Source organism: Melitaea cinxia, chromosome 6 (genome assembly GCF_905220565.1).
Source record: "Melitaea cinxia chromosome 6, ilMelCinx1.1, whole genome shotgun sequence".
In the NCBI taxonomy this organism is placed as follows: domain Eukaryota; kingdom Metazoa; phylum Arthropoda; class Insecta; order Lepidoptera; family Nymphalidae; genus Melitaea; species Melitaea cinxia.
The window spans coordinates 1,388,644-1,532,822 of NC_059399.1; the positions used below are offsets into that span (position 1 = coordinate 1,388,644).

Genomic DNA, 144,179 nt, shown 5'->3' on the forward strand with positions numbered 1-144,179 from the left:
TTATACCGCTTTTATATCCATTACTCATAACTTTTGTTTTCTCGGGATTCAATTTTAGTCCTACTTTTTCACTCTCATATGCTAATTCGTTTAACATTATTTGTAGGTCACCTGGCGTTTTTGCGAATAACACAATATCATCAGCAAATCTTAAGTGTGTTAGCGTGCGGCCGTCGATGTTTAAGCCCAGATTTTCCCAGTCGAACTTTCTGAAAATCATTTCTAAAACAGCGGAGAAAAGTTTTGGAGAGAGAGGATCTCCTTGTCTTACTCCTTTTTTAATCTTAAATGAATCTCCTTTCTTTTCTAGCTGAATGCACGCTGAGCTATTTTGGTATACGTTTCTGATCAGTCTTATATATTTCTGTTCTATCCCTTGTTCTTTTAATGCCTCCCAGATGTTTGCATGTATCAACGAGTCAAATGCTTTACTGTAGTCGACAAATGCCAAATGGTATATAAGTTGATGTTCCGTGTATTTCTCAATGATTTGTCTAGCAACATGGATATGATCAAGTACTGAGTAGTCTTTCCTAAAACCTGCCTGTTCTATTGGCTGTTGTTCGTCAAGTTTTCTTTCCATTCGTTTGAGTATGATCTTTGCAAATATTTTATATAGATTGGACATCAAACTTATGGGCCGATAATTTCCGATATCGTACTCATCGCCTTTTTTATACAGAAGGATTATATTAGATTTAGTCCATTGCTGTGGAATTATTTCCATGTTGATGATCTCATTGAAAATTTCTCTAAGAATAGGTATTATTGTATGTTTTACTTGTTTTAATATTTCGTTGCTTATTCCGTCAGGTCCAGGAGCTTTATCATTTTTTTGGGTTTCCAAAGCAAATTCTATTTCTTCTTGCATGATACTGGGTACAGGTGAGATGTCCAACAGTTCTATTTCTTTTTCCTCTGCAGTACTTTGATATAGTTCCTTGTAGAATGATGTAGCGATTCCTAATATTCCTTGCCTTCGCTTCTCCTTTAATCCATTGTTATGTTTCATCTGTACGATCCAGTCCTTTTTGTTTGTTAACTCTTTATATGCCTTTTTTATTCCTCTTGTCTGTAAAATATGCCTTTCAATTGTTTCCATTCTACTCTGTATTCTGTCTTTTCTTATACTTGTTTTTATTTCTTTGCTCAATTTTGCTATTTGCTTTCGACTATCGTTAGTATTCTTTCCCTTGATTAAGTCAGCTCTTTGATTCAGAAGGTTCATAGTGTTTGTAGTCATCCACTTGTTAGATAGGTCTTTGCTACAGGTCCCTTGCTGAATAGATGTTTTGATTGTTCTTTCTAACCAGTTATATTTTTCTTGCAACTTCATATTTGTTGTGTCTTGTTCATAATTTGTAAGTTTTGATATTATATAATTGCCTATTTGGGTTGTTTGGTATTTATTAGGTTTTCTATTTATTGTATTATTTCTAGGTCTTGGGTTCTTTGGCGGGATTGTCATTAGCTCTGCTCGAATCATCCGATGGTTGGTATTGAAGTTAAAATTACTTATTACTGTAATATTTGAAAAGTATCTACTTTTATTTGTCATTATGAAATCTATTTCATTTTTTGTTTTGCCGTCTGGCGATATCCAGGTCCACATTTTCTTTTTTTTCTTTTTGAACATTGTGTTTAAAACCTTCAAACAATTTTCCTGAGCAAAATGTATAAGCTTTTCTCCGTTTTTACTTCTGGTCTTTTTTCGATATACAAAAGGTCCTAGAACTGTGTTTTCTTCTGGTTGTTGAACTCCAATTTGGCCGTTGAAGTCTCCCATTACAATAAGGTTCTTGTAAGTATGGTCTTGGATTGTTTTATTTAGTTCTAGGTAGAATGAATCTATTGATCCTGAATCGTATTGTTCTGTAGGCGAGTATACTTGTATAATGGACCATGGATCTTCGTATCCCGGTAGCTTAAGATTAATCAAAGCTATGCGTTCTGATATTCCAATGAAGCTCTCCACGTAATTTAGTAGGTGTCTTTTAATGATAAATCCAACACCATGGTGACCTGGAGTCGTTCCTATATAATATAAGAGGAAGTCTGGGTAAGAAATAATTCTTTCTCCCGTTCGCCTTACTTCACTCAGGCCGATGATGTCCCATTTGATCTCTTTTAAAGCATGTATGAGTTCTACCAGATTTTCCTCGTTTTTCAATGTGAGTACATTAAGGGCTGCTATATAAAGTTTTGGAACTTTTGGTTTTCGACGCCTGTTTTTGCTATTCTTATCTTGTGTTGTTGGAGGGTTGTGGTCTTTTCCCCCCACGAGGACCAGTCGTCTTGGGGGAGAGATATTTGTTTCTTTATTGTCAATTACTTTGTTCTGTTTATTATTTGTTTGCTGTTTACTACTACTTTAATGTTTATTACCTTTTTATTATTACTGTGATAGTACAATAGTGTAATAATTTCGTTTCTATTTGATTAAAAACTTGTAATTTGAGTAAGGTGTGTGGGAATATCGAAATATAGTTTGATGAATGGGTAATTTTATTTTCTTTCTTCATTTAGCTTTAAACTCGCTGATCCCTGATCTCTAAGTATACGGTAAAAATCGTGTTGATTCCCTTGTGAAAAACAAAGACAAAAATATTCTTTAGTAGACATACGTACTTTACTATATTAATCAATAATAAAATAAACGGCGCGTTGGCGCAACGGTCACAGCACTAGTTTGTGGCTGTTGCAGCTTCGATCCCTGCACGTGACAAATTTTTAATTGGCCATACAGATGTTTCCTGTGGTCTGGGTGTTTGTGCAGTCCTTGTGGGTCTCCCCACTGTGCCTCGGAGAGCACGTTAAACTGTCGGTCCCGGTTGTTATCATGTATACCTAGGTGCCTAGTGCGAGTTTTGTTTAATCCGTCTCGCAATAACGGGCCTAAATTTTAACTTCATTTTGTATGGGAAATTCGGCATTTCAACCTAGTTATCGCGTTTGCCGCTAGATGACTGTATCGATTGTATCGTATACTATTCTTAATCGTCTAGGCTGCAGTGTTTAAATTCCCATGCAAAATAACGTTACTAGCCATGCGAAGTTTATATCACTGAAAAGAAAAGAGAGATATATATCATTTTGATCTTAGGATATATATCACTCATTTAGCTCTTCAGCTCATTTAGCTCAGTGAAATAATTTTATAATGCAACCAAAATGCAACCTTATGTTGTGGTAAAAAAATACTTTTTCACTTGTTCAAAGCAAGACGATTGAGTCTATGACCTTGTGAAATATGAATCGAAAAGATACAGGGCCATAACTAACTATCTCTCTCTTTCGCATGATAAACGCCATCGTCCGATCGAGTGGCTCACTAGCTCAGTCTCGATTACTCCCGCTCAGTACGTCAGTCTCTCGAAAATGAATCATAAGAGTAGTGAGCTGGAGATATATTTGAAACGTAAGTGAGCTGATGAGAGACTAGCTCACTTGAAGAGATATGTTTCATTTGTATCACTCACTCATGAGTTACACAAGTCTAAACGTTACTCATATTACGTTAAATTCGCCAACCCGCATTGAAGCAGCATGGTGGATTAATCTCTGGACCCTTCTACATGCCGAAAGCGGCCTATACCCAGCTGTGGGATATTACAGGCTGGAGCGATATATTCTTAAACATATGGGTAACAAGAAGTTATATACTAGTCCAGATAAGTATAAATCCATTCAAACTATCTTTTTAATAGTAATATGATAACCCCTTTTACAAGTTAAACTGTTCAACCCAAGGTTTAATTAGCACAATGAGGTTTAAATAAGTGGTAGGTACGTATTTTTTCTTTTATATTTATTATAACAAAGCATATACTAATAATAGCTTTTTAAGAATACAATAAATAATGTATAATCAGCAAATAATACTGTACAAAAACTGTTAATACAACTTAACATTTTAAAAATGGGATGAGTCTTAAACATAGGTGGTGTAGTTATTTTTGAAGCCTCTAAAATGCTTATTGAAATGTTAATGATTTATTACTTAGAACTAATTATACATATTAAACTTTTTCGCAATCATACGCAGATTTAATTGAAACAATAATGATTATGAGCAGATTTCTATTGAGCGTGGTCGCCATTTTGGTGACCTCAACTCTTATATGAACGCTTCAAATTCACTTTTACTAATTAGATTGAAATATCGAAATGTTATAGTCAGAGATTTGGAAAATGTAAACTTCTTGAAACTTCAAAGGTTGGTTTGAAAAATTACAAGTTATGGTATCTTTTTTATTTTATAAAATGTTTCAGATTACTAATACAAAAAAATAACTGACTGTAGGTACATCTAAATTGTTTTGTATTTTGATTTAAAGTGTTAAAATGTTTTTATATAATCGATTGCGATTTATTCTTTTACTAACTTATAAAGTAAATTATAAATTTTATATGCCTCTTGTACAAACATACATTAATTAAACAGTGTAAAAAGTAGAGATTATAATATAAAATCCTGTACAGATTCATACGCTACATACCTATATATTTATTGTGTATATACACAAATGTATTAATTATTTTTCAATATTATTTGTACAAAATTTGGAATGAAACCTGTGGCGTAAAAAAAAACCACCTTAATTTTTTAAGTGACAAAAAAATGTCAAACTGATTCCGCAATGTAACACAAAAAATACAGGAGCATTGAGAACATCCTCTTTTCAGATTAATGAACATAATGAAAATTGTGCTTTCAATGAGTCTGATAAATTAATTTAGTAAAAAAATAATAATGAATTGGTAAAGGCGGCAAAAAACCACGCTACGCCACCGAATGAAAGTGACGTGCTTTGTGAGTATGTTTGTGAAAATTCAGATAGTAATCACTATGTCAATTGCTTAGCTTTCATAGATCTTTTGCTAATCGATTGCTGAAATCAGCTTTATTAGCATAGTATGCTTTGCATCTCCAAAGATTTTGTACAAATTATAATGAGCTTCAGTAGAGTGATATTACATTACAAGTTACTTTTCTAAAGAAGCTATAAGTCATTACGAGTAGCAGTTTGAATTTTCGTTCTATTTTAAGTGCCGATTTTACCGGTTGTAGATAAAAGTTTATCCTGCAAATAAGTTTTTCTTTTATACATCTAGGTCGGCAAACAAGGGTACAGCTCCCCTGATAGCAAGCGATTACCGTAGCTTATAGACGCTTGCAACACCAGAAGCATCGTAAGCGCCTTGCCGACCGCACCCTAAATCCTTCTCAGGAGCTCTGGTCACCTTACTCACCGCAGGAACCTAACAATGCTTGAAAGGTATATTAATTAGATGTGAATTTCTGTAAGGTCGAGGTACACAGTCGGGCTGTTCTAAATTTTGAGCCAGGATATTTCCTGCTGTTCCCCACCTCAGTTTCGAATTGACTTTCACAGCAAGGTGGCAGAATAGGCAACTATGACCTGTTTCTCTTTATTTAATAAAAAAAAAAAAACTTTTAAATTCATATTAATCAATAAATATACATATATCTCATAAATACATTTGAATTCTAAGGCAAAAAAGTACATTCTGGAATATATTATGTTGTTTGTTTGTTAATTATGTTGGTATATATATATATATATATATATATATATATATATATATATATATATATATAAATATATATAGCGTGTGACGTATTAAACTTACAAGACCTTAGAAAGACAACTTAGTTTAATTAAGATTGTTGTAAATGTGCCTCAGCGGTGTGTTACTACAATTTATTTTATTAAAGTCAAATGCTGCTTAAGGCCGCAGTACAAGGCACTGTAAACTTATACTTATAAGTTTTTTTTTAGTAATTTTACAACTAAAGTATTAATTAAATAGGGGTTAAAATGATAAGTACAGTCAGCCTAAAACGTTAAGAAAATTTTAAAATTATATTTTTTTACTATAACTATTACAATAATTGATCTATTAAAAATGGAAACTGTGTTAAATAAAAATAATTAAAATTATAATTTGTTGCTAGTTTTACATAACAATTGATAAATTACTTTTGCAGCCTTTCGGTATTCACGTGGTAATCCACCATATTGACATTTGAACGAATGACATACTGGGATGAATAGGTAAATTCAAATTAACTGTTTAGGCGAAATCCAATAAATATATAAAATCATTATATTTTAATTCTGACTGTACTTAATAAGTAAAACTTAGTTTTCTATACATCTAATAAGTAATTATTATGACACAATAATCGAAAAGTAAATTATATACAACGTTTAAAAATCTCGTATACATTTTACAACTAATAGATTATAAAGCTAAAAATTATTAAAATGCGGGAATGCTTTACAGTTTTATTACTAGGTGTATCGTCGAGTTTATTCGCTTCTTTTATTGTCATTCACCATAATCTTTCTCCAAAACCTAGAAAAAAAAAGAAAGTTTATGGCTTTGCTTTTAAAAAATTAAATTAGTAAGTGTTGCACCATTACACCAATTTATATATTAATATCATGCGTTAGTATATTTATAGTTTTATATATTAAGCTGAATCTGAAACAGTGCGGGAACAACACAACCTTTGTGTGTCTAAGTTATTAAAGTTTAAGTTATTAAGTGCTGTATTTAACTTGACATTGTTTGACACTGGCGTAAGAGCTAAGAAGTTTGAAACATAATATGTATATCATATAATTTTTATCATATTTTTCTTTATAAAAAGCAAAATAGTAGTAATAATCTTTTTTAAGTTTATTATAAACATGTTAATATAAATTATAACGAGAAAAATATAGTATGATATTTTTTTTTTATAATAGAGAGTAAGGCAACTGACAAAGGTTATATATTATGTAAATAAGCTTTGTTGTTTTATAACACACCTCAATACCGCCTTGTGGCATTGACATCTAAAAATTTCTTATAAAACTCAGATTCAGCTTTCCTGTTAGACAAAATAAATACAATACAATAAAATACAATAAATTTTTAACTGAGGTAGGGCACAGCAGGAATTTACTGCTCAAAATATTGAGCAGCCCGACTGGGGTAGTACCTCGACCTTACAGAAGACCACAGCTAAACTGTTTTCAAGCAGTATTGTGTTCCTGTTGGTGAGTAAGGTGACCAGAGCTCCTGGGGGGGATTGGGGATTGGGTCGGCAACGCGCTTTCGATGTTTCTGGTATTGTAGGCGTCTATAAGCTACGGTAATCTCTTACCATCAGGTGAGCCGTACGCCTGTTTGCCGACCTAGTGATATAAAAAAAAAATACAATTAATTATAACGATAAGATTTTAGCCAAAATCTCATGACAAAATAATGTACATTAAAGACTATTGTAACTTATCTTTCTACGCACAGATTTTAGACAACGATGCAAAAAAATGTTCCAAATTAGTTTTAATCACTAAAATCTTATCCTTTTAATATAAATAATAATATATAATTATGTATATAGATTATTTTCATGCATTGATGCCTAGTTTGTTATCTCACAACAAATAGTAAGTTTAATACCCCATATACAATACAAGCATGCTTCCCATAGACATTAGTGAGAGTGTAGAAGCATTAGTATTATGTTAGATCGAAAAAATGTAACTTTATGATAAAAATGATTCTATGGTTACATTTTTCCATGTCATGATGAAATGAGTGCGGACAGTGAAGACTTAGGTGAACAACATAAAAATAAATTTTGAATATTAATACATACCGTTTCCGTTCATTTCCAGTATTCGAAGGATTAAGGAGAGTGCAAATAAATAAAAAACAAAATATATTATCGCCGCTCTGTTAATTCCAACACTCATTCTTTTATTGTGATTTTGGTATCTTTATTACATCATATAACACTGCCTTAGTATTTGTTGTGAGACTATAAAAAATAAGGAGAAATGACGTTGTCTTAAAAAAAAAACAAAAGAATTTTCTCGATGACGTCACTTCACCTCAATGCCCTAAGTCCTCAAACTGAATTAAAATAAATAGTGCCTTTTCTAGTTTAATTACATAATATAAATAATGTACTTAAAAAGAACTTTATACAAAATGAAATATTTAACTACAAAAAAACCGTATATATGAAATAAATAGTTTCGGTCCCTCGCGACGAGTCTATGTAAGTACATGAAAAAGTTAACAGAAAAAAAAATTAAAAAAAAAACAAATCACTGCATCCGCAACCATTCTTCCAAATTTCCACACTCGTATGTATTAAAATTATACATAAAATTATTTATATAAGTCCTATCTAGGCTTTATTGTATTAAAACTGCTATTTGACTAGGTGGAGTATATCGGTTTTTTTGTAACGTTCCTTTTTAATGTTCTGTTAATATTTAAAAATACACAATAAATAGCTTTTAATGGAGATTTGTAACTTTTCATCACTTATTTTAATATTTTTTTCAATGTATATTTTGGCGGGACTTTTTTAAACTATATTAGTCTATGGACTTTGTATCACTGATAAAAAGTTAATAAGATCGTAGTCAAATATAAAAATTGTCTATTATTTTTGTAATCAAGCGAATATTTTGTTCAAATAAGGGTAATTAAAATCTTATCCTAAGAGATATGTACACAACTTGCAAGTCTCTTCATCAGAATAATATTAACTACTATAATGAGTTATCAAACCTTAAGAGTTATTAACAATATAAAAAAAAATTGCAAAATTACAAATATCTGTAAAATATTTACAACTTTGAATAAAGAACGAAACTGTTTTTTAATTAATTGAATAAATCACCAATTCGAATCGCGATATTTTAATAAAAAAAAATCATTAAAAGGCTTTTTCTATTGCCTGATTTTCATCGATTGTGTTTTTTAGTAAAAATTTAGTACTTGTGCTAGTAAAATTACTTAAAAATATAATCTCACTGGGCCAGCCATTTATAAATAACATTTTATAACAATCTAAAGTAATTTAAAGCTTTCGCTAGTAAATTTATTAATGAATAGCAAAATAATGTTGAAAGCATTATTATAAATGAAGCTACATGTCTTCTCGTCGTAAGCGTGAGACACATGAGATTCTATAAAAAACAAAAAACAAAAATGGCCATGGAAACAGCTGGCCCCAATAACAAAAATGTTGCAACTATAAAAAACGCTCTAATATATTGAAGCATTTAGCTATTTTAGCTACAAAAATCTGTGGACTAAGAAAATATTATTACTAATGCAATAAATATTACTTTTTTTTAATAGAAATAGGAATACACGTGACTGGAAATAATTGCGTGCCAGGAATATCTTCTAAGTCCAACAGTGAGCAGCCATAGACATATATCACGGAATGTACAATGCGTATACTATTTTCGGACCTAAAATGAGTGAAAACACTTTATCTAGGTTCTCTCTCTTTCTCTCGGTTTCCTAACATTATTTATCTATAACATGCTATATGTCTATGACGCGGCGTATCCGAACGGTGCTAAAATTTAAAATTGGAACGAGGTGGGTAATGCGCCGGCGCTACGCTGGCTAACAGTAGTAGGACGTCGAGAGGCCCAGTTTGCATGTGTAGGAATGATACATACTGCTCCTATTCGATACGTCCTTGTTCTCGCACCGTTGCCCGTTGAAGCCTTCTGGACATCTGAAAAACGAATTTATTTTAATATTATAAACAATATTAACGCTTGAACTCACTCATTCGCGACCATGGCGACAGCAACTACTCCAAAATACCGGGAATTCAAAATAATAATCGCGATAAGTTCCATAGAATTAGGTATTCATAGTAGGTAACCAATGAAGTTTGAAAAACTTTAATATATGCTTGCTGTTAGTACTATCTATTAATATTAGTTTATAAATATAATAAAACTTACTTGCAAGCTTGTTCTTGAACGACTTCGAAGAATAAACAAGTGCCTCCGTTGAGACAATATGAGGCCGGGTCGGGCATCGGACACGGAGAACCGGGTGCTGTAAGTCATATAATTGTACATGTATCATTAAATATACTCTCTACATAAATAATACGTATTCAAACTAAATAATTGATGTTTTGAATTTTAAAAAACACCATTAATTCAATATACATATCTACATAAACTTTAAAATTAAATAAAAAAGGTGTTTTTGAATCAATGAAATTCCAATATTTTATACATAATTTGAAATTAGTAAAAGGAAGCCATTTTATAATGCCCATGCATGACAATTTGTGACACTTCCAAAGACCGTTGGCATAAAGTTCCGTTTAGATAAAAAAGTTAAAAATGCCGATATTTATTAGAATGTTCATATGTATATTCATCATGGGTAAGTAAGTCTATTGGCCTTTATGTCATTGTTCGTTGGTATTCTCGGAATATTATGTGAACTGTTCCCTTATACCAGTAAAATGAACCGGTATTTAGAATTGATGACAATAGCTCATGATACCTTTCTGTCACATGTTTCCAGTTAGTAATGAGCTGTTTATCGAGAGCTACTTTTTACGCAAATATTTTATACATATGTATTATAATATGTACAAATTTTTACGTCATAATTTTTTAACTTGGTCATATTAGGGATTATGATATGATCCTCCAATGGAACTCAAATTTTGAATTTTCGATAGTTTTAAAATATTACAACTCAATGATGCACTATTTTATTTAAGTTATATCTGGAACCACCTAAGTGTCTAACATTAGACATAACAAAAACATACCGATCACATTAGATAGACGATTTGTGTGAGTAAAATTTTTATAGGTAATCATGTTTTCTTTGAGTTAATCTCAAAGAAAAATGGCAAAAGATCTAACTGCGTTACGTAAATTGCTATTAAGTTATCCATAATTAGCTTGACTGTCCACCCGGGCGTCCTGTAAATGGGTTCCCCTGCGATACCAAAAAAAATCCATAAATAGCAAAAAATAAAATGTTGTCATAAGCCAGCCTGAGAAAAAAATTGTCTAACTATTTATATTATTTGGTTGAATATCATCCATTATGTTTCAATTTAAGACAAAAATTATAATAAATTTGTGAAACTTACGAGTATCTGGAGCTGCTGTGACTTGCGGTAGAACGCTGACGTTAGTTCTGGCTATCGCCGCCGGTCCTATCGCACCTTGGGCTCTGCATTCATACGTCGCAGTGTCATCCCGACGAGCATGCCTTATCACTAGTACCGAGCGCCGCCTGAAACAGTAATGTATTGATAAAATTGTCAATTTTCATGGGATTTTAGGAATGATCTTGAAAAACTTGGACTTTTGGAGTATACTATCTAGTATCTAAAGTTTCCATTATGTAATAATAATATTTACGTACTTTCTACTGTTTCTTAGAATAAGATTAAAAACGATGTTATCAATTTAAAATGAATTTTTCTTCTCTAAGAAATAAGATTCGAATTCGAATTTTAAATCAAAAATATTTAAAAAAAAAAGTATTTATCTTCCGTAAGGCGTAGTACATGAAACAAATTGTGTACTCAGAATTGTTATAACTAATATATCGAACAATAAAATTTGATTGCTCAGTTCCTGTAACATCGATGGAACATCTGATGATCTGTTACAGTAAAATAAGTAATCAGAATTGAGACAGTAGTTTATGTTGTTTAATAAGTAGAGCTTCATCAGCAAACGATCCGTGAAATAGCTGTTCGTATCACTTCATTATAATTATCCCATACAATCGCCGCTTTGCTCTATCCCGTTACAAATAAGGACCATTTTGTCTTCAGAAAGATCTCTATCACCTTAGGTCAATGACAGTCTGTGCCTGCTATTAATGCTTAGTAATCTGTTTGCTGTAATTGACCGTTGCACATTCCTAATGTAAGCACCATATGAACATTGTTTCATTGTTAGTATTGCACCACGACAATGTTGTTTTAGATCAAGATCGGCTTTTAATAGACAAATGAATTGGGTCATTACAATACGATAGAATTTTATGCAGTCTTTCCTAGAAAATCTGTTTGCTCTAGATTATTTTATAAATTTAAAAATTAAGAATATGATTCACGTTCGTGAGTAAACGGTTTCAGGAAAATCAATGTTGCTTACTATTATACTTCTAAGAATAAAGAAATTAAAGAAGGAAATCTGAAATAATAATAATATTACTCTCTTAAGGAGTATGGGCTCTTAGTTTAAATAAGTTGCTTTGGTTTATCAATTAATGATCATAGTACAAGTTTTGGCTGGCAACGCATTATCAAACAGAACAATAATAACAGAAGCAGTAAGTTTTTTTTATACAACTAGGTCGGCAAAGAAGCGAACGGCTCGCCTGATGGTAAACGATTACCGTAGGTTATAGACGTCTGCAACACTAGAAGCATCGCCACCACGTAGTAGTGGTAACACCCCCAAAGAGCTCTGGTCACCTTACACACCACAGGAACACAACGCTGCTTAAAAGCAGTATTATTTAGCTGTGATTGTGATGTGTCGAGGTACGTCGAGGTACTTCCCCTGTCGAGCTGCTCCAGATTTTGAGCAGCATATGTCCTGCTGTGTCCTATTTCAGTTTAAATGTAAATATTTGTCAAACAACACAAACAGTTATATTTGATTTGAATTTTTACAAGCTGTTTTAATTATCAATTTGCGGTTTTGTTTACCGAGGATAGAACTCATATGCAATACAGATGGTCGTGTCAAAGTTCTATCTCCAATACAAACTAGAGATAGTTGGGTGTAGTATTTGATAGATATATTAGATATATTAGACCTCAATATTAGACCATTTACTATCTACCTACTTAAGAAAATAATGACTTATCGGTGTCACTCAGCTTAGCCACGCCCCTTGAACAATTAAATGAATAAATTAGAATGCCGTGAAACGGAAGACAGCGGGAAGCTACTGGATTAAGAGGGTACAGGAGCAGGACCGGACGGAGTGGCGAACATCAGGGGAGGCCTACGTCCAGCAATGGACTTCAAAAGGCTGATGGATGGGTTCATATTGACCAGTTAAAGTAAGTTCTTCAGACAGTCACCTTGAATAACAATGATGAGTCACTATTTTCTTAAAGCAATTTTTTTTTATTATCCCTAGTAAATAGTTTACCTGTAGTTTTGCACCCGGAATCTTCTTAAAGCGATATCAGCGACGGGCTTGCCGTCCTTGTACCAAGATATGTGCGGCGGCGGGCGGGCGCTCGCTCGACACTCGAGCCTCACCCTTTTACCCTGTACAGCTATTACTGGCTGCATTGGTTCTACCCGCGCCGGACTACCTGATAAAATAAATATGGACATTAGTTTCCAATTATCACCTTTTCTTTACACTGGGTACAATACCTAAGTTTTTAGTGTACCTTAACCTACTTAATATTTAGATGTAGCAATTTTTTAAATAGATTGTTGTTTTTGTGACGTTTATTGAGTGTGTAATCACCTTATAGCGGAAAAATATTTTTATTTCATTTTACTTTCTTTCATCATTACCATTTCTAAATCTTAAGTAGATTTAGTGCAGTTAATGAAATTTGATTGCTCATGTTATTGTTCTCACGAAAAAGGATTGTAAATCTTACTAATAGCGTATGTAACGATTTCATCTTAAAGTGCGATCAACATCTGAGATTGTGAGCGTCCTGTATTAATAAATTAGTTTGACTTAAATACAGCATTTTATACGATCTAATTTATAAGAGTTCTCGGAAAATGTTTGAGGGAAAAAAGTCTTGTGTAAATCACACTCAACGTGTACTCATTGTTTACCTTCACTTGCCAAAAGCGAAATCCCGTCACTAAATCTTAAGAATATACTAGCGAGCGTAGTAAGAGAAAATTTCTACTTTCGTATCTCACCTCACACTCAAAACGAGTCGCCTTCAAAAGTCCCGAACTAAAAATAATTCCCTGTCATTAGGCCAATGGCCTTATTATTTCATCTGACGAGTAGCATATGTAAGAACGGAAATAAACTGTATTATCTAAACAGAAGTCATTGGACAGGGCATCCAGGCGACAAAAAAAATTGGCTTCATTTTCGTATTACGAAGTAAAACGTTCACTTATAATTTATTTAGCACTACAAGCCGTGACAACGCTGTCGCTTTCGCACACGTTCGCTTCAATCATGTACCTAAACCACAATTAGTACAAACTGATTTCAGCAAAAAGAGGGTAACGTTTACAATATTCTGGCTGTCTTTTTAAAAACACGCATTCTCTTAAGCAAGACAACAAATTACCTAATTATTGTCTATACTAATATTATAAAAAAATCTTTCAGTGTTAAATAGTCCACTAATCAAGGAAGGCCATAGGTTATATATCATCACTCTAAGACCAATAGGAGCGGAGCACATATGAAGAATATTTCAAAATCCGCTGCGTAAACAGTTAAAGTTTCGCAAAAATCATGTATAACATAATTGTTCTTATTCCACGCGGACGAAGACGCGGGCAGAAACTAGTTATAATATAATTTTGCAGTAAATATTTATAAGGGAAGACTTGTCTACAAAAAAAAAAAGTTCCAATATCATTTTAGAAATACTTTTAAAATAAATGGAACAAGATGTGATTTAATGATCTTATTTTAAACTTTGAAATCTAAATAGATACTAAGTTGTATATATTTTATATCAAGCCTTCAGAAACGCTTGCTTGATGTAATAATATGATTTAACAGAAATTCATATTTAGCTCGTTACTTTTTTATTATTACGATTGCAAGATTAAATAAGGTTAAATATGTGTGTTTATTAAACAGTAATATAGGGCAAAATAATCCAAAAGTAATTCCGTAATCCCATTGAGGCTTTATTACTATAAGTCCATTCATAATCACTAAAACGGTATTTCTCCTCTTGCCAATAGTATCGCCTACGTAGATAAAAATATGAATGGAGAATTCAGTCGTTTTGTTAAAACACGCAAGTTTGTGAAACTATTAATTGTTTTAAGCTATCTTTAATAATAATAATAATATTCTTTATTGCACACCATTAAAAGATGCAAACAAAAGTAGTACAATTAGAAGAGGTCAAAGGCGGTCTTATCGCTAAAAGAGCGATTTCTTCCAGACAACCTTTGGGTATAGGACAGGGCATAGAAAAGCGTTTCTTTAGGCATATTAAATAATATTTTGCCGTAACTAAAGTAATAATAACAAAATTAAAGATTTTCATTTCAAAGAAACATTTACATTATCTCTCAAAAAGAAAAATATACCATAATTTTCTCCTTGTTCTACATGTTGAAATTTCTTGAACATTGTCAAATAGTGCATACAAATTAATGGATCCCAGTCTATTCCATCCTACGTGTCATTGGTGAAATCATTCGAGCTTATTTGGCACAATCGAAAGCTATTAATCCAAATAAATGAATGAATAAATAAAGTCCAGAGAAAGTTATTTTACACATTCATCTGAAATGAGACTTCCAAACTTAAATACTTATTTTAATACGTCGATTTCGTCATGCGGTGAAAAATTTACTCAACATTTTTTGGTAGCCAATTATCTTGCTAGTTGTCATCAGGCAACCCGTCATGCCATTATAAATAGATCCCACATCCTGAGCGGAAACCAAATTGGTACGAGCAGGTAACCTGGACGTCTTCCAAGACCATTCGTAACACGATTAAGGACTGGCGACTGTCGTTCCATCTTTACTAATATTATAAAGCAGGAGAGTTTGTTTGTTAAAGTTTATTTGGGAAGGTAATAGAAATAGACGATACAAGGTTTATGGCCTAAAATAGTGTTACAAGATATACTGGTACGAAACAATCTTAAACGTACCAAAATTGAATGCAGATAAAATTTCCTTTTTTTTATATATAGATTCAGTGAATTAATTTTCAGTGAAGTTTTAGAATAAGTACCGTGAGCTTGTGCGTTCACTAATTGTGGACATCAATTCATGAGGCGACGACCTCTTGGAAATGTATGACGAAATGTTGATGCAACGGTCATTTGCGCGGATATGACGAATGTGTTGCATAATCGAAAACATTTTCAGCTACGTAAGAAGTAATGTACCATCATATCAAAATAAGAGTACCTACACTTATGAACCGAAATGCATAGTATGAAGGGTCTAAAGCAGCTTTTCACAAAAAGGGGGGATAACGCCCTCTTGTGGGCGCTGCAGTATTAAAGGAGAGTAAGAGAGAAAAAATGGTGGCGTTGCGTAGAGGCTTTGGGGGTGATTTGTAATGTAATCTATAAGGACTCTAAGACATCGACTGAGATCTCGACTCTCGACTATAATTTGTTAACATCAACAATATTAATTAAAAGATTGCTCAAAGGGGGCACTATAAAATAATTTATTCTCGAAGTGGACATTAGACAAAATAAGTTTGGGAACCTCTGATATAAAGCGTATACACGCACAAGTTGGTAACCAGAAATAAATTAAATAACGTCCCGAGTTTTAGTCCATCTTAACATTAACAATCATTACCACCATCATCATCATTACAGCCACATATATAGTCCACTGCTAGACATAGGCCTCCACAAGCTTACGCCAAAAATAACGTGAACTCATGTGTTTTGCCCATAGTCACCACGCTGGGCAGGCGGGTTGGTGACCGCAGGGCTGGCTTTGTCGCACCGAAGACGCTGCTGCCCGTATTCGGCCTGTGTATTTCAAAGCCAGCAGTAGGATGGTTATCCCGTCACCGGTGGGCTTTTGAAGTTCCAAGGTGGTAGTGGAACTGTGTTATCCCTTTGTCGCCTCTTACGACACCCACGGGAAGAAAGAGGGTGGCTATATACTTCAGGACCGTAGCCACACGGTACACAACAAAGTTGTCTAATATTATTACATAAGTAAATTACATTTGATTAATAGAACCGGAATAAAAAAAACCCTAGTATTTATTTTTTTAGGACACTTATATTTCCGTTACTTTTAAGGTATTACAAATTAATATTGTTTCGTATATTTTAGTCTGTTTTAATGAAAAAATGTACAATAAGTCGTATATGAGTCCGAAAGCTTTTGGAATAACCATAAAAAGCTTTAAGTTCTAAATACAAATTTTTGACCTTGTTCTTCTTGGTACTAATGATTACATTATATATATATTTACTTATTAAAGTAAATAAGGTAGTACTTAAAAAATAGCTGTTTTTTTAACTTGATTTACACTAGACGGTAACAATTAAAGTATGATAATTAAAGTAATAAAATTATAATATTTTTATGGGTTTTAAAGCAGTCAATAGATTCGACAAAAAATATGCTTTTAAAATAATTAACGAATAGTAATTGAAAAAATACTAAATTGAATTATAAAAAAAATTGTATTTGTACGTCTTTGCTACTTGTGTTATAATAATTTAATTATATAATTATTATTATTTTACTTTTATACAGCTAGGTCGGCAAAACAAGAACTACGAAATACGCAAGTAAACAATATTGCATGCGTTTCACAACTAGATGGCGCTAGTTAAACGTAATGTAAATACTCCAGTAGCAAAGGCAGAGACGATCTAGAGAATTGAAAACAAAAATATCTTTAGTTCCTCCATTTGATCATTTGTTAGAAGTGTCTTTTGTTTACTATATTCAAATGAAAATAAGTGGTGTCGATTTCATTGATTTTCGCTTCAGCCTGTAATGTCTCACTGCTGGGCTTAGGCCTCTTTCCACATGTAGGAAAAGGATCAGAGCTTAATCCACTACGCCACTGCTCCAATGCGGGTTGGCAGATACTATGGGTAACGATCGCTATCAGGTGTATATAATAACAACCGGGAGTGGTCTTAACGTGCTCTCCGAGGCACGGTGGGGAGACCCACAAGGACTGCACAAACACCCAGACCACAGCAAACACACACACACACATACACACACACACACACAGCAAAATAATACTGATTTCAAGCAGTATTGTGTTCCTGTTGGTGAGTAAGGTGACCAGAGCTCCTGGGGGGATTGGGGATTGGGTCGGCAACGCGCTTGCGATGCTTCTGGTATTGCAGGCGTCCATAAGTTACGGTAAGCGCCATCAGGTGAGCCGTACGCTTGTTTGCCGACCTAGTGACATTAAAAAAAAACATCTGTATACAAATGTTTGTCATGTGGGAGGATCGAACCCACTAACACCAGCGCAACAGCCACACACCACTGCTGTGCGCCATAGATTTTTCACGCGTGTTCATAGATTTTCGATTTATTGATTATTTGATAGTTTTTATGAGTAATTAAAATGTATTCTTAAGACTTTAATCGTTTGTTAAATGCAATAAAAGTTCAAATTGCATTAAAAATATTATACTCTGTAAAATGGTCTTTGCCTATTTTGCTTAGGATTTCTGGATATGTCCGCTAAGTCAGTTAGTTTGAAATAAAAGGTGAATAACTAGAAATCCGTTTACCCTATCCAACCTTTTTTCGCAGTTCCTTGACATCAATCATCGGCATATTTGCATACTAAATAGTAAAGACATAAAATTACTATTAAGTGCAAAACTTTTAAAATTGATTTAGAAAAAAACTTTAATATGCAAGTAGAAAAAAGAATAACCAATATTCTTCTCTTTATTATTTTTTTATTAAAAAAAAAATCAAATGAAAAAGATTATTGCTGTTGAGAGTAAATTTTTATGATGTGTACGACACTGTCACAACCGACACCCCGAAGTTAGCTAGTCAACGAAGAAGAAGTTAGTAACGTGAAGTTAGCTGGCCAATGAAGTATGTATAACTTTTTACATGCGTACATAAGTACACACGCTTTTTTTTCACATTTATAATAAAAAATTAATAAAACGTAATTTATAAAACGTAACTTAAAAATAATATATAATGCATTTGGATTTGGAATCTTATATAATGAAAGAACTTTAATGAGGAGATGTCTATTGACTGTTACATGTAAAGGTACTGATGGTTTGGTTCTCTTTGTTTTGTTGTTGTATGGATTAATTAGTTGTACAACTTTCTTCAATGTTTGTATGTATTTTAGATGCCTGATGATGGTCCAATAAAGGATCGAAACGTCGCATGAATTTGCAATTTGTGGTTTGATTGGCACCTTATGTCCACTTTCCTGCGAACCGTCAAAGAATATTTATAATAAAATATACAAATTAATACAGGCGAAGGAAAATTTATTTTCGGTGTCGTTGACAATATATAATTATCGCAGGCGAAGCAATGTCCGCAAAGTTAGTTCTCTACTATACCTAGTGACTCACAATTTGCAAGAAATTTATAATTCAATTCAATGTGAGTAAAATTTTCACAACTTTTCTTTAAGATTGGAAAGTACGTCGTATTTTAAACGTCGCGTCTCCATTAAACATAAATAATTGCTTTTATTTTCTTTTTCTTTTGTTTTTCTTCTTTTTTTGATTAATGGCTTTCTTCTTTTGTTTTTCGCTCGGTAATCGTTTTGACATAGTATTTATTAATATTATTTATGTTTAAATTATTGAATGAGTTATTGCTTCTATTTTCGTAGTTTTATGCAATGCAAGAAATTTAATACCTATATGAGTTGGTGTAAATTGCTGGGATATAAATATTCATTTGTATTACTCTTAGTAATGCTTTTATACTTTTTCTCGATTATGTAGGTATTTAAAGAGAGTTTTGAATGAATTTAAATCCATTTGTTAAGTTTTCAAAATCATAGTTTTTAATACTGTAATAAGAATAATAAGCAACCTTAATAAAATTCAAAAGGAAAAAAGTGGAAATTAAATTTTAAATAGACAAATGTTCATCAACTCCACTAGCTTATACCTACCTACTTCGAGAAATATCAACAAAACCGCAAGAAATCAGCCGGTACGAATTCGCGGAGCGCTCACAAGACGCAGAGTTTAAAACTCGTACGGCGAGCACGGCTGCGCCATTCCAGTTTGTTTACGCTACGTAGTAGCGGGCCGATGGGGGAATTCTACTACTACGGCCGATGGTTTGGTTTTTTTAACGCATTCGGGTTACCTTTTGATTCGCTCACTTTTTTCGTTATCTCCGTGTTTGGTGCTGGCGACTCCATAAACAGTTATACTTGAGAGGCAACCCCACTGAATTGTTTTTAAACGATGGCCGCGCGGTGTGCGTGCACAGACGTCTATAATGCGTTCGAAGAAATCAGGTGCGGTTCACTTAATCCGATATTTATGTCTGTATTCATATATACATTCGGGATCAGTTTTGGGGTACTGTTTTTGGGGACCATTATAGAGAGAGATTTTATTTAAAGTTTTTATATATACATGTATTTCCTACTAAGCTACTAGTTTCTTAAAATTTATAGTTAAGCTTATAGTATACATAGTTACATTAGTCAATATGTTCTAGCAATGTCTGCTTAGTTGTATTAAATATAATAGTGTAAAATTCAAATTGAACTTTACGAGTTCAAACCAATTTCAATTTGTTGTAAAAAAAAATTAAATGTCTTAAAAGTGACAAAATTATTAATTAATAAAATTGCGATTGTTTAAAATATAGAATTCACTGCTATTTTAAAGTGGTGGAAAATAATAGTTAAAATTTACATTCATTTTATGTTTGAATACAAACTGCTATTGATAAGATCACAATTTTCCGTTTTTTATTTAATATATTAAGTTGCGAAATATTTTGTATGAATAGTATATCATGGAAACTTCATTATTCTCACATAAACAATTTTTATTACATCTCGGCTTTTTGAATAATGATTATATATATATATATATATATATATGCATGTAATTATATATTTAAATTTAGTTACAGTACCCGTAACTAGTTATCTGGGGGCACGGTAGTGCCCCCGCCAAGACGAAATAAAAAAAAAAAAAAAAAAAAAAAAAACGAAAAGCACTACCTATCTTTTCTCGAAGTGCTTCGTCGTTTTTTTGAACCCTCATAACTTGGGTTTGGATTATACTAGATAAACAAAATTCTGGGGATATGATGTCAATAGTAAATTTATTAAACATATAAAGTTTCAATTGCATACTTCTTATACTTTAGATTTTATTAATATCTAAAAAACCCCGATTTCGTCACTCACTGATGATCATCAAAATTCTTAGAGTACTTCCTGAAGTCCCAGAAAGCTGAAATTTGGTATGTAAGCTAATATTAATACACAAACAACAAAAAAATTCTAAAACTTGTAACTTTTACCCCCCAACCCCTTAAACTAGGGGATGGAAGTTTGTATGAGACTTCCGCAAATTTTGATGCTAGAGGTCTGAAAATTGATATAGGGACTCCTTGTTATTAATAATAATAATAAAATACATAAAAAATAAAAATCGGTTATTAGTTTATGTCGAAAATTTACATTTTGTAATTTTGGTATTTAAGTTTTGGCGGAGATCACCGTTTGCATATCAGTTCAACATAAAATCAAAAACAGCGTGCTTAAACTGAACATGGTGAAGATTGGATGATATTTATGGTATAAAATGTGTCGGAGGTAAAATGCAACTATAATATTGTCAAAAGCAACTTACAAAAAGAAGTGAAATCCCACCAAAAACATTTTCATGTAAAATGTTGCCAAGACGAAATCATATGGCTCGCACTGTCAAAAAGTTATCAGATCTCATGTAGAGCCAAGCTTCTAACTCTACACGCCCTAACTCTACAAGCCCTAACTTCACAAACTCTACACCTTAGTCAAAATATGTGGCTTGGCCGTTTCGTTACTACCGGCTGCCGATGTTGTAGATGACGACTTTCCTGTCTCATTTATATAAATATATTTTCTCTTTTTATTTTTATTTGTATTATATGTATATCAATTATTCTTCTTCTTTTTATTTTTTCTTTAATAGAACTATTGTATGACAGAAAAGTAAATAACAGTGACAAGAATTTTCACCTTACGCCCACGTGACGGTAGCGAAACGGCCAAGCCACATATTTTGACTAAGGTGTAGAGTTTGTGAAGTTAGGGCTTGTAGAGTTAGGGCGTGTAGAGTTAGAAGCTTGGCTCTACATGAGATCTGATAACTTTTTGACAGTGCGAGCCATATGATTTCGTCTTGGCAACATTTTACATGAAAATGTTTTTGGTGGGATTGAAAATTCTTCATTGCAGTCATATGGAGTAATTATTTTCTTTTTATTTATTTATTATTTCATAAAAAGGCATAACTGCAAAGGTGTTTATAATTGAAATAGCCATTTAGTAAGCTAACCTCACTTAAAAATATCGTCTATTTATTATATTGTAAGTGTTCCTCAACTTCTTGTCAAAGACGAAAGTCATGGTTTGTCTAATGTAAGAACTTTTATAGCCAATATTACCTTCGACCTCTCCATATAACGGTCGTGTGTTTTAAGTACTAATAATATTATCATTACATGAAAGCTGATAAGGTCTTAGATATAGGAAAGAACAAGTGTGTCAAGTTATCGAAAGTCGGTCTTGACATAGCTATTTTTTTAAGCTACGAGCGAATTAAAGTTTAAAATGAAAATTTGAATATTTGTATACTGTTACATTACAAATAAGGACTCCAAAGTAATATACCGCTCTCTAAAGAATTGCGAAAGAATTTCAAGAACAATCCAGAAGGAATTCGATTTTGTATTTCGGTGCACTTTAATCGTACGAGCGGGTTGCAGTCGGCGAAATCAATACAATCTTTTGTTCCTCCCCACATGGCTCGCAACGATAAGCGCATCGCAATATCCCATTCCGTCTGAAGACAGTAAAAGTATCCATTTATTTGTTTTTTTCTCTTTTCTGTTATGTCTAAATTCAGACTTTCCTTATTCCACGTACTCTCTTCGGTAAAAACTCTCTCGTTTGTAAACATTTAGCGTGGATTAAGTTCTGTTGCGATTGTTTAGGAAAATTTTGATAAAAAATCTAAATAATTATTTTGTTTTTTTTTTTCACTTAAATTAAAGAATGACTACATTAGTAGATTTTATTTACTTTTTATTGAAGTAAAACTTTTTTACGCACGCTTGACTTGGGGATTCAGCTGGTGAATGCGTGACGAGAGCGTTACGAAAAGTGTGACTCGGCGTGGCGAACGGCAGGTGAGAAAGAGATGAAGTTAGTGATACTATACATACTAGTGATTACTGTAGGGGCAAAGAACTTACTTCAGTCGTGTAGTCTAAAGCACAATCGTTTTTTTTTTGTTATGATAAAAGCGTTCAGTTCACAATTTAAGATTTAATTTTTAAATATTTAGAATACTTGGTAAATATCTTCGACAGTTTTCCAAATTCAAAAACTACTTTTAAAGTTTCTTCTATAACTAATAATAATATTAACACGAATTATATGAATAATAGGACCGAAGACTTACTTTTAATTTAAAAACATAAACGAAAGTAAAACGATGCGCATAACTTTTCTTGTCAATTTGTTTTAAGTATACGAATTCGTGGTATTAATTACATAAAATCTATTGCTTCTAACATTGTACATCAAGAGATAAATGGCCTCCTTAATGGTCACAGCACGTAAGCGAACTAAAGTCTAACTCTTATCTGAAATTAAAAAAATACATTTAAAATACTTTTGCATGTAAATTTGAATTCTTCGCATGGTCTCGCAAATTCAAAGAGACAATTATGACCTAACAAATTTAGTATGAAACGTGAAACATTCGATGTTAACCACTCGCTCCGGGCTGTGTTTAAATATTTATAGGGCATGCGTGGTAGCGATGTTTGAAATAACTCGATTACAGAAAAAAATATCTCAGAAAAATTAGTATAAACTCAAAAAGAAAACGCTTAAAATAATCAGTACTCTTTCAATCGTAGAATGGCTAAATCACGAATAAAATCTAAAAAAATCGATTTTTTTTCCATTGTCGTATGGTGTAGCAACTAGCAATGGAAAAAATTCTGACACATGTTTTTTTTGGTTATGTGGTTAGACCGCGATTCAAGTGGCATTATGCAAAGAAATTGGATTCCAGCAAAGTTGCGTGATAGACGGGACGTTAGCCGTTTTAGGAAATATTTTTAAAAGTTCGATGACTTTTATTTAGAGGTCGTGGACGTTGCTATGGCCACTTTCGCAGGATGAAAGTGATTTTAAAAATTATATTTGATTCTATCAGTTGTTACCCAAAATAAATAAAAAATGAAACTTAGGAATTAGAATGGCAGGAAGGTAATATAAGGTCTGTCTATGTATTGATTACTACCACTTTTTTTAATAATTACTCGGTCAACCTTACATTTGTGTATCAAGAACATCAAATTTTTCGTAATAGAACTGAGAACAACAGTACTTTGAATAACGTAAAATTTTCCATCATTTGGTTCATAGAACCAATAATTAAGTAGAAACTCATAGGTTGAGGAAAAATTTTTCCTCAAGGTTTGAGTAAAGCATTCATTACGTCTCAAGATCCTAGCAAACTAAAGCAAAGTAAAGGTTAGTAAGAGAGAATGTACTTAAACAGAACGAAATGAAATTGACGAATGAAATTTGAGTTTTCGTAATTGGTTTCGGATTTTTCTTACTTAATACTGAGGTTTTGTTTAAAAAATAATCTTGAGTTTCTTGGCGATTATGCATAAAAATGTAGATTACATTCTAAATCACAAGTACCTTAGCGACAATACAATTTATAAAAAAAGGTTTACTGATCAAAACCACGTATCATAAAGGCTTTGAAGTTTACTTAAAGAAATAAATTTATGGTCTTATTTTTTATTAGTAAATGGCATTGATTACATATTGTGCTATCATCGTCGCAAAGTTCAAATAACGTCCGTTATTAATTTCATCGTTTCTGTAATATGAGGCTAAGTACAAAGCATCCTATAAAACGAAAAATAATTTTAATTTGAACAGTTGCAAAGATATCAAGTGAGATGTGCAAAACTTTTAGCGCGTGTTAATTTAGAAGGATATTCGTGATTCCTGTAACATAGATATCAATTAAACGCTTCGAATAAATCATAAATATAATTTTAATACGAAACAATTCAAATAATGTCATTTGTACACAGAGTTAAGTCGGTTGATACATCAAAGAAGCCGAAGTATTTTCAAATTAAACACCAATTGTTACCAAAAGACATTTTTATACACATATCACTTATACCTATTTGCACAGCGATTGATCACAAAATGAAAGCTACCGTTTCTTTAATTTCTGATACTAAAATGGATTGGGCATATTATTACGAAAGAGATGATGATATAGATGGAACTGGTGAAGGAAAGGGATGAGAGATAGAAACACTTGAGACCACAGCGGTTCGTGATGAAAGAACGAGTGGAATACAAATGAGGTAGTGTGACAATGCTAAGGAATCCAAGCGACAAGTGGGTTAAAAGGTGACTCTTACATACATTACTGTAATTAGAGGTATGTTGATATAATGCAAATGGCGATTCTATTATGCGGAAAGGAATTTTCGAATATCGATGATGGTATGCAACGAATTCATTGTACTGTTAGATGCACTTACGATGACTAAGAGCTTTGTGCTACGATGCTGGTATTTGTGTACGTGATATTCATAGGTTAGTGAGAATTGTTCTCATTGATTAAGATTAACGCTCTACGTTTAAACGAATTTTCTTTAATTTCTTCTTTCTTTTGTTTGACAAACGACACTTGGCACTTAAAATATGTATTTATTTATTTTATTTATTTACACTTTATTGCACACCAAACAAGAAATAAAATAAACAAGCAACATTAACAATAATTAGTAGAAAACTTTACAAAAGGCGGTCTTATTGCTTAAAAGCAATCTCTTCCAGGCAATCTTAGGGCAAAAGAGATGATATATTGACGGTGTAATGGTATCGTGATTGTAACATGACACTAAAATTTCTAAACCAATTTTACCAAAACTTGCATAGAAACCTAACATTCCCCAGAGAAATAGGATCTGGTCACCTTTTTGACGTGCTGTTTTCATTTTACGTGTTTCAATTTCTGAATTGTACTGGAAATTTAAATTGTTTAATTTACATTACATTTTTTATTCACATTCACTTGTATTTGGTTTAAATTCAGGCCACATGTATCAGATCTCGCTGTTTCGCCGTGTCTTTAAATCGATAGGATAATTTTAATTGTCGCCCGATTAACGTTGATTATTTTCTTCGCAAAAACGAACGATATCTGTGCAATTAGACTCCGTCTGTTACCATTCGAAAATATTTTAATTACTAAGTTGATGTGACCGTAAGAAGTGATTCGAGTTGATTATACTTTGAGCTATTTTGATGACTGGCCGTGTTTAGTATGTTTTATCATATTGGAATTGCAAAAGTGCTTATATTGTGTCTCTTGTACACTTGCTTTGTTAACATTTTTGATTTATACATGTAAAGTTTTTTCGTGTTTAATATAGAATAGTTACTTACTTATATTATCATATTATTGCGGACAAAATGTGACTTCTGTATCTTGATGATCTTCGGTGCATAGCACTATGCATGCAAAGGAATTCGACCACGACACCGGTGTATCGCGAATTGCATACAAAGTCGTATGAAAACGAAAGTCTAAAGCGAATTACTTACAAGCAGGTGTAATGAAACTTGGAAGAAATTTAGAAATATATTTATAAATTCCTAAATGGACATCCCTATTTAGTCGATAAATGTCCGATTTAGCTATTTTTTTAGCGGTTACACCCGCGTTAGTTTGTATACAAAGCTTATTAAATTAAAATTATTTTAAATTATATTACTATGCAACTCGGGTGACTTGCAAATGCGCGTAATGCGACGTCGTACCGTTTGTTTTTACATAATTTCCTAAATTATGCGTGCAAATTTAATGCTCTTTAAGACAAATTTTCTCTTCATAAAATTTCCTTTTTGAATTTTTCATTCGTAAGAATTCATATTGCCTATAATGCAATGAAATTATCGTTTAATTTCTTGTGATCATTAATTCCTCGTGGATTGGTTTTAAAATAATGATATCTTCTAAGGAATCTAAGGTGTTCATTGAAACAATTTTGCTAAGCTAAGAACAATTTTGTTCAAAAAGATGACATACTTATTTAGATAAGGATTCATATCGTGTCTATAAGGCATCGTCGTAAATAATGCATTATCTTATGTCAGATAAAACTTGATTTCCATAACAAGGTTATAATTAGTTAACTTTAAAAGATACATATTATGCTGAATTTTTTCAAAATTTTTAGTTATAATCAATGCCATCAAACACAAGCTTTTTGGGTAGCTTTAACCATTTACGCAGCGGAAGCTCTCAAAAAAGGATATTTTTCCAGTTATTCACTTCGAACCAGTGGTTCCTGAGATTAGCGCGTAAACTCTTTTTCGCTTTATAATATTAGTATAAATATGATAGAAAGTGTCTGTTTTTATAATGTCTTGCAGTTTATTTAGCCATTGAATTTTGTCTAGTGGATATAATTTCTCTACTCAGCCTGTAAGAATACACAGCAGGAAATTTCATGTTCAAATTATGGAGGAGCCCGACTGGGGTAGTACCTCGACCTTCCAAAAGATCACAGCTTATTTAGCTCAGGCCACACGGTTCTCAATCAGTGTTGTGTTCCTGTTGGTGAGTAAGGTGACCAGAGTTTCTGGGAGAACAGGAACGACCCTACGGTCGGCAACGCACTAGCGATGCTTCTGGTGTTGCAGACGTCTATAAGCTACGGTAATCGCTTACTATCAGGTGAGCCGTACGCTTGTTTGCCAATCTAGTGATATTAAAAAAAAAATGTTGGTTTGAAGTTAAATTATTGTAAAAAAATTCACACCGATAGTAAAAAAAATATTTTATGTATAAATCACATGACAAAGAGGAGGCTTGTGCGTTTGCTGTAGACTTGTAGTTATGTTTTACTTATATGTCATTCAAACAATTTTTATATATAATTCTTAAATACAGACAATACAGTACACATTGAGTGGATTGCAATGTACTAATAAAAGAGGTTAATTGTAATTTATATAACCTATACGGTCGGCACCTCTCTGATCTAGTTTGTTTTGTATATAAACGGTAATCAGTTTTAAAATGTAGCTGGACTTTTTTAAAATACATTATCAGAAAATTCATAATTTTGTATTCATATTTATTTTTATAGTATTTGACTGAAATATAAAATATTATTTTTTAATGCCCAGCTACTTTCAGTTTGTTTTCATTTATTCACTACTTTCTCGTATAATATTTAAATGTCATCACATTATCAATTAAATTAATTAAGTTTGGTGTAAACCTTAACAGATAGTATTATTTTTTAAATACTTCATATAGGTAGTTATTTGTTATCACTACGACTATTTATTAGTTATTTAATGCAATTTAATTTTAAAAATTGTTGAAAAAAAGTAATAAAATTCATTCTATGCTCATTCTATAATCTATGATAATGCACTATAGAGTACAAAAAAGAATCATAATTTACTTGTTTCTAATTTTAAAAAACTCTAGGAAGAGGTTTTCTAAAAATAACACAGACTATATACACCTTTTCTCTTTTTATCTATATAACACCTTTTTTTATTTAACAAGAAAGAAATCGCGCGCGTGTAGACACTCAGTACTTCAAAGTACTAACACAAACAAAACGCTTCAATCCTAAACACGATATCTCCGACCTCCTAAATCAAAGATTAGGATCTTTGGGAGCAGACAAAACAAAACATGCAAAAAGCAATGGACAATAAAATTAAGATACTGTTAACGCAAAAAGAAATCACGAGCCTTGTCGGCAGCGCCGCCGTCCGAAAACTTAGGAATTCTTGACTTTATAAATTATAGTTTTCATCAAAATCGTTTTGCGAATTCTTCAGAATAGATTTTATTGTTCCGTCTAATTAAATATATTGATACAATTTTTTTAAGCATATTATTTTATCTAATATGTTAAATAATGTTGTTATTAAACTACCATATTATTGTTTTCATCTTGTTATTAATCTGTATTTAACTTTTAATTTGCTCAGTTACAAAAATAAAATGAGGTCAATAGGCAAAAAATTGAAGATACATTTTTTTAGTTTTACTCTTTGTTTTGGACTTCACTGGCAATTGCGTGAATTTAAGATAAATTATATTGAAGTTGTACATAAATAATCGTAAACAATTTAATGTACGATGATTCATAATGTGTACAAATTAACATTTATCATAATTAAATTAAATAATTATTGATTTAAATTTTGAATTTCAAGCCCAACAAAGAATATAAAATCAAATAAAAATAATATGTAAGTGTAAAATGTAATGGTAGGCCATGCAAATAAAATGCAAAATGGTCACAAGCCGAAAAATTGAGCTTTTGTCGATTTTTGTCCGACATCTCATTGTTTTTGCTGAGCATTTGCGGAATTCAGACATTTACATAAATGCCGAGGTCTTTGTGCAGCAGCGGAGGCGCCGACGCTGGGACGCATTCACACGGTGCCTTGAAAATGGTGATCACGTTTGCTTTTAGTTTGCTTTTCCTGTGGTAATTGTAAAGATAGTCAACAATAAACGGCAATGAAGTTGATAACAACTGTGTTGGAATTATAACACTTTTTTTTAATATTGTCACAATTATTACTTTTCATCAGATTAGAATACATGAAATTTGACAATAAATGGCGCGTATTTTTTTATATCTAATTTTTTTTTTAATTTGAGAATTGGGCGTTGAAGAAAAGCAATAAATATATTAATACTTAATATCGTATACTTCCTGAATTTGGCTGATCCATGATGATTGAATTTTCAGGTAATTTCCAGTTCATCCCAAAGTTACTCATAACATAATTTCATCGTACATCGGTTATATAGGTATGACGAAAAATTAGATATGTATAATCTACATGTTTGCAAGGCATGCGTAATGGAATCAAAGTTTGTGTTTATGTTTTGCAGTTTTTTACCAATTGAGAACTGATAAATAAATATTTTAACTTTACTAAAATCCCATTAAAAAAAAAATAGATTAGAAAAAAATCGTCGAATCGAAGTCGTACATTTTTAAAGCGTGAAAGGTCTATTTTTAACCGACTTCAAAAAAAGGATGAGGTTCTCAATTCGACTGTATTTTTTTTTTTTTTTTTTATGTATGTTACATCAGAACTTTTGACCGGGTGGACCGATTTCGACAAATTTTGTTTTAATCGAAGGGTGGTGTGTGCCAATTGGTCCCATTTAAATTTATTTGAGATCTAACAACTACTTTTCGAGTTATATCTAATAATGCGTTTTTACTTGACACTATTTTCGTCGACCTACATTGTATTATACCGCATAACTTTCTACTGGATATACCGATTTTGATAATTCCTTTTTTTGTTGGAAAGAGGATATCCCTAGTTTGGTACCGTGATAAGGAAACCAGGATCTGATGATGGGATCCCAGAGAAATCGAGGGAAACTCTCGAAAATCCGTAACAACTTTTTACTGGGTGTACCGATTTTGATAATTTTTAATTTAATCGAAAGCTGATGTTTATCATGTGGTCACATATAAATTTTATCGAGATCTGATGACTACTTTTTGAGTAATCTTTGATAACGCGTAGTTGCTTGACTATTTTTTCGTCGATCTACGTTGTATTACTTGTCGATGTAATTGAAGTCGGTTTTTTTTTTTCGTTTGCGAGCAAACACAATTATATTAAGTCGATTCATCTTTAATAATCATCTTTAATAATAATAAATTATATAAATAAATAAATCTTTAATCCTTAAATGTTATTTTACATAAAGTTATTTTACATAAAGCTATTTTAATATGAAAATAAAGAGTTAAAATCGTAATTAAATACCATTTCATCCTTATCTCGTATATTTTGAAATGTCTCAGGTATTCTAAGGAGTAATCTAATTGGATGTGTTTCTGCAATCTTAATACAGTCGATACCGATCTCGGGAAGGAACCGCGAGGGTCATTAATCTTGTCAGCTATGGCGCCGTTTTTTCACTGACCCTAACACCCCGATCCCTAATACGAAACTCACAAGATCAGTCAGTTTGACTATAATTTTTAGGATTTTCTAATTGGATTGTCTTGATTTAGTAAATTCTTAAGACTATTTTACCGGTCTATATATTAATTTTATTAATGTTTTATATTTTACTTAAATATATATATATGCTACTCACAGTACTCTAGGAGCACATAGCCCAATGTATATTGATTTTACTTAAAATCAAATAATAATTATAATCCAATTTAATTTCTATTAACACGAGGAAGTTATCACTTACTTTAATTTCAATAAAAATTCATTAATTGTTCTAGAATGTATCTATAAATGTATGTAAAATAACTAAATTTGTAGGTAATGAAGTATCTTTGTTATAATATACTTTTATTAATATTCTATTAATAAATAAAATCATATCAATCACGACGAAACGAGTAAATAGTTTAGACGTAAAAAATAAATGCCTCCAGAAAACGATGCTACTATAAAGAATGAACCACAAAAACCATTGCAAATTTAACAGCAAAGTGTAGCAGGTAAAATGTACCTTAATTCGACGTAATAAGGACTAAAATAACAGAAAATAGTGCTTCTATATTTGGTAATTAGATTCTGACAGGTTGAAAACTGTAAAGGAGCCGACTGTCAAAAACTCGGCGCCAACGCAAACGCGTCGTAAATAAAATACAATAAAAATGTGATATTTTTGATTTAGCACATTTTGACTTATACCCTTTCTAGATTTTATAGTGTTATGAAGTTTGAAGGGTATGTCAGTGTCAGATGTTTAGTTTAGGCAGTTAAATGCGTTACCTGAGTCATATATATCTGCGTTATCTGAGTCATATATATATATATTTTTATTTTTGATTTTTGATTTTACTTTTGCTTTATTTAATTTTATTTTTACTTATGGATTTTTTAATTTAATTTTGTTTTGTTTTTTTTATTCTAAATGTTGTTCTGTTGTACTAACCCAATATGTACTTAAAATCTAGTCTGAAATAAAGTATTATTATTATTATTATATAATAGATTTTATTTTTAAAAGAATATTTTTTTTTTGCTAAAATCAAAGTATACTTTTAAATAGTGATTCAACTACAGTGCTTGATGGATTAAATATGTGTCGAGATATGAAGGACTAATTATTTATATATATATTAGCTTGACTGGACTTCTAGAGTTAGGTTAAGCTAGAACTATTTTGGGATAAAATGTTTTATTAAATTAATAATATAACCAATATTATTAGTTCATAGTTTTGATACGTCATATGGGGTGTTGTATTCATTATAATTTATTTTATTTCTTTCAATATTATAAAAAACTTGCAAAGAACTTTGGACACAAAATAATATAACAATATCATTCATTAATTAGGCTAAAATAAAATAATATCATAACCTTCCAGAAAATCATACAGAAATTACTCTTAATAATACGTAATGTTGACAGAAGGACAGGGTCCGCAAAGCATTTGCGACCCTCCTGATGTAACAAGCATTCATAAGCTACGGTAATCGCTTTCTATTCGGTAGACCGTACACTTGTCTTTTTTTTTTTTTTAAATCACACGTCTAAAACAGTGCGATAAGTTTAGTAACAAAATATTCAGTGAATCGTTGTATGTTTTTATAAACATTTTATTTTTAAAAGATTTACACATTACTCGTCTAGACAGCTGTGAAAACGCTACAATTTTTTAAATCACTACAGATTATATATATTTTTTAGTATTTTGACATAATTTTATTGCTGCCGTTCCAGAACGCGTAAATATAAGTGCATTATGTTTCACTCGACACTAAAAACACGCAACATTCGGACGCTTACACGATTGAAGACGAAATATTATATTTATTATTACTTAAAATTAACTGCCTTATGTTTGTATAGTACTTAACTAGATTATATCAGAATTTCTTAATTAAAAATATTATAGCGGAATGGACATGTTAAAATTATTATTCGTCAGTCTGCAACGGCGCAGCGACGACCGAATAGTTTAAAAATCACACCTTAATTAGAGGAGGCAGGCCTTGCAAACTATTTCGTACCTATATTTTTCACGATATCAAACGTCTTTATTTACAGTGTGAAGCTAGCTTATAGCATGGTTATTAACATAATAACAACAACGGTGAAGAAATAAAGGTTCACTGCTCGTTCCCCGTAGGTGATAGCGTGATAATATGTAGCCTATATGTTGACCCAACTTCTTAATAATAATCGTGCCAAATTTGAAGTAAATCCATGCAGTACTCCTTGAGTTTATCCCGGACATACAGACAAACAGACAAAAATTCTAAAAACTATATTTTTGGCTTCGGTATTGATTGTAGATCACACGCCAAGTATTCTTTAAAAAAAATATTCAATGTGCAGTTTTGACTTTCCTACCATTTTACTATATGTATGTATATTATGAATATGCGTTCACACTCACAATTGGCACAGCTGCAGATCGAAATGTATCGAAGCGTAAAACTGAAGAAGCCGTAACATTACGTAAAGTGTGATTCACTTTAAACGAAAGATTTAATGTGATCGTCCGCGAATCTTGTCAGATTTACTACTCGCGTGAGAGGAAAATAGTGACCCACTGACATCGGTGTGTTTTAATGAATTCTTTATAAATGTGTAATTTTATTTCGTATTTTTTTTTTGTAAATAACGTCCTTACTGTCTTAATTCACACTAAACTGGGATTTTACTTTATGGATTAAATGGGAAAATATAGAGACATTTTGAAATAGTGTTAGGTATCTATAAATTAAAAATTTTAATGAAATTAGTTTAATGATTTATGTTTATGAAAAATAAATTATAATTAGTATTTTTATTAGGAATATTCTCAGTACAAAAACATTATATCAATAAAAAAATAAAGAAGAAATGAAAAAATATATGTATTCAAATAGTCTTAAATTATTCAGATATACGTACTATAAATATAATTATATGCATATTATGCATTTAAATGTAAAATAAAGAGGTTATAGACAATCTTGCCAGATTTTTATCAACAAAAAATGAGGTCTAGATTAAAGCGTACTTGTCTAGGCTTCAATGTCTAATTATTGCTCTATTTAGATTTATACTGGGATGTAGTATATTTTACGTTTATGTATACTAATTTTAATACGCTTCAGCCTGTAATATCCCACTACTGGGCATAGGCCTCTTTTCCCATGTAGGGGAAGGATCAGAGCTTAATCCACCACGCTGCTCCAATGAGGGTTGGCGGATATATTCCCTACCATGAGTAACGATCGCTATAAGGTGTACATGAAAACAACCGGGACCAACAGCTTTTGTTGGGAGACCCACAACGACTAAAAACCAGACCAGAAAAAAACTCCGAGCGGGAATCGAAACCACGACCGTCGGTGTTTAGGCGCCGCCGACACATCTCTTCACGCCTCTGAGATGGAACTTTCATATATCAATGATTCATCATCATCATCATTTCAGCCTAATACAGTCCACTGCTGGACATAGGCCTCCATAAGTTCGCGCCAAAAATGGCGTGAACTCATGCGTTTTGCCCATAGTCACTACGCTGGGCAGGCGGGTTGGTGACCACAGGGCTGGCTTTGTGGCACCAAAGACGCTGCTGCCCGTCCTCGGCCTGTCTATTTCAAAGCCAGCTGTTTGATGGCTATCCCGCCATCGGTCGGCTTTTTAAGTTCCAAGGTGGTAGTGGAACTGTATTATCCCTTAGTCGCCTTTTACGACACCCACGGGAAGAGAGGTGGCTATATTCTTACTGCCGAAACCACACAGCTCAAAACAATGATTCATAAAACGAAATACATTTTTTATATTATAAATATCATTAAAACGAAAGAAGCACAATTTTATTGATAGTATGCATAATGTTCTGAATAATCTGAGATAATTTTTCATTAAATGTTCGTCATTTGTTTTGAGTAAATATTTATTTTTAAAAACAATAATAACTTAGGATCAACCTAATCCAAATGAATAGCAGATATAAAAATTCAATAACATTACAAGGTGAAAAAATGTATTAATTGTTTATATTTGTGCATTTATATTTAAATAAAAAAAATAATCCTTGTCAGATGTCTGAGTAATTTAGTAAAAGTTTTGTTTATTTAAAAATGTATTTTTAATTCGGGATTCATTTTTCATTTTCTAAAATAAAACAATAATTTGTATAAAGATTGACGCTTGCTTTCGTGCACGATATGTGAGTGAATTTATAATGGTCGGTCGTTTCAATTAATTAGGTAAATCTAATATATTTTTGAAGTAACAAGCTTTTGTTTTATTGAAAGCAATGAAATAAAAAGCATCTTAAAAATGTTTATATTTAATATCGAATTAAAGTATTTGTAGTAATTATGTATTTTTTCAATTAATTATTTATAATTAAAGTGAATCTGTCACAGATTCCATAACTTAGCTTAAAGAAACTGAAACTCAATATCGAAACAATAATAAATTCTGTCATAATGGCCCGGCATGAAATACAGACTCACAAAACCTAATCCAATCCATCCTTTTACTAAATCCATCTATCCATCTTTGTACTAAATATATGCTTTACCTGTTTTTGTAACATGTAATCTTCAATAAATACTGTGCTTATTTAGTGCTAGTCTAAATTTTTAGGAAAAAAAAACGTATTTAAATATAATATAGCCTATTCCTTCTTAGGTAAGTTGAGTATTCAAAACAAAAATAATTTTTCAATTAGAAACAAAATTACTGCGATTAGCACGTTCAAACAAACAAGTTCTTCAGCATTAAATGACTATCTTTAAATAATTATACAGTAATAGATTTATATTATTACTGGCTGACTTGGCGAGCGTCATACTGCCATATTTTTTTAAATTTTGTAATAAAAATATTGCAGTCATTAATCGAAATAAAATATAGCCTATATTTTAAGTAAGACAAGATAGGTAGATACTTAATTTTATTCATAGTGATCGGTTTCGTTTTTGTGATATTCAAATATCTTCAGCGCGTAGAGGGTATATTTTTAGTCGCTCTCTCTTTTTACGTCTCGTAAAGGTATTTTTGTTGCGAAACTTTATTCCGAGACAAATGGGGAATAATACGGTATACCGTTTCTATTTCTCGCATTATTTTTGTCCATGTAAGTCGTATATTTATTTAAAAAGTCGTGATCTTAAATTTTTATAATATTTTTGAAATTAAACAATAAAAACTTAATGAAAATTAATACATATATTTACATAAGATTGATTTACTTGTTGATGTAATTGAAGTCGGAATTTTTTTCGTTTGAGAGCAAACATAATTATATACGTACAAATAGACAAGAATAATAATTAGATATAATACTTAGATATATTTACTTAAGTATGTAATATGTATGTATTTTTATTAAAAACTTTTTAGTTCACAATAGTTTCAGTTATCCTAACACTTGAATATACTTTTAGGTTTTTCATATTTATAACACTATGTGCGTGTATATACACGTGTGATATACATATGAAGACTGACATTTTTTTCAAATATATTAACTTTTAATAAAATTATTAACCAGGCAGTTTTCGATAACATAACTTCTAAAATACAAACTCATGGAAATTAATTGTTAAATGAAACAACAAAACATTTTACAGCAACCATGATCACGGACTCCCGTGTCCGAAACGTCGGCCATCTAAAAAAACTTAATAAACCGCGATAAAATCCGAAAAAGTTGTTACATTATAAATTAATAGTTTCAAATTTGATAGTACATGCTATCAAGTACTATTTTAATAGCTTCTATCATAAATAGCGTTTTTATCCTCATTTTTATTCAATACTTATTTTTACGCAATGCAAGAAATTGGGATAAATGTGTCGACGACGTAAAAAGCTTATAATTCTCGTATATGTTGTATAACCGTGACATATACAGTTGAGGAGACACTTGACCCGAAAACTTTTGATTCGAAGAATCACTACTGAAAAAAAAACCGAAAGAGAGCGTCTGGCTTGCGTGCTGTGGGTTCTGTGCAAATTAATGACATAAGCATTAAGTTGCTTACTTTAGGTATTCCTAGGTCATTTGTTGACGGCTGTGTGTATGTTGTAGATATATATATTTATTTTACATACAAACTGACCCCACCCCGAAAATGTTGTTTTGCCGTGTATGTTATTAACCCCATTAATCCCCTCCTCCTTCAGAACTAAGGGGTATGAAAAAAAGATGTTGGTCGATTCTTAGACCTACCCGATACGCACACAAAATTTCCTTAAAATCGGTCCAGTCGTTTCGGAGGAGCATGGTAACTAACATTGTAACACGAGAATGTTATATATAAGATTTATTTATTTATGATTCTTATCTCTTTTTTATCTTTATATTCGGTATACAAAATGTATTTTGAATATAAAGTCACATTACTGATATACATTTTCATTGTATTGGTTAGGACACTCGATATATCTAACTATTAAGGCGTTGCTTTTGAAAATTAAAATTGATATAGTAAAGTCCAAAGTACTAAAGATTTAAATATATTAATAGAGTACAAATTTTGTTGAGGTAAAATGTCAGACAAACTGATATCCAAGTAATTCCATAAGAGTTCCGTTTTCGTCATCAACGCAAGGAATCCTAAAACAGATTAAAATTTTTACTCGAAATTGCAAAATTGGGATGATTTGATTGTACTTGAAGCAGATGCTCGTGTCGTAATTAATAATATTCTTAATTGTTTTTATGACGAATTAAAATTTTATTTACGTCATTAATTTTAATGACCCAATGAAATTAAATAATCTATGTTGTAAATTATCATGAGCTGATGTTACTAATTAAGAAAATATAAACTCTTTTTGTTAGTACATTAAGAGCGTAATTTTTGGGTTATTATCATACGGTGATAATCATCCACAGCTGTCTTCTCCTGTATGAACCTTCAACATTCAAGGCATTGTACCGCTATATACTAGAGACTTCCTGTAACTAATAAGTCCATCTCCACTAGTTCGCGACTATCAAGCGTTTTTATACGCATAACTTTGTCTGATAAATTTTGGCCAAACTTCTCAACATCAACATGTGCCCCGTCCATACTTAAGACTTCACTTCCTATACGAATCTATTCACTTCTGATTTCATAACCTATTATCTTTGCTAATATTATAAAGAGAAAAGATTTGATTGTTTTTTTGTCTGCATTAAATAGGCTTCGAAACTACTGAACCAATTTGAAAAATTCTTTCACCGTTATATCATATTTTCAATAAAATTAGGGATCCTTACTAATACTCCAACAATGTAATCCAAAATTAAAAAAATATATCTTAATTATTCTTTAGATTAAAATTTTCTAATTTTGAAATTTCGTCTGCTAGTAGTGCAGTCGGGCTGCTAGTCTATAATAACAAAGTAGTATGTTTTCCATACTGATCATGTTCCAATTTCGACAAAGATACCTTACACAAATTGTATTTCTTACTATGATATGACATGTATATGATTGCGTATAGTAGAACCGTTCTTGGTTGCAAAGAATCAAATAAGGATATGATAGACATTTTTTTCCGCTTTATATATGTTATCGAACAAAATATACACGTTTCCTGTATTAGTAGACTACGTACACACTGACTGCTTATAATTTCGTATTGTATGTGTATATTACTTAACTACGCTAACAGTGACAGAACAATTCTGCAAAAGTTAATATGTCTTAAACATCGCTAGACTACGCGTACACAGACGCAAATCATACACGCTTTGGACGTTACATCAGTCTGAAATCTAGACGGATGATACATAGAGGTGTGACGTGATCGAACACGTAATAAGAGGTGTTCCTGAAAGTCTGAAAGAGGACACCCACTCGTGCCCATTTGTATGAAAGCATGTAATGTCTCAATCCGAATACGTGCTATGGGAAAAAAAGAAAGAGATGGTGGTAGCGTAGACAAAATAATATTTAGTTGTATATTTGAATCGTTCTAAATTTAAATTTGATTCTAACGTTTTTAAAGTAAAACCTCTTTAGTCACATGGGTGACGAGAGCGTTATGAAAAGTGTGAGGCGGGCGAGGCGAACGGAGCAAGAGCGAGGTGCGAGCACACATTTTCTTTCTCTCTTTCTCTCATAGCCAGTTACGTTTCGTATATCTAAGACACAGTGCAGGCCTATTGTGCAGAAGTTTTAATTTAGTCGTGCTGTCGTGTAAAGCACATTCGTTTTTTTTTTAATCAGAGTAAATTAGTTTCAATATGTTTGAATGGTTATTTATATTCCTTAGAAATGTAAGTAGTTTCCTCTCGAAAAGAGCTGACGAAAGAATTGTTAAATTTTTAGTGATTTCGTTTTTTGCGTTGCCTTTATGTTGAAATATGTTCGAAAAATACATTTATGACTTATACGTAGATGAAATACTGAAAACTGCTAGATTAATTATTATTTACGGACTGAATATTAAAGATTATTTTTGACTAAAAACGTCTTCTTAGCTTAATACAAAAATCTAATTAATTAACTTTTTTATGTACTAAATTTTAAGCAATAAAGCAAGATTTACATAAAGATTTTATTACTATGAGCTTCTCACAACCTTGTACGAGTAATCGACCCACATGTTAATATTAGCAACTTATATTAAATCATAAGAAATGATCTTAATCACATCCAAAATCAACAATAAACCATCGTTTGCGGCAAGTCTTTGTTAAAATAGCTAAAAAACATCGTAAATGTTACGAAACGCAACATCCTCTTTGATGCGAGTCGGAATATTAAGAAATATATAAAAATAAATTCTTTGCTTGTTTTACGAGTATCGTCTCGTCCGAGTGTGTGTGTGTGAGTTAATGAAATTGTCTGATAGGCTATTATTACTGTTTTAAAATAAACTTTTTTAAGTAAAACTTCTTTACGATTGCATACTTAGGAAGTAAGCTGGTGAATGCGTGACGAGAGCGTTACGAAAAATGTGACCAGGTGAGTCGAACGGAGCAAGAGAGAGGTGCGAGCACACATTTTCTTTCTCTCTTTCTCTCATAGCCAGTTTCTTATCGTATATCTAAGACACAGTTCGGTCTACTGTGCAGAGGGTTTGCTTCAGTTGTGTGGTCTGAAGCACACTCGTTTTTTTTTCAATGCTTTGATACATTTTCATGTACTCCTAGCGTGATGTTTAATTGCCTATAGGCTTTATAGCGTGCTTACACTCGACAATCTACATACTCTAAGACCTTGTACTATTTATTAATTCAGATCTAATAACTTATTTCAGGCTTGCCAACCGCATTAAATTACAGAATATATTTAAAAAAAGTATACGTTGGAAAAAAAAACAACAGGATAAAATGTGTTATATGTATTTAAGTCCTGGAATTCAAAATTAGATTTTTTTTTTCGGTAAATTATTTTTATTAATCTTCTATTTAAAAAAAACATATCGCACTCAAATTATTATTATTAAAAAAAAAATAAAACATCATCAGCTAATTTTAAAAATATATCAACAATTTATATATTCTTTTCAATTAAAATCAAACAGTGATAAATTAGCAAAATCACCCAATTATATACAAGAAAATATGACAATAATGCTAACAATAAATCTAGTCTGCATGCTGACGGTACCCTTCCCGCCGTCTCGCCTAGCTATTTCTAGCTTGCCCGCCCAACTAAGTTTATTGACTCGGGTCGCTCTACACCGACTCGCCACGTACTTCAGTTTCATATCGATACTTTGAATGAAAAGCAATGATGTGTCCGTCGTTTGTTATAGTTTTCAGCTATTGATAACTTTAAAAAGATGAGATTATTAATAATTGTTGATAATGAGTTTCGTTTGAGTTAATAATTGAAATTGTTTTAGAGGATTAACTAAAACGATTTTTTTAAATCTAATTATACAGATAATAAATAATCAATGTTATGTTTGTATAAGTGCAATTTTAGAAAAGTTTCGTTTCATGATTTGTATACTTTTGGTTTATGACGACGGAAAAAAAAAACATTAAATAGTTGGAAATAATAATTGGTCCGATTATTAGTAAATGTAATTGATATTGTAGACATTACTTTTGTGTAGGGTAAACCAGAGAGTGATTGCCCACTGACAGTGATCGCCCACTTTAAGAAAAATATTCTCATGTGCTATTTTTGAATCATTCTAGTTCGATTAGAATTTACTAGGTGGCTCTGTGATTAGTGTATAGTATTTTTAAAATTGACTGCTGGCAACACCGAAAGAAAAAAAACAGTAATGACGGATTTTATCGAGACGGGTGAACGTGTTATTCAAAAAGGTTAGTAGTTTAACAGTTTTCATAAGGAATAACTTGCTTAAAGGCTCATTTTTTTGCATTTTATTTGATATTAAACTATTGGCGTATAGTTATCATGATCTTATATGTATTTTCTTAGTTTTAAATTAGTTATACCTGGTAATATTTAATTCTTAACGGTTATTCTAACGGTGGGCAATAACTGCATGTAAATCTGCATATTTTTAGTGATTGCCCACCATGATTTTAGTTATTGCCATATGATAATGTCTATAGTTATTGCCCAGGGCAATTATTGTTATGGGCATTTCTTTTACCAAAGTGTCTTGTCATCACATGAAGTAGTGTCTAACTTGTTCATTGCTTAAACTTGTTTCACAATTGCTGTGCATGATTATCTAAATGGTTATTATTATAACATTTCCAGTATGCCAAAGAGACCAAAAGTTAAATATAGCAAAGATAATTTTTAGAAAGCCATCGAAGCTGTACAAGATATTTCCAACAATTTATCTACAAGACATTCTGCTGAAACGTACGGTGTTCTTAGGTTTAGTTTCCGATACCACATTAAAAATCATACATACATAAAACTAGCTTAGGGCCATCACCTATATTAACTATAACTGAAGAAAGTCGTTTAGACGATTGGATAATAATTTCGGCAAGAAAAGGATTTCCCGAAATAAAGAAAACATTTTAGATACCGTGCAAAAGTGCCTGTTGGAAAACTTGCGTCGTAATTCATTTTTAAATAATAGGCCAGGTGATGGTTGGAGGAAGGCATTTTTAAAAAGACATCCGAAGCTGACAGTCAGAACATCAGAAGGAGTGACAAAAGCGAGTTTAGCTTAGCCAGAAACGCCAATAAAGAAAGGAAAAGGGCAAACTGAACGACAGCCTTATGCCATTAGAGCCCAAAATTTTAAAGCAGCATTACATAGAAAATAAAAAGAAAAAGAAAATCTGTTAAAATTAAAAGAAGAGAAGAAGTTGATCAAAGAAAATAAAAAGACTGAAAATGAAAATAAATATACTAAGAATATTGATAAAAAAAAAATCAGAGGAAAATACAAAAAATAAAAATTTTACTCTGAATTCTAATATTGAGACTATTAGTTCTAAGGAAATAGATACAACTTTAGGGAATAATAGCCAACAACTGATTGATCATTCTGAGCCACAATTTGAACTGATACCAAAAAGTTAAAAAAAGAAATAGACATAGTAAATAAGGAAAAGCGAGGAATCTCATCAAACATCAACAAAGATCACTGTTTTAAATAATATTGTAATAAAACCTAGTAACATTGTACCAAAGCCTACTTGTGGAGTTTGTCATTTTAATGTGATAAAAAATGAATTGACTTGCACTTCTTGTTCAAAGATCTTTCATGTGCGTTGCATTTCACCCAAACATAAAGAAAATATACCCGACAGCTCCGATTCACATTTATTTTTATGCCATCTTTGTTTTAAAGTAGATGACTCTGTCTCTGGCGATTCTGATTCATAAACATCAGCTAAAGAATTATTTAATAGAATTATTAGAGCCAAACACAATTTATTTTGAAAGATTGAAGATTATCCTATTAGATGTATAAGTTTAATATTTTATTTTGATTATTTATTTACGTTTAAAGTTTATTTTATCATTTTGAGTTTCTGGGCAATTACTATGCTGTAATGTGGGCAATTAGTATAGGAAAGGGGCAATTACTGTACATTTTAGAAGATTTTAAGTTTATTTAATTATTTTCTATGTTATATAAGTTTTAACTAAAAACTGTTAATATTCTGTTGGAGAATTTATCAGGTAACAAGAAAAAAGTAATAAATGGTTGATTGTTATAACACTTTTTTATTTTTTTGATGTCAATGCATTAGAAGTCCTTAAGTGGACAATAGCTATACGGTTTACCCTTTAACAAATGTTAAATCACGTTTTCCCACTTCAAGTATAAATACAGACGTCATAAGCGACTACTGTGTTTTTTTTCACCAAAAAGTTTTTATATCGACGTATATTTTTTTCTAATTTTATAGTTTCCACGGACGTTACAAATTAATAGTGATTAAAATAGTGGCTGCTGTAAAAATAAGTCGCTGACTACTTTTTAAATCCTTCTCATATGAATTCTCTTCACCCACTTCAGCCTATCACAGTCCACTGCTGGACATAGGCCTCCCTAAGTTCGCGAAAAAAATGGCGTAAATTCATGTGTTTTGCCTATAGTCACCACGCTTGGTTGGTGACCACAGGGCTGGCTTAGTCGCACCGAAGATGCTGCTGCCCGTCTTCGGACTGTGTATAAAGTCAGTTGGATGGTTATCCCGTCATCGGTCGGCTTTTTAAATTCCAAGGTGGTAGTGGAACAGTGTTATGCCTTAGTCGCCTCTTACGACACTCACGGGAAGAGAGGGGGTGGCTATATTCTTTACTGCCGTAACCACACAGTACATATATATGAATCTCATATGAATACATATATAGTATAATATGCACGTAAGTTACTTGACTTGACTCTTGGTTCCTTTCACGAAAGCAATTATTATGTATTCAAATATATTTCGTAACTTTACTTTTACGCTACGTTTTAGGCCGTAATATCGCACTCCTGGTCATAGGCCTCTTTCCTCATGTAGGAGAAGGATCAGAGCTTAATTCACCACGCTTCTCCAGTGAGGTAAGGCGGATATATTCTCTACTATTAGTAACGGTCACTATCAGGTGTACATGATAACAACTGGGACCGCGACTTAACGTGCTCTCCGAGGCACGGTGGGGAGACCCACAAGGACTGGAAATAAATATTTGTAATAATCTCACAAATATCAACTCCGTGCGGGAATCGAACCTGCGATCGTCGGTGTTAAGGACACGGTACACGCACCATTACACCAGAGCGGCGTCGTCGTAACTTTATTATGACATTTTTACGGTGTAAACAAGTGTACGGTAGGGCAGACAAGCGTTATGGTACTCCACGTATTCGGCTAGCACAGCTTGGATACTAAGAATCTCAATAATAATAAAATTAATAATATTAATTTTAATTTATACTAAATACAAAGCGCGCTAACAATATGTATGGTGAGTGTACAACTGCTTATATTGTGCCTCGACTTATTAACAACCTATCCTTAGATTTATGCAAAAGTGTTTCAAATAGAAATATCAAAAATAAATTAAAACAACATTTCTTAAATATTTTGAACTAAACATTTACTTCAAAAAATGCCGTCTTGTGTTATTAAACATTGTAAAAGTTGTTCCCAAAAACAAAAAAAAGAGGAAATATCAAAAATAAATTGAAAAAACATTTCTTAAATATTTTGAACTAAACATTTACTTAAATTGTATTTTATTGCATTATTGTGTTTATTTATAACATTGCAAATTGTTTTCGTATTTTTTTTCTTTTTTTTTTTTGTTAATATTTTAAGTGTTGAAAAATAATTTGAACATTGTCTGTAACAAGTCTGTAACCATTAATAAATATTTAATGTGTATAATTAGACTAAGATAGCACAGGTTGAAACGTCAGTGATTTTTTGTTGCGATTTGTTATTATTTCATGTATTGTTAATTTTATAAACGATAATAATAAAAAAACAGCCTACCATAAATGGAGGGCTACGTCACTAGGAGAATCACAACTGCTCCAATCCGTCTGGGGGTAGGATTCTTTACCGATCCTAACCCCGCTGTCAGAGCTTTGGCTAGCGTTATCATCACACGTACACAACACTACTTGATCGCAGCATTATTTGACTGTGACAGTAGTATAACTGTAAGTTTGAGGCAGTTCCCCAGTCCGGTTAATACAGACTTATAGGGTAAAATTCCTGGTTTACATATACTAAATAATCTTTGAAATCGGCTAATGATATAGATTTAAATAAGCAAGTTATGCAGATATACAACTGATGTTGCTGCTTTGCTCTAAAATAGCCTTTTAATTAAAAATCATCATTTCAGCCTATCGCACTCCACTGCTGGACATAGGCCTCCACAAGTTCGCGGCAAAAATGATGTGAACTCATGTTTGTTGCCCATAGTAGTAGCACAGGGTTAGCTTTGTCGCACCGAAGACGCTGCTGCCCATCTTTCATCATTCATCATCATCATTACAGCCTATACAGTCCACTGATGGACATAGGCCTCCACAAGTTTACGCCAAAAATAACGTGAACTCATGTGTTTTACCCATAGTCACCACGCTGGGCAGGCGGGTTGGTGACCGCAGTACTGGCTTTGTCGCACCAAAGACGCTGCTGCCCGTCTTCGGCCTGTGTATTTCAAAGCCAGCAGTTGGATGGTTATCCCGCCATCGGTCGGCTTCTTAAGTTCCAAGATGGTTGTGGAACCTTGTTATCCCTTAGTCGCCTCTTACGACAACAACGACTAGATAGGGAGTGACTATATTCATAATATTAAAAGTGCCGTAGAATATTATTTTAAGATTTTCATAACTACAATAGACACAAAGCAGACAAAATAATGAACCAAATCTGATTGTACAAGCTAAACAGCGAGCATTATCTGGTACAATATAAAAGTATGGATAGTTATTAACAAAATGTACAAAACTGGGCCGTTTCTAAAAGTCCAATTAAGTAAAGTTTACACGTCGGTTGCGCACGCGCGGCAGATGCGCGCGCCATCTGCCTCAGAGCGAGTTTTTTAAAAACATTTAATTCGTTTGTTTTGCCCGTGGAAATAATTATGTACGGGCACCGGGTCGACGGCGGAGTTTAATTGAAATGATACTAGTTTGATGCGTTTGTTACCGAGTCCAGTCGGTTAGCTTCGGGAGTGGATGTTGCGAACGCTATGCGGGGCGATCCGTTGCGAATTCATATAAACTAGTGATCGCCCAGTGGTCAAAATTCGACCATAATCAATTTAAAATATAAGTTTGAACATTACTAAGGTTCTGTGGTCAAAAAATATACATCTATAATTATATTTTTATTGATTTATTGATTTATTTAACAATGCACACTAGGATAGCAATAGGAAATAACTCTTATAAACAATGCTGATACAAAGGCACTACTTATCCCATGATGGAATCTCCTCCAGTAGTCCTTAATGTAGTATTTAATTAATTTTTATGCATAATTAAAAAAAAAATTAGCATTCTGCACTCTTTCTCTATATAAACTTTAAGTGCGCGAAATTTCATACTCCTCCGCGCAATTTTCGTAAAAAGGGGTACAAAGTTTTTGCTTCACGTATTAATATCGATGGCCCCAACGAATAAACGTGCAATCGAAAAACGACAACTTTTCAGGAAGATATAAAAACGTTTGGAATCACATAACTTTAATTACATAATAAATACAAAAATATAATGTGTAATCAAATTAAAGGTAAAAAAAATATCTTTCAGCTCATATATTTATTATAAATAAAATATTATCGGTTTACTACATATTTAAGAAAAACCGTATTAAATTATTATTCTAGTGAATAATATGTGACTTGTTAACATTATTGTATCACTGCACGTTTATTCGTGTCATAAATGAAGCTTAAATAAGTGTAGTGAAATGTTGCATGGTTATTCCACGAATATTTTTTTTTTCATGAGCCTTGCTCTGGTCACTTACCACTTTATTCTTGTATATTTTGTTGCTTTTACATGTTTGTAAAGATAAAGGCCCGTATAAGATCAACTCATTATTTATGTAATACGACTTTATTAGTGCATAGTATATAATGTAAATTAGATAATATTTTTTTGTTGAAGGTTCAATAAAAATTAATATTGTTAATAAGAATAATTATTATTTATTTATCCAATTTAGAACGAAGTAGGTACTTATCAAGAATATATTACTAAAATAAAAACAAGTAAAATCTAACAGAAAACAACTAATAAGTTTAGTGGTTACTAATAATTCTCCTCGTCACTATCGTTGGTAACTGAGGTGGAATTTAATGGCACTAGATTTCTGTAAAAACACTGGTAATGGTTTGGTATGGCTCCCGAGTCACACAGACTTATTAAATCTCTATATAAAGGAAGAGGTATGGGTAGCATTCCAGTGTATGCGAGTTTTAGGTTTTCAGCATCTTCTATAGGATCCCCTCGTCGCCTTCTTGAGTTAGTCCTCGTAATAGCTTGCATCTCTTGTAATTCGTCTTCAAAACTGTATCTAAAGTAAACTGTATCAGGTTGATTATAAGGAAAAACTACTTCTTTTATTTTGCTCCAGTAAATTTTATTGCCATCTGTATCTTTTAACCAATTCTTCCCTTTAATTAATTCTTTAAAATCTATGAAATCAGCTTGCATCATTTGTTTTACTTGAAACTTATGCCCGGTAACTTTGGCATTCTCTATCAAGGAATACATTTGATCAGGTGTGTAGATAGTATGCTTTTTCTTAGAACGCTCAATAGCAGCATGCATAGAATCGCCCTCCGATTGGCTGTGACCTTTCTCCAAAAACCTATGTGTTATTTTTATGTTGTATTTCTTCGCCGCTAAAGAAAACATGGCGAATACGAAACGATTACGATTTTGCCCTGCGCATGAATCAGAATAAAAGGATATATTTTTTATGCCTAATTCAACGTGTGCCTGGATAAATAACCAAAGACAACTTGCTATTTCTATCGCACCTCTTTTCGCAATCTGACAATGCCAGACGTAACAGTAACCTTTCTTCTCTAAGATATTATAAATCATGAAATTGTATACAGGATACTTCCGTTTATAATGAAATATGCTTACTTCACTTTGGGGGATATTCAACACCTTTTCCAGATCAAAACATGCTACAACACTGTCATCTGAACAAAATTTTTCTTTTTCTTGTTCCTTTAATTGCCTTACCATTTGTTTTTCTTTCAAGTGCTTTTCATAGTCAGCTTTTAACTGTTCTTTTCTAACATCATCAGAAGTATGGTAAATTGAACATATTTCACATAAATCTTTTTTAGGTTTGTGAAAGGATAGGTTAAACTTCGTATTAAATATTATTTCATATTGCCGTTTAGTTGCTTTGCATGTTTGATTGTACTGGTGGTTTGTATCTATCCATTCTAAATATAGTCGGTGCATTTTAGAGACATTCAATGTTTCACACAGATATTGCTTTTGGCTATCTTTACGAGTATAGTGTGATTCAACTCTTTCAAATAAATTTATATGGTCAATTATACTTTTCTCAGTCTCTTCTGACATTCTTCTTGGCCTATTCTTATGAGTTCCTCTGTAATCTTTTAAATAATTGTCATCTCCCAATTTATCAATAGCTGTGTATACTACTTGCTGTGTAATAGACAAGGTACTTAAAAACATAGTTTTACAAACTTTAATCATGGAATTACTATCATCGAGTAGTTGATATGTTAATGTTTGAGTACGATTATTTTTACGTTCAACTGTAATTTTTTTGACGTTATCTTTTTTTACATGGCGGTTAATAAAATCCCACTGTCTTTCGTGGTCCCCGATAGCCCAAAAATTCTGAAAAATTTTATTCCTCATATTTTGCTGTATCTTTTCGAAACATTTCAGTTTGCAGTTGCATCGTGGACCAATAGATTTTTCTACGTTTTGCTTTTTAGTTCTAACACTTTCATAAATTTTACCAGAATTTTTAAGAATTTTATTTTTGCGATCTTTCCATAAATTAGGATCTATTTTTCTCTTTTTCGTAAGCGGTTCTATAGGAGTTACGGGTCTTTCCTCCGATTTTGTAGTTACAATATCCTGTGATATATTTTGTTTTTCAATACTATGTAAAAAACACTCTAAGTCGGAAATATTTCTTAGATCGTAATCATTATTAATGTATAAAACAGTCGGTGTGGCTATAAAATCTATTTTTTGTTGGGTTGATGGAGTCATTATAATAGAATTATCAGCAGTCTGTAAATCATCATTATTATTCACAGATTGCAATGGCGTAGGGTACTCTATTTCAGGTAGTAATGATTCAATAACATTATGAGAAATATCTAAAATGTCATTTGTTGGTACATTTGGTGGTGAGGTATTATTATCGTGTGGAGATACATTTACTACTATTAATGGGGCCGGCGAAATAAAATCATAAGGTTCTGAGTTGACTTCTTTGAGGTCTGATATGCCATCAATGGGGAAAGAACTTCGCGAAAGATATGTAAAATTTTCTGAAACAAATTACTCAAATTGATATATATATATATATATATATATATATATATATATATATAATATCTAACCAACAACCAAAGAAAAAAGTTTCATCATTTTACCTTCAATTTCATTTTGTTCTTCAAGTTCAATACTACTGTCATCTTGATTAATAATATTGTCTGAAAAAAAACATGACATAACAATATGGATCATAGAACTCGATACAATAATTATCAGCTCACAGCTGAGCTTGTAAAAGTAATAATCAATATTATTATGTAGGTACATACCGTGATTCCTATAGTTCACTAATTTTAATATCTTTCTACAACGACTTGAAGTAGCTCTGTGTCTATTCATAATAATTATGCTTATCACTCATTAATGATTTAATATGAATATTAACAAAAATGCATGTGCTCAGGAAACACACGAAATTACGTAATAACTCCAGCAAATTCGCATCCGGACTGACCTTCCGGGGTCTAGCGATGTCACGCGCATCTTACATACCCCGCCCCCGCTTCGCCCTTTTCTAACGAGCGATCGCAATAGACACTATTGGGAAAGTTTCCGTTTATTAAACGGTTACTACCAGTAACTTCAAATTCATGAGCGAATAATATTAGGGCTTAAACCTTTACAAAAGTAGAAAAAACAAGAGAAATTAGTAAAAGATAATAGAATAGCTGTAATTATTATATTCAAAGTTTTGCCGCCTGCAATGACGCATTACAGATATAAGTCGCTTGCATTTTTACACGAATAATCGTGCAAGAGCTTATTACCCAAAGGAAAGGATAGACACGAGTGGCAGATTTATTTAACACGTTTATTCTGGTGAACTCAAATAAACAAATAATCTGCAATAGGCGCATGTTTTATTATTCATGTGATATGAAAATATTTTTTTTCCGTACAATAAACGAATATTGTGCTATAAAAGCCTTATTTTAAGTCTAAAATATTTAAAAAAAAATATATAGGTGTATATTAGTCCATGCAAACGAAAAATACGAAAAAAAATTTTTTGGGTAAGAGCTCTTGCACGTTTATTCGTTGGGGCCATCGATATATAGATTTAATTGTAATCATTACTTATAGGTTACTTGGGTTGAGTTATTTCGTATCTATCATGAGACTACTCTGACTGAGAGTACTGTGTGGCTACGGTACTGTACGGTGTGGCTACGGTACTAAAGAATATAGCCACCCCTCTCTTCCCGTGGGTGTCGTAAGAGGCGACTAAGGGATAACACAGTTCCGCTACTACTTTGGAACTTAAAAAAGCCGACCAGTGGCGGAATAACCATCCAACTACTGGCTTTGAAATACACAGGCCGAAGACGGGCAGCTGCGTCTTCGGTGCGACAAAGCCAGTACTGCGGTCACCAACCCGCCTGCCTAGCGTGGTGACTATGGGCAAAACAGGGCAAACATGGGCATGAGTTCACGTTATTTTTGGCGTAAACTTGTGGAGGCCTATGTCCAGCAGTGGACTGTATAGGCTGTAATGATGATGAGACTACTCGGTTCCTACGTGAGAGGAATTTTAAACCAACTTCCAAAAAAGGAGGAGGTGGTCAATTTAATTGTATTTTTAAATATAATTATGTAACCTCAGAACTTTGGACCATATTTTTTAAATCGAAATGTGGTGCGTGTTACGTGGCGTATGGCGTATTATAATAGAACCCATTTAAATTAAATTGAGATCAAACAAGTACTTTTCGAGTTATGTCTAATAATGCGTATTTACTTGTCTATTTTTTCGTCTACTTCCGTTGTCGATACTTACTTAATTTGCAATTAATGCAATAATTATAATACCTATACAGTATAAGTTGCCTATATATATCCGCCAAGCCGCATTGAAGCAGCGTGGTGGATTAAGCTCTGATCCTTCTCCTACAGGGGGAAAGAAGCCTATGCCCAGTAGTGGGATATTACAGGCTGAAGCGTAATAAGTTGCCTAGATATTCAACGAAGTTTCTAGGAGTATTTATGTAATTGATATAATAATACTATTTTGTAAGACTCTTACTGTCCTTGATTCGTATAACACAGAATTTAATTTGTAACGCTGCCTGAATGAGTTTTGATTAAAAAAAAATAATAATACACGCACACACACATATACACACTCATACACTTACACGCAAACACACACACAAACGTCATAGTTATAGACGAGCTTCGTATGTATATAAACTAAACTTTATATTAACACATTGATACTTTGACGCGTCGTTGACAGTTTGTCTGCCCGTGCCGCAAGATGTCTGCCACCGTGTCTAGCATTTATGAAATGAATATATCGTATTTCTTTAACCCATTATCAGACTAGTCGTGCAAATATCTTGAAGTTGTTGTATTGTAATAAATTTCATTGTTAAGTATATTACCTTTTTTTATTTTATTTTTAATTACTATCTTAATTCTATGTAATTATTATATATGTAAACGTTTTTCTCATTTTGTAAAAGCTGTATAAATGACTTTACTTCAAACACACACACGAACACACAAATAAAATATAATTTAATATACTTTTTATGTTTGATTTTTTTTTATTGTCTTCGACAGACTCGAATTATCTTATGTGTCAATCAGTCAGGGAGAGTGATATGAATGAATAAATAGCTAAAGTGTAAACAAAACTTTCTAAGTTAAAGTTTATACAAAAAAAGTCGATCTTGTGAAATATATTCGAAATTATCAAATAAAAATATTCCGATAAATGTTTTGTTTAAAGATTTCTTATGTACCGCGTTATATCTGTTTCACAGAAGTTTGATATGTGATATCGAAGATAAAAAAAATTGTACACATAAAACAATCGAATTGACAGAGATGGCCTATTTCTTTTTTCTTTTTTTTTTTTTTTTTTTTTCTTAAAGCGTAGAGCGATATTTGCCGAGTTTGTTATTTATAAAAAAAAGTAATGATTGGAGCTACGTAAATAGTATTTATTAGAAATTTGTTAGAACCGGATACATACTGAACCGAAACAAACCAGAGGCCTCTGGTAGTAAAAAAAGTGTGTCTGACAGCTAAGAGCGATTAGCGTGATTTTTTTTTTTTGTTTAAAATTAACATTCTCGTGCTCTAAAATGCCTATGCCTTTTGTTAAACATCATGTTAAACATCATGCATTATAATCATGTTAAACATCATGCATTATAATCATGCTTATCCTACAGGCGATTTATTGCTAAACCTACATATCGATAGACCCGTGACTGCTTAGTACAGCTCGGACGCTACTGCCCGTCTTCGGCCTGTGTATTTGAAAGCCAGCTGTTGGACGGTTATCCCGCCATCATCGGTCGGCTTTTTAAGTTCCAAGGTAGTAGTGGAACTGTGTTATTCGTTAGTCGCCTCTTACGACACCCGCGGAAAGAGAGGCGGTGGCTATATTCTTTACTGCCGTAACCACACGGCATAGAAGTCACATATGTCGATGCTAATAAAATAGTAATATTTTTTTAAAGAATTGTTTAACTTTAGAACGATAGAGAATAGAAGAATTAAGATGTCTGATTTGTCCAATGCATGAAACAGTGTAAACATTTTTTTTTTGTATCGCAGGGGAACCCATTTACGGGTGATATCCTCGATGCCCGGGTAGGCATTCCTAGACCGTATGTCGGTTTCAGCACTTGGGGGTGCAGTACCGACCAAAACTCCTAAAAAACGAAAAAACGAAAAAAAAGCATAAAAACGAAAAGGCCAGACTTCTCCATGAGTACTGTCCAGCTAACCTCTGAACATTCCCTACGACTTAAGTTACGAGAGTTAAATGTTAAGATAGTCCAGAGGTAACATAGGCTAATAAAATATATACTACGGTTCGTCATAGCATACAGAAGTCATTTTGTCAAATCAAAAACCTTCATACTTAATGAAAACTGTTACTGAAAACTAACTTTATCCCACCAAAAACATTTTCATGTAAAATGTTGCCAAGACGAGATCATATGGCTCGCACTGTCAAAAAGTTATCAGATCTCATGTAGAGCCAAGCTTCTAACTCTACACGCCCTAACTCTACAAACCCTAACTTTACAAACTCTACACCTTAGTCAAAATATGTGGCCTGGCCGTTTCGCTACCGTCACGTGGGCGTAAGGTGAAAAATTTATTCACTGTTTATTACTTTTCTGTTATACAACAACGGCCAAGCCACATATTTTGACTAAGGTGTAGAGTTTGTAAAGTTAGGGTTTGTAGAGTTAGGGCGTGTAGAGTTAGAAGCTTGGCTCTACATGAGATCTGATAACTTTTTGACAGTGCGAGCCATATGATCTCGTCTTGGCAACATTTTACATGAAAATGTTTTTGGTGGGATTTCAATTCTTTTTGTAAGTTGCTTATGACAATATTATAGCTGAATTTTACCTCCGACACATTTTATACCATAAATATCATCCAATCTTCACCATATTCGGTTTAAGCACGCTGTTTTTGATTTTATGTTGAACTGATATGCAAACGGTGACCTCCGCCAAAACTTAAATACCAAAATTACAAAATGTAAAGGAGGGGTATCGATAAGGTAAGAAAATCGGCCCCTTTTAAAAAAAATTTCTTTTATATTTTTTAGTTAGTGTATGACTCATATTTAAAAAAAATATAGATTATTTCGTGGAGGTCCTGTTATTTAACTTTAATTGAAGCACTCTATATATGTATGGAATAAAAGTAGTATAAGATAAAAATATTTTTATTTCAGATATAATAACCTACGAAAGAAACAATATTCATTATATGACATTATTTTTTTATTAAAAATCCTATTCTAGGCCTACTCTGAATCGTCTGACCATCCACATTGCGTATCAGCAGCAGCATCTTGTATACAACTGCTGAAGTCCACAACTCGTTGTGTTCGGCGTTCGTATCTTTCATACGATAAATACCATATAACTGATGCTATGTGAGCACAACAGCCAACTACTTTGCACTGACAATACCACGCTTCTATGGTGGTGGCATTATATTGTAGCCATAGATTGTATACTTCAGAAGAGATATGTCGCGACTGTATCTTAACTCTTATTATATTGTCATTTTCCCGATGCACAAAGATTGTATAAAGTCCCTCAGCATCTAAATGTTCTTTTGTGTCCCCTTTGATTTCGTGAAAAAGCCGCTTGAAGGGGCGAAACACTACGAAACACGATACGCGAATCACGAAATGCGAAAAAATTACGGAAAAATGAATAGTGTGTAGCCACCTTAACCATGTAACGCGAAACAGACGTAAAAGTCGCGAAACGCGAAAACGTTGCGAATAGTGTGTAGCAGGCTTAAACCGTTGAGAGGGTACTTGTAGAAGTATTTTATTATAAACACCGCCTACCCAGCGAACGCAATTAAGATAAAATAAACACTGATAATGTGAGTATGGAAACTTGACCTAACGTACTATAATTCAAAAAAGTTTTATTACACCATGAGCGCATTTTTTTAGCAAATCAGTTTTTTTATATATTGTGACTTGGCTGTCGGGTAACGTGTAGACGCAACAATAAAAGTGCTAAAAAAATGCGCTCTGTATACAATGATCACGAGAATGCCCCAAAAAAGCGATTTTTCTTGAAAAACGACGTTTAGACTTCACTTTACGGTATAAGCTTCCCTAGAAAATGGGACTATATATAATCATATTTATACGCACCATTAAATATGGGTCCTCTAGTATTTAGAAAGAGACAAAATTTTGGAAAACAACAGAAGTCAGTTTTTGTCAAAATAGGGGCCGATTTTCTTAGCTTATCGATACCCCTCCTTTTCGACATAAACTAATAACCGATTTTTATTTTTTATGTATTTTGTTATTATTATTAATAACAAGGAGTCCCTATATCAATTTTCAGACCTCTAGCATCAAAATTTGCGGAAGTCTCATACAAACTTCTATCCCCTAGTTTAAGGGGTTGGGGGGTCAAAGTTCCAAGTTTTAGAATTTTTTTGTTGTTTGTGTACTAATACTAGCTTACATACCAAACTTCAGCTTTCTGGGACTTCAGGAAGTACTCTATGAATTTTGATGATCATCAGTGAGTGACGAAATCGGGGTTTTTTAGATATCAATAAAATCTAAAGTATAAGAGCTATGCAATTGAAACTTTATATGTTTAATAAGTCCGCTATTGACACCATATCCCCAGAATTTTGTTTATCTGGTATAATCCAAACTCAAGTTATGAGGGTTCAAAAAAACGACGAAGCGCTTCGAGAAAAGATAGGTAGTGCTTTTCGTTTTTTTTTTTTTTTTTTTTTTGGCTCGTCTTGGCGGGGGCACTACCGTGCCCCCAGATACGAATGGAATAGAGGATTGAAATGTCAATACATTTTTCCTACAAGTGTGAGTGTTTTCCTACGTCCTACGGTGAACTGGGATAGGCTGTGTGTGCGTGAGTACACGCGCGCGCACGTGTGTTTGTGTATGTGTGAGTGTGTGTGTGTGTGTGTGTGTGTGTGTGTGTGTAAGTACCTATCATTAGAATGTTATACTTAGTTTCATCCGTTTGTTTATCTTCCGTTAAAGTAAATATAACAAAGTTCATAATTAAATAATGAAGTCGCGTAAGATGAGTTTAACTAGCGTAATATTAAAAGTGTATAATATTAAAAATGCTGTTAAAACTCGAGTGTGCTCATGACGTTGTACTTAAGGTTTGGAATTTATTAAGTATGGGAGCGGTAGCGGGAGCGATTTATGAAGTATAATTTTTATTCAAGATTATAACTATTTTTGTCAATTTAAGAAGAATTATTATAATTAGTAGTACGAATATGCGTTTATTAATTTTTATAATACTATTTGAAAGGTTGTTTTACAATATACCTTGAAACTTCTTTTTTTTAATCAAAAATAATTCCATTACTTTTGTTAGGAATGGGCTAAAATGGGGATAAACTTATACAGTCACTTGTAACTTTTTTTCGTCATTTCCCTTTTTTTTAAATTCACAAATCGATATTATTTAACGTTAAAGCAAAATTTGTTAACTCTTATTCGTGTATTTGAGGTAACTTGAAACTGATTTAAATTTTTAGCACACTAGACGCTACAATTGATTCTTTCGGGAATGGTGACATTTTTTGCTGCATAATAAGAATTTGTATATTCTAGCACAGGATAAACTGTTGTTTGTGATTTGAGAACTCACATTTGTAGATATCGTACGTGTTTCTAGAATTTGAAACATCATCAATATTCAATACATATAATAAAAATGTAATGGATTGCTGTCTGTACATGGAAGGTATATGAGAAAAAATATTATTGGGACCTTTATCAACGCAAATAACAGCCAATACAATGATTGTTAGAATTTTCGTCTGTTTGTCTGTGCGTTTGCGCACGCTAATCTCAGAAACGGCTTATCCGATTTAGATGCGGTTATCACCAATATATTTTGGTAAATTTAACTTAACATTTTTATTTGTTTCTTGTCAATCGGTTTATAAATAAAAATATTATGTTAATTTAAAGAATCACGTTGCACATGTAAATACCCAAAACGAAGTCGCAGGCACAGCTAGCATTTCAATAAAATTATTTTTTATTTATTTATATTCTTTATTGCAAAATTTTGTTTATCAGCTTAAAGTAAAACGTTTTGTTCTATATCTGATCATACATTGTGAAGAAATTGTATTAGATTGATACGAGTCGATTTATTGAAAAAACTGTCGACGAAAATATTTCATTATTATAAAATATTTTGCGTAGATATATTAAGGATTCTATGAAAGATGTGATCTTTATATACAGGGGAAAAAAACAATCAAAAAAAAAAAAATTAAAACGACTAAAACTATAGACTTTAATTTTTATATTTATTGTTCCGCTTTTATGGGTCACAGTCTAACCTATAGCCCCTAATGTAAAATATATTTTATACATAAAAAAAATTTACAATGAGTAAACTTTATATCATCATCATCATTACAGCCTATACAGTCCACTGCTGGACATTGGCCTCCACAAGTTTACGCCAAAAATAAATAACGTGAACTTATGTGTTTTGCCCATAGTCACCACGCTGGGCAGGCGGGTTGGTGACCGCAGTACTGGCTTTGTCGCACCGAAGACGCTGCTGCCCGTTTTCGGCCTGTGTATTTCAAAGCCAGCAGTTGGATGGTTATCCCGCCACCGGTCGGCTTTTTAAGTTCCAAGGTGGTAGTGAAACTGTGATATCCCTTAGTCGCCTCTTACGACACCCACGGGAAGAGAGGGGGTGGCTAAATTCTTTAGTACCGTAGCCACACAGTACTTAACTTTATATGGCTATAAGAAATCTCGAAACGTGACTACTATGAAAAGACCATCTACAGATAATGTTGAAACCAACTTAACTATTCAACTTTATATTATAGAGTAATAAATTTTACTAAAAAAAATATTTAAAAAAATCAACACTCATAAAATAACACTTATTTTCTATTCTGATTTGTTACGTGTATTTGCGATTTTAGCGTTTGAATATTCTATGTTTAATATTTCTGTCAGCCAGGCCAAGGTCTCCCGCGACCGCCGTCACCGTGAAAAGGCATTAACTCAGTTAATTAGTGCTAACAACCGGTGCAAGCAGTTTTTGTACGCCATTGTTTCAATCTGTCTCGCTCGGTTCCCACGTCCCGTGCAACGTTACACATTAAACATTTTTTTTTATGTTAATCTCGTTTTTTGTTCGTCTATATATTTTTTGTTTGTTTTTGAGAAGGCCGCGAGGAAAATGTCATGGATTACTTTTGGTTTTCCTTTGAATTGTTTGATGTTTGATATCGACTTTATATTGTTCAAATAATTTTAGCGGTACTGTTGTCAGGATTTGTTCATAAGGCTTAGTTTGCTGTAACACCTTTAGACCTAAGTTAAGACCAATTTACATAGATCTAGTAACGTGGGAAGTTAATATTTTGTTCGTTAACATATAGCACGTAGAATTTAGCTCAGGTAGGTCACAGCAAGGAATATCCCGACAAAAAAAAGCACTGTTATCAAGTGTGTTGTGTTCCAATGGTGAGTACGATGACCAGAGCTCCTGGAGGGATCGGGGGGTAGGGTCGGCAATGCGCTTGCGATACTTTTGGTGTACTAGGCGTCTATAAGGTAATCGCTTAAAAACTGGTGAGCCATACGCTTACTGCCGACTTAGTTTTATAAATAAAAAAAAAAAAATAGCAGACTCTAATGTTTCAAATGTTTTTGGCTCTTATTTCACTTTTATGGTTTTGATTGGATTATACAAAGACAGAAGAGTAGGTGAGAAAAAGAGAAAGAGAGAACAGAAAAGAACTCGTTAGAGACTTAGCAATCGACTCTTAGTAATCGATAAATATACTTTCAGGTACAACGAAAATAAATACATGATTGAATTTGAAAATTTCCTCTATTGGAGAGATTGCAAACAACAGAATACAAAGCTACATCACGACAAACATCTATACTAGATCTGATGCACTGGCGTAACAGTTGCATTGGTTTCTGAGTAAAGTCGTCGTTTACGGAGTAGGAGATGCAGATTAACATGTAGTCAACAATTGTGTTAGCTATGAATCTGTATATTGCAAATGATGCAACTTGGTTATTTTAAACTCCATATTGTGTTACTTTTGAAATTGAACGTGAAAAGTGTATAATGAATTAATTGTGGCTAATGATATAGAAATTAAAAAATTAAAAAGAAATCGAACTAAAAAATAATAATAAGACTAGTTTTATATCATTGACTAGATCAGAAATTACGATATTAAAACTGCGAGCAGAGTAAGATTTGTATAAAGTTTGTATCTACCGTCAAAGTTTGTAATAAAAATATCGTCTCATCTCTTTCGTACCTGTATTCTGTCTCGTTCTTATGACTTGTTTTCTAGTTTTCATATTTTGTCGTCGACACTAATAGTTGAGTTTCAGTTTGGAGGTAGGTCAAGGACGAAAATTATATTCTCTTGCCAACTGCCAAACGCTTGCCATCGATACGTTCGACTGCTTTCAAAATATATACTTGAGTTTTCGGTTGTTAAACGTTTAAATTACGTTTAACTCAAGTTAGCAGAATTACGTGATATTTGCGTGTTCTATTACGTTAAGAACTATATTAGCAAACGTAGACGGAAACGCAAAAACCCACGACGAAATTTCACGATTTTCGAATTAAAACGCCTCAAAATCAACAGCACTAGATTTTATTCCTGTGTCAGGAGTTCAAAAATACACAATACACAAGCACAAACGTTTAGACAACGGCAAACATATTTATGGCATATAAAAATCCTTGTTGTACTGTGTGGCTACGGTACTAAAGAATATAGCCACCCCATCTCTTCCCGTGGGTTGTCATAAAAGGCGACTAAGGGATAGCACAGTTCCACTACTACCTTGGAACTTATAAAGTCGACCGATGGCGGGATAACTATACAACTGCTGGCTTTGAAATACACAGACCGAAGATGGGCAGCAGCGTCTTCGGTGCGACAAAGCCAGCCCTGCGGTCACCAACCCGCCTGCCCAGCGTGGTGACTATGGGCAAAACACATGAGTTCACGTTATTTTTGGCGTGAACTTGTGGAGGCCTATGTCCAGCAGTGGACTGTATAGGCTGTAATGATGATGACAAATCCTTGCTATGTGCGGGAATCGAACCCGCAAACGCCAGCGCAGCCACAAAACAGTGCCGTGACAGCGCGTTGTCAAACAATCAATTCAAGATAATAATAAATAAAATATATCATAAATGGACTAACAGAGGCGAAACATTTTTTCTAATTGGCGTATCAACTTATATGAGCGGTGTGTTAAAACAATAACTTATAATTATAGATAATACTTAAAACTGAAGGTGAGCTTTTAGTGAAGTAATAATCATAAACAGTACAACGTACTATTGTCGAGTTATGTATTACGAAAATATACTTCAGTTGAATATTATGAAGATCGTTCGAAATTGAAAAAACTTTTTTTTCTTGACGCTTAAATATCTTCGTATCGAGAAAGGCTTAGCTGCGGGAAGTGAAAAGGCTTTGGATCTCTTGAAGAAATCCAATCCAAATCCCAGAAATACAGTTACAAAGTAAAGTAAAGATCACAGCAAAATAATACTGTTTTCAAGCAGTATTGTGTTCCTGTTGGTGAGTAAGGTGATCAGAGCTCCTGGGGGGATTGGGGATTGGGTCGGCAACGCGCTTGCGATGCTTCTGGTGTTGCAGGTGTCTATAGGCTACCGTAATCGCTTACCATCAGGTGAGCCGTACGCTTATTTGCCGACCTAGTGACATAAAAAAAAAGTTTTAGATATTTTTTGTTTTAAGGGAAAACTCATATTTGACGTAATATTATGTCCTCGAAATTTTATTAATGTATTGAAAAAATTAAACGTGTTTAGACTAAATCATTTTTTCGAAGTTTAGAGTGATGTTGGCCCTAAGGTGGCTGGATACTAAGACCCAGCCGTGAAAGAAAAAGAGGAGTTCTAGCGAGATCGTACCCCGGCTTAGGACGAAGTCGCTATGTAGGAAGCGCTGTGCGGGGCGCTGAGACGGGCTAAGGACGGCCCGCTACGCGCCTAAGTAAATTCAATATTATTTAATCTTATTAGATATTTAAGTATATATATTGTTGACTGTCTATTGTTCTGAAGTCTTTAAAAATATGGGTCAGTGCTTTCTAAAGTTAGTCAGACAGGTAGAGGAATAAATTAAAGGAAAAATATGCTTACCTTTCATTATCTTTTTGTGTAAATATCATGTAAACATTTGCATTCAGTCTGAAAACTTAAAAGCTGTTATTTTGACATAATAATACATTGCAAATATTTATGTGTATTATTCGTGTTTGTAAAGAAAGAGCTTGTCAATTCTCAAGCGCACTTATATCAGGTTCCTTGCAGATCATAATGATGCTAATGAAGTAATTAGTGCATACTTAGAGTTACGTTTCTGTAACTTAATTCTTATTGTCTCGCCTTTGCGTATTGTTATGGTAAAATTAAGAGAACACTGTGCAGTGAGTTTGTAATTGTATACGTCTGTCTCTGGCAGGTAATAAATGTACTTATATGACACTTGGTCTCATAATCGTATTTGGCTCTATATTACTGATTATATTATGTTGGTATATTTTTTCTTTGGTTCGTAATGTGACGTTATATGGCCTATATTATGTTCTTTATTGCACTTAAAATGTTTGTACAGTTATTGGTGTAAAAATTAAGTTAGCAACGGTGGACTTATCTCTAGAAGAGATGTCTGCCAGTCAACCTGTGATAGTGAGAACTAATGTTACATAGCAGGCTAAGAAAGTGTAGTGATGTTGATAATATACAGATACTTAAAAATAAAAAGCGAATTAAATAATCTTCATAACATCATACAATACATACTACACATACATACACATCGCTACCTACGTATAACTAATGTTCTTCAATTACCAGACTTTCTAAGGTATGAATTATATAATTATATAATTATAATACTAGCTGACCAATCGAAATCAAATAAGAATATCACAGTCATTAATCGAAAAAAAATATAGCCAAAATTTTCAGTTGAACATGTTACATATCTGTTCAAAATTTAATTAAAATCGCTGTTGTAGTTTCTTAGATTAGCCCGGACAAACATCGTGACACGAGATTTTCTATATATAGATAATAAATAATAGGTAATATTTCTAAGACATATAGTTTATATTAAGCTAAAAAACCTTAAGTATATATATATATATATATATATACATAATATAATAACTAAAAAATATTAATATTTAAATTATTTTAATATTAATATTTAATTTATTTTATTAATATTTATTATTTAATTTATCTTATTATTATTATTATATCTTTTCATTCCTAGTTAAATGTTTATATTATGAGTATAAATATATGACTTCATATATATATATATATATATATATATATATATATATATATATATATACATAATATAATAACTAAAAAATATTAATATTTAAATTATTTTAATATTAATATTTAATTTATTTTATTAATATTTATTATTTAATTTATCTTATTATTATTATTATATCTTTTCATTCCTAGTTAAATGTTTATATTATGAGTATAAATATATGACTTCAGAAACTATTCCTTACATAACAATAGTTCTTTAAACAGTAAAGTAACAGATAAACAAAAACAAAACGATAATATATTAAATACCCACAAAGACAAGGAAAGATCTCCTTAACCCACCACATCCTCCCAAACTAGGTCGTTCCAAAACTAGATTTTAATTGACGTAACACGGTGAAAAGAATAGAATGAATATGGTTTTCCATCAAAGTTCAGCGACCTACCGCTTACATTTTTAGTACCTATCATAAAACGACCTCGGTGGGTCTGATTAAAGACGTTATGCACGTTTAACGGCCTTAGGGGAGACGACCGATATATTTTCGTTTATTTTGCCTCACTTGCGTAAATTTCAACACAAATCTCTGTAATAGCCCTTTTGATGGTTAAATGAACACGCCCTGAAATAAAATTTCATTGCATTGATCGTTTGGTTGTGGAATCTCTGTGTTAGTTTAGTCTATGACTTTCTCTGTGTATTTGAGGATATGTTACTGGAATATTTTTGACGTAGAACTTAGGGATGACGCTTTAATTTAGGGCCTTTTTAGTGTTGAGTGTATAGACATTTTTTTCTCTAAAGGCCGGCAACCCAACGTCCATGAGCGACAGTAGCCATTTAATATCAGACGGTATTGACTAATTTGCCCCATTTCTTAAATAAAAGTCACAAAAAGAAATGTAGGAAAGAGCTTAAGTTGAACTTGTCGAAATTAACTCAAAGGTTCAAATTCAATACAACTTCGTCTATACACAAATATGTTTGATAAAAAACGAAAAAAACCGACTTCAATTACATCGACAAGTAAATACAATGTAAGTAGACGAAAAAATTAACAAACGAACTATTCGCCACTACGATTTTCGAAGATTCCTCTCGATTTATCTGGATTGTCATCATTAGATCCTGGTTTCCTTATCATGATACCACTCTTGAAATATCTCCTTTTTAACAAAAAAAAAGAATCATCATAATCGGTTCATAAACAACGAAGTTATTCGAGAACACACATAAAAATATGTACTGTCGAATTGAGAAACCTTCTCCTTTATTGAAGTCGGTTAAAACTGAAGTTCAAGAGACGTTACGGTCAACACATAGTCAGGATATTCAAGCTCATAACGAAAATGAAAATTATTAGCGTCATTAAAATGTAATAAATTACATAATAATTTTATTAATAGCGTTCTCAAGTGAAGATATCTTATGATTGAGGTTTTAAAGATGGTTTGATTGATCGTAATAATTTTATTATCTAATGAAATTATTAATATTTTAATATATTAATCGTATATGGCGTATTGATTTATAGTTTTGAAGATAGCTGTGGAGTTGATGAGTGGGAATTGTTGGATAGAATCTATAAATAGATGATTTTAGTTTGTATGTGAAAAATATTTTGATTTAATTTTTTTGTGCGTTCATCTGTGATTTAATTTTTTTTTAATAAAACATTGAAAGGAGTTTGTAAGTCGCTTGTAATTAGGTTAATATTTATGGTTAAATATTTAGCTAATATTCTAGACTATATATATTCTAAGTTAAAGCATATTATTCAGCAATCGATTAAGAATACTTTTGATCACACACATACGTTTTTAAGACTGTAAACTCAGGTAAAAATAATTGTGTTTGCTCGCAAATGAAAAAAAAACCGACTTCAATTACATCGACAAGTAATATAACGTAGATCGACGAAAAAATAGTCAAGTAACTACGCGTTATCAAATATTACTCAAAAAGTAGTTATCAGATCTCGATAAAATTTAAAGGTGACATGATAAACATCCGCTTTTGATAAAATTAAAAATTATCAAAATCGGTACACCCAGTAAAAAGTTATTGCGGATTTTCAAGAGTTTCCCTCGATTTCTCTGGGATTTCATCATCAGATCCTGGTTTCCTTATCATGGTACAAAACTAGGAATATCTTCTTTCCAACAAAAAAAGAATTATCAAAATCGGTATACCCAGTAAAAAGTTATTGCGGATTTTCAAGAATTTCCCTCGATTTCTCTGAGATTCCATCATCAGATCCTGGTTTCCTTATCATGATACTAAACAAAGGGTATCTCCTTTCTAACAAAAAAAGAATTATCAAAATCGGTACATCCAGTAGAAAGTTATGCGGTATAATACAACGTAGGTCGACGAAAAAAGCGTCAAGTAAAAACGCATTATTAGATATAACTCGAAAAGTAGTTGTTAGATCTCAAATAAATTTATATGCGACCTATTGACAAACACCACCTTTCGATTAAAAAAAAAAATTGTCGAAATCGGTCCACACGGTCAAAAGTTCTGATGTAACATACTCGTACATAAAAAAAAATACAGTCGAATTGAGAACCTCCTCCTTTTTTGGAAGTCGGTTAAAAAATGATTGACTTACACCTAAGATTCAGTTACAATATAAGCCCTCGGTTCTTTTTCAGTCAGTTTCAGTACTCTATCTCTGAATTTGCTTACTAGAGAAATAAATTAAACTGTCTATCTGTACATAATTTGTAGGGAATTTAATTTAATAGTAAGATTATTGAAAAGAGCAGTTAGTACATAGCCACAATAACGATTCAATATAAACAACAAATATCAAAAATCCTATCCAAAATACGTGAGATAATTTAGAAAAAAAAAAAATAACTGAAAAATAAATAATTTTTTTTTTTTAGGAAATATCCTACTTAAAATCTGGAGCAGCCTGACTGCGGACCTCGACCTTAGAGAAGATCACAGCTAAATAATACTGCTTTCAAGCAGTGTTGTGTTCCTGTGATGAGTAAGGTGACCAGAGCTCCTGAGAGGATTGGGGGTAGGGTCGGTAACGCACTTGCAATGCTCCTGATATTGGAGGCGTCTATTAGGATACCGTATCCGCTTGACATCAGGAGAGCCGTACGCTTGTTTGCCGATCTAATTGTATAAAAGAAGAGATATATATGTGTGTAGGTGCGTAAATATAAATTGGTCTAACATACGGTAATCTATTTAAAGTCGGTTAAAAGTAATAACATCCTTTTTATTTCTTCAATTTACATCTGCTTTAGCCTCTTAGCCGTATCGATGTGTTAGTGATGTCCGTACACACTCGATAAACTCAAGTGGTGTTACGAATTGATGACAGTTATCGTATAACTTTTAACGAGGCACTTGAAAAGCACATTGAATGATGATTATATCATTTTATTTTAAAGCTTTACGGTTATTTAATTTTAATTTTAGATTATTTTTGTACTCATCATAAATGGACATTCAGCTTTAATTTTTTTTTTTTAAATTTTAACGTTATGTTATTTTTAAATGTTTAATTTGTAAAAAATAAAATCATTAAACATAAATTTGGACCAATACAATCGATAAAATTTCATTTACTTTTTAAATGTATTTTCTGCATCTTAATGTTTAATGTTACTTAAGATACCATACTTCAATATTACACATGCGAATCTGAATTCAATATTTATATAAAAAAACTCTTTTGCAAACTTTAGTTTTCAAACTTAGTTCAAAAGCACTTTCGAATAATCACCTTACAAATTTAATTCTAACTATCGTTAAAAGTGAACAGATTTGGAATGTAGATTATGCATACAGCAGAATAAAAACTCCTTTGTTACTCTTTTAAATTGAAAAAAAAACAATAATAAAAAATAAGCTAATCGAACGCGATATTAATTGTAATCTACCCACACAGATGGGCTTCAGCGTTAGTTTGGGGTTAATCCTTTAAAACTGAACAAACACCACACACTAAAATCATTAATTACCCTACATATAGAGATCTAATTTAATTTAATGCATTGAAACAGTAGCATTTGCGTGTTTAATCTTTTTATCTGCCTGTCTGTTTAGGAGAGTAATGTTTATGATTGTGTAGATAATGAGTAACCTAAATTTTTTAAATAAATTTCCACAGATTATATTTCAGTCCTACTTGACAATGACAAAATTTAATAAAATAGTTAATAGTTTCTGTTCTTAAATTAGGTAAGTTGGCTCGTGCTTTAGGTAATAGAGGAATTTGTACACATACATAATTACTTCCAAACAAGACGGTTACCGTAGCTCGACCCTAAAAGCCAAAATCTCAAGACACTAAAAAAAAATCCAAATTTTTTTGTTAAATAGTATCACATCCAATTGCATAACTTTATAGTAAGTGTGACATTTAAAACGATTTATATCAAAGAGGCTTATCATCACTAGTTAATTATGAGTAGGATATGAATTTTTAAATTAATCAGCTCTTTGTTGATGTGCGAACTTTCCACTATTTAATCAGAAAGGTTCAATAAACGTTTGAATCAGAGAATAATAAAAATTTGGAAATTTTCCAATACTTACTAATATGTGTGCTGGAAGACTTGTTGTAAGTTATCAATGAAAGAATCGCATATAAATATTTAAATAGTATGGTTAAAATTTTAAAAGGCGGTTGCGAAATTAATACTACGTTCTTAGATCACATTATCTATACATACATATACTTAGATTGAGTTTTAAAACAACTTTTATTAAGGCTATTCAATAAAAATACATATTTAATGAAACACAAAGAAACTTGCCAACACAAATTGCTTATGCTACATTTAAAAAAAAAAATCCTAACATAATAATTAATTAACCAACCGTTGATTAGAGCAACACCACCAGTATATACTTCGCCAACTCGGTAATCTAGAAATATAGAGGCTATCTAAGATAGAAATAGAGGCAACCTGGATATATTTTGTTCATTGAGGTTCAGATGAGCTTGTTTGCCGACCTAGTTGTATAAAAAAATATTAGTTAAATTATACGCTTGTTGTTGTCAAAAGTAAAAACTATTTTTAGTTTAAAAATAAAAGTATAGAACAACAAACACAGGTGCGTCTTTGTTAAAACGTTATGTCGTTATAATTAATAAAAGCGGCGTATTTAAGTCGTAAATGTAATCGATTTATCGATAGCGTTTTGACATCACTAGCAGGTGTCGTTGGTTCGGTGTCTAGCGTAAAAAATATATGCAGATGTACTTAGCGGTGACCTTCGCTTGTTGACAATGTAACAGTAAAAGTAAAACTATTATTAAATTATGTTTTGATACCGTTTTTATTGAAGGCTAAACAGAGAATTTAAATAGTAAATATCTGCTGAATCAGATGATCGATATAAAAAGAAACTTAAACAATCTTGTAACGTCTTATTGGCTTATTTTCATTTCAAATTCTTTGGATCATCGTAAGCTGAATGCTATCACACGCGTAAAAGCTTACAATATTTTTTTATCACCAAACTGCTGCAATTTTCTTTTTCTGTTCTCCCTCTCCTGTGTTCTTAAATCCTTTCAAATATTTCTATTCAAATTCAAAAATAATATCTAAAAAACAGTAGTATATTGGTTTACATGAATAGTGGGCAGAACTATGGGCCAGTTTTAACATCTTTTGATAAAGCCTATCAGTGACTTATCTACGAGATAATTTATCAGGAGTCAGTGAAACACGCTTCGTTAATAAATAGCATAAATATAAAAGCTAGTAAGTCTGCTGTGTGGTTACGGCAGTAAAGAATATCTTCCCGTGGGTGTCGTAAGAGCCGACTAAGGGATAATATAGTTCCACTACCACCTTGGAACTTAAAAAGCCGACTGATGGTGGGATAACCATCCAACTGTTAGCTTTGAAATAAACAGGCTGAAGACGGGCAGCAGCGTCTTCGGTGCGACAAAGCCAGCCCTGCGGTCACCAACCCGCCTGCCCAGCGTGGTGAATATGGGCAAAACACATGAGTTCACGCCGTTTTTGGCGCGAACATGTGGAGGGCCTATGTGGACTGCGATAGGCTGAAGTGATGAAAAGCTAGTATGTCTGCATGGAAAATGTATTGTACACTGATGTAAGCTTACAATCCGGTAATGCTACGTTTAAGTAAGAGATAAACTAGCAAAATTAAAATCAAAAATTATCTTATTCAAGTAGACATCACAAAAGCGTTTTTTGATTGTCTTTTTACAAACTGTATTGCATTTGTTTTTTATAAATTAATTATAGTTAGGTAGTATTTATTGTAGAAAATACATGTAATAAAGTGAACAGATAACCGCTATCAGGACGTTACATGTCATGTTGTGACTACACGCAAGCTTGTGTGTTTTATAAAGTTTTCATCGACCGGAAATACGGCGAGCTAGTCGACCGTTACTAATGATCAAGGCGTTTGTCGATTCGTTAATGTACCGTTTTTTATTGAATTTTAAAATCATATTTATTTTATACTGAAATAGTTTTTAAGCTAACATACATATAGTTATGGCTTTTATAACTAACCTCTTCTTCGTTGACCAGCTAATTTCAGGGTGTCGGTTTTTGTGAATGCGCGCGCGCATCGTAAAAATCAACTCTTACCATTTTTTTCTAATGTGCTAAAAGAAGTATAACTTCAAAAATTGGCCAAAGTAGAAATTGACTTTTTATTTATTACGTAGTAGATGATCTGGGCGATTGTGCTTGTGTATTTTTGTGTATGTGTGAGTTCCGAACTCCCAGACACAGGAGTACAGCCTAGTTGGGGCTCGAGTCACAGTTGAATTATCAAGGTGTCGACGGGTCGACGACGTGTAAATTAATTTCTAATCCTCGCTACAGTCGCTTGGTACGAAATCGATAGTCAATGCGCTGGACCGTGGCGCATCACTTTTTTACACTAGCGAAAGCTGTAAATGATACACTATTTGAAATCCTAGTTAAACGAAAAAGACAATATTCTGTTACATTTTTTAATATACATATTTTTTAATTATGAAATATGAGTGTAGCAAATGTGTAAATATTAATGTGCTGTGTGGTTACGGCAGTAAAGAATATAGCCACCCAGTCTCTTCCCGTGGGTGTGGTAAGAGGCGACTAAGGGATAACACAGTTCCACTACCACCTTGGAACCAAAAAAGCCTTAAAAGGCCGGCAACAGCGTCTTCGGTGCGATAAAGCCAGCTCTGCGGTCACCTGCCCAGCGTGGTGACTATGGGTAAAACACATGAGGTCACGTCAATTTGGTGCGATCTTGTGGAGGCCTATGTCCATCAGTGGACTGCGATAGGCTGAAGTGAAGTGATAGTGTAGCATATAACAATCAAAGTTCACCAATCACCAATCAAATTTTCCAAAAAGATTTTCTTTTGTAATTAAGTACAATATTTTTAAACAGATCAATTTACTATACTCAATATTGATAATATTTTTTTATCAAGTATTTCGAGTCAATATTTAAAAGTAAATACATACTTGTAACCAAGGCGACTCGGACTAGCCCTGAGTAGGTAGGTGATGAGTTACGCCTGTCTATAAATACGGACATACACGTATCCAGTCTATTATTAACCCTCAGTCACTGGTATGAGTAACCGCGCTATTGTTAACTCACTTGTCAAACGAAAGCGCTAAGTCCGCTAAGAAACAATAATATTACAAGATGAGGTGTTATTTCACTCACGGTAAATTTATTTGTAACTAGCCGACGAGACAGACATTGTACTGTACGTGTATGTGTCTACGTATGTCAAATACGTGCATGTTATTATCGTTACGATTAGTTACTGATAAGTCTGTTATATTCTTTATTTTTGTCACAAAACCAAAAGTTGTACTTTTTTCTGTTCCACATACACACATGATCGTCTGCTCCTACGTTAAGCGACTTAATGCTTGTGTTATAGATAACAGGCTAACAGCCGTCTGTTATAGGTTACTATTTTTTATTAATATACATAGAAATAATATATGTATATAAAAATAATACAAACAAACTCAGGCGGGAATCGAACCCACAACCCGCGGAACAAAATGCAGGGTCACTACTAACTGCGCCAACGGGATAGTCATAGTTACATAAATATATCAGTAGGTGAAACAATGAGTCTTCTGTTTATATAGTTTTTGATAGTCTATCAGAAAGTAATATTTAAATAAATTGTATCAGCAACAGTTTAATTAGACCCTAAGAATTGTTCAAAGGAAATAGGAAGCATCGCCTATCTGACTGTTACGTTGAAACTCACCGTGAGAGTAATGGGGGACAAATTTTTCTTAATACGGAATGATTTCAACTACTATATTAAAGAAAATTTCACAGTACTTTCTAATCGTAAGACTGATAATCTACTATCTATAAAGACAAATAAAAAATAAAATACAGTTTCCTGATTTCATTTGGTGACCTCTAGAAAGCGAATCAAAAAAAAAATTAAGAATAATTTAATATACAGTGTATTGTACCTGTTGCGCTGGCGGTTGCGGGTTCGATCCCCGCACATGACAAACATTTGTGTTGGCCATACAGGTGTTTGCCGTGGTTTGGGTGTTTGTGCAGTCCTTATGAGTCTCCCCACCGTGCCTCGGGAGAGCACGTTAAGCCGTCGGTCCCGGTTGTTATTACGTACACCTGATAGCGATCATTACTCGTAGTAGGGAATATATTCGCCAACCCGCATTGGAGCAGCGTGGTGGATTAAGCTCTGATCCTTCTCCTACACGGGGAAAGAGGCTTTTGCCCAGTAGTGGGTGGTGGGTCTTTAAAAACATTCGAAATTTCCTTAGCGTACAGAAACGTTACAATTTTATTATGATACCTACAGATTTATGAGATTAATTCGCCCTATTAACTATAATTTCTAATACATAGACCTATAAGTAATTTTACGCGAAAGGTTGAAAATAGCAAGGTTTACGAGATAATGACGTCATTTACAAATTGGTGTATTTTATTAGACGGTAAACGTTTATAGGATATGTGGGTCAGAACGCTTAGAAAGTTACAATTTGACATTAAAGTAAAAATGACTCTTAGAAAAACTTCCAATATCAGCAAAGTTTGTAAATGACTTCTATTAGTATTAATATCACTATACCAAGGATTATTATTTTTAAGATATATCAAAGCTGACGGAGTATTAAATTTCGCACACTTATAGTTTATATAGAGAAAGAGTACACAATGCAAATATTTTTTTAAATTGTGCATAATAAATACATTAAATTAATTAATAATTTAATTATTAAAAATATGACACACACTAAAATGTATTTGACACAAACGCGTCATTTAAATTGAGAATATATTATAGACTATAGATTATTATTGTCTTTACGAATGTTAAACATAATAACTAATAAGTATATATATACTAGCTGACCCCGCAAACATTGTTTTGCTATATATTTTATTAACCTTATCAATCCCCCCCCCCCCTTATAACTTAGGGGAATGAAAAATAGATGTTGACCGATTTTCAGACCTACCCGATATGCACAAAAAATTTCATGAGAATCGGTCAAGCCGTTTCGGAGGAGTTTAACTACAAACACCGCGACACGAGAATTTTATATATTAGATTAGATATGTTTAAAACAATAATTTAAATTAATTACGGTCGAATTTCGACTACTGGCGACCACTAGTTTATATAAATATAGATAAAAAAATGAATATGAAATTCATTACAAATATAGTAAGATAATAAAAACATAGCGTTGTAAGACGGAGGCTGTCTTGTCTCTTTCAAAAGGCTATCACAGATCCGTTCCCACGTCGTTGAATCATAAAATGATCAATTCGCAATGTGTACGACCGTCCACTGATTTATTATTGTATGAGTATTAAAATAATAATGTTGACGAGTGTTTGTTTGTGTGTTTCCCTTGTTTGTATGAATACGTATAATATAATTTATCAAGAGGTGTTTTAGTGTGATACCAAAAATTGTTTAATGTTGTTAGTTGAGATTTAAAGATTGTTTATCGATAAATGTGATAGCCACAGTAAGCTATTGAGACAATTACGTCTAATCCGCATCAAAGAAGTCTATTGTTACAGTAAAAAAATATTTTAGTTAATACTAGTACTCTTTATGTTGATCTGAAACGTTAATATCATAATAAAAAAAAGTGAGCCGTCACGTGACGGCTGACAGATGAGAAACATTTAATAAACATTTATTTTTTTTATATACAAATTTTTTTAATTTAAAATTTCTTTAAAAACGCGACAACTCAATTATTATACAGTATAGTACGTATGTACTATACTGTATAATAATTGAGTATATTCTATCATATAGTGTGGCGATGCGTCGCGACAGCCTGTATCGCTACGCCAACAATTAGGTTTACCCTCGCCTATAGATGTTTCACATCATCAACTATATATTTACACTTTAATGTAATTAACGGCATTTATTTTAAACTTTTATTTAAAATTGGAACGTCCGCTTAAGTCAGGATATTTCAACAAGAATTAATTAATTCTTGTTGAAATAATTGTAGCGTTCAACCCTTTAGTATTTTCTTTAATGGGCCACGCAAGAATATACTAAGAAAGATGTAATGGTAATTTGTTTTGTATGAAACAAAATTTTTTTAAACATGAAATGTTGACCAGTTGATATACTAGCTGTGCCCACGACTTCGTCCGCGTGGAATAGTGACTTAAGACAGTATTTTTTGAATATATATTTTGGTTTATTTTGGATTATAAACACCGTCGTTTGGGTATTTACATGTTCAACGTGATTATTTAATTTATTTATAAACCGATTAACAAACATGAAATAAATGTCAAGTGAATATATTAGTGAAAACTGCATCTAAATCGGATAGGCCGTTACTGAGATTAGCGTGCACAAACATATTACAGTTACATTTGTATTATACGTATATTAAGATAGGTACATATATATTCTCGGTTCTCGGAAGACGCACACGGCATCATAGTGCCGACAATACATGTATTAGTCAAATAAACAAATGATGCTTAGGATACAGTAACTATTACCTACGTTTGTTAGTCCTCCACACCAACCATTAGACTCAGCGAGGTCAAAATATGTTCAATTATAATTAGTGACTCATACTCTAAAATATTTTAACTAAATTTGAATACTGCATTTATTTATAATTGTAACTACAGCTTAGACATGTTAACTCGAGACTTGGTTCATGTTGATGATTTTTATATACAGAGCAAAAAGCTTTTCGGAGAATTCTCAGCGACAAAATACACTACTAGACTTTTCACTTTTATAATAGTACTGATTCTTAAAAATTTTTTAATTAGTTTTTTTTTCTTTAATTCTTTTTTTTTTATATTCTTTTGAAACGAAGATATTCCAATATTATAAATTTTAGGTAGAAGTCAAGTGTAAAAGATAAAAATGAACTGGAAGTATTGGCATCTATCTTGCTTCTGTTTAGCACTCCCTTATCTCTAGTTTCATCTAGTTAGTATCACTTTCATTCTTTGGATCTGAATTTACTGCAAAACTTAACATTAAATGCCTTTTTTTTTCGAAATGAGTGTTACTGTTGGCCCGTTGGCCCTTACAGCGTTACCGGTGAGAGGGGCCGAGTACTATAGACATCGGCCGCGAAGGAAGGTGACCCTTGAAGGGCACGGGGGTGACGTTCGTCCTAAGGGTGTCTCCTAGCGAGATCACACCTCGGCTTAGAACGTCGTCGGAATGGAACATTAAATGATCAGATTTACTAATCATATGAATAAAACAGACAAGGTGAAACGTTTGTTGAGATCTCATCACCGTAACTTAGTAAAGATGTCTTCCATTAAAAAGATAAAAAATAATAATTGAAATAATAAACGAAAGTCTGCACGTAACGTTACCGTGACCTTGGTTAAATTGAAAACATCTGAAATATAGTTTAGCGCCAGCTTCGTAGAAATCATCGTACCACAATACGTTGACCTATATATTGTTTATATTATGTACTCGGAAACTCGGAGCGGTACAGAATTATAATAGACAAACTAGATTCGTTTTAAACACCTCTAAAAGTTTTACAATCTATTTTATATCTTGTATTTGATCTGTTCTTGCTTTGGTCTTTGCTTGGGTTTTTATAGATAAATTTTAATTCGCCTTTTGTATTTTCTTTTATATCACTAGGTCGGCAAACAGGCGTACAGCTCACCTGATGGTAAGAGATTACCGTAGCTTATAGACGCCTGCAACACCAGAAGCATCGCAAGCGCGTTGCCGACCCAGTCCCCAATCCCCCGCAGGAGCTCTGGTCACCTTACTTACCAACAGGAACACAATACTGCTTGAAAACAGTATTATTTAGCTGTGATCTTCTGTAAGGTCGAGGTACTACCCCAGTCGAGGTGCTCCATATTTTGAGCGGGAAATTCCTGCTGTGCACTACATCAGTTATTAACAGTCTTTTTAATAACTACATCGAAGCTCAAAAATATGATTAAGCTTACGACCTGAATGTGAGTGTATTACTTTATAGTTAACTTCTTAGCTTCAGCCCGTAATATCCCAAAACTGATGGGCATATGCCTCTTTCCCATGTAGGACAATATTAGGTGTCTATTTTGGAACCGCATTTGACTGCTTTTCTATCACAGTTCAAACAAAATACGTTTTGTTAATTAGATTTTTATTTAACAGTTTATAAATGTAATCTATACATATAATAAAATGGTAGGAAAGTCAAAACTGTACATTGAATATTTTTTTAAAAGAATACTTGGGGTGTGATCTACAATCGATACGAAGCCAAAAATATAGTTTTTAGAATTTTTGTCTGTTTGTCTGTATGTATGTCCAGGATAAACTCAAAAAGTACCGCATGGATTTACTTCAAATTTGGCACGAATATTATTAAGAAGTCGGGTGAACATATAGGCTACATATTATCATGCTATCACCTACCGGGAACGAGCAGTGAACCTTTATTTCCTCAACGCATCCTGTAACAACGTGTAATCTAACGACGCATATTCGAATGTTGTTGTTATTATGTTAATAACCATACTATATAAGCTGGCTACACACTATAAAAATATAAGTAACTAAGCCGATAAACATAATTAAATGAATATAAGTAGACAAGACAATCAAAAAGCAGTGCCATCGCGAAATGTAAAGAAGAAACGGGTAAATGAATGTTATTTATAAGGTATAATCGTAGGTATTTTTGGTTCTGTATAGCGTTCACGCAGACGACGTCGCGGGCAGCAGCTAGCTATGTAATATATTAAAAGTTTGACTATGCTATACGATTCAAGATTACTTTCAATCCCTTAGACTGCCATGAGGACGAACGAGTCAACTTTACAAGAGCTCAACATCACCAAGCGACTGTTAACGATCTGCTTGGAGAGGGCTCTTACCTTCTTCGGGCACATTACGCGGTCTTCTAAGCATAGTCTTGGGAAACTTATAGTACTGGGTCAAGTTGAAGGGAAATGCGCCAAAGGGAGGACACCAGCAAGATGGTCTGATCATAATGCAATACATGCTGCTTACGATCGCCTTGAATGGAGACATATCATTCATGGTCGCGATCCTCATCATTGAGGGAACGAGGAAGAAAAATACGATTCAACCTGTAATATCCTACTGCTGGGCATAGGCCTCTTTCTCCATCTGGGAGAAGGATCGGAGTTGAATTTACCACGCTGCTCGACTACGGGTTGGTCAACACTTGACTAGTTTACTAGATACAGATTTAGTGATTAATTAAATGTTTAATAATGGTATTTAGAAGATTAAACGGCAAGTTATTTTTTAATGTACGTTTATATTAAGGAATATCATAAATATTTTTTTGCGAAGATAAACAAATTATCGCCGGAAAATAGAAATCTGTTTTCGCGAACTCTTGTTTGTGTTGTGTGATTTTTTACTTAACGACTTCAAAGATAGAGATCCGATATGTATAATTTTTTTACAACAAAAAACAGATAGTGATCTTGTTGAATTTTAAATTTATTTAATTTTTGTTATATTATTCTTTACGCTAGTCATATTAACATATATACAGTAAAAAATTTATGCATATAAAGCAACTACATTACGGGTTGTAACGATCTCGTACCTACTGTTTGCGGATGGATGCAACGTGTGTAGCTACACTTTCGGTTCAAAATTCTAAAACTATTTTTTCGATCTAACATGAGAACCTATTAAATATTATAGAATACAAGCTGACCCCGGAAACGTTGTTTTGCCATATTTGTTATTAACCCCTTAATCCATCCCCCTATAACTTACGGGTATGAAAAATAGATGTTGGCCGATTCTCAGACCTACCCGATATGCACACAAAATTTGATAAAAATCGATCCAGCCGTTTCGGAGGAGTATGTTAACTAACATTGTGACACGAGAATTTTTTATATATGACCCGTGAAGATATAAGACTTAAATCGAATGATAAAAGAAGCCTCGAACTTTGTATGAAATTCCTAGTATGGATAAAAGACTGTCAGTTTGTTTATAACAGTCTAGACAAGGACGGTGTTTAGTCTAGACGTGAGAGGAAGCGATGAAATTACACAAACAGCTGATATCTTGTGACGCACACAGGTATCATAGTCGCTACATCCGGTTGGGTTTTAACGATTTTATTTATATACTAGCTGTGCTTGCGACTTCGTTCGCGTGGAATTTATAAAAATATTGTTTAGTTCGTAGAGTTTCAAAATAAATAAATTTCTAAAATAAAAGTAGCCTAAGCTACTCCTTACTATATCAGCTATCTGCCAGTCAAAGTCCCGTCAAAATCGGTCCACAGCCGTTTCAGAGATCAGCCGGAACAAACAGACATAAAAAAATTGTTAACAAATGTTATTTTGGTATATGCACCGTGTATATATTATCCATATGCATTTAGTAAAAAACAGTTATTTTAATACTACAAACAGACTCCAATTTTATTTATTTCTATAGAGTATAGATTAATAGTGAAGCAAAAACTTTGTACCTCTTTTTACGAAAATTGCGCGGACGGAGGAGTATGACATTTCGCACAATTATAGTTTATATAGAGAAAGAGTGCAGAATGCTATTATATATAATAATTATGTATAAAAGATACATTGAATCAATAAAAAAAATCATTACACACACTACCATATATTTGAAACAAATATAATATATATTTTTTGTTTATTGATAAAGTCTGTGGTCAAATTGAGATTGTAAATTATGGTCGAATTTTGACCACTGGGCGACCACTATTTTACTTAAAAGTGCTATAACTTTTTTGATTGTAATATAAGTGATAAACAAAAATGACATTTCTGGGGTTTGGAAATATACGTGAAGAATACTTATTAATTATTAATAATAATAATTAATAACCGTTATAAAATAAAAATTTTGACTAGAGAACTAACATGACAGCATTTTATGTGATTAAAATTGTGTTTGCTAGTAAAGGAAAAAAACCGACTTCAATTACATTGAGAAGTAATATACAACGTAAGTAGGCGAAAAAAATTAACAAACGCACTAGTCGTCACTACGATTTTCGCAGGTTACCCTCGATTTCTCTGGAATGCCATCATTAGGCCCTGGTTTCCTTATCATGGTACCATCCTTGGGATATCTATCTCCTTTTCAACAAAAAAAAAACAGAATCATCTAAATCGGTTCATAAACGACGAAGTTATTCGCGAACACACATAAGCGCGAATTAAGTAAAATACTCCTTTTTTGAAGTCGGTTAAAAACACACTTGAGATGGAGCTAATCTCCTTGACAATTTTCAAATTGCTAAAATTATTACAAAATTTTTGCAAGATAACTAAATATATAACCCGTTTGTAAAAATTCTGTGCAGAAACGTCCTTGAAATATACTGACACATACACACACATACACACACACAGAGAGAGAGAGAGAGAGAAAGAAAGAGAGAGAGAGATAGGTATATACTTTTTAAATATAAATATTAACGAGTTAATGTGAAAACTCTTTTTAAGCGTGTTTCTTGTCACGTGAGCCGTACTCGACGAGGTCACGACGTATTAGGCTAGGATCGGGCTATGTGTGGCGTGCGCGATACGCGCATCTAGGCTAAGGGAAGTATAATTATTTTGTATGTATACATTATACATATGTACTGTTGCTTATGGGTTATATGGTTAAATATACTTTATTTCTCATTAGAATAACGATTCACCTCGCTTCCCGAATTGGAGCAGCGTGTGGATTAAGCTCCGATTTCTCCTAGGTGGGGAAATAGACCTATGCCCAGCAGTGGGATATTACAGGTTGAAGTGTAAGCGTCAGCGTATATAGAATTATTTCGTTTTAAGTTCTATTGGACATTATGTCCAATTACGCACAAAAAAATAAAAAAACATGTCCGATTTCTTTTATTTTTTTATTGTCCTTTCTTTCTTATGTTCAGTAGCCTCCTATTTAGATATAACTATAATCACTCAAGGCTTAGCGTCATTATAGAAATATTATCAGCGTATAATTTCATAGTGATGAATGTTTATTATTTCAATAAAATATCAATAATATTCCATATACGAGTAGCCCAAAGAAGGCACGACTACGCAGGCTTATTATGTATAAGGCAAGGCATTTCAACTATAGTAATATCTTTCACAGGTTCCCAACGATATATTCTCACAGAACATGACATAATATATCAAATATTTTAATATATAAAAACTTTTTGTAAATAAAAATCTTATTTTTTTTTCAATTGTGATTTAAAATCCAAAAACTTGAAGATATTTTTAGGTTTCGTTTTACAACAATTTTTGGTATTACGCGTATATTTGCTTGTTTAAAATTTGTAGAATATTAATTATTGATGTATTAAATTAAGTTCTGATAAAAGGCGTTGAAAAAACTTTAAATATTATACCCGTTAATCTTTTTAAGATTTTGTTTTTCTTTTAACCCTAATATATATCGTCTTTGTATGATATAATATATATTTATTATGTATTTAGATATTTCTGTATTTTATATATGTAAGTATTGTGTATGTTTATTATTATATATTAATCTACTAGCAGACTCGGCAAACTTTGTCTTGCCACTAAACGCTATTTAAAAATAGGGGTTGGTGGTAGAAGGGTGAAAATTTAGGGTTGTATGTATTTTTCAACGCTAAATCATAATAAAATAAAACGTAAATAATTTATAATCTAAAAATGAAAAAAATAGGGGTGGACTATCCTTAACATTTAGGGGGAAGAAAAATAGATGTTGTTCGATTCGCAGACCTACTCAATATGCACACAAAACATCATCATCTTTCATTTTATGTTTTTTTTTGTTGTTTTTTTTTAATGGTGTACAATAAAGAGTATTATTATTATTATTATTATTATCTATATTATAATTATGAATTACGCGTCACGTTGTTTGTTCGTGATAGACACCAAAACTACTTAGCCGATTTTAATCAAATTTTCAGATCGTGTTAAGTTTGATTCAACTTGAAAGATAAGCTATATTTTATATTGATATATGTAATTATTATATTTAAGAAAAAAAATAAGGTCGTATGAAGTTTGCCAGTTCAGCTAGTATATTATGAAGTAAGACACAGTAGGATGCTGATCAAAATCTGAAGCAAGCCGAAGTACCTTTCAGTAGATTACAGCCAAATAATATTGCTGTAAAGCAATACGTCCCACCGGTAAGGTAGCCAAAGCTACAAGGGGAAGTGCTTTTGGTGAAGGGGAAGATACTTTTGGTGTTCCACTTGTCATTAGGCCGACTTTGCGTTTGTTTTCTACTGCAGCGATACTAAAGGAAAATGTAAAGGGTACGCTTTAGTATACTTTTGTTACATCAACTACCCTGTGATTACACCCGCGTAAACTCAAGAAAGAAATGTACCAAAATATCATTTATCCTTCCTTGGTAATTGGAATATTGGAATATCCAAGACAAATATATTTTTACAATTCGAGCCAGTAGCTACTGAGATGAGAAACAAAATCCTCAGCTATAATATATTAGTATAGATATATGACGCCGCGTTGGCGCAACGGTTACAGCCATGGATTGTACCTGTGGCGCTGGCGGTTGCGAGTTCGATCCCCGCACATGAAAAACATTTGTATTGGCCATACAGGTGTTTGCCGTGGTCTGGGTGTTTGTGCAGGCGTTGTGGGTCTTTCCACCGTACCTCGGAGAGTACGTTAAGCCGTCGGTCCCGGTTGTTATCAAGTACACCTGATAGAGATCGTTACTCATAGTAGGGAATATATCCGCCAACCCGCATTGGATCAGCGTGGTGGATTAAGCTCTGATCCTTCTCCTACATGGGGAAAGAGGCCTATGTCCAGTAGTGGGATATTACTAGCTGAAGCGTAATAGATATATACACACCGTTAAACGAAATTTCTTATTCGTAAATCATATAATTAATATAAATTTAATTTTATTAAAAAAAAATTCATTTTATGTATTTTATATAAGAATGATGTTAAGCGCGGTTAGCTACAATAGAATAAATTAATACTAATTTCGGTGAATCTAGGAATTAATGTAAAATAAATGCTTTAATTACATGTTTAATATAATTAAATCTTAAATAAATTAATAATTAATTAACTTCATTTTGACCCACTTTAAACGTTCAGATTTTATTTAAACTTAGTAGACTTATCGAGGAACGATGACAATACACAAATTTGATAACATTTTCTACTTTTTAGTTTTTTTTTTATATATAAAAGCGTGTTTTTTTAGCTTTTTTTCAAACTATTATTTATTTTTTATTTACGTTTCATTGCTTGTGTTTGTTTTCATTTTTATAATTCATTAAATCACATGGACAGTTTTTAAATTGAATATAAATATCTCTAAACAAATACAATATATATTCTTATAAATGAGGAACATTTATTAGCAACTTATAATAATAATAATTAGATAAATTACATTAAACTAATAAACCTTTAGTATATATATATATATATATATATATATATATATATATATATATATATATATATATATATAATATAATAACTAAAAAATAGTATTAAAACGAGACGAACTTTAGGCAAGGTTCCGAAGAAACTATATGTATATATCTCTACATAAAGTTTACCTTTTATAGATTTTTATTTGCATTTATAGCAACGATTACTTAAAAATAACAACTCTTACATACTGCGTTTCCCCTTCTCCTCAACAAGTAATTGCTTGATGACATACCAATTTATCTTTAATCAATTGACGTGTTCAACTGCATTATTTACAAGGCCCATCTTAATTTGGATTACACGTTTGTGCACCAGTACCGAGAGTTTTTAGGTCAAATACATTTAGTTGACGTATAAAAATCATTGATATTAAATGGATAAATGGTATGGAACCAGGAAATCTTGCACAAAATCTGGAGCAGCCTGACTGGGGTAGTACCTCGACCTTACAGAAGATCACAGCTAAATAATACTACTTTCAAGCAGTCTTTTATTACTGTGGTGTGTGAGGTGATCAGAGCTTCTGGGGGGGATTGGAGGTAGAGTCGCCAACGCGCTTGCGATGCTTCTCGTGTTGCAGGCGTCTATAAGCTACGCTTATCGCTTACCATCAGATGAGTCATACGCTTATTGGCCTACCTAGTTCTAGCAATAAAAAATCTGTATTTTTTTATAAACAATATCTTTACAAATCTAGGCGAGTCTCAATATTAAGACAATGTTAATAAGTGTAACGTTAGATGGGCAGCGAATATGAATACGAATAAGGTACTTGAAGTTGAATGATAGCTTATTTTTTCTAGATGTATTTTTATATCGTAAAGGAGGCAAACAAGCCGGTCCAATCGATGGTAGATACCGTAGCTTGTGGAAGCTCGCAATACCATGAACAATAATCACATTGTCAACCATGTCCCCGATCCTTCCCAGGAGCTCTGGCTACGTTATTCACTACATGAACACAACTTCACTTCAAAGCAATATTTCTCCACTGTGATCTTTATGATTATCGATCTTTAGATATAAAAAATAATTGTGTTTGCAGGCAAACGAAGAAAAACCACCTTCAATTATATCGACAAGTAATACAACGTAGGTAGACAAAAAAATTGTCGAGTAAATACGCATTATCAAAGATTTCTCCAAAAGTTGTAATCAGATCTCGATGAAATTTAAATGTGACCACATTATAAACATCGGCTTTCGATTAAATTAAAAATCATCAAAATCGGTACACCCAGTGAAAAGTTATGCGGCTTTTTGAGAGTTTCACTCGATTTCTCTAAGTCCCATCGTCAGATCCTGGTTTTCTTATCATGGTACCATACTAGGGACATCTCCTTTTCAACGAAATAAGAATTATCAAAATCGGTTCATAAACGACGGAGTTATTCCTGAACATACATTTTAAAGATATATATACGGTCGAATTGAGTAACCTCCCCCTTTTTTTGAAGTCGGTTAATAAAATCGCATGTAATACGAGCGTAATCAATGCACGTGTTTGTAAAAAAAAACGCACGAGCAACAAGACCGTTATATTAAACGTAAAATAGAAACAAATAATAACTCCAAGGGAATTTCGACCTTACCTTCAAATCCTAGACCTATCGAAGACTAGACCTAACCACATACGGCTTAATAAACGCCATTATCAAATATGGCAATAGCGTCTTTTTATACATTCAAGCGATCTGCCATACATTCTCAGCCCGTTACAGGCCAACAATGTTGCTATAACACTTTAAATGTTTATTTTGAACCTTAACGAAAGGTAATAAGTTCGGTTTATGTGTATTACGGCGTTTGTGGTACGAGAACTGTTTGATTCTGGTTGTGAAGTGACTTTTCATTTGATGATAAAATAATTAATCTACATAAATAAAAACTATTAGCTGAAATATACGTAGCTTTAGATTGAATGGACCAAAAAAATATTTTTTTACGTTTTTTATTGTTAGGACAAGGTTTTTGCAAAAAAAGCAAAAAAATACCAAAAAGGCGGGGCACGAAATTCGCAGTCAACTAGTATTTACATGTATCAGTCAGTTCAACCTATTGAAGTCCACTGCTAGACATAGGCCTCCCCAAGTTCGTGCCAGGTTCCTAGGTTCTATAGGTCATATATAAGTACGATTTCAGTTATATAATATGATATTTTATTGTTTCAGATGATTAAATTAAACGAAATTTACTAATTGGTGATCGCTACTTCGGTGTAAAGTAAACTATATTTCACAGGAATTAGATTTTCCAATATAAAATGTAAGCCGTGCAGACTAAAACATTTCTTGACTCCAATTTAATTAAATTAAATTCTTTCAAATTTTCTTCCTTAATAAATAAATAAACATTTTACACTCAACGGCCCCCACTGGATTCACTCCTGTGTCGGGGGTCCGGAAACACACAATACACAAGCACAAACGCCCTGATAACGGCAAATATCTGTATGGCCAACAAAAGCGTACAGCTCACCTGATAGTAAGCAATTGCCGTAGCTTATATACGCCTGTAACACTAGAATCATTGCAAACGCGTTGCCGACCCTATCAAAAATTCCCCCCAGGAGCTCTGATCACCTTACTCACCAACAGTAACACAACACTGCTTGACTGACTGACCCCAGTCGGTTTGGTCCATATTATGTGCGGGGATCGAACCCGCAGCCACCAGCACAACGCGTCATCATCCATCATTATAACATAATAATTAATGTCATTATATTAATAAATATATATCTATTGGAAGCAATAAATTATATAAAATATATATTTAACATTACATAATTATAAAACTGCACTTGACCGATTTATTTATATTTCAATTTGATTCAAAGATAATGAATATATGTTCACTTAACTATAAATATATCTAAGTGTGCGTTTATGTATTTACATAGCAACGCTGTCCCAGTTCTAGCTCCGGAAGGTCTAAATATTTGATAACAATGCAATGACCATTTACTAATGATCTTTATTTATAATTGCAACAATGTCAACTATGTAAATAACTACAGTTAGGGCCACTAGTATCACTAGTCAAAATTATTAAGCGATGACTTTTTTTAATATCGGCAAACAAGCGTACGACCCACCGGATAGTGAGCGTTTACCATAGCTTATAGACGCCTGCAATATCAGAAGCACCGCAAGCGCGTTGTAGATAGACCCTATCCCTAATAACACCAGAAGCCGTGACCATCTTGTGTTGTGTTTATAAGAACACAGCGTTGATTTGTGTATACTGTCTGTCGTAGCGTAGTTGTTCTAGCAACACAGCCTAACAGCATTGGACCTACTTATTTCTATATGGAAATTTTATATTATATTTAATGTATAGAAAAGAAATTGACAATTCTTTATACTTATTTTTGTGGATATTGGCGCATTTGATGACACGCACACTGTTGATATTTCTTTACAAGTTTACGCACACAACCTTGCGCACTAATATGGCTTAGGTATTTATGTTTGTGTATCGCTATGGAGACATTTAAAACCTTAACGACGTAACTCCTTTGAGGAAAATCCTAACACATTTTCACCTTACCTAGTAAAATATAATTAAACGTGTTTGTGTGTGATAGCACGCTAATCTGAGAAGCTACTCGGAATAAATGTTTTTTGCGTTAGGTAGGTGTTTACTAATTGTTTAAGATTTATAAGTTATCAATCAGAATTGACTGTGATAGTAGTTGCAAGTTTAATTCGGAATCATGACATATTTCATGAGGCTAGGCGTTTCTGGTTATGTTGTGTGTGTGATCAGATAAAGAATTACATCCCCTGATTTCGTTGATTATGAGACATGTGATTGTTTATATTGTCTTCCCAGAAGAAAAAGATAGAGATAAGATGCAATTGAAGCAACGGAAAGCACGAGGAAGCCGACTAAAAATTAGCTCTTGACGTATTTATACATATTTCGTAAAAGTCGTCAAAAGAGAACGAATTAAAGAATCGTCGACGTATTTTATATCACGATAAAACCGTCTGGATGCGAGGCGTTCTACAATTTTTTTTTTCTTAAATATTGTCCAAAAGGAAGCTTCGTGCCGAGTGATATGCGACACGTGGCACTTCCACAGCATAACGTCACAACTATCACACGGACACTCAGAGAGAAATATACTTTATTTTGCAAATTGTAAGGTTTATATTAATTTAACATGACGACCGGTCTCTGAACTCTGAAAATAATATTTCAATTTTGGCCACTCGCGTTACGCAACCAATGTTATAATTATAATGTTAGGACACGATGCGGTGGCGATTTGAAACTTTTGTTCGTTAAGTGGTTTCGTTAAATACTTTTGCGATATACATATTATGTTAAAGATAACAAAGTTACCGTTTCTATATTTAGTAAAACTGTTCGTTTTGGTCATGAAATGCCCACGATGGTCAATTTCGAACATGGCATGTTAAGTTTGTGAAGTGAAGATTAAATGCTGGATTTTTATCTGCTGTTGAGGGCCACAGCAGGAAAATACCAGCTCGAATATTGGAGCAGCCCGACGGGGACAATACCTAAATCTTACATAAGATCACTGCAGCTGACAAAAAGGGTTTTTTGAAGTATAACTTCTTTACGCGCGCTTGACTTAGGGAGTAAGCTGGTGAATGTGTGACGAGAGCGTTACGAAAAGTGTGATCGGGCGAAGCGGACGGAGCAAGAGGAAGAGGTACGAGCACACATTTTCTTTCTCTCTTTCTCTCATAGCCAGTTACGTTTCGTATATCAAAGACACAGTGCAGGCCTATTGTGCAGAAGTTTTATTTCAGTTGTGTGGTCTAAAGCGTATTCGTTTTAATTTGTGGTAAAGATTCTAAGTTGAAAACTAATCTTCAAAATTCATTATAATGTTAACCCATACACAGACACAAGTATGCATATTTAAACTGTAGTTCAGAAAAATATAGAAAGGTAAAGAATTAATTAGAACAATAAGACTAAATAACCGCCCGGTTTCACCCGCTTTGACGTGTATGACATACCTCAATAAGCAAGTTTTTTTATACAACTGGAAGCCCTTGATACAAGCACGTACGAACTCTTAAGCCTTATTTGGATTTAACTATAATGCGCGCGTGGTCTCATTTGTGTTTATTTTGATTTCTCTGCTAATCCATTATCACCAAAGCTAAGGAGTTGTTCATATCGAGCTAATGTTCTTGAGACTATATGTACTATATATAACAGCTTTAAAAAAAAACTATCACTGTGTAAGGGTCTTAACTACCCTTCACTTCAGCCTATCGCAGTCCACTGCTGGACATGGCCCTCCACAAGTTCGCGCCAAAAATGGCGTGTACTAATGTTGCCCATAGTCACCACGCTGGGCAGGCGGGTTGGTGACCGCAGGGCTGGCTTTGTCGCACTGAAGACGCTGCTGCACATCTTCAGCCTGTGTATTTCAAAGCGAGCAGTTGAATGGTTATCTTGACATCGGTCGGCTTTATAAGTTCTAAGTTGGTAGTGGAACTGTGTTATCCCTTAGTCGCCTTTTACGACACCCACGGGAAAAGAGGGGGTGGCTATATTCTTTACTGCCGTAGCCACAGATCGTAACTACCCTTATTTGATGCACAAAAACAGGTGTGCTTTAGACCACAGACTGAAGTAAAACTTCTTGAGATGCCCACAGTAATAAACGAAACGTAACACTCTCTTTTTTATCTTCATTAACGAGAGAGATATATAAATCTCTCTCTCAACTTCCGTTCGCCTAGCTCAATCACTCTTTTCGTAACGATCTCGTCACGCATTCACCAACTTACTGTCCAAGTCAAGCGTGCGTAAAAAAGTCCTAGTTCAAAAAAATGTTTAAATTTATGACGCTAAATAATAAAGATTTTAAGTTAAGTGTCTTACGCCGAGTTGCACGAAAAGAAATTAAAATTTAAGTAGTGATTAAACTAATTTAATCGCAAGAATTGTATGAAATTGTTGTGATTAAATTAATTTAATCTCTACTTAAATTTAAATTTTGTTTCGTGCAACTCGGCGTTAGACTGTCATAAGACGCATGCAGTGTTCCAGAATCAAATCCATCATAATCTTGTTGAACGCAAGACAAAGTTTTTGAAGAGACCATCCTTCTTAGTTTTCATTTATTATGGCAATAAAGCTTTATTATACGTATTTCACAAATTTGTAATAGAAATAAGTGAAAATTACTTTTTTTAACTTCTAGGGCATTTTTTATTTACGAAATAAGGTGTAAAAGATAATATACTTACAATACAAATATAGTACCAGTTAATAATTTAACTCATTTTAATAAATTATGAACTGACAATGCTTTATAAACAAACAGTCAATCCTCGTGTTATTAGTATAGATAATCGCACAAAGGATGATCCACGGCGGCGATGTACAGACGTAATGACATTAAATTTCGAATCAATAGAAAAACGGCACCTCCTGTTATGGTGATGGCGCCGCTCCGCCCGATCTGGTGTCGATCTACTACGTGCAGTGCTTTTGTATGTATTATACATATTTATGTATGTGTTGTGAGGTTTTAGTTTGTATGTGTATTTATGGTTTATGTATTACTAATATAAGCCATGTCGTATTGGCTTATAATCGAAAAGTAAATTAATACGTTAAGCAAAATCTTTGTACCCCTTTTTACGAAAATTAGGCGGATGGAGGAGTATGAACTTTCGCACACTTATAGTTAATATAGAGAAATGCAGAATGCCAACTTTTTTTAAATTACGCATAAAAAATACGTTTAAACAATAAAAAAAAATATATTACACACACTAACGTGTATTTGAAACACACGCATATGTACTTATTTGTTTATTATTATAGAAGTTAGTCTTTGATAACAGAACTTTAATAATGTTCAAACTTATAAGTTAAATTATTTATGGTCGAATTTCGTTCACTGGGTGACCAACTGACCACTATGTGTTAATATATAACAACCGCTCTGGTCTAGTGGTGCACGTAGCCGCGTAAAACACCGATGGATTTGGAATAGTAGTAGATATTCTAGTAATAAGTAGACAGTGTATTAGGATTTTTGCTTTATTTGTCCATTTATTCTGACGTAAGTCCTTAAATTTTCTTAAGAGCCTATACGGTTTCTTAAGGGTCGTCTTTGACTACTAAGTATAGATTCAAATTATAAATAAAATTAATTGCAAACTTAGAGTTGTTATTGCCGATTTGAGAGTAGAATTGGCGACGCGTTGGCGCAGCAGTTACAGCATTGAATACTGCGCTGGCGGCTGTACGTTCGATCCCCACTCACGACAGACGTTGTAGTTTTCATAGGATTACATAGGACGTATTTGTTAATTTATTACAAGAAATTTTCAAAGTTTATATATATTTAGAAATACTTATGACTATAATAGAAGTAATCCATAGTTTCAAATATTATTAATTCAAATGTTTAAATAAAATCTTTGTATTTAAATATTATCAACGCTGTACCTCGGCATTTATGAAAAAAAAAAAAAAAAATCTAAAGTTTATTTTTAAAGTTCATAAAGCATTTTTCGTATCTCTTTAATTGATCTGTGACATATCGGAGTGAGTTTAACATCAACCTTTAATCAAATTGCAAAGTAATCCGTTCGGTACTTTCTTTTAACATTATATTCGGTAGACATTTTCACTTACTCGACCGCACCTACCAATTAATTCTAAATGTCATATGAATTGGGTTTTTTAACGTTTGCTTTAAGGCATAAGAAGCAGCGTTAAATGTTTTAATGCGACGATCCGCGATAAATAAGAGCGGTATGTAAATATTCTTTTTTTAACATTTTTATTCTATTATATTGGTTTCAGTTACAAATAAGCATTTATTGGTTTTTTTTTTATAATTATTTCGGCAAATAAGCGTACGGCTCACCTGATGGTAAGCGATTACCGTAGCTTATAGACGCTAGATCTGGTCTTCTTACTTACCAACAGGAATACAACACTGCTTGAAAGCAGTATTATTTAGCTGTGATCTTCTGTAAGGTTGAGGTACTTTTCCCGTTGGGCTGTGCCAAATACCTCAGTTAGTATTTCTTAATTTATATTGATATCTAAGATGAGATTTATTTATCGTTAATAATACAGCGATTGTTGTGATTTTTCTCGGTTTGATTTTTTTATTATTAAGAACTCCGTGAACGATAATGTAGTCATCATGTTCATATATATTATTATCTGTTATAATAAATTCGTTTTAAATTGAAATTTTCATTCTATCGCCCAAAATTTTTTCTTTATCTATCGCATGTTGCATTTCTTAAGTGTTCCGCCGTAATTGTTTGATTTATGTATCACACACTGTAAATGTTTTTATTTACTAAAGTTTCACTTACATCGTGGTTTCATAAAACCACACAATTTTCTTTTTTATGTTTTGACCGCAACAATATCAGGAATTGTCGATTTGTACGTTAAAGAAATATAAGATCGCTAAATTAAAGAAGATTACGAGTGTAAGTTATATCTCTAAGACTTTTATATAGTACACAATAATAATCACAATAATCACAAACATCAGTAAAAAATAAACATAATTTATTAATTTCATTGAAAAATCTATAATGTTAGAAAACCAGTGTAAGTTTAATCGCTCACGCTACCTTCAATGACTTAAAATAATGTCCTCGACATTTTCAAGTGGTGATTTTTACCGAAACCCGCCATCAGGTCAACAGTTACACAATATGTCAACATTATCGTTCAACATCATTAAGATCGTGAACGGAAATTAGAGTGATAAAAATTTTCTCATTTAATCGTCAACTTTTTTCATTCGAACCGCTTTATTTTTCACAGATACGCGGTATTTCATTTGCAAAAACAATTCTCAGCATTAATAAATATTTATTTACAATGCAATACATATATTGTAGATAAAATATTTTTTTACAATATATATTATTTTTAATTCTAATATTTTTAAATTGTGTCTATAATATTAAGTATTTTGGAAAAGACCTTCCTCTACATTTCAAAAGCTCCAAGCATTTTATCGTACAATGGAATCTATACTATGTACTGAAATCTGTACTAATATTACGAAGAAGATAGATTTCTTCTTTAATTTTTAATTGATAATCTTGGGAACTGCCTAATCCATTTTCATAATTGTTTTAGTGTACACATTATGAAATAAATAATGCATATTCAGATTGTGTTTAGAATTTAATTAAATTTTGAATAAAAAAATTGGTCTATAACATTTTAAGCTAAAACTTTTTTGTCGACTTTATTTTTGAATTTAACTTTGAATTTTTTGTCGACTTTATTTTTGAATTTAACTTTAAATTTTTTGTCGACTTTATTTCTTGAAGTTTAATCCTTAAGAATCGATATTCATTAAGACATCTTTCCTTTTATTAAGTTCTGATAGATGGCGTTATTTGATTCGTTTATTTACCATTTGATATGGTATTAATCTTTTTCTTAGACTAGTAAGACTTTTTGTCCCTATTTAGACAGTCGATCTGAAGGAGTAAACTCCAGTCGTGCGTCGGAGCTGACACACACACTTTTTTAAATTAATATTTGTACATATTTCAGTATAATTAACGTTGATAACGAATGAGCTGTTAAGGGAAATTGAGAGCTTTCGTTTAATTAGGTCATGTTATATCAAGGTGTGTTCAATTATCGAATTAAAAGTATTAATATAATTACTAATATTAATTATTATTACATGTACATTGCAAATTAATTTATTATTATATAAATAACAATAACAATTATCATAAAAAATTAATGAGCAACACAATAATTATAAAATTTGCGCCTTTTATACAGAAGTTAATGATATTATTTCAATACATTTTTTTAAAGAAAATTAAATTATTAAGCCCTGTGTAGAAACATTCAACTGTAATTTATTTGTCAAATTACTTTATAGAAACGTTTTTAATTATTTTAAAACACATACATACACGTTCTAATCAAATTAATTTACAAAATATGCTTAAACGTATCAAGGAAAACTGTTTGAAAGTCACTTAAACATGAGTATATCTTTAACACCGTTCTCTCGATCACCGTGTGAAAGACCTTTAGGTCTCATTACGTATGGGTGGCCGCTAATGTCAGTCTACCTACCGCAGGATAACGGCTGATGATTGTACATACATCCCGATTATTATCAATTTATTGATATTTATCACGTTTTCTTAATTATGGTAGAGAAAGAACTTTTCGACATACTTTCGTTAAAGATATTTTACGTCGATGTATTTATTTTTAAATCATTCGTTGAAAGTGGAACGGTAAGAATATTTCAATCGAGATATAAATAAAAAATAGGATCGAATTTTTTTTATGGAATTATGTGGTTTAATTTTGAGTTTATTTAAATTGCATAAAAAAAATTGTTATATATACTAATATATAAAAAAAAAATTATAGCCCATTTACCGAGGAAATATATATAATATAGCATATTTTTGAAACCACGGGGAACAAGTAATGGGTGAATAAATTTCAATTTACTTCATCATAGTTTAAAGGATGCTTATTGCGAACTTTTTTTTTACTACAAGCACACGGTTACACAATAAAGCATACTCTGGTTAAGTTAAGCAATATAATAAATAAATAAATATTTTATAAGTCATAAGTTCATAACATACACACACGGTCGTCTGTTCTCATTTTAAGCAACTTAATGCTTGTGTTACAGATAACAGCTGACTGTTATAGATAAATATATTTTTTAATCAATATACATAGAAATAATACTTAATTATATAAATACACATATTACACCCAGGCTCGGGCGGGAACCCGCGGAACTGAAAGCACTACAAAGTGCGCTAACGGCTCGTCAGTAAAAATAAATTTACATTTTATTCTAGATTTCAATTAATACACATATCCAAATTCATTGTGATTAGTTAAAAAAATTTGACCCACACTTATCCTTACGTATTGCTTCAGCCTGTAATATCCCACTACTAGGCATAGGCCTTTTTCCCCATGTAGGAGAAGGATCAGAGCTTAATCCACCACGCTGATCCTATGATACCAACCGGGACCGACGACTTAACGTGCTCTCCGAGGCACGGTGGGGAGACCCACAAGGACTGCACAAACACCCAGACCACGGAAAACACCTGTATGGCCAATACATATGTTTGTCATGTGCAGGGATCGAACCCACAACCGCCAGCGCAACAGGTACAATCCATGGCTGTAACCGTTGCGTCAACGCGGCGTCCTTCCTTCCTTACTTATCCTTAGTGTAGTGTTGAATATTCAAATCATTCAACTTGGGGTGACGTGTAACACTACATAATCATGTAAAACATGTTTATATGAACATTGCTCCATTAGTTATAAAGTAGCGGTACACACGGCTGCTATCAACTTTATTGCACTAGACACGCCACACTGATTCAACTGCCTTTTATTTCGTTACTTATTAGAAGACATTATTATGAGAGAATTAATTAAGGATAAATTATTTCACAGAAAAAAAAATAAAATTTTAAAATAGCTATTTTGTGATTAGTCGATTTTTACCAAACATCCGATTAACTTAATTGGAGTTAAAAATACAGTTAATCATGTTTATGTCGATCAAAATTTGTTTCTATGACCCTAATCCCTAATATTGTACTTCTTTACAATTTCCGAAGATAGAAAGCCTTTCTTTCCCAAACATATGCAAATGAATATATATTTGATTTTATATGTCTGTAATTTCTTATTATTATTTTTTTAAATTTATTTGTAACATTAAGAAAAGCATACATTACATTATATTTACTTGCAAAAGCCCTTAAGCTTGTCCGCAAGTAACAAACAACAAACATATTTATACTACGCTTAGATAATTTTTGCTAAACAAAGTTTTGCGTCTACCCTACTTATTAAAAATATTGTATTTATTATATATGTTTAGGTTGGGGGTAGAAATACGTAACTTCGGAATTACAAACACAATCAGCTGTTTCGCACGACGTCACAAGCGAGACTGAATTAATTTGACCTAATGATTGGTAATGCAGTCAAGAGGTAAAATCATGTCAAGCAAGCAGTCATTTTTTAATCGAAACATGGTGGTTGTCATTAGGTCCCATTTAAATTTAATCAGGATTTGAGAAGTACTTTTCGAGTTATATCTACCCACGCGTATTTACTTGACTATCTACTGGGTGCAACAATTGATGATTTTTGTTTTAATCGAAAGCTTTTTTTTGTTGTGGTTTTATTTAAATTTGATTAAGATCTATTGACCCCTTTTTAAGTAATCTTGTTTTTATTACTTGTCGATGTAACTGAAATCGGTTTTTTTTACGAGCAAACACAAATATGTTCTCAATGTACTATAAAAGTAGATCTAATGCAAATATATTTAACTATAACGCGTATAATAAATCACACGTATAAAATAGTATTCCTGTCTCCGCGATTGGCACAGCAACAAGGTTCCGATATAAAGAAATGCATTTTGAGACATAATTTACTCGACGTGACTCAAATGTTATTCGTAGAGTTGCTAGACGTAGGAAATTATTAGTCCAATAATAAATAAAGAGTCATTTCGTCTAGTTGTGGATTTTTTTATTTAAGTGTGTTTATTATATATGCGATTTTTATTTTATTTTAGTGGAAGCGAAATTTTATCGTTATTTGTTGTTTTTGTACGAATTGCCTGTGTATTAAAACAAAATAATTTATTTACGAAACTTGTTTAGTTAGTTGTTGAGTTTTGTATATTATATCGTACCTACTGCTTATCGTATATTCTTCTATTTCAATGTACATTTTTCAAAATTCTATCCTGAAGCTATAATTATATTATTTTATTATTATTTTTAATTTTTTTTTTAAAATAAGTTATTAATATATTATTTTATATTCGTTGATCTTATAATTTCTAGGCTATAATAGAAACTTAATCATACTGAAGCGGTTATATATATGATATCGAATATATGTTTGAAAAATTCGTATTTATAGGCTTTGAGAGATTTTGTTTCATAAGGCATTTGTAATTTTTTTGATAAGTTGTCACTTCTGAATTAAATTTGTTAAATAAATTAATTAGATTATTTGTTAAAATAATTCCTAGTTTGCAGGTGCTTAGACTGATAATGCTTTTTAGATGTTTACCCGGATTATAGGTACTTCGCAGTTAGCGACAGATGAGTCTATGTACAATCAAGCGCGAATATCGCTTAACTAAGCAAATGTTTTGCACAGCGATACCAAGACAGCCAAGCTTTGATTTGAACACGAAAATACCAAACGGACGTTAGTGTCGGCGAAGAATTTCTCGCGGCAAATGTATGAGATCTAAAAATTTATGACCCATTGAAAAGAAAACAATTTTAACTAAGTTTCATCGTGTTTATACAGTTTCAACATCCCAAATGTGGATGATCGTGACGAAATCTTTACATTATGATAGATCTAAAATGAAATTTAAATTTTGAACTAAATACTTATGTTGCTGTTTACTTTTTAATACTTAATATTCATTTTTTTTTCAGCGTGGTGGATTAAGCTCTGATCCTTCTCCTACATGGGGAAAGAGGCCTAGGCCCAGTAGTGGGATATTACAGGCTGAAGCGTATATTTTTTTATCAAAATATTAAATTAGCTTGTTGATCATTTGATAAAGAGTTACTATCATCTATGAAAGCAGCTAAAGGAGTCCCTAATCCGGCGCATTTCTTTTTACTCTGAGCAATCTCACACACTCTACGAAACTCACGTTTTATACCTTCAAGATGACGTTTATTGTCGCTATTACTTGAGGTTGATGTACGTACACTGTGAAATAGTTGCCGTCAGCATAGTGACTAGTTGAATTGAATAGTTAACTCAGGTAGGGTACAGCAGGAAATTTTCTGCTCAAATATGGAGCAGCCCGACTGGGGTAGTACCTCGACCTTACAGAAGAGCACAGCTAAATAATACTGCTTTCAAGCAGTGTTGTATTTCTGTTGGTGAATAAGGTGACCAGAGCTCCTGGGGGAATCGGGGATAGGGTCGGCAACATGCTTGTAATGCTTCGGGTGTTGCAGATGTAAGCTACGGTAATCGCTTATCATCAGGTGAGCCATACGCTTGTTTGCCGACCTAGTTATATATAAAAATAACGTGCTCTCTGAGGCACGGTTGGGACACCTACAAGAACAGACAAAATTATAATACAATATATATAAATAAGATATTTTTTCCTGCCAATTTTATTTCAGTTTGTACAAACATATAAATAAGCTGGAGCAACGATTCGAGATGCTATTATGTTGTGCGGATGCACGCGTTAGGCACAAGGACGAGTAAAGTTCAGTCATTGTTCGTCGCCAGCCATCGATGTCGATTCAATCGACATAGGTAATAGAAGATATATATTTACAAATGGAATCGAATCGTGAACTGATTAAATTTGATGTGTTTCTGGTCTGTGTTAAACGGAAGAGAGATGATGAGGAAGGAGAGGAAGAAGAGAAACGGAAGACGGTACTCCTAGTACTCTCAAATCATGAAAATTGTTATAATAAGCGCTTCACACATAATAGACGACGCGTTAGTGCAGCGGTGACAGCCCTGGCTGTTGCGCTGGCGGTTGATCCCCGCTCGTGACAGACATTTATACTGGCCATGTAGATGTTTGTCGTTGTTTGGGCATTTGTGCTTTTTGATTGTGTGTGTTTCTAGACCCCCGACTCATTAGAAAATCCTACTGGGGCCGTTAAATGTGAGGCGTTTATAATAGGAATAATAAAATAGGAAGAGAACGCAATAGCGTTGAGCTTCAGTCGAGTTGCCGTATAGCATAACATAGCATCGCTTCATATTTCCTCGTATGGTTTACGAGTACCTATGCCGAGATCAATTTTTCTTGAGAAAGCTACATATATATTATATAGTCCAGACAACGCTGAATACACAACTGAGGTAGGGCACAGCAGGAATTTCCTGCTCAAAATATGGAGCAGGCCCGACTGGGTTAGTACCTCGACCTTACAGAAGAATACAGCAAAATAATACTGTTTTCAAGCAGTATTGTGTTCCTGTTGGTGAGTAAGGTGACCAGAGCTCCTGGAGGGATTGGGGATTGGGTCGGTAACGTGCTTGCGATGCTTCTGGTGTTGCAGGCGTCTATAAGCTACGGTAATCGCTTACCATTAGGTGAGCCGTACGCTTGTTTGCCGACCTAGTGACATAAAAAAAATACACAATTATATAACTGCACCAGCTACCCTATCTCGAGATTATATTAAATTTATCCTTCCTTTAATTGGGTTGTCGGGAAGAAATGGCTAAATAGCCATAAGTCCATAAGTCCGCCCATTGTTACTTCACAGTCTGTAAATGTCTTTAATGTTTAAAATGTCGTTGTAGTGTACAATCAAGTATAAATAAATAAATAAATAAATAAATGTTTTAATAACACTATATGAAATAAACAATAATTTATGTCATTTATAATCGTGATTTAATATGATTTTTCTAACTCGGAATTTTGTTCTCGATTGCTCTGTTACTTTATGATTTGCATTTTAAAATTTTGTAACATTTTTTTTGAGATTAGACTAAAACATAACATTCAAAACCTAAGTGTGAAATATAATAATTTGTAGGCTCAAGCTATATAAAATATAATAATGACCTACGTTAGTGTTTCTAATAGGACAGTAAAGTCGGTAGAGCGCATCGCGTATAATGGTGAGCCGGCAACCCGTAACGACGCCATTATGAAATAAAAGCTTTTAATAAATAAGATGCCGTGTGACTTCTCAAATGAAGGTCGGCCGCACCCATCATCGTGATAATGTATTGTCACAGTTATTGGAGACGGAACTGTGATAAGGGATCATGTTGGTTCTTATGATGATGATGGAATTAGATAGGCTGATCTTAGGTCCACTGTTTCTTGGATTAGGACACTTTTAGAACAATTTTTATTCTATTATAATATACTAATTATATTATTTATTTGTGTGTGATTTGCATCTGTTGTCTGACCTAGATTTGTTGTGATTTAGTAAACATTCTATGATAAACTTTCGTACTTATAATATAGGTAAATCGGATTATTAAGAAATTTAGAAGGTAGATTTGAAAAAAAATTAGAAAAAACTATACCAAAATTATAAGTTTAGCTAGAGCACTTAGGTACTTCATAAATATCACCAACAAAAAACCAAGATAAATTAGTAGTTTTCTACCATTTTTAAATTCATTGTGTACACAATTAGCAGAACGTATATATATATAGTGACATTTAAGCAATGTTAAGATAAATAGATCATAAAAGGTTGCACTTTTCTAATTATATACACTAACAAAAATAATTAGAACGATTTTTTATTTCTTAACATTAAACAATATCAAAGATAAAACGATAATTGATTAAGTACAGAAGTGACAGAGGCGATTAAAATTCAAATCAGCAATGTTTTTTCTATCATCTATTATCAAGACGGCGATGAATAATCCCGCAAATTAGTAATACCAAAGTTTGTTGACTCGTATATTAAATGCTACTCGACAGCTTGACGGACTCTATTATTCGATCGATAACAATGCTAAACATTTCAAACATCGTAAAACAAACCCGATAATGTTTACGAAGAAGCCGAAAGAAAAAACACAAACAGCACTGAAATCGAAAGGAATCTTTGATAAGTTCTCGATGCGTACAATATTGATATACTACATAACCACCTGTAGATTATACTGAGACAGATTTACAAGGCAATAATGAGAGAAAGAACATTAACAAAGGAAAAACGACGGATAACATCCAGATAGATAAACATTTTGAACAACCGAAAGGTGAACGTAAACAAGGCGGCAAGCGCCACTCGACTAACGAAAACTGTTCGTATGGGTAATTAAACTTTAAAGAACTCTTACATTTTAAAACATAAAATTGATTGACCCGAACTTGAAGCATATAAACACAAAAAATAATATGAATTAGGTATTTTTAAATTTCGAAGTAATTCCTTTTTTGACATTCCAGTTTGATAATTAAAATCATAGTGTACTAGTTGAATAGTGCTGAGAAGAAATACAGGTAATGAAGGTAACCAATACAATAAGAAACTGATCTGATTAGATTCGCGGAATGCGAAGGCGTTCAGATGGGATCGGATCTGCTGGTGACATCACGACACGCTCCAGTTCATACCTGTCGGTGCCTGTCTGTCAAATGTAGCGTAACGTTCTCTTACGTGAACCCTGCTCTCGACTTTTTTTACACTTGTTCCGATATTTCCGGATCGTCTTAATTCTCTACGTCTAGGGATTCATCATGATTAAAATTGTCGTTTTTTTTCACTTTTATTTTCTTTTTTTTTATTACGGATGTCGTATAAATGAAACCTTTTTGGAAAAAAGAATGTTCGTGTAAAAATTCTTTTCGGATGTTTAACTTAAAAAAAGTCGGTGTTGATAAAATTAAACTAAAAGGTCGACAATTATAAACACGTTAATAACTCAACAGCTTATTTTTTGCTTACGTATTACAATTTCGGTTACGAGTAATTTTCTTAATTTATTCTTTATATATATTCTCAATTAAATTCTTTGAAACTTGCGACCTTACGGTATCTGCGCTTTTTGTGAAAATTGCGATTACAGTTTATTTCTTAATAGTCTCGAATTAATATGCGTTTCGCGAAATGTAATTATTTTCCCGAGTTCAAAGCTCCTAACGCACTGACGTCTTCAACCTGCTCTGCCCCATAAATCAGCCAATTTTCTATGAATTCCTGTAGCGTGTAACACATTACCAATTACTCACTTGATTATTATTTTATAATCCAGTAAATACGTATTACTCAATTATGATTGTCATGTTATTAAAATAGTAACCTACATGGTTTTAAGGGAGATTGTAACGTTACGATCCCAGTTGAAAGAAATCGTGTTTCCTTATGCGTTTGACCGTTTATGAAGGGTGCATAAATGAGATTGAGAACAGTGTGCATACATTGGTTATGTTTTGCTACAGTGGCCACGCTCGACTATTTACACTGCACCTAAAATGGATTCCTAATGGCTACTTGTTCGTACGATACACCTGCCATAGCATATTTGTTAGCAGTTGAATTTATTGGTGTCTTTAACCGTAATGATATGTTACGCATTGTGCGGCTCTCTTTAGTCACGTCTTAGATTTAAAGTTCGATATAATATTTGGATTACGGAGTTTTCCGTTTTAAAATAAAATAATTTCGTTATCGATGTCTATGATCGCGAATCTAAATAATTGTGGGAGTTGGAGAATTCACACGTTTTAGAATTAAAAATATCCGACGTTAATGCGATATTTAGTCTAATCATGCAGCATAGAAGTTGATGAACTGCGTCTCGGGTCACGAGGAGCCCGGTGACGAACGATACCTTCACGTGCTCGGATTCGAAGAGCTCAACTTCCATGCACTTATAAAACACAAAGCACTCACTGTAACCAGGCTTGTAGACCGTGCGGATCCTCCTGATCAACTTGGCGGTCCTTCTGAGAGGGGGCCCGAGGGCAACTGCTGAGTGGCCTCTCCTCTCTGCGAACACGATATAGTTCTTTCGATTCTGCAAAGGCACTTCAAAACGTCCCGAACACTCGAGGTCCTCCTGGGGCAGCTTGAGGCGGAGGATGGCGTCCTCGTGGGGCCAGCGGCCCTGGCGGTGAAAGACGCGTCGCACCTGGACGGTAGCGGCGTCCCTGGCGAGCGACTGGACGCGCGCCTCGAAGGCGGCGGGGGCTCGGTAGGCGCGCCAGGCGACGTCCGCCCGCTCGCAGTAGAGGCGGCGCGGCGCCGCCAGGCCGCCGACGAGGCACAGCAGGGCCCAGCAAAACGCCGCGCGCCCGCAAGTCTTCATCGCGCCATCGCAGCGCTCGCGCGTCGCTCACTCGTGCGACCCTCGCACGTCGGCTGCCGGGGCGCGACTGGACCCGTCCGCTGATTCACGCCCCGCCTACACCGAAATAGTCGCGGCGGTACCGTGCGAGCAGCGGGCACGCGCCGATTTATCTCGCGATATGATTAATTTGCGAGCTCTCGATTGTAATTAGCGGCGGGTTAACGCCCAGCGGGTGCGGGGTGCCCTTATCCGTTACGAGGCGTTTAGTGATAGTTGATAACGCTCTAGCTTTTTTATTCGCGCGTTTTTTTTCTGTATAACACAGCGTATATTTTATACCGTTTCAGCGGGATTTGAGTCCGTCAGTAATGAAATGAAAATAACGTAATTAAATATTCGTAAATAGTAATTGTAGAATTGTTTTTAATGGAAATTTAATTGTTTGCAATGACAATAATAGAATAAAATTATTTAATATATAAAGCGTTTTTTTTTAAGTATAAAACAAAATAATATTAAATACTTTAGTTTTTTTTTAGCCTAAGCCTAAGTTGCCTATTATTCGTAAATGACTAATGAAGATGTGTAATTCAGATCCGGGAAGACAATTCTGAGAAGATTTCTATTTTATTTATATGAGAAATTCATCGCCACGTTTTCGATATTAAATTACAAAATAACTTTAACAAAATATCAAGTTTTATTGTAAATAAAGCGTATTTAAAATAAGAGTTTTTTCATATGAAATTATGAGAAGAAAATTATCGACCATTTTATTTCGTAAAGTACTTATTTCGATTGTATTAATAATTAATTAGTATTTTGAATAGAAAATAAGTCCATAAACGTTTTTTAAATGATGCCGTTGTTTTAGATAATGATATTTTCGTCAAATAAATTTAGTTCTTTTTGCCACAAAATTAAAGCTATATTCCTCTAAGAGTATAAATCGCAGATGGCTTTCGTAGCAGGTTTTCATACAACTTTCTCGCGTAGCGCTTCTACGTAACGTAGCGTGTAGAATCGTAGCCTTTTAAGTTTTATATATAATTTTATATGAAATTTAATATTATACCAAATAAATTAAAAATAAAAGTATTTGATATAAACTTTATATTTGTTTTAAAAATCTTTTGACTTGTTACTATAACGAGAAAATATTATTATTAATGGATTTAATATTTAATATAGTTTTAAAAATAATCCTGGATAGCAAAGTGTGAATAAATAATAAATAAACACTCCTGTGTTGGGGTCCGGAAATACAGACAATATACAAGCACAAACGCCTAGACCTGGACACAAACATCTCAATATGGCCAACGCTCTATATATAATATAATATAACCCACGACCGCCAGCGTAACAGCCAGTGCTGTGACCGCCTTTTCTTCGAATAAAAGTAAAAAAAAACAGTTTCATATGCCTATGCTTTTTTTTTTCATATGAATGTAAGGATTTCTAATTTAAAAAGTTTTTAGTAACTTTACATTTTAAAGTACAAAATAAAATTAATAAAATACAACACATATATATGTATTATATGTGTATATATATGTATTATATGTAGTATATTTACTTATTTTTATATCATATAACTTGTAAACTCCATACCAATTCGTTATCAACTATTTGTACACTTCCCTACCGCTTTTCATTTTATATGCCCTGTCCTATACCCTAAGGTTGTCTGGAAGAAATCGCTCTTAGCGATAAGACCACCTTTGTACATCTTTCTTCGTATGTATCCCTTTTTGTAACGTTTCTCTGTAGTGTACAATAAAGAGTATTTATTATTATTTATTATTATTACATGTCACTCACTTTTAGAAAGCCATAGAAACACAAATTACGTAAGAAGTTTCACATACTGCTTTGTCGGTAAAAAGTTTATTTGCATTTTATAAAGAAATTCAAGGCAAGATAGGCTTAACTGAGGTAATGGGGCCCGGATGCTATGTCCAAGCCTACCGGCGGGGTGAGGTGGCGAATGTTAGCGCGATCCCATCTCGCCCCACCCAGGCGGACGACTGCTCACACGTGGTGGTTTTTTAGTCAGTAGGAGTCTGACATAATCCTCTGGCGCCCCCGCGCGGGATCCATGATGGATTTTCCCCACGTATAAAAAAAGGTAGGGAACAGCAGGAAATATCCTGCTCAAAATCTGGAGCAGCCCTACAGAAGATCACAGCTAAATAATACTGCTTTCAAGCAGTGTTGTGTTCCTGCTGGTGAGTAAGGTGACCAGAGCTTCTGGGGAATTGGGATAGGGTTGGCAATGCGCTTGCGATGCTTCTGCCGTCGATAAGCTACTTTAATCGCTTACCATCAGGTGAGCTTAGTTTTATAAAAAAAAATTACAAAATTTATTTATTTTAATTAAAATATTATATTTGTACCGTTTTCCGTCGATAACTTGCCGCCATCTCGTTGGAAGCGACAGTGTTGCGTTTCTGTAGAAATTTTGGGACTTACCATTAAAATACCGCGACAAGACTTTTTCCCCGATTATAATCGTTACTTGTCAAAGTGTTCATCGCATATTTTGCACATTCAAGTGCAGTAGCAGTCTAGGGTTATATCTCCAATTATGACAAATATTTAAATGAATCATACAGATTATCGAAATCTAGGTGTTTGTGTTTGTGTGTGTTTCCGGACCACCGGAACAGAGATCATCGCAGCGGTGACCGGATTATACTTTTATTTATTTATGATTTGCTCAAAAAGGTTTGATCATAATAGTCGCAATACATGTGTTGCAGGTATACAAAAGTACGGTTGCAAAAAAAGTACAGTCCACCTGGTAACCGTATTTTGCAGCTTAAAGACGCCGGCAACGCCAGGAGCTTTGTCAACGCGTTCCTAAGCCTGTCACATGAGCTCTGGCTACGTCACTCACAGGGACACACTTGGGTGTAGCCTTGTTGAGCTATGATCTTCTGGAAGGTTTATGTACTACTCAGGCAGCTTTAAAGTTTGAAACAGATATTTCCTGCTCTGCTCTACTTCTATAAAATGTTTTCCCATGTCTAAATGCACAATAAAACATATTAACTATTTAGATGGTAAAAATGTTAATTTAAATAACATTGCCTTTGGTATTCCAATTGTATTTACATTATTATAAAGATACCGATTTCAAATTTTACGAGTAATCCTTCTTAAAATGCACGGACAGGTAAATTACGAGTATCCCACACGTGCGACGTGAAGCCAGCGACTGTTTTCATTGAATGGTTCTGTACGTATACCTAAAAAATATTTAATTTATATTATGGAATTTAGAAAAAGATTAAAAAGAAATCCTGCTATTCTCTGATTTCGTTTTATAGTTCATTCGAATGTCTTTATATATTTTTATGCTTTAGATATTTTAAGAAGTGTTGTCAGAAAAGACTTTTAAGTTTTTCTTTTTTTTTAATTTTTGTTACCACAGATATTGAAATAAGTAAATACTGATTAGTAATAGAAAGAGTAATCAAATTTTTAAACAAAAAGAACACATTTCCATAGCTTTACACTCGAGATTAGTTTTTCAATAAAATGCGTTGTTTGCAACAGTTTTTAGTTGCGCTACTGGCCTTCAATGGCTGAAATATATCGCTGTTTACAACTTTATTTCTTAATATAAGAAAAGATGTATATAAATTGTAGTTTTTTTATACAATAAATTAAATGTTAAATTATTTTTGTTCACAATTTCGTACGGTACCCTAATGAGCGTACAATCTAACGGTCAACGCCAATTTGCCTCACATCCGGGACTACAAGTATAAAAAAATATGGAAACAAAAACGTAAGCGGAAAGGCCTCCACCGACACCCCTAAATACGTTCCCTGGGGCAGGTAGCACCCATTCATACTCCAATATGAATGAACAGTGTGAGAAAGATTTTTTTGTATGACAACATATTTTACTTAAAATAAACATTTATACACGCTATTCTAAACCTTATATCACATAACAATAGGTTTTAAATTTGCTTCGAAGCTGTTTTAAAATTTTACTAAATTGTGCCATCACGTGTAAATCATGCAGTGCATTCAGACGTCCAGTCACACCGCGACGTATTACGATTATTTGTATGAATGATTTTTTTTTTTTTTTGCATGAGTCATACAATGTTTGTTTTATAGATTTACATTTAAACAGAATTTGTAAATTTAAATAGTTTTGGTGATGCAGTCGATATTTACAGTATAAATAAGTTTTATGTTAGTTATTCCTACATATTAGTCTTATATTAGTCTCCACAAAGGCCGAAGTTTTTTGGACGCAATGAATTTTAGCTGTAAAAATAATAAGCTGCTACTTCTTGGAACACTCCCAACAAATACGAATTGTAATTATTTGAAACAAAAATGAGTCCTGCACCTTAACTCCAAATAAACAAAATACTATTGACACATCGATAAAACTATTTGAAGCCTGCGTGTACTACGTATTATAATTATTATTGTTCTGAATCTAAAATAATAAACAAGAGCTGGCTTTTTATTCGATTATACTGCGAAAAATACTGAACCGATGGCAATAATACTTATACCATAAGATGAGCGTATTTCGGAGAAGGTTTTAGTATATGATATGTTAGTGATTACTTCTCGTGTAAAAAATATGGACGGATAGAGGTCGCTAGTAGTATAATACGTAATTAAGTTCCTATTGAATTCAGCCTGTAACATTCAACTGGTGTAGCATCACACTATGCCCATAGGCCTCTTTCTCCACGTAGGAGTCGTAGGAGAAGGATCAGAGATACTAAGAAAATATTAAACATAAAAGATTAATAGTCTTGTAGTTATCGAAACAGCGTGGAATGTTGAAAAATACAGTCTTATCAATAAATAAGATATGGCATCGTTTTCTTTCAATCTCACGACGATATACCTACCTCAGAAGTGCTGTTACTATGACATGTGTTCTCAATGATGACAATTTCCAGACTTTGTACAAAAAAAGTAATTTAAAGGTAAGAATTATTATCTCGTAAAACTGTTTATTATCCTTTGTTGTAAACACGTCCAAGTAATCAGTTGAATAAAGAGGATTTTCTATTGTTTAAAAATATTCTCACGTTGGTTTTTAATTGTTTAGTATGGCGACATTTTGTGCCGTGTCTTTTTTTTTCGACTGTAAAAAAAGATCTGTTCTGATTCATGTTTGTGAGAAGGTGTATGCATAACTATTTATATAAACACTAGCGAACCGCCCCGACTTCGCACGGTTAAAAAACTATCAGTGCTTCTCTACTGTATTATGCATGTATTATATATAAAACTTCCTCTGCAATCACTCTATTAAGGAGTAAACTCCAAAAAACTACACCATTGCAATTTAAAAATATATATACTGACTACAGCTTTGAACGTAAAAAATTCTTGTCGGTGTAACAGGTGGTCGACTTCGTTGATGATTTTAAGCATTGTTTAATTCTATTCTTAAAGGTGAATCCGACAGATGTTTTCGATTGACTATTATTTACCTTTATGCATTTCAAATTCATTTGCTATTACTTAACATTCAATTTTAATTGTTTTTTTCACATTTTTAAACCGATTACTTAAAAGCTAAAAATTAAATTCTAAATTACTTCGCGGTTTAGTAAATTAATTACATTCAGTACAAAGACAAAGCGCATATTTCATTTTTTTATATTTCAGTTATTTTATTATCTTTTTAACTGTATTTTTTTTATATTGGCCTTTTAATTTTGTTATTGGTATATTAATTAAGCACTAAAAATTTAATACTTTTAAATTGTCAATCTCGCTAGATTTAAACGTAATATGCAACTCTAACTTAATTTCTATTTTACTATAGCTATTATTTTTAAATTGAGTTTTTATTACTTTATATTATATATTTTATTATTATGTATGTATTTTTTATTTTTTTTTATTTTATTTTATATTTTAAAATTTTATTTATTTTAATTATAAAGGATTAAGAAAGGCAACCGGCAACAAAAAAAAATGTAAGTCTATAGTAAATAAGTGTACCAATAAATGTTTGTAATTGAAAATATTGTTTTTTAATTCCTGCGTTGAATTCAGATCAAACAATTAATGAAAGAAGTTATTTTAGATTTCTATGAAATATTTAAACGATTAAAAGAAATATATTTTTTTAAAGTTTTTAAGTTTCTTTTGATAATGTCTTCATTTCGTTTTTGCGCAATTATGTGATGTTAAATCAGTATTATGTTAAACACGCCGCGTCTTGTATCCGCCTTACATGTTACTCTACTTGATTATTATTTTATTGTATATTTGTTATTATTTATATACGCCTATATGTCGTTATATATGATGTTTTAGAGCCTTTTACCTACCTAAGTAACCAATGTTTATAACTTATTTTTTTTCTTTAGATACGTCACGGTCGTCTGTTTCTACGGTAAGCAACTTAATGCTTGTATAGGTAAGAGCCGACTGTTATAGCTAAATATTATTAGTTTTTTCGATAAATATACAGAAATAATACAGATATAAATAAATCCAAATATTGCACCCTATTCCAATGGAAACCGAAACCGAAACCCGCGGAGCAGAAAGCAGGACCACTACAAACTACGCCCATGGTTTAATCAATTATATGATAAGTCTATTTTGTCAAATCATGGTTTAAAAGATACAATTTGATTTGGTTACTTTACATTTTACATATCTATTAATGGAGTTAAGTATTATTGCAATTAATCTATCTGTTGTATTCAAATTATACTGGTGAATCATAGTAGGTTTTCATACTTATAAATTATGTTTATAAAAGCGTTGGTTGCGTCATCGAAGGTCGTAAAGAGGCTCGGTTTAGTTCGGTAGGACGTCATTTATATAAATATTTTATGAATTTCGCATTTTAATTTTTTATTTATACGATTATTAGTTCATTATATTATTATGGAATATGCAAATAGTAGTTTTAGACTTAAAGCAGCCGCCTTAATATTTTATTATAGTATAAATTACTTTTATTTATTACAGTAGGATAATAGAACAATGGATTTCGTTGATAAATTGCGATGGGAGATTTTCCTATTAAAGTCAAATTTAATTTAGTTTTTGGTCATAGATGTAGATATAATGTAGTTAATAAATAAATAAACTTAAAATTTATTGTAGAATAGTCTATTAACATATAACATATATATTATGATATTATTCTTTATATGCTAAGCAATGGGATTTATACACAGAGGATGATTAAAATTTATGGATTGATTGTTCAATCAATCTAATATATTTAAGGTAGCAGCGTCTTCGGTGCAACAAAGCCAGCCCTGCGGTCACCAACCCTGCCCAGTGTGGTGACTATGGGCAAAACACACGAGTTTACGCCATTTTTTGGCTCGATCTTGTGGAGGCCAGCAGTGGACTGTAGTAGGCTGAAATGATGATGATGAATATATTTTGATATACATAAAATAGAAATACCAATAATTTATTCGTTTTATTTTTATTATTGTTATTTTTTTAACCACGATGTTCATTTTTCTTCCATATATATTAACGTTTTACCCATGATTTGTGTAGTTCAACAGCATATTGTTATAACACTTAATAATATTAGTGTATAAAAAAATAAAAAATAAAAAAAAAATAAAAAAGCTTTTTATTTCTTCCAGAAAATAATAGTTTGCAAGTTAAATTGGTTTGTTAGTATCGTTTTTTTTTTTTTTTTTTTTTTTTTTTTGTATTTATCTATTATTTATTTTTTGTTATTTATTTACTTTTTTTTTTTCAATATTAGTGTATACTTTAGTATAACTCTAGAAATACAGTGCACTGTTAACTATTTATTGTTTTTGCTGCACTGTTTATCACATAAATTGTATTTTTTTCGGTTAGATTAGTTACTGATGTTGCGCGATAAAATTTCATTTTCACAGAGGATCAATCTTAATTCACACGACCTTAGGTCTCATGTTTTTTCATTCACGAGCTATATACCATTTCTTAAGGTATTAGCTCCAAAAATAAATTTATATGTAAAAGCGGTTGTTGTTATCATGTACACCTGATAGCGATCGTTACTCATAGTAGGAAATATATCCGCCAACCTGCATTGGAGCAGCGTGGTGGATTTAGCTCTGATCCTTTTCCTATATTTGGAAAGAGGCCTATGCCCAGTAGTGGGATATTACAGGCAGAAGCGTATGTAAAACCGTCTTAGCAAAGCGCAGAGTTACATAAGCTGAAAAATTATTATTTTCTTTAGTAAAATTCTAAATGTCGCTCGCTTAAAATTCTAAATGTGCAATAAAACAAAGCCAACCAGTAGCGGAGCAGCGTGGCGGATTAAGCTCCAACCCTTCTCTATATGGAGAAAGATCGACCAGTAGTAGCATACCCAGCAGTAGTATGTTACAGGCTGGACTAAATAAATCAAATCAAATAAAGCATTAAATAAATAAATAAATACAAACTATGTTGAGTACACATCCGTCGGTTCGCGTTGACCACCCTAGTCGGCTTGTTTCTTGTTGTTAAGCATGTAATTGTCAAAATTGTCATAATTCCAGGCCAACGACACTGATATTTATCTGACCGATAATGATTATTATTGATGTATTCGATTTATAACTCGTTTGTGTCTTTTCGAGGAGTTTCGTATATTGATTAAATAATCTTTTAACGGTATTGATTTGTATTGAACGTTTCGAATGACTTTGTATCGTTAATATCCGAAGGTTTTTAAGCATTTTAGGGCCTGTATTACTAGTTTTGGATAAACTTTATCTTGCAAATAAGTTACGAATAAACTTTAACAGGAAAATAGGCCATTAGAACTTGTTTCACCTCAATTAATAAAGTATAAGTTTTAAATACATACTGGCGAATAGAAATACCTCATAAATACAGTGGGCTTCGATAGAAAAAAAGAATAATACATCAGAAATTTTTATCTATTGGATATCGTCATCCGTCAAATAGTGTTTTCTACAACTGGTGAAACAGACCCTTAATTGAGTATTTTATGATATTTGTTGATATATATTATTTGTTGTGAACACACACGTGTAAAGAAAATTTTACGAAATGACTCATAACATTTTTTCTGTAACTTTTATTATCCTTACTTCCTTCTTCTACCTTCTTATTTATCTCTCATTATCTCTCGTAACTATCTCTAAATATGTAGTCCTTAAGTTGTGAATTGTAAATATGTATCTATAATATTGTAAAATTTCAAAATAAATGTGCCACACTATATATCTATAAAAAAATTACATGTTCTTGTCATATAATGTATGTTTGTTTTATTAATTAGTATTTTACAATTTTTGTTTACTTTACAACCAAACGACGACGACGGACGCGACGACGCGTTGGCGCTACGGTAACAGCTATGGTGCCGCCGGAGTTTGCAGAAGAATTTAGGATTCCTGCGACTCCGGCAATGGCGAGGGAGTGGCACCTGTGGATGGTTTTTATTCAGTAAGAGTCTGACTCCCCTCCGGTGCCCCTCTTTGCCGGAGGGTGTCCACGAAGGATTTTCCCCACGTTTAAAAAAATAATACTAAAAAAATAAATAAAACGGTTACAGCAATGGTTTGTGGCTGTTACGCTGGCGGCTGCGGGTTAAATCCTCGCACATCACAAACATTTGTATCGACGGACGGATTTGTATCGTGGGATATTACAGACTGAGGCAAAAGTGAACCCAAGAGCCCAGCAGGAAATAAAACCTCTAAAAACCTGGAAAAGCATAATTAGGCAAGATCCTTAATATTAGAGAATATCATGACCGAATATTACTATATTGTTCTTCTGTTGAGTAAGATAGCCGAAGCTTCTATGCTAAGGCAGCTTGCCTTAGCTGCCTCTCATCAGGCGAACTTTATCTGCCTTTTTTGCCACGTTGTATAGAAAATCGGAAATTGCCAAACGAATACCTGAAAGTTCGCATATCAAATGTGTTTGTAAAATTGTTTAATAAAAAGTTTAAGTATATATTTAATGATATCTCTAACTGCAAAACATTTTATCTAATACTATTAAACGAGCAATTCTTCTTTATAATCTGAATCTCGGAAACGGTTCCAACGATTTTCATGAAATTTAGTATGCAGAGGATTTCGGGGGCGATAAATCCATATAGCTAGGATTCATTTTTAGAAATTGTTGTTTTATCCCTGTTTTAGGCAATGAAAAAATGGCTACAATATTGTTAGAATACGAAGATATATTTCGCAATTGTCAAAAAAGTTGAACAGCTCAGGTGGGAAAATCGGCTGGTTGGGATCGTCCGAGAAGAACACGGTTCAAATCCCCATGACTCCAGATCGATTATTTTTGCCTTTCTTTTCTAATCAAGTTCATAATTTTTTATTATTATGTCGGTAAAATCGGAAAATATTATTTATATTTTATCAATATGTAATTCGTATTTAAGTATGATCTCCAAAAAACACGTTTTACTAAAAATACCGAGCTAAGCTCTGTCACCCAGATAATATATATTAAAGTCACCAGAGTCCCAGCCACACCTCATATAAATAAAAGTAATTAATATGTTGCTTAATTGAATCGACATAATTAATTAAACAAATAATTACTATAATACTCATAGGCGTAATAACTTATGAAGAGTGTGACCTTGAACTATATATTTATAATTGCTACAAAAGAACGTTGTATTTGTATATCACGTTAACAAAAATTAAATAAAAAAATTGGTAAATTAAAAAAAAATTATAACACATGTAAAGCTTAACAGTTTTACTATTTGTAAAAAATACTGTTTTATTTTAGGTTGTCATTTGATTATATCTTTATTAAAAGGTAACTCGATTGATTTATTCCCGTCCTGGAAACAGTTTGTAGAACATTCCCTAAATAAAAAAAGTGTGTGTCAGCTCCGACACACGACTGGATTTTACTCCTTCAGGTTAAATGTCTAAATAGGCACAAAAAAAGGTCTAAGAAAAAAATTAAAACCATATCAAATGGTAAATAAACGAATCAATTAACGCCGTCTAAACCCAATAGACTTCCGACAGATGGCGTTAATAAAAACGTAACGAGGTCATTCGTTGAGTAGATTTTACTCCTCATTTTTTTTCATACCGGGGTCCTTATATGAAAATCAATTCTTAAGAGTAAACTCCAAAAATACATACATACGCATTAAACACATGAATCGAAACTTATCCGAGTACAATAAGATTTTTAAATGCCTCAATCATTACTTCATCTCTGACATTAACTTCAGTTCATAGTAATACTTACATTTTTTGTTAATCATAGCTATTCAAGACTAACTCAAAAGAAATTGTTCATCCTAAAATTTCATACACCTACGTGCGGTGTCGGCCGGTAGGTCGAGTGTGGTTAATTTCTTTCGCGCCTGCTAGTAAATATAACTCGGGAGATCGCACCGCTACCATTGTTAGTTTTAACGAATTAGTTACGTTCGAGTTTGTATTATAGTTATTTAGTTAACGATGGGTATGAGTAAGACGTTTAGAAAAATGTACTGTTGACTTAAATTGTTCAATAATAAACCTAGGTCAGAAGACAAACAGTTAGAAATTATGATGACAATATATTTTTGCACGCTATTTTATAAATTCACTTTATACTTTGTGCGTTTGGTGACATGTAGGATGTTTGTGTTTGAGTAGCTGGTGTTTCTGTACTATCAAAACAAAATTACATACTATTGGAGGCCATTATATGCGAAGCCCCTAAAATGTTAAGATATTACTTAAGGCTTTTATAAGTCATTGGTAGGGAATATCACCAATCCGGTTTTTTTAACGTGCTTGCATTTCAGATAACTGTCACTTGATACAGATAGGTAAATATTAAAAATTAAAGTGTGTGTGTGCAAGTCACACACGGTAGAAGTTAAACTTTTGAAATGTCGTAGGGTGGTAGATCGTTGCGATTCGTTCTATCGACGAGAATCACGGTCTCGTGAAAAGGTCATAAGCGCCATGAAAAAAAGCGTAAATGAACTCTTGCACGTTTTGATCAGAGTGCCTAGTGCGAGTTTTATTCACAGAAACATGAGAGAAACGCGTTTATACGTGAGGATTATTTTGCGATAAAAAAATAGTATACGATACAATCGATACAGACTCATCTAGCGGCAAACGCGAGAACTAGGTTGAAATGCCGAATTTCCTATACAAAATTAAAGTTAAAATTTACGCCCGTTATTGCGAGACGGATTAACAAAACTCGCACTAGGCATTCTGTAATGTATTCTATCTTAGTTTTTCCTATATATTTGTGCTTTTTTTTTTTTAATATACCTATTATATGTCTCTTTCATCAAGTTTCAAATCACAAATATTCTAAAGCAGTTTCTTAAAAAACAAACAGCTATACATTAAATCTAGACAAAGCGAAAATCCAACTAAAGAGATACATTGTCTAAAGTTTCGTTCATAGTTAAAATAAATATAGGTAAAACATAGTAGGGGTGGAACACTCTATATCTCGTGACAGTGACGCAATGTAAAAGCGTTACACTTTTAACAGTTCTTATAGTCCATTAGTGTCCCACAGCTGGGCAAGCGGTTTATTTTAAATTAAGTAGTCACAATTCCTCTCGACAGACGTGTAAAAACATTTATAAAATAGAGTTGCAAATAATTCTGCTGTGTAAGTCTATTGTGTAGCTAATAAAATAATTTTATTTTCAATGGAAATGGTAGCTTTTAATTACTACGTTTGAACTCATAAGTACACGCACGTTACGTTTTTTTTTTTTTTTTATTGTTTATTGCCATTATTATATACGAAGATATTTTTGAAGTAAAACTTCTTTATGCACGCTTGATTTGGGGAGTAAACTGGTGAATGCGTGACGAGAGCGTTACGAAAAGAGTGATCGGGCGAGGCGAACGGAACTTGAGAGAAAGATATAAGCTAGTGAACATAGAAAGAGAGTTACGTATCGTAAGTTTTATTTCTGTCGTGTGGTCTAAAGTACACTCGTTTTTGTTTCAGTAGGATCATATCTTTAATTTAGATGCAATTTAACCATTTGACGAACACACGTAATTTTGGATTTAACATCAGCCTATATTTGCACCAATACTGGGCAAAGAGGCGTATTCGATGCGACAAAGTCAATTGCGCATTGAAGCAGCGTGGTGAATTAAGCTCTGATCCCTCTCCTACGCGGGGAAAGAGGCCTATGCCTAGCAGTGGGATATTACAGGCTGAAGCAAAGTAAGTTCTATTCAAATTAAAATATTTTAAAATGTTGTATAAAAAAGCTATGACTCTCTTTAACAATCAGCTTAACATAGCCTATTAATTGCTACATTCATTATTGCAGTCTATCAATGTCCATTGCTGGACAAAGGCCTCCCCAAGTACGCGCTAGGCATCCCGGTTTTCTGCAATCCTCATCCGACCTCCACCGGCAATATTACGCAGGTGACCTGACCACTGCCACTTCAACTTGCTAATTCTGTGGGCTATGACGGTCACTTTCGTACTCTCGCGGAGACTTTAATTGCTACATTACGCCCTGTTATTCCACACCTATTGTACTGGCAAAATAACTATTTCTGCATAGCTATGTTTTTATACAAAACAATATTATCTCAACGGATCGGTATTTCGCGGGTCTCACCTTTAATTCGAAGCCACCAGCGTCGTTTCATGTTTCGTTCGTTCAAAAAAGTACGAAAAAGTATAAATTCTTGATAATTTATTTGAAAGCAACAAAGAAGTATTTTAATTAACGGGCGGAGTTTCGACATTCAAATTTTTTTTTTTATATTTGTATGAAATTTTGATGTATGATACAGTAGTTTAATTTTCATGAGCTTATAAAAATATTTATTTATTTCTTTTTAATTAGAATATAATAGTTTGTTATTAGTTATAGTTGTATATATTTTTTAATTTTTGCTAAATACATATTAAAATGAATAAGAAAAAACTGTTTTACTGAAACAATATATTTTTTATTTTTATTCTTAATAAATATTAATTATATTATAATATTAATGTTATTTTTGAATATTTTTGATTATTCTTTACTTCTCAAACACCTTGCTCTAAAATTCACAATATGTTTTTTTTTATTATATCTACAAAACCTGAAAATTAACTAAATCAAAGAAATCGCAACTATTGTATATGCCTTTTCATACAAGTCACAATTAAAATTCAGTTTTCATATAAAACAATCAAGTTTTCATCCGAGACGAAAAACAAAACAAGAAATTGAGACATTCTTGCAGTATTCGTGTTAGTGTCGACGCATTCGACCTAATTATTCATTTGGTGAAATATAAATCGTCTCAAATCTGTACTATTATTATGAATGCGAGAATAAGTGCGTGTTCCTTTTTTTGTTTGTTCTGTATTAATATCTGAACTAAAGTAAGAACATACTAAGCTTGTAGGCGGCTTATTATATTTACTTCATGAATCAGTCATTTACCTTAAGCTAAATACAATAAACTTCATTTTTATGCATTTAACGAAAGTAAAAAAGAAAATAGTAGTGTTTGAAAAAAATCCTTGGCATTACAATATGAACTTCTAATTTTGAAAAAAAAATCTGTTTAACAGAATGTATAATAATTGTGTTTGCTCGCAAACGAAAAAAAACCGACTTCAATTACATCGACGAGTAATAATACAACGTAGATCGACGAAAAAATAGTCAAGTAACTACGCGTTATTAAAGATTACTCAAAAAGTTGTGATCAGATCTTATAAATTAATAAAATAATTAAATAAATTTATATGTGACCATATGACAAACATCAGCTTTCGAGTAAATTAAAAATTATCAAAATCGGTACACCCAATAAAAAGTTATTGCGGATTTTCAAGAGTTTCCCTCGATTTCTCTAGGATCCCATCATCAGATCCTGATTTGCTTATCATGGTACTAAACTAGGGATATCTTCTTTCCAACAAAAAAAAATTATCAAAATCGGTACATCCAGTAGAAAGTTATGCGGTATAATACAACGTAGGTCGACGAAAAAAGCGTCAAGTAAAAACGCATTATTAGATATAACTCGAAAAGTAGTAGTTAGATCTCAAATAAACTTAAATGGGCCAATTGACATACACCACCTTTCGTTTAAAAAAACATTTGTCGAAATTGGTCCACACGGTCAAAAGTTCTGATGTAACATACATAAAAAATAATACAGTCGAATTGAGAACCTCCTCCTTTTTTGGAAGTCGGTTAAAAAATGTGCTAAGAGGACGAAATGACGGCTCTTAGCTATAATAGTTTTTTAACCATTTATTAACTCGGATTAATAGTTTCAGATTGTACCAAATTTTGAAGACCACAGTATAGAATAAATTATCACTCAAACGATAAACGTAATATTGAAAGAAGTCTTCGTACAACTACATTATGCTAGAACAATCATATGATATATTTACAATTAGATTTGGTTTCATTTATTAGATTTATACAAAGATTTCAACTGATAACGTTTCAGCCTATAATATCCCACTGCTGAGCATAAGCGTCTTTCTCAACGTTGGAGAAGGATTGGAGCTTAATCCACTACGCTGCTTCATTGCGGGTTAACGGATATGCTTTCTACTGCTCGCTACCAGATGTTTATGATAACAATTGGTACCGATGGCTTAACTTGCTCTCCGAAGCGCACTTATGCATAATATTTTTTGTCATTATAAAGTATATATGAATATTTTATATGATATTGGATTCCTATAGTAATTAAATCGAAAAGAATAAAATACTATCACAGAAGCTACATAACTATTATATATATATATATATATATATATATATATGAAGGAGCGCCGAGCGAATTCTCAGGATAGTCCGGACTCTCTTCATCATGGTTATTCTTAGCGGGTGCTCTCTCAGAATCGTCCATCATGGATGTTGTTTACAAAGGTTTTAAAACAAATAATTATACCACCACGAAATATTATCGAACTAATTTTAATTGGCAAAATAATTTAAGAAACTGAATTTGGAAAGATTACAAAGAAACAAACTGATTTGGAGCTGATGGGTTTGCGAGTACATGTCACACGTCCGCTGTCAATCCAAAAAGTGACCAGCGACCGAACTGACACCTGACTGACAACTCCATCCGGTGTTTACCTTCTCCAAAATACAATAATTGTAATAAAGCACATAATTCGTTATTAACGTAAATAATTTCACATGGCAACAGTATTAATCAAATCAAAATTTAATTATTTCCTTTAAAATATATCACGCGCCGTTACGGCCGTCCTGCATCTTCACACGTCCTCGTGTGTATCCTCGAAAGTTTTTGAAAACAAAGCCAAACATGTTGTTAATACTTGTATGCTCGGTCATACTGACCAACTAAATAAAGTCACGTTATGCTGCACAGGCACATAACGCACTTAGGCTGCTATGCCATACAGCATATTTTGCCACACAGGCTACTTTACCACACAGGCTATACAGCATATTTTGCCACACAGGCTACTATACCACACAAGCTATTATGCCACACAGGTTACTCTATACCACACAAGCTATTATGCCACACAGGCTATTTTGTCACACAGGTTACTATGTCACACAAGCTATTATGCCACAGAGGCTATTATGCGACACAGGCTATTAAGCCACACAGGCTACTTTGCCACACAAGCTACTATGCCACACAGGCTACTATGCCACACAGGCTACTATGCCACACAGGCTACTATGCCACACAGGCTACTATGCCACACAGGCTACTATGCCACACAGGCTACTATGCCACACAGGCTACTATGCCACACAGGCTACTATGCCACACAGGCTACTATGCCACACAGGCTACTATGCCACACAGGCTACTATGCCACACAGGCTACTATGCCACACAGGCTACTATGCCACACAGGCTACTATCACATAAACTGTGGTTTATCACAAGAAATCACATACCTACCATCGCCGTTATCGGCACGTCCTGACTCTGCATCAATAGGTGTTTTGTAGGCGTTAACTACCGCGAGAGTTTCCAACTCATATGAAACCTAGACTCGGCGGAGTTTTGTTCGACGGCTGTGATATTCGACCACATGAGTCTTGCCTGCGAATTTCTGTATCAGTATCGCCCCATATCCATCATCGCTGGCATCAGTGTGGACTCCATTAGGTTTTTCGGGGTCAAATATGGTAAGAACTGGTCTATCAGTCAGTACGCTTATAATGTCTTTTCTAATTTTCTCAAAAGGCGGCGTCTAGGTGATTTTACCCTTACCTGAAGTAAGCCTGTACAAAGGAGCGATTTCTTGAGAGAAATCAGGCACAAACTGTCGAAAATACGAAGCCAAGCCTATAAATTGTCGGAGTTGAGTAACGGTTTGGGGAGGCGGTAGTTCAGTCAAAGCCTTTATTTTACGCGAGTTTGGTCGAACTTCACCAGTAAATACTTCAAACTCCAAAAATTCAACCGTAGTTTTCAAAAAAGAGCATTTTTTTTTTAATTTATTGCAAAGCCACACTTTTTTAAAGCCTTAAGAGCTTTGCGTAGTTTATCAATACCTTCATCTACTGTGCGGGATGGAATATGGACGTCATCGATGTATGTCGCAGCAAAGGTCTCATTAGGGGGCAAAAGAGCTTTATTTATAGCACGTTGATACACTGAAGTGTATTACGGAGACCAAAGGGCATGGAGAGTTATTCAAACTGTCCGTCGGGAGTAACAAAAGCGGTACGCTCGATCGAGTCCTCGTTAACAGGTATCTGATAGAAACCGCTTGCCATATCTAATGACGTAAAATAGTGAGCTGCCACCAATCTCTGAAATTGATCCGATATCAATGGTAGTGGGTAACGATCAGGCACAGTGTTACTGTTTAACTCCCGATAGTACACACACAAGCGTTCAGTTCATTAATTTTATTTCTGACTTCCTGATGCTTCCCGGAACTAAGTATGTACGGTCGTCGTGGAACCGTAACATAAAGATCGATTAGCCTTATAAATCCCTGTTCGACAACAAAATAATCAGAATTTTTCTTAAGCTAAGAAATTAATGATTGTTTGTGTTCTATCGGTATGTCAGTATCAATTTTATTAAATTTACCTACTTCATACCTACATTACAAACTGACACAACAGTCACCTTCTTTAGTACAAATCGTGTCTCACACACTTCAACAGAAAGCCCTAAGTAAAGCAAAGCCCTACTAATCATTGTGTCAATCGAAATACAGTAGTCAGGCACAACGTAAAATAATAAACAAATCGGATAAGCCTGCATTACTACAGTAGTGGAAATTTGGAGACTAGTCTCAATATTCGTACTATCGATAACTATCAAAGTAACTATAGTATTTTGCATTTTGCTCAGGAATCTATTCAATTTACTTTCCTTAAGTAAAGAGCATTCAGAACCAGGATTGAAACAAACTGAAAACTTCTCACCCGTCTCCGTAGAAAAATAATCCGTAGCTGGCTGTATGGCGCAAACATCAACGCAACGCTCGATACGTCCTTCATTTGTAGTAACTTACTTTTTCGGGCTGTGCATTGCAATGTGGTCCTTTGTATAACAAAAATAGTAGGTAGGTGATGGCTTCTTTGTGGTTCCACCATCCTTGTTTGGCATTGTCACCTTTTCACCTGAAACCTCGGAACGCGAAATAGCATTAGTGTTTCGATTGCCTTTGCTAAAACGCTCTTGAGACATGTGCTCAATTTTTCTACACATATAGCATCGCCTTGCTCGGCCTAACCGTGGTTTTTTTTTTGTATCACTAGGCAAGGTAGCTAAACTGTAACCGCAATGGCTATTTGTAATCTACTGTATTGCACCAAGTGCGTGCATCACTATCTTGTGCATCTGGATTATATTAAGGGAATGTTATCTTTGAATCAGTAAAGTAACAGGTTGTTTTAAGGCACGAATTAATTCCTATATTTAGCGTTGCTACGCTTCGAACAAAATTTTCCAATGATTATTATCACTAATATCATAAAAAATGTGACCTGCTTGCTCCTAGGACGTTTCAGTACATCCCACTTCTGATGAAGGAGCGCCGAGCGAATTCTCAGGATAGTCCGGACTCTCTTCATCATGGTTATTCTTAGCGGGTGCTCTCTCAGAATCGTCCATCATGGATGTTGTTTACAAAGGTTTTAAAACAAATAATTATACCACCACGAAATATTATCGAACTAATTTTAATTGGCAAAATAATTTAAGAAACTGAATTTGGAAAGATTACAAAGAAACAAACTGATTTGGAGCTGATGGGTTTGCGAGTACATGTCACACGTCCGCTGTCAATCCAAAAAGTGACCAGCGACCGAACTGACACCTGACTGACAACTCCATCCGGTGTTTACCTTCTCCAAAATACAATAATTGTAATAAAGCACATAATTCGTTATTAACGTAAATAATTTCACATGGCAACAGTATTAATCAAATCAAAATTTAATTATTTCCTTTAAAATATATCACGCGCCGTTATATATATATATATATATATATATATATATATATAATAGTTAATACATAAAAATGAATCATCTGTCTGCACCGCTTAACTCTTTTGTTTTGTCTTCGTAATCGTCATCTAAATAAAATTCCATTTTATCATATGAACGTTGTTTTTTTGCTACTTTTGGTTATTCTGTTCACAATCACTTTGTTCTAAAATAAAAAAATGTTTTTATATTGCCTCTGACTGAGGTAGCGCATAGCAGGAAATTTCCTGCTCAAAATATGGAGCAGCCCGACTGGGATGGTACCTCGACCTCACAGAAGATCACAGCTAAATTATATTATCCTGAAGCAGCGTTGTGTTCCTGTGGCGAGTAAGGTGACCAGAGCTACTGGGGGGAGGGGGGGGGTAAGGTCGGCAACACGCTTGCGATGCTTCTGGTGTCGAAGACGTCTATAAGCTACGGTAATCGCTTACCATTAAAACTACAAAACAAAAAAGTAACCGAATTAAAGAAATCGCAATTATTGATATGATTATGCCTTTTCATAGACTTTATATTTATAATTTAGTTTTCTTTGTGGCTTTATAATTGTTAGGACCAAATTTGTGTAAATAAAAAAAATATCGATATTAAGTTCGCCGTGTCAGCTTGTAGTAGGTCCAAAAAAAATAACTATTGTAAATATTAAATTAGGTACAAAAAACTAACTGCGAAGTTTCTTGCCAATTGGTTGTAGATCACAAAAACAATAATTAACTATTAAAAACTAATACAATTTTTATTCTTTAAATGACGATTGAAAAGTGCTTTTCAAGTCGATTTTATATTATTTGCAAACCGTTTGATTAAATTTAATTGTAACGAAAGTTATTCCCATTGCTTATCACGACTATCAGAGGTCACAGACAAAGTTAAGACGTGTCTACTTGACCGCGACCTCGTCACGCTTCGCCGATTACCAGACACGAGCAAAATTATTCTTATTTGAAAAATTTATTTGGGAACTTAATCTATACTACCTTTTATTTTTTTAAGTGACTAAGTATATTATACATACAGGGCAATCATCATCATCATCACTTCATCAATATATATATGTGTGTCTACCTGAAGCGAATATCATAATTATCAGAACTGCAACACAAGGAAGATAAAAATCGCGTTGCCGATCCCATCCTTAACCCTCTCCACGAGCTCTAGCTACCTCACTCACCCCAGGAACACAAACGACTTGTGAGCAGTGATATTAGGCTGGTATTTTCTATTTTCGTTTATAACTAAAACATTGTCAGCTTGGTTCCATGTTATTAATTCAACCTGTACCATTCTTACGTCACAACTATTTTGTTTTCAATTTTTTATTTTTAATCGACAGTGCGTTTGTAAATTTTTTTCCTCTACTTACGTTGTATTACTTGGTGATGTAATTCAAGTATTATGTATTTTTCGTTTGCTAGCGAACACAATTTGTATATACTTTAGCACTGTACTCTATTGAATATATCATAAAAATATGTCTAAAAATAAACTAGACTCTTAGGTTCAGTTGTTTAACATAAATAAGTTTGAAGATACTAAAAGAGAGTAGTTATGAAATAGAGGCGTTGGTTTCTAAATATTTTAATCACCACATTAAGCACAATTATAAAAACATTAAGCACACCTGTAAAAACTTCTTCAGGTCGATTTTTTGCATCAAGTCTTGGTAAGAACTGTAGCTAAAACCACCAAAAAAGCACTTCCGAGAATTTGAAAATTTCGTAGTTTTTCAATTTAAGCTAATTATATTATTATGACAGAAAAATAAAATAAAAATATGACGTATTAAATGAAAGTAATTTTAACAAATCGTTGAGGTCGCAGTTCAGACAGAAAATCCGTCGACTGCGACCTCGACACGCTCCGCAGAGCTCCCGAACTGATTACATCCGATAACATTCAGAGCGAAAGCGCCGACCGTAACGAGAATCTTGATCGAAGAAAGTACTGATAAGAGTCGAGATGATAAAAATGTTCGTGTAATTTAGTTAGTTTTAAATAGCCATTCTCATTTTTATTTTTTTATGTCCGTTGTAATCTTTTATGAAATTAAATTCGTTATCTTTTGATATTAAAAGACTAAATTTCTATGCTTTTAAAAAAATTGTGAATATTTTTTTTTATATTCTGACTATACTTAACTAATTTTGTATCGAAGAAACTTTTTAAGTATCATGAAAATGGGAAACCTTTAATATTTCGGCGAGTATTGTTTTTATAATTCCGAAAAAAAAATTAGCTACAAGAATATGTGTGGCAGTGATATACTTATCTGAGATGACTAACTTTGTTTTAATGAATGATTGAAATCTTAAAAAAAAAATCCCGAAAAAACCAAGCAATGTATATAATTAATTTTTTAACGAATTTTTTTAACGAAGTATCGTAAGGGATGATGTCAGCTGTCCAAATGCGGCAAGACGACACGGAGACAGCGGTACGACGAAACGATGAAGGTGCGATGACACGACACACGGACAAGGAGGAAAGCAATAAAAGGGGAGGTGTATATAGGAGTTGTATCGAACCTGAGACTTTCTGAGAGCAACCGGTCAATAGGCACAACAAGGACAAGCAATGAAGAGAGAGTACCGTACCACCAGTGCCTTTTCTCATTTGACAATTGGTAGTCGTCAAGATATATTCATTCATAAGACTTAAATCTGTAATATATTATTTTATAAATTGTGTTACAAGTTTGATTAAATGTAACATCTAAATTAGTAATATGATGATTGCTTGAGTTACTTTCGTCCTTGAGACATTTGATGGCAAAAATTATATAGTTCAGTAACTTCAAGGTTGAGAGGGTATTGCGAAATTGTGACGTCACGGTCTGCTTGCTGGGGGAGATGACGAGATAGGAAAATAAGGGGGTTGTTACCTTTCTCTTAGATAAGGGAATTGGTTTGTGGTGTATAAAGTATAAAGAGCTTGGGAAAAACGTCTGGAGGTTTTCTCAGCTGGAATAAACGCTCGTAAACGAAATAGCGTTAAGTAATGAAATTGTACGTCATACTTATATGAGTTATAAAAATGATTGTCCACTAATTACAGCATTTGGTTCTTTCGCAAGTATCGAAACTCAATATACATTTGATTCAGTAGTTTTATAGAAGTACTGACGATTTATTTTGGTTGGACAAATGAGAAAATGTTTAAATCAAAATTTGGAGCTGCCTGACTGGGGAAGTAACTTTTTTTAACGTGGGAAAAATTCTCATGGACACCCTCCGACGAGGGGGCAACGGACGGGAGTTAGACTCTTACTGAATAAAAACCATCCACGTGTGAGCAGACCTTCGCCTAAGTGGGGCGAGATGGGATCGGGCTAGCATGCACCTCGCCACGGCGGTCGGCTCGAATGAATGGGCCCCGGCACCCAAAGAGGGGCGGCACCCACAAGACCACCCCTTCCGATGACGTGTGGGGTCTCAAGCCAGCCGAAGGACCCCGAACTCGAAGCCGACCACCTCACTTAAGGGACGCTCAACTGGACCAGTCTACGTCTGCAGAATGGGGATACATATCCAGGAGCGTCCCTTCAAGCCAGGCAGGCCTGACCTCCAACGCCAGATCGCACCGAGCAACCGAGCAAGCTCTAGGGAGCCCAGCGCGACCCGGCAACTACCCCACGGGTCCACCGGACTGCACCGACAACCGAGCTAAAAGGTCCAGGTAGCCAGCACAGTCCGTCCCTTACACATCAGGTCTGCCGGATTGCACCAGCGACCGAGCAAAGCTCCAAGGAGCCAGCGCAACCCGGCCGGCACACCGCGCTTTCGCGCCACACCGCGCTTTCGCGCCACAGGACGGGTGACCGTCCGTCCGCCGGTTTTTGGTCCACGGCGGTCCAGGATCTAAAAACCACTCGCTGAACCAGGCGAGTGGCATTCCCCCTCCGCCACCTAGGGGACGCACCCAGTAGGAGACCCATCTCCCATGTTGCAGTATATTAAATATATGGTGTGTAAGGCTAGGTCTTGAGTTCATAGAGACGGTCATTTTCTTTTTCTATACCAAGAAACCGATACATACCATCACCCTTACGATTGCTTATATACCCTGACACATTACATCCGTGTGGGTAAATATTATGAGCCATTCAGACAGGCGTTCAAAATTGTTGCTATTCAACTGGTCAAGGGGCATGGCTAATGTAAGTAGCAGCGATTACTCACTATTCTCTTAAGGCATAATTATCATTTCTTAATATACTATACCTCTCATCTTCGGCTAACTTTAAAGTTTATTGACCTTGTAAAAAGAAAGGCAAAAAAGGCACTTTAATGTTCTAAAAAAGCCATTCTTACTTAGTTTTTTTTTTAAATGTCGGTACACAATGTTATCAGTAAATGATAAACATTATACGAGTCCTAATAAATAGTTTTAAATACAAGTCGTGGTGAGTCATACGATACGAGACGTAAGCAGACGTAAAGCGTTTTATCGTCGGGATTACATAAAACACGCAACATTAGTGAGGTCCAGACGTAGACGCGAGTCTCGTCGGCGCCGGCAGACGCAGGCGACGCGGCGCCGATGAGACTGACTCGTAAAATAATACTAGATGTGGCTTGATTGAACACGGTCTATTCTCCTCCGGTCATCCTGTATATTAATGATATTTTATTTATTTCAATTTTATTACGCAAATTAACGTTACATGTTGCTTAAAAACGGTCTTAAAGCCACACAACCAGTCAACCTTATGACATACAAAGAGAGTTATAATATTAATCGATTTTGATATTGATAATTTTATGGTCTAATAACATAGTTTTTACAATTATTTATCCTTAAGATAACATTTTGAAACTGCTTTTAAGCTGCTAGGATGGAAAACAAGCGTCTGGTTCTGGTTTTGGAATTCGTGTGTTTAACAAAATCTCACAAATGATTTGATAATTGCCAGATTTTTTTTAAATATCTTAATAATGGAAGTATACTTATTATTAGGTTCAAGAATAGGAGTTCTCGCCTATTCAACTCTGCAGAATCCACATACCCAATCGATGGTAACTTCACTTTTAGCTATAGTTGATTAGGTAAAACTAACACAATTTTAATTGGTAAAATAATGATTCAAAGGTGCCTTTGAAAGCTACTTGCAAGTAATTTTTGATTTAAATTATTATTTTTTGATTGGTTAATAAATCATCGACAAGATTAAATGACTAAATCTACATAACGGTTGTAATGCAAAAAGTCAATGTTCACGTGTTTCCCACGTACGCGAGTGATCGTAAAATTGTCAATTTGGGAAAAGTTTGAAACGACCGGATCGGACCACCCAGTCGCATTGTTGTGCGTGTGTTCTGATACTGTGTACGGTAGCGATAGTATGCGATTTGTACTGACGATTATTTTATTTTGCAACAATAGATTTAGTATGAGTATTATTAATTAATTTGATAATGTTTTCAAGTGTATTTGTTTATTGAAATAAATATGAGATCATCAAGTATTTAATCAACTTAATGATCTTGTTAAGTTAAAGTTGAATATTAAGTTAAATATTATTGTAGTGAATATTTAACAATTTCAAATATTTTACATGTAATACTAGCTAACCCCGTAAACTTTGCTTTGCCATATATGTTATTAACCCCTTTTTCTCCCTTCCCCCTTATAACTTAGAGGTATGATAAATAGATGTTGTTCGATTCTCAGACCTACCAATATGTACACAAAATTTCATGAGAATCGGTCAAGCCGCTTCGGAGGAGTTTAACTACAAACACCTCGACACGAGAATTTTATATATTAGATAAATATAAATAAAATGTCAAATATAACTAAATAGGCTTTAATATTGTATTCTGAACTGTTTTTTTTTTGTGTATTTGGATATTGTTAAAAAAAACTTTAATATACCTGATATAAATGTACATAAATTTTAACAAACTGCTTTGATAATAAAGAGGGTGTCATTTTTAATTGAAATTTCGTAACCAAATGATAGCTTTAATTGATAATTTTAACATTGACGGTTCTTTTAAATAAGATACAAAATAACCTTCGAACAATCGATATTTCTAGTTTTTTTTTTAATCTACCGTCATTTTTAATAATATAAATCGAAATGTAATTAGTGTTCTAATTTTAAAAGTGGCTGTAATACGATTGTCGCTCGTATACTGGAACGCGCCCTACAGTACCGTGGGAACTAACATTCTGCGGGCTTAATCCATTGGGCGACGCGTCTCCTGTTTTGCATAGTTTATTTGTGTCGCTAGACCGCTTTGTATGTATACAATACCTAGTTATATTTCTATGATACAAAGGTAAACAACGTTAGGAGTAAATCTGAAGTATTGCACGCCTCATAAGCGAAGCGGACGAAGTTCTACTCTACACTCGCCTTACAAAAATCAAGCGATTTCTTGAACTAAAATTGTCTCTATTTATATTCTATCGCACTTGTAGAACAATATTTACATATAAATGTAATGGAAAAACACTAGTTTCAACACTTATGATATTTTAAAAGACATTTTGCTTTTTAAATAAATAAATAAATATTGTTTAAAAAATTATTCCGTGGATGTGGGCTGTCAAATGTTGTTTGAAAGCTGGCGTAGTCACGATAACTGCCGAAAAACTTAACTGATCGATTTCATTTATTTTTATACGCTTCAGTATGATTTCAAACTAAGATCTTTCTAATATCAAGATCTAATTCAATGTAGTTTATTTATTATTAGTAATAAACTAAAATAAAAAATGAGATTATGAAGCGTGCACTTTTCACTTTTGCGTTTTCCAAACTTTTACTTTTTATTTTCATTATTATGTTAATATTTACTTGTACTTCTTTTTGTAAAAGTGCGTTAATAAGTGTCATTTTAAATATTCGAATTCAAGTTTGCCAACATAAACTTTGTTACGGATTAATAAGAGTTCACTATCAATCTGTTATTCATAGGGCTGTATCTATTTAGCGGTTATAGAACGACATTTAAAATTAAAAAAAAAAACACTATGGGAACGCAAGACGCGTATTTTTCGGGATTCTTATTATGATTTTAAAATCTATTTAATGTTGAAAAAACCACACTAGATAAATAGATATATATCTGTCTATCTGTCTTTTTCTTAATTAAATGCTATAAATTTATTATTATTTATTTATCTGTTGACTTTTTTTTATGAAATGAAATAAATTTATCCTGCAAAAAATTGCAAGTCCCATTTCATTTATTTATTTGCTACTTTTATCATCGTTTAAAAAGTAACTACATACTTATTCTAAGTGCTTTTTTAATTACATAAAGTAATAAGTAAGTACCAACGTAACAATGTAATGTCGATAGATAATTATAATTGATCATAAAATATGAAATAGACTCCATGAAAATATGATTAAAATGCTAATAAGATCTATTTTATAAGTATCCTCTAAGAAGCTACAATGTATATTGCAAATATTGTCTACACAGCGATACTGTCCGCTTCAAAGTTGTATAAATTAGCAATGTTAATTAAATTCTAATGATAACGCTTGTGAATAAAAATATTTGAATATATATATATACGTTATATATATATTAGAAAACACTTTGTTTCGTAAACATTTTTTTCTTTTTGTATTTGAATTTGTAATTTTATGATTTTATTCGCTGTTGTATTATTTTATTAAAATAATTTTTAATTAAATTAAAAAAAAAAATGTAACAATGCTCAGATAAATAAAGAAAAAAAAATTAAAATTCGGTTTAATCTTAACCCACTTTTGATGCGAGCTTTAAACGTATCTTGTACAAAGTTTAATATAATCTTAAGTGTAATATTTTGTTGCAAATGTTAATTTTATTATGGTATTACATAGTTACATCATCTTATTTACAATATTTTTATTTTTTTTAACAAAGTTTTGTTAAAAAAAAAGAATAAATGAAAGAACGTAAATCCGGTTTTGCTTAACCCAGTTTTGATACGGGCTTTAAATATATCGCGTACAAAGTACAACAAAGCTCAGAAACAATCGCTACTCGATCACATAATCCCTCACCGGCTAACATCGCTATTTAAACTCGACTCTTACACCATAGAAGCGAATATTGCGTTCCAAGCATAACTTAACTTATGGTGCAATTTAAAAACTTATAACAGAGTTCTAAGATTATTGAATACAAAAACTGGGTATAATATTTTATTGAGTAATGAATTATTTTAATATTATATGAAGGTAAAATTTGGGCCTTATTAATATTATTAATTTACGCGTGAATTAGAAATGTAAGTAACATCAAAATTTCTGCGTTCAAAATATACATGACTTCTATTATTTATATACTCAATAATGATATTGAGTGTTAATTTTTACTAATAAAAATTCTAAAAAACGAAATACGACAATCAAATGTATTATTGGAACAACTATAAGCTATTAATACCAGATTTATATGTTAGTTGCAATTTTTTTTAAATCTCTTTATTGAATATTAGTTGTATGAGTAATTAAAAATGAATATTTATTTTATAATAAATTAATTTATTAAATTGATGACTTATATTTAAATAAAATTTAGACCAAAGTATGTATTTTTGACTCCTTCAAAAATATTACTATCTATGTTTCCTTTCAACACCTTCATATTCTTCTTTCCTTAGTCCACTTCGTATTTTTAAAATCTCTAATCTGTACCTGTGATTTTATTTTTCACGAGAAAATTCTTATCTTCACGATTAGAATCCGCTTGTATAGTATTGCAGTATATTATAATTTTTTTAAGTAATCGCTTGTTACATAAACCATCAAAATACGGTCGATGTGAGAATTTGCATCGAATGGAGTTGGGAAGATCGTTCTCAACCTCCAGCGGGACACAGAATATATCTTATATGCTATTATATACGCGTATAAGGATCCCCGCTTTGTATTCATGAACATTTCGGACTTGAAATTTCAATTTAATTTATAACTATTTTACGCACGCCCTCGGGGCTGCCGTTTGAATGCCTTCATATAAATACATTAAATCTTACTGTTTTATTACTTTGAAGGAGTTCGAGATTAACGACGGATGTTTTAATTTTGTCGTCTTTTTTATTATTTTCATGTAACAAATAGTGATTTGTTAGAGAATTTTTTATTAATGAGTTTTATGTTTTTCGATTATTTGATTTCATAATTTATAAGTTATTTAAGATATAAAAATAATAGTAGGTTGTGAAAATATTATTACAATAACAAAATAGTTTTTAGTAATATAGTAATAATATATTAGTATTTTAGTAAGATCTTAATTTAAATATTGCTGTCTGACCCTATCGAAGGTTTAGGCTTTAACCGAAGCTTTGAAAGTTTGTATTGATTTTGGAAATAATTTATTTAAGTAATACCCCTTCATAATAAACCATAAAGATAATATTTTATAATAATAATGATTATTGATGACAATCGAAATAGAAATAATCCATTATGTTTTTCCATATATCCATATTTCATTTATGTCAATATTTTAATTGCTAATATAGATGGCACTATTAAGTATATTTGTATATTTGTAATTATACAAAATAATTGGCTTCAATGCCTGTCCTACTAGAAATAAAACCTTATTTAAATATGTTATATCATTTTACTGGTACGTGACAAACGTCGCTCGCGGCGGATTAAACAGTAAAATCATTTACAACAACGCGCTTTGTCCGACAAAAGGTAACCGATTTGATAAAAGACACGTCTGGGCGTCCTGAGGTGTCATTCAGTGTTTTTTGGACGTTTCTCCGTTTGTCGGAAGTCACGATTCGACTGTAGCGCTGTGGGAAAAGGCGAAAGTGTTTGTAGATATTTTTTTTGTGTTAAAATCGACAACTACATTCATAGTTTCGTGCGAAATTGATTACCTACCTGTTGTAAACATTAATTATTATTTTAAATGTTTGTATCGTTATAGAGTAAATAGGTTTTACTGGAATTTTATTTATGGAATTGTGTTAAAAAAAAACTTAAGAAGACAGAATTGAATATTGCAAGGTTTAGAGTGCCTATCGATCATATATGCCAATAGTTCCTGTATAAATATATAATATTATTATGATTGGTTAGATTATTATTTTTGTACATAAGACTACGATTACGACTACTTTGTTATTATTCATCATCATCATCATCATTCCAGCCTATTGCAGTCCACTGCTGGACATAGGCCTCCACAAGTTCGCGCCAAAAGTGCGTGAACTCATGTGTTCATACTTTGTTAGCAATATATTTAATAATGCTTTACTTACCTTTGACTATTCATATTCAAATAAATATGAGTTTCGTCGGTTAAACAGCGAGTTCATTTTGACGACGCGTTGGCGCAGCAGTCACAGCACGTGGATCGATTTAATTCGATCCCCGCTCACGTCAGACATTTGTATGGCCATATGTTTGCCGTGGTCTGGGCGTTTGTGTTTGTGTATTGTGTGTGTTTCCTGACCCCCGACACAGGAGTAAATACTACTGGGGGTCGTTTAGTATGAAGCGTTTATTTATTATTTATTTAGTTCGGTCGCTTTAATATATTTAAAAGAGAGCGCAGATATATTACCATCATCATACATTTTAGTTTAATCTCATTCCTATCTTCTATATGTATATTAATTTGGGTACCTATGTATCTACTATGTCTGTGTTCTGTGACCACGTGGTTAAAAACTGTATAGAACACAATTCAATTTAGATTAGCATTTATTAATGACAGATAACTGATTTTTTTTTTTGGGAAAAAGATTGCTTTTGTCACAATAAATAATTAATGTTTCGAGGTCAGAAAAATTCAGTATTTCTTACAAATCGAATCAAAAGTCATACAGTGTACATGCCCTTAACGCGGCCCGCAAATTAATCGTTGCTTCGTTAGGTGGGGACCACCGACGCGCGCCGCGCCGTCGTACACGGAGACTTTCTTACCGTTCAATTTATTATATCGATACTTATGTTTTTTTTTTCTTTACTTTTTTTTTTAATACCACTAAAAAGCAAAGTCGCAGGCAAAGGCAGTTTTATCCTATGGACGGCTAAAATATATAATTGTATTAAGCTTTTTAACTACTGTTTAAGACTAAATGAGTATATGTGTATATATGAATATATATAATATGTATTTATGTTTATGTTTAATAGTACATGCTTTAGCGATAAGGCTGCCTGTTGCAACTAATGCAGCTTTATTATTTTTGTTTACTTAATTAAATTTTTGTTATTCTTTGTGTTGCTGTGCAAAAAGGTGTAAATAAATAAATAAATGAGATTTTTGATAAAAAATGCGTAAACATCGAAATAGCTAATTTACACGCTTACAAGAATTTTCTAAGAATTACACGTTTTGGTATTAGCATACTACTTGGACTTTCAAATTCCATAACTTTGTACCACTTTCTTCTTTCATAAAACAAACAAAAAGTAGCTTATGTATTAGCCGGGGTTCCCTCAACTGCGTACATATCAATATTCCATCAAACCATCCATACATTCACCCATCAATCATCTCACGAATTATATGTCAATAATGACATTTTTATCATTAAAAAAAATATTATAAAAAACACACCGTGTAGCGGTACAGGAGCGCACGTTAATAAAGACTCCGGTAACTTTTTTTCGTCTTATTTCCACCGCACTGCGCCACCAAAATTGAGTTGTACGGCTTTCGCGTATTTTTTACACTTTTTGCAGTTCGCCGGCGGTCCCCGTAATCACTTGCATGTTTATTTATTTATTAACCGACTGGAGAGAGATACGTTGTGCGTTTATGTATGAATTAACTTTGATATACGCGTTTCATTGTAGTGGTTGTTTTATTGATATCAACATATAGTGTGGGCCAGTCTATTTGAAGTTTAAATTAAAAATTTATTTTTGGAAGAAAGAACTTCTTTACGCACGCTTGACTTGGGGAGTAAGTTGGTGACTGCGTGACGAGAGCGTTACGAAAAGTGTGACCGGGCGAGGCGAACGGAGCAAGAGAGAGAGAGAGAGGTGCGAATACACATTTTCTTTCTCTCTTTCACTCATATCCAGTTACGTTTCAAATATCTAAGACACAGTGCAGGCCCAATGTGCAAGCATATTGCTAAATAAGTTTTCCTTCAGTCGTGTGGTCTAAAGCACACTCGCTTTATTTTTTGTTAGACTTTGTTGAAATTTAAAACTGCTGTTCCATTAATATATCCATAGCATCACTTTTAATAGCATATTTTTTCTATATACTTAAGTTAGTTTTCTAATAATAAATTAGTCATTGAGAAGTTGAGAACTGAGTTGTGTGGATAATGATATCATCCCAGATTCGTATCGAAATGCTAAAATATGTGTTAACAAAAGAAAATAAGCAAAATTAATCGTTATTATTAATATAAAAGTTAATTTTTACCGTTAAAAAAAATGTCTAAACACGTGATAATTACGGTTGAACGTCGCAGGTGGCGACCGCCCGGCGGCCATCAATCACAACTTTATTACATTGATTAAGACTGCCTATTGGACACATTCTTGCTTTAAGGTCAGGCGTTTACCTCTTTGTATATTACTTATATACTTTTGTAATTAAAAATATTAATAAAAATAAACTATTTGTGTACTTATGTTCTGTGTGGTTTCGGCATCAAAGAATATAGCCACCTTCCTCTTCCCGTGGGTGTCGTAAGAGGCGACTAAGGGATAACACAGTTCCACTACTACCTTGGAACTTAAAAAGCCGACCGATGGCGGGATAACCATCCAACGGCTTTGAAATACACAGGCCGAAGACGGGCAGGATCGTCTTCGGTGCGACAAAGTCAGCTCTGCGATCACCAACCCGTCTGGCCAGCGTAGTGACTATAGGCAAAACACATGAGTTCACGCCGTTTTTTGTGTGAACTTGGGGAGGCCTATGTCCAGTAGTGGACTGCGAACGGCTGCTGTGATGATGATGATGGTGATGATGTACTTATGTTCGCACGTAAGAAGTTATACTTCATTGGCTAGCTAACTTCAAGTTGCTAACTTCTTCGTTGGCTAGCTGACTTCAGGGTACCGGTTTTTTGTGACGGTGTGCGCGCGCATTGTAAATATTTACTCTCATTTTTCCCTAACACGCCAAAAGAAGTATAACTTCAAAAATAAATCGCCGATTCATACCTGAACTGCCGAAATGTATGACAGCAGTGAATCCGAAATTTTTTTGGTGTTTGTCAGGACAAAGTTTCTATAAATGAAAATTTAAAAAGTGTCTTTTCAGCGAGGAGATTGCGACTATAATTTACTCCATAGGGACGATCACTGTGGTATTAAAAATGTTCGGAATGAATTAAATTATAATTAGAATAATATAACTCTAAAATTGAAACACAAATTGTCGCTATAGCTATTTAATTTATAGCTATTTAAATTCAGTGTTATTAGAGATTTTTTAGTTGCCCTTAGGCATCTAAGGGATAACACAGTTCCACTACCATCTTGGAACTGTTAAAACCGACCAATGGCAGGATAGCAATCCAACTGCTGGCTTTGAAAGACACAGGCTGAAGAAGGGCAGCAGCGTCTTCGGTGTGACAAAGCCAGCCCTGCGGTCACCAACCCGCCTGCCCAGCGTGGTGACTATAGGCAAAACACATGAGATCACGCCGATTTTGGCGTGAACTTGGGGAGGCCTATGTTCAGCAGTGGACTGCGATAGGCTGAAGTGATGTAACTCTTTGACATTTTAAACATAGGCAATTGCACCTTTATTTAAAAGAATTACTTATACTGGGTGATTGATTTGGAACAGTCTTTTTTTGTGATTACAATTTTGTTTTTTGGGATTTTACATTACCGTTTATTATATCCTTATTAATTAACAGATTTATTTAAACATTTTTGAATATCATATCAAAAATTGACCGCTCCAGCGGGGTTCGAACCTGCGTCTCCGACTGACCGTGTCGGCGCTCTAGCCAATAAGCTATGGAACGATATACCCGCTGGATCGAAATTTTTGATATGATGATTTTTATTTTCGGTTTAAGCGAACCGTGGCGCCGTCTATAGTGAGTTCTTTACATAAAACCCGTAACTATTCAAAGTTTCATATTACAATGAAAATCTTTGACACGAGACGACACCATGCTATTTTTAATATGTACGATTTTATTTTTGTGTTACCCCTACATTAGGAATTCTAAACATTTTTGAATATCATATCAAGAATTAGATTTATTTAAATTAAACCAATATTATTCGTGACCTATCTTGCACTTGGCCTGTTAAAATATTTACAATACAGTGCATATAAAATCTTAAAGAAGTAAGCAAGACGCTCGCTCGCTGAAATCTAGAACGCAAACTAAATATAGACAGACGATCAAAGGTATACGGGAATAAGGAAGTGTTACATTTGATATTTTATCGAGTCCAAACGAATAGGGCGCGTCCACATTTATATGATATACGTTTGAAGTCAATTTTCATTGATTGGACTGGAAATATATCTCTAGATATTACTTATGTTTCGATACTGTCGCTTCAGCCTGTAATATCCCACTACTGGGCATAGGCCTCTTTCTCTATGTAGGAGAAGGATCAGAGCTAATCCACCACGCTGCTCCAATGCTGGTTGGCGGATATATTCGATACTGTAATACTTTGGATTTTTTTAGTAGGATAACGTTTAGCCATCATTCAATTCTATTACCTACATTCTATAATTTTCACAAGATATTTGGTTATAGGATGATTAACTAGGAATAGAGGCGTCATGGGGCGCTTGCAACTGTCCCGTCACAGTAACCACTTATCCAACGAACACTCCATTTATAGTGGGTAAGAGGTGGGTACGTTGTGGGCCAGTGGTCATTTACAAAATATAAGTTAGGTTCATCATCATTATCATCATTACAGCCTATACAGTCCACTGCTGGACATAGGCCTCCACAAGTTTACGCCAAAAATAACGTGAACTTATGTGTTTTGCCCATAGTCACCACGCTGGGCAGGCGGCTTGGTGACCGCAGGGCTGGCTTTGTCGCACCGAAGACGCTGCTTCGGTGGGACAAACGACGACGTTGCTAAGTTAGGTTAGCGTTTTATAATGTAATTATTGTTTACACCGAAGTTATTACATATAATTCACGATTTTTTAAATATTTTATTATCATCTGAGTACCTACCGACATGTTTTATACGAAGCGTAATTTTGGACACCTTTATACACTCGTATATGAGACACTGTTGTAGATTAGTAATTAACGCATCAAGCTTAATTAACTTTGATTAAGTAGCTAGCTGTGCCCGCGAATTCGTCTACGAGGAATTTAACAAAAAAGTTATTGTTCAATTCGCAGTTATAAAATAAATAAATTTTCTAAAATAAAAGTAGCCTAAGTGAAAGTCCGGCAAAATCGGCCCAACTGTTTCAAAGATTTGCCGGAACAAACAGACAGACAAACCGAAAAAAAAAAACTGTAAAAATGTTATTTTGGTATATGTACCGTTTATACATACATCCATATGCACTTAGTAAAAAGCGGGTATTTTAATATTACAAACAGACACTCCAATTTTATTTATTTGTATAGATATAGATGTATAGATAATCATATTAACCCTTAATTTACCCGGTAGGTCCCTGGGACTCCATTGAAAACTTTACGCGTTCATAAAATCGTTAGTTTTTGGATTTTGAAATTGTGCGTTCCAGTACCTTCACACAGTGACGCACCGAACGCGGGGGAGAGTGGACGTTGATGTAAGTGACTCCGATCGGTAAGTAATCGCGCTAGTGGAGTCCGTGGGACTCCACCGGGGTATTAATGTTACTGTGATGAACATTAGCGTTTGTGTTTGTCTGGGTGTTTACTATGTATTATAAGTATATATTTACAAAAAAAAAGAATATAAGTATTATATCTATTATCTAGTACCTATATACATATATATCTGATATTTATTTATTATTGTTTTAGCCTCTTTACAGTATTTTTACTGTTTTTTTTCAGATGATATAATGGTGTCTCACAGTACGATAAACGTATTTGACAATGGTGCTGAGTCTGTAATAAACAACTGGCTCGCACAAGTAAGTGACAGCGACACGGTGATGTGAGGATCAACAAAATATAGCGTTGAACCAGCCTAGGAGACTAGAACCTAACGAGGTGGTGTCTGAATCCGAGGATGACTGCGAGCTCTCAGACCACAACTCTGCTACGGAGTACATCAATCGCAGCAGAATTTACCTAAATAATCTCGTCTCGATTTCATCAAAGCTATTATAACCGAACTCGATGAAAGCAATCTAAAAAGTAGATTGTATAATATAATACCAAACTTCCTCGGCAGTTACGCGCTATCATTTCGGAGATAGCAGGCACTCCAACTCCACTTCACTTACCTGTAGAGAGCAATAATGAGCAGAAACTGCCCCGAAATGAGAGAAAGTATTGTCACCTGTGTCCACCGCGTCTAAAAAGGAAAACTGCATATATTTGCCATAGCTGTACAAAGCCTGTGTGCCTTAGCTGTGCAAAAAATATATGCAATGACTGTGTCACCAACCGTGACTAAAAGGTCTTGCACGTTTTTTGTTTTTGTTCGGGCCATGTCCTTTTTTTTGCTTTTTATAAAAATTTATTATGTTTTTGTTATATTTCTTAAAAATTTACTTTGAAAAATTGTTTTGTTTTTGAAATGTTGAGACTAGAAGTCAGGTCTCGTAATTTTATTACAAAAAGTGCCATATTCTAGAAGTTCCTTAATTAGAAGCTGTCATTGTATAATTTTAAGTAAAAACTTATGCCATTGTTAAACCAAATATATAATAAATAAATATAAGAAGCATTTTTATTTAAAAAAGTATTTATTTCATGTTAAAATTACGATTTTTTTTCCGGGAGTCCAGGGGACCCCACCAGGTAAATTGTGTATGTATGAAGTCACCGGGTATATCAAGGGTTAAACTTTGAAAAGTTAATTCGTGTAAAAATGAATAATTATCTCTTTAAAAAAAACCTTATATATTATAGTAAAGTCTGTCCATTCCCTAATCCCATTAGTGTAATCCTTTATACAACATTGGGTAAATATTGTTTTAACTTGATCAATAAACCATTGCTTTCAAACCCTATTTATATCGCCCATAAAGTCTCAGTGTTAGCAGTAAATAAATAAACATTAATCTAATTAACACCAAATCAATAAAGCTATAAAATTATAATGTGTTCACATTAAAATGGTTTAATTTTATTTTTTGTTTAGTTTTAGATATTAGTTATTTCAACTGTTTAAATAAATATGGTTTGAGAGCCATCTATCGACTATATTGTGAACTACTATCAAAATTGAAGAAAATTTTGTTTACAAGTGCCATTTTTGTTCGTCGTTTGCAAGATTTTTAGTAGATGGCGCTGCATGTATTGACATGAAGATTAATAAATGATAGCACAGATAGCAGCACATATATCTACAAAGACTAAATATTCAGTTCAATTCTTTTACACATTAACCGATAATGAAAAAACTTCTTATATTTGAAAACATGAGAGATACTATGCTTAATACCAAATTTCAGGAAATGATCTATACACATGAATTACTACAACGGAACAAATAGTAAGTAAGGTCCCTGCGGCAAATAAGAGCCACCTTAATTCAACACTTAATATTTTAAATATTTAAACGTTGAGAACAAAAAACAAGACATCAGAGAAATATTTTTTTTATTATTAATCAAACCAAGTACAATGTTTTGGATTACTATTATAATTTTCGTCTACAAATCAGTTTTTTAAAAACCCTCTGTGTGGTCCTTAATAAACCCTGGTGGTTTAAAAAGGGCCAAATTTTTTTTCACTGATATGAGCACTGTTATTATATTTTCTTGTTTCCACTAATTATCATTTATCACTTTCTTTACAAATCACGCTCTAGATGAATTCTAACTAATCAAAAATATATCGATGGCCCTTATTAGAATAAAGTAAAAAAAAATCGCATTAAAAAGCATTACGAAAATAAAATAAAAAATATTAAATATATTTAAGAAGAATTAGCGCGTAACAATATCAAAAGCTTTAATAAAAACAAATAAAACTAAAACTTTTTTTTTTTGTATAAAAAATGTGGCTCTTATTACACTAATGAGATCAATCATTATAAAATCCAGTAGAAATCAGTTTTATCTTTATGCTTTATTTTACAGCTTTGATCAGCTAATTGCACATAGGGCATTGAAAATCAATATCATCTTTTGTCAGGCCCACGCATTCTTCATGGAACCATTTTTGGCATACTGGACACTGTCGCATGTCTTTAAAACTCTCTGTATTACAAGCATGACAGTACCATTTGTCAAAAGTGTTATTTAGTGTCCGTTTCTGTTTTCTATTTTTTAATTTCTGTCCTTTAAATTGTTTCTTTTCTTTATTTCTTCTAATATGACGAAATGTTTTTGGACATCCTTTCATCCTTTCCTTTGCCTGCTGTGGCAGTTCATTATTTGTTTCTTTCTCACTTTGGTGTTTTTCATTAACTTTTTCAGCAAACAAATATTTGGTTACAATCCGTGCTTTATAATTGATGGCCTTACGTCTTGGCTTATTTTGTTTCACCACAGTTAAATTCGGTGTCGAAATCAGCTCCTGAAATGGAGACTTTATGACTTTTTTAGCTTTTATTATCGATAGTGGCAAGTTGTCTTCAGAATCACTTGCTATCACGTACTTGTCTTATACTGTAGAAGTCAGTATATGCTGTATTCTTCTTGGGAGTTTGTTCTTGCCTTGATATTGGACCTACATTTTCATCAACAAAGGAACTGTATACATCACGGATATTTTGAGGCGTAAAATTTTGTCGCGGAACAAGTGCTTTATATTTTCCCAAGTGATGTATGAAATCTACAAATAATAATGAAGTCATACTGCCTTTCTTTGCCATTTTCACAAGTGATCCTACAGGCAAATTGTCATTAAACTCAAGCTTTAACCTTTTACCTTTGAATAATATCATTGGCGGAATTGGATTGCCTAAAGCATTTACACATATAGCCACAGTAACATTATCTGCATGCTCTGGTGCAACCATATGGACTCTTTTAATACCTTTTTGTGCCAATACTACTGGCTGGTTATGAATCGTGAGACGGCAGCCTTTTTCATCCATATTATATAAGCGCTGCGGATGTCGCCCTATCTCCAGTTCGTCGTAAATTTTCTTATATTCAGTAAAATGCTGCATAACAATGTGCTTATTTAGTTTCTGCGCTCGTCCTGGGTTTAAGATTTGAACCTTGCGCTTTGATATATCGGGATGTCTTTTTAAAAATAATTTTAACCAACCTTTACCAGCTAGCTTTGAAGTTTGTTTAAAATTGTTAGGAATTTTCTGTTGATCGCAAAATAGAAAAGCTTGATGGCGAATAACATTAGGCGTTAAAGGAAATCCTATGGAGGCAAGTCTTTTAATCCTTAACGCCAAATCATTTTCTTGTTCTGGTGTTAAAATCGTACGTCGTCCTATTTGTTTTCGACTTTTCCAGATTTTAAATGGTTTACCAAAGTTCTTCTGGGTAGAGAATAATATGCAGCTGCAGCACGCTGTGACATCAGTCCGTCTTGAAGTGCAATCATTGCAGCTCGTAATTGTTGAAGTGACCAAAGTCCTCGACGTTTTTTTGAAGGAGGTTCCATAATTAACTCAATTCAATATTCTAAAAAGGAAATAAATAAGCTCAAGCAAAGCAAATACAGATGAAATAAATAAAACTTACAATTATTTATTGGGTTAAGTATTTAAATGATTCACTTAAGTTTTTAATTATTACATTATATAGGCATTGTAAGTAATGAAGTAATGAGCAACGCTTAGAAAATATATTATGGGAAATGTAGAAAATGGTTATGCAAATGTCTAAAAAAATATTATGCCACTAGTTTAATAAGGGCCGGGCAGTGGCTCTATTTACCGACCACCTAAGTGGCCCTTATTAGACCACGAGAGTGATTTTTAGGCTTTTCTTTGTAAAATTGTTAATTGTCAATAAAGCGATTAAACTTACCTTGATTAGTCTCTTATGATTACTTTTTACTATAAAACAGAAAAAAATTACAAACAGCTGACTATTTTACACACAATATATAATGTTTATGGAGAGATTTTTACTAACGGGTGACGTCAAACAACTGTTCGGACAGTTTCTTGGCTACTGACAAGATGGCGGATCGTGCTATCACGTGGCAATGAAATTAAGCTTTCCTATTGGTTCTTTATATGTGTGGGCAAGGGCCATCTTATAAATACTTTGGAAGTGTATTTTTGGAGTAGTGGCCCTTGCAATACGCCGGCTCTTATTACTCGCAGGTACCTTAGGTACAGATACAGATTGGGTAATTATAATTTCTTTGAAAGTGTTCACTAGACGTGTTTAAAAATTCAATGATTTATTTATTTTTAATGTACAATCATACTGTAGACATTACAGATTATAAAAATAAATAATGCGTTTACGAAGTTTCAATTCGAAAGAAAGAAAAAATCAACAAAAATTCTAAAAACTATATTTTTGGCTTTGGTATCGACTGTAGATCACACCTCAAGTATTCTTTTTAAAAAAATATTCAATGTACAGTTTTGACTTTCCTACCATTTTATCATATGTATAGATTTACGCGGATGTCGCTGTGCTCTTTACTTTTTAAAAAAAAAAAAACTTTTTTTGTACCATTACCGTAAACAACAGAGGTCTACTGGTGTCTGAAAAACCAAGAATATCACAGGAGCAAGGAATATAGTACCTAATCTCTACCGAGAGCACAGCAGTATTGATAATCTATCCCCAGGAGTTCTGGCTATTTCATTGACCAGAGAACCAAAACTATTTTATAGCGGTATGTGAGTGACCTTCTGCACCTAAGCTAAATTGACTTGCTATGCTATACTTTTGCTACTAATTTTATATCTTATCATCGTTAGTGTTTAATTTATGATTACTTGCAACATCTTAATGAAATGAAACTTATGTAAAAATATGTAACGTGAACAATATAGTTAGATAAGTAACGAATGTATAATATGTTAATTTTAATTGGTCATTAATAGATGGCGGTACTTGTCTTTTTAATCGCGCTGTCGTTTGGATTTTTCTAATCATTAATTAAAAATATTGTATAAAATCAGCAGCTTCCATTCCGACGACGCTCTAAGCCGAGGTACGATCCGCTAGGAGACACCCAGCAGATTGTCGACCCGGGTAGCTTACTTTGTACATAAACTCACTGACAGGTACTCCCTGAAAGTGATACAGGTATATGCGTCGACCGCAGCACACTCTGACGATGAAGTCGAAGCCTTGTATGAAGACATTACAAGGGCAATACTTGGCACTACTTCAGCCTTCTACAGGGTTGTTATGGGAGACTTCAACGCTAAAGTGGGAAAACTGGGATGTCTGGCGCGAACTTTGGGGAGGTCTACGTCCAGCAGTGGACTGCAATAAGCTGAACTAACTGTGCTGTATTATTCGCGGCCAGTGTCCATAGTACCCAGCCCCTCTCACCGGTGAAGCTGCCAAGGCCGATAGGGTCAACAGCATTCTATAATTAGAAAAAAATTATGTGGTGTCGTGGGACACCAGGTAGGAACGAAGTTCCTTCGGATAGTATAGAAGCAATAAAATTTGAAAAAAAAAGTGGATTTTATATATATGTTCTAGTTCTCTTTTTTAATTTTCTTGATTGGTTTTTAATTAAGTACATAAAAGTATTTAGGAAATTCTGTATTTTAAAAATAACAAATACCGTAAAATAAAATAAATCAAATAAAATAATAATAATAATAATAATTCAAACTATTAAGTGAAATAAAAAAAAACATATGTCTTTATTTATTTTGTCGACAGTATAAAATTGCATAAATACTTTAAAAAAAAGTTTACCAGTAGTATTTTAGTTTTACAAACGTCATATTATACAGTCTGACTGATATTACGTCACTTCCGTTATATATTTTTCTTACGGTTTTAGTATGACATTTTTTCAGTTCGATCGCCCAGCCAAATGTCAAGCCTGCCGTGAGGAACTTCGTTCCAAAAAAAATGTATATACATTTGGAAGTATATACATAATAGATTAATAGTACAATCCTAGTCAATGGGTTTTATTTATTTATTTATTTATTTAATTTTGAGGAGGAACAACAGCTAAAATACTTTCACAAATACAAAATTTACATAGAGACATAAAGCCATTATTGTGAAGTGTGAAGATTTTTTTTCAAAGAAGGCGTAGTTGTCTTCTAAAGCAGAAGTTCGGATTATACAGCGAATAATAAGAAAATATAAACACAAACAGTGAATGATATAATACACCGTGTAACTATCATCGAAATATAAAAGATACAAAACGCAAGTGAACGTAACTGCGAACAAGTGTCGCAAATAATGAGAGCGCCCGCACTTTTCACGCCAGCGAGTTGTCAAACTAAACACATTTTAGGAAAATGTATTTCAGCTTTAGGACAAAGCTCGCTTTTCGACGTACGACACGATAGTCAAGACGGCTTTTGCTTTCTTTAGAAGAAAAAAATAAAATTTTATTTTTGAAGTAAACGACGCGTGACGAGAACGTTACGAAAAGTGTGATCGGGTGAGGCGAACGGAAGTTGGGTGGGAGATATACATTAGTGAATATAGAAAGAGAGAGAGCTATGTTTCGTAAGTTTTACTTCAGTCGTGTAGTCAGACAGATAACCAACTCTTCGCCTCCTTGCCTCTACTGGTGACAGTTGACAGACGGTGGTGACTCTACTGGTGACAAGAGGGCTGGTGCATTTTTTGCCCAGAGAATCCATTGAATCCCAGGAAAATGCTGCCAGCATTCTTGGCACAATTCCACTCGGACATGATTTGTACCAAAACTATCTGTGAATATTTAGTTCTGAAGTTGTGAAGTGTAAATATGTATACCTAATGTTGATTACTATTACTATGTGTTTATTACTATGTATATTACTCCTGGTTGATCTAATTAAATGTTCAGATGCATCTATCTATACTAATATTATAAAATAGTAGTTTGTTGGATTGTTTGAACAGTCTAATATCAGGAACAACTGGTTCGAATTGAATTTTTTTTGTGTTGGTTTATTTACCGAGAAAAGTTCTAGGTTATTTTTTTCCTCTAGTTAACGCGTGTTAAGACGCCGGGCACAGCTAGTGTGTTATATAAAATTACCGTCAACGTTCACATCGTCCAAATATCTTGACGATTAAAATCGTAGGCATGTAAAGAGATCGCAACTCAGATTGTTGTTTGTAAAATTTTAAGCTAGTGATGGAACTTATCGATAAATAATTATTTAAATTAGTTACGTTTTTTACGTTTTCTATAAAAGGTCGTCACTTTTACGTTTTATAGTTATAAGTTTATTATTGAAGTCAAACTACTTTACGCAGGCTTGACTTAGAGTGTAAGGTGGTGATTGCGTGATGATGGCGTTACGAAAAGTGTGATCGGGCGAGGTGAATGAAAAATGCGAGAAAGATATAAGTTAGTGAAGATAGAAAGTTTTACTTCAGTCGTGTGGACTAAAGCACACTCATTTTTTTAATAATTCAATTCGTTTTACAGGAATCCTTCATTTTCCAAATCTATGTATATAAAAATTTCGTGTCACGATGTATGTGGGCGATAAACTTCGAAATTACTGAACCAATTTTTATCAATTTTTTTAAGCATATGTAATTTGGTCCGACTTGGGAGATAGGATATTTTTTATCTCAATGGGACACGCTAGATGGCGCAGCTATCGGTATGCAAGCAATCAAATTTGGTAGCTATTTTCCGGACAGGACAATGGCTGCCGGGTCCGCTAGTATATCTATATATTTAAAATATACGTAATCGTTCTGCAAGAGTAAGCTCTAGTCTCGTGGCGGAACTGACAGACTTTTTTTTCATAATTAATGTTTTCGGAGCCTAAACAAAAAATTGAGCCCCCAACAAATTTTATCCCAAAATGTGTACCTATGCATATTTATCTACACAATGTCGTACATTAATAATATAATATTAAAATTACACTTACTAAGATGAGATAACAATTTAACTGAGGTAGGGCACAGCAGGAATTTCCTGCTCAAAATACGGAGCAGCCCGACTGGGGTAGTACCTCGACCTTACAGAAGATCACAGCAAAATAATACTGTTTTCAAGCAGTATTGTGTTCCTGTTGGTGAGTAAGGTGACCAGAGCTCCTGGGGGGATTGGGGATTGGGTCGGCAACGCGCTTGCGATGCTTCTGGTGTTGCAGGTGTCTATAGGCTACGGTAATCGCTTACCATCAGGTGAGCCGTAAGCTTGTTTGCAGACCTAGTGACATATAAAAAAAAATAAAAATAAAATAAACAATGACTTCTTAATACATAATTCTTTTTATTTAAGAATGTAGCAAATTAGTATAAATAATTTTAGGTAACAATCTTTAAATGTATGCAAATTTAGAACTACATTTATGTATTTTATTATTTATTTTTTGTGTAATCGAATAAATTTTTTTTTCATACTTTATTTCATACACTAGTCTATCCTAGTAAATGCCATCATTTATATTTGAATACCATTTAAAAAACGTAATTTATACAAATTTAAATAAAAACACATCAAAAATAAAAATATTTTTAATAATTATTCGTTTTAATCGATGTAAAGTAACATCCCCCGCAGTGGATTGGTTTACGAGGAGTCCAATGAAGCGGCGACGCCTCGGCTAACTGCCGCTCTCTGGAGTACCCTAAACCACTACCACAGTTTTATTAAACGGTGTTTAATATTTCATTATTTTTAATCTTAGATTAGAATGAAAAGATTATGCATAGTA

At 33.1% G+C, this 144,179-nt stretch overlaps 1 protein-coding gene across 1 annotated transcript; it reads right to left on the reverse strand.

Moving 5' to 3' along the window:
• Positions 1 to 9,333: 9,333 nt before the first annotated feature.
• On the reverse strand, positions 9,334 to 99,912 carry LOC123654166 (protein vein). Its single transcript, XM_045590088.1, has 5 exons — positions 99,498 to 99,912; positions 13,003 to 13,171; positions 10,970 to 11,115; positions 9,807 to 9,903; positions 9,334 to 9,571 (listed from the first exon to the last, which is right to left on the reverse strand). Exons 1-5 carry the CDS (start codon positions 99,910 to 99,912, stop codon positions 9,457 to 9,459), a joined length of 942 nt encoding a protein of 313 aa, XP_045446044.1. The 3' UTR covers positions 9,334 to 9,456.
• Between the last annotated feature and the right edge of the window lie 44,267 nt (positions 99,913 to 144,179).

Bases quoted from the DNA above. Each gene is read 5' to 3' on its own strand.
- LOC123654166 (XM_045590088.1), bottom strand. From the start codon at position 99,912: ATGAAGACTTGCGGGCGCGCGGCGTTTTGCTGGGCCCTGCTGTGCCTC. The intron at 11,116-13,002 runs GTAAACTATTTA...TTACTGTTTCAG, and splicing joins TTCCGGGTGCAAAACTACAG to GCGGCGCTCGGTACTAGTGA. The intron at 9,572-9,806 runs GTAAGTTTTATT...TTCGTTTTTCAG, and splicing joins GTTCAAGAACAAGCTTGCAA to ATGTCCAGAAGGCTTCAACG.